The following is a 144,179-nucleotide window of genomic DNA, read 5'->3' on the forward strand; positions in this document are numbered from 1 at the left end:
GAAATGAAAAGGGGGAAGAAATCACCAATGCCACAGAAATACAAAGGTTCGTCCAAGAATACTATGAAGGATTATATGCCACCAAATTCAATAACCAAGAAGAAATGGACAAGTTCTTAGAAACATAAAGCCTTCCTAGGCTGAACCATGAAGAACTGCAAAATTTATACAGACCAATCACCAGTAACGGAATTGAATCAGTCATCCAAAACCTTCCCAAAAGCAAAACTCCGGGACCAGATGGCTTCACTAGTGAATTCTGCCAAACTTTCAAAGAGGATCTAATACCAATCCTGCTCAAACTCTTCCAAAATATTGAAGAGACAGAACTCCCTAACTCATTTTATGAGGACAACATTACCATGATACCAAAAACTGGTAAGGACAATACAAAAAAAGAGAACTGCAGACCAATATCTCTGATGAATACAGAAGTAAAAATCCCAATCAAAATTCTAGCAAAACGAATGCAACAATGCATTAAAAAGATTTTTCATCACGACCAACTGGGGTTAATCCCAGGGGCACAAGGATGGTTCAACATCTGCAAATCCATCAATGTGATACATCACATAAACAAAATAAAGAACAATAATTATGATTAGATCAATTGATGCAGATAAAAGCATTTGACAAGATACAACATCCATTTATGATTAATACACTTAATAAAATAGGTATAGAACGAAAATACCTTAACATAATAAAGACCATATATGACAAACCCTCAGCTAATCTCATAATTAATGGCGAAAAACTGAAGCCCTTTGTTCTACGTTCAGGAGCACAACAGGGCTGTCCCCATCACCTCTGCTTTTCAACAGAGTGTTGGAAGTCTCACCAGAGCAATCAGGCAAGAGAAAGAAACAAAAGGCATCCAAATTGGGAATGAAGAAGTTAAATTGTCACTCTTTGCAGATGACATGATGCTATGTATAGAAAACCCTAAAGACTCCACCAAAAAGCTTTTAGAAACATTCAACGAATACAGTAATATTGCCGGCTACAAAATCAATGTACAAAAGTCCATTGCATTCCTATACACTAACAATGAAATCTCAGAAAAAGAAAAAAACAAACAATTCCTTTTGCAATTGCAGCAAATACTTGGAATAAACTTAACCAAGATGGGAAAGACCTAAATGCTGAAAACTATAAGACATTTTTGAAAGAAATTGAAGAAGACACAAAGAAATGGAAAGACATCCCGTGCTCATGGATTGGAAGAATCAACATCCTTAAAATGGGCCATATTACCCAAAGCAATATACAGATTTAATGCAATCCTCATCAAAATCTCAATGGCATTTTTTAAAGAAATAGAACAAAAAATCATCAGATTTGTCTGGAACCACAAAAGACGCCGAATAGCCAAAGCAATCTTAAAAAAAAGAATAGTGCTGGAGGTATCACACTCCCTGACTTTAGCTTGTACTACAGGACAACAATAATCAAAACAGCATAACAGTGGCAGAAAAACAGACACGTAGACCAATGTAATAGAATTGAGAACTCAGAAATAAAGCCACATAAATATGGACAGATAGTTTTTGACAAAGAAGCCAAAAACATGAAATGGAGAAAAGACAGCCTCTTCAATAAATGGTGCTAGGAGAATTGGAAAGCCATGTGCAAAAGAATGAAACTGGACTGCTATCTGTCACCATGTACCAAAATTAATTCAAAATGGATCAAAGACTTAAGCATAAGACCTGACACAATAAACTGCATAGAAGAAAACATAGGTACTAAACTTATGGACCTTGGGTTCAAAAAAACATTTTACTTATTTGACTCCAAAGGCAAGGGAAGTAAAAGCTAAAATAAATTAATGGGACTATATGAAACTTAAAAGCTTTCTGCACAGCAAAAGAAACCATTGACAAAATAAAGAGGCAAACAACTAAATGGGAGAAGATTTTTGCAAACAGTTCCTCCGATAAGGGGCTAATATCCAAAATATACAAGAAATTTATGCAACTCAACAACAAAAAAGCTAACAACTCAAATGAAAAATGGGCAGACAACCTGAAGAGTTATTTCTCTGATGACATACAAATGGGAAATAGACATGAAAAAATGCTCAACATCACTAATCATCAGAGAAATGCAAATAAAAACCACAATGAGATATCACCTCACCCCAGTCAGAATAGCTATCATCAACAAGACAAATAGTATCAAGTGTTGGAGAGGCTGTGGAGAAAAAGGGACCCTCTTACACTGTTGGTGGGAATGCAGACTGGTGAAGCCATTATGGAAGGCAGTGTAGAGGTTCCTCAAAAAATTACAAATGGAATTACCATATGACCCAGCAATCCCTCTCCTGGGTATCGCCCCTAAAAAATCTGAAAGCATTTATCCATAAAGACACGTGTGCTCCAATGTTCATTGCAGCTTTATTTACGGTGGCCAAGACATGGAAACAACCAAAATGTCCTTTGATAGGTGAATCAATATAGTTGTGATATATGTACACAATGGAATACTATTCGGCAGTAAGAAAAGATGAAATAGGACCTTTTGTGACAACATGGATAGATCTTGAGATTATAATGCTAAGCGAAATAAGTCAGACAGAAAAAGCAGAGAACCAAGTGATTTCACTGATGTGTGGTATATAAACCAAAAACAACAAAAGAACAAGACAAACAAATGAGAAACAAAAGCTCATAGACACAGACAATAGTTTAGTGGTTACCAGAGGTTAAGGGGGGAAGCAGGTGATAGATGAGGGTAAGGGGGATCAAATATATGGTGATGGAAGTAGAACTGACTCTGCATGATGAACACACAATGGGATTTATAGATGATGTAAGACAGAATTGTACACCTGAAATCTATGTAACTTTGCTAACAATTGTCACCCCAATAAACTTTAATTTAAAAAAATTAAACTATACAACGTGGATTGAACACTCACATACTGATAGCTTGTTCCACAGTACGTATTAGATATATGCTAGATTTTTTTCTTCACATCTCTATAACTCTATTCAAATCTTCTAATCCACATTGCATCATGTAGTACGTATATTTGGAGGAGTTTGTGTGTACATTTACAGATGGAATCCTATTTTTTACTGACGATTATTTTTTCAGATGTGTCTTACTTTCATTTTATTTGTTCTTTGACTGGAAATGACAATAAGACTTCTACTTCAAGAATTTCTATATCTTTCTGGTCAAGTACTGAATGCCCTCACAAATAGTTCTGGAAGAATTATTTTATAATTTGATAATTCACATTTTCCTAAAGCAGGTCACAACTGCATACCTTAAAAATAGATGACTTTGTTTTCTTTCAAGGCAGCAATGGTAGCTACTTGAAGAGTATAAATTTTACATCAGCAGATAATATAATGTGCCACTGTAGACATACTTGTTAAGTATAGACATGATGCCAACTAACTTACCTACCTGTCACATGGGAATGCCAGAGGCGGACATTAGGATGGAGGTAAAAGTGAAAGAAGAAGTTAATTACTTAAACCCTTGGTTATCCATCAACAGAAATACATACAAATTAAACCAAACAAAAAAAAAAGGCAAAAAATGGTGTCCCACAAAATCCAGGGCAGTGTAGCAACTATTGGCTTAAATGCTGTCAGGAGTCTTCTTTTACTTAATTTTTCGTCTTTTACTTTTCTCTGTCTTTCTCTCCCACCTTTTTTCCCTCCCTCCCTGCTTCCCTCTCTATTTCCTTTTCCCTTTCCCTCTCCCTATCCATCTCTATCTCTATCTGAATCTCTCTCTATCCTTGTCTTCCTCACCATGCACTCCTTTGCTGGTCTCCTCTGATTCTTTAAACTTAAGTATTAAAAACATGACCTCTCCAAAATTTACATCTTACAAATCCACACTTCTGGAACAATGACAGCAACAGTGGCTGCAACAGAATTTCTCCAGTTCTTAATTTAAACTGCTGACATATAATATACCACTTAGCTCACCTTGGCAAGTGCCGCATCCTGGACCAAATAACAGCGGCCAGAGAGCATGGTTACGTGGCACACACATGGGAGGTGGGAGTAGAGTAGAACATTTCCCAGTGTGGCAGGAAAAACATATAAAAATGTTAATGGATCATGTCCCCAATGTCCCCAAATGCTGCTCCCCTCTTGTTTCACTCTTGGGCCTTTGGTTGTGCTGCCCAGTAGAATGAGTACAGGTTCAGAACTGTGAGGAAAGGAGTATGACTTTGTATTTTGGAGGCAGAAAGGGGCCTTTTGGAAATGGAACCATGCTTAAGGAAATAACCAGTAACTGTGAAGAATCAGCTAGATAAATGACCAGTCATCTGAATGAGCACTAACACGGATCAGAGCAGCAGTGGGTCACCAGAAAGAAAGGATAAGGAAGAGAGAAAATCTGGAGCAAAACTGGCAAACTGTAGTCACCAATTTTATTTATGAGGTCAAAGACAGAGTAAACAAAAAAGAAATTTGTTTTGATATTCTGATCATAATGACTGAAGATGGTCATTGCTACTGACATTTTTCCTTATTTTATAACCTCTGCTATATTGAAACATAATTCTTCTTCTTGCCCTAAACTTGCATTATATTATTCTGACTTTAGTCCTTAGCTAAATCAATTTCTTCCTTCTTGATGACCCTCATCACTTAATTAAATCAATGTTCAAGGCTCATTCTGACCTTGTTTATGGAATACTCAAACCTATCAAGCACACTCCTGCCTCAGGACCTTTGCAGTTGCTTTTTGCTCTATATTAAATGTTTTTTCCCCTCAAATATCAGTAGGACTCTTACCCTTACTTCCTTGGGACTCTCTCGTCAGAGATTCTTTCTCTGATCAGCCCATCTTATCATTCCCAGCAACTGTTTATCCCCTTACCTGGCTTTATATTTTTTTTTATTTTATTGTCTGACATTTTATTATCAGGAATTAAATGTAATCAATAATATAAATATAAAGAAAGGGAATCAGTTTTGTTTATTTGTTTATTGACTGTCTCAGCATACTAGACTGTAAGCTCCATGAGGACAAGAATATGTCTTATTCACTACAGTACTTTTACCTCTTAGAAAACTGTTAGGCCTTTGCCAGGCACTCAGTAAATACCTGTAGAACAAAAGTGTGAAACAAGCTTTTGCTAGAGTCAGTAGTGTCTACCTTAGTTTGACATAAAATGTTAGTTAAAAATAAACCAGTAAGAGGAAAATTTAGCAATGTTTTCCCACTTTTAGCTTTGCCATTTATGTGAATGTATAAACTTCTTGGCAGAATCCCTTCCCCTCTCAATCTCTCTTTCCTAGAACATGAAATCATGGAAAAAACAGAAAATCCAGGGAGAAGATCAGAGTCAGGCAAACCTGGTTTGAAATATTATAAAATTTATCTTCCCTGTGCCTCAGTTTTTTTACCTTAAAATGATCTTAAATTTCTTAACATATGCTATGGATTAAATCGTGTACCTCCAAAAGATGTTGAAGTCCTAACCCTAAGTATCTTTGAATATGACCTTGTTTGCAAAAAGAGTCTTTGCAGATGATCAAATTGAAATGAGGTCATTATGACAAGCCCAAATCCACTATGACTGTGTCTTTATTAAAAGAGGAAATTTGGACACAGACAAACACATACAGATGGAAAATGATGTGAAGACATAGGGAGAAGAGAGCCCAGTTACAAGCCAGTGAATGCCTGAAGGTACCAGAATCTAATAAAGAAGCATGGAGCAGATTCTCCCTCAAAGCGGTCAGAAGGAACCAACACTGCCAGCACCTTGATCTTGGTCTTCTAGCCTCTAGAACTGTGAGACGATGAATTTCTATTGTTTAAGCCATTCAGTTTGTGGTATTTTGTTATGGCAGTCCTAACAAACTAATACAATCAAACACTCACACACACACACACACACACACACACACACAAACGCCCTATGTCCAACACATACATTGCTATCAGTGATGTCCTTCTGCCCACATTTTCTCCCTTCTCTTTTCTTCCAGATGCCACAATGAGGAGAGGGATTTGGTTCAGTGTGATGGGTACAGAGTTAGGGTGATTGGGAAGGTCACTCCATTCTATCACGGCTGATAAGAGAGTAGCAAGGAACACATTTTTGTGAATGAGGAGAGGCGGGCCACGGAGTCTTTACAACATCTGTTGGCGTCTCCCTGTTGCTCAGAGCCAGATGTTAATGGTGTGTGTGTTTGCACACGGAGGGAAATTTCCCTGACACTAATGAGCTATTCATTGTCTTGCATTCCAGGGTTCCTCCCACACAGGCCTGTTTTCAGATGTTCCACATTAAGTGAAATGCAGCACCCTGTTTCCATAGGAACTAGAGGCAAGAGCTCCCAGGAGGCCTCATATTTTAACATAGAGAGCTCTGGAAGACCTGCTGGCCATTGATTTATCTGAGAGTGAGCAAGCATTATTGATTGTATACTATTGCCAGTCAATGTGCTAGGTATTAGAAACATACCCCAAACATATCTCTAGAGGAAGCAATTCAGAGAGTGAGGCACACAAGCAAAAGTTACACAGTGTAAAAAATGCTATTATGCAGTAAATGTGCAGTGTTGTTTGAGTCACAGGATGGGCATCTAACTAAGCTTTGAGCCATGAAAAAACACTTTCTAAAGTAGGTGACCTTTGAGGCATGGGCAAAGGAGGCAAGCCAGGCAGAATTGTGGGAGGAGAGTGAAAGGACAGCTGCTCCAGACAGAGGGTTTGTGTGCCATGTCTCTAGGACTGTGGATGAAGTAAATCGAACTTCAGATTTCTGGCTATAAAACTCAGCTGCACTGTTGACTGTGCTCTGCGATTTGAGGCTTTCATAAATCTCAGAACTCCCCTGGCCAGGATGTCCCAAAATGTTGTGAAACCTCACCCTTCTCTCAGAGCAGCTATAGCTGTGGGTTAAACTTCCAGCTCTGGAGAAAATGAACGCTTATCGTGTAACGTGAGCCTTGTCTTTTAGCAGCCACATCTGTCATTTTCCTGCCCTAAATGTCATGTCACACATTCCGGACTCCTGGCACCATCCTAAAAAATGTGTGCTATCAAGGATTGATGTTCCCTATCTTTGAACTCAGCCTAGTCTTCTTTATATATTATTAGGGACAGGCTTAAAGCCCAGGTCCTGCTGGGAAAGTCATTCCAGTTGTCTGCAGGGTCCATTTCCCAGCAGAGTCACTCTGGTGTATGTAGAGAACGAAGTCCTGGGAACTGACTTGCAAGCATTCATTAAAAAAGTATTTGGCTAAGACATTTCACTTAACTTTCACAATTTCCATTGTCCCAGCCCATGTTTCTAAATGACAAACCCATCTCAACTGATACCCTGCAGAATGCCTGGTATAGAGTAGGTACTAAATATATATATATAGAGAGAGAGATAGATAGATAGATAGATAGATAGATAGATAGATAGATAGATAGATAATGTAATAGCATTTTTCACACATGTATTTTTTGCTTGTCTGCCTCAACCTCTGAATTGTTTCCACTGGGGATATGTTTGGGGTGTGTTTCTAATTCCTAGCAAAGTGCCAGACAATAGTCTACACTTAACAATAATGCTTGTTCACTATCAGATAAAGCAATGGCCAGCAGGTCTTCCAGAGCCATCTATGTTAAAATATGAGGCCTCCTGGTGCCCTTGCCTCCAGTTCCTATGGAAACACTATGCTGCATTTCACTTAATGTAGTAGGTACTAAATATATATATATATATATATATATATATATATATATATACACACACACACACACACACACACACACACACACATACACACACACACATATATATGTATATACATTATATATATATTATATATATATATGGCATATATTGTAATTCAATGTGGTATAGGACTAGATACATATACCTTCTTCTTCAAACTTTATTATACTTAGCAGAATGCCTTTCCATGGTAATAGGATCTGCATAAACATTTGTTGGTTGGTTAGCTATCTAGATAGTGGGGAAAAGGAAGCAACAGAGTTTTCTATCACAAAGTCAAAAGTATGTAAGAAAATATTGAAGTAAATTCACCCAAACTTCCCAATTAAACAGACAATCAAGTACGTAAGATTAAGGCAAAAGAAAGAAAGAACATAGTAATATCTTTTGTGTTCTAAATCATTTTTTTCCTTTTATACTCATATCCTTGTTTATATCTTTGGTTCCAACTCTATAGATCAGAACTTGTTTGTATGACTGACTGGGAATAATAATAAAATATATAATGACATATTGGGAAAGTATGCACAAATGAAAAACTAGTATTTGATTCCCTGCATTTAGGATAGAATGGGTGCTAATTGGGATTTTTACTTCAAACTTGAAAAGTAGGCTATGCAATAAGGAGAAATGAGTGAAGGGAGTCCAAGATTGAGGACTGCAGGATTTTAGTACTATATCGGGGTAACTAGAGCTGAACATCATTGTCCATATTTGGATATACTCCAGATGTCTCTCAAGAAATGTTTTGTATTAAAGTTAGCTTCCTACAATTCTCTTACACACACACACATGCACACACATACTTATTACACTCTTTGTTATGGGAAATGTCAGGAAGTCACATACTATGAAAGGATTTTCCCATCTGGCAATAAAAAGAGACCATGACCATATTAAAGTACATTACAATAAGGTCTGTCCATAGAAGCTTCTGAGAAAAGACAAGCTGTGGTTTTCTCACTAGCACAGAGCAGGTGAGAACACAGGTTTGGAACCACACTCCCTCCCACCACCTGCCACCATCAAAAGGTCACTGCAGTGCTGGTCGGTTCTTGTTGAGCTTGCTCCACACACCCCAGAGAACCAGTACCTAGACTATAGAGTGACAGGGAGAGTGCAGACCCCCTGAAGATGGAAAGTAACTGCAATAACCTGCTTGAATCTTTGCTCACCTCAACCTACTCCGATACTGCAGCTGGGACAACCTAAAATATCCATATCCTGCTTCAGGGTCTCCTCAGATTCCGTCTCCAATCTTGTCCCCAAAACAGTGACAATAGAAAGAACTCCAAGCCTTTGAACCCGCTTGGCTTTGAACCCACGCCACAGGTATCATTAGGAGTTCCCCACACGTGGGTTCCTATCCCAAGTCCTCACCCTCCATGTGGCCCCATTTCAGGAAGCTGATGCTCATTCTTCCAGATGCCAATGTCTTACCACTCTGGTAGCCAGTGCTTCCCATTTAATTTTGTACAGAGTAATTTTATTTGACCTTTATCTTTTTTATTATTTTTTTCAGTTACTGTTGACATTCAATATTATTTTATATTAATTTTAGGTGTACAACATAGTGGTTAGATGTTTATATAATTTATGCAATAATCTCCCAATTACTTTAGTACCCACCTGGCACTGTACATACTTGTTGCAACATTACTGACTATATTCTCTATGCTGTACTTTACATGCCTGTGATGATTTTGTAACTACCAATTTGTACTTCTTAATTCCTTCACCTTTTTCAGCCAGCCTCTCAACCCCCGTCCCCTCTGGCAAGCATAAGTGTAAAAAAAAAACCTGTGGACCTTATTTCAAATATGATAATTGATCAAATCATGTTGAAAGGAAAGTTATCTGTGATCTCCTGGGTGTAATGACATACTTCAGCTTGGAATTTTAGAAAACAATTCTTAAATAGCTTTTCTTAAAGATTACCCTTTACTTGCACATACTTGAGCTCCTGTATCAGATAATTCTACTCATTTGCCTCCCTTCGCTCTTAGGTAGAGGCCACATGACTGAGCTCTGGCTAAGGGAATAAAGGTGAAAGCTATATACACCATTTTTCTGACTTGGTCTCTAAAATCTTGCACATGATTCTCTATTCTCTTCGTTCCTCTTCAGTCAGGAGGTTGGAATGCATCTGGTAGAGAATTCTAATACCCTAGAGTCTGAAGAGCTATCAGATGGAGGAATTCTGGGCGCCCAAATGACTAAGTGTGGGACAGTAGACAGAGCAGCCCGTCCACACCAAGAACCCACATTGTTCGGTGCTAGAATGAGAAGTGGACCTTTGTTCTTTTAAGCTTCTGAAATGTGGGTATTGTTTGTTAAAGCAGTTGGCCTCAGATGAAAAATCCCTGCCCATTTGTAGCATACTTCCCTCCCTGACACTGATCCCCTACTCTACACAGACCACAATTTGGCCTGTCCCTGAGGATATTTTCGCCTCTGAGCTGTTGCCTGAGTCCCAGTTTTGACTAGAAGTAGTTATCTGCAATGTCTTTACAAACAACCTCGTGAGATGCAGGGCTGTGGAAAAATGGGAAATCCTTTCCCCATAACAGTTCCCTTCCCTGCCATCACACCCCCAGTTTAAAACAGCCACATTTTCTGGGTCTGAAAGCTCTCTATCTTTCTCTGAAGAAACCTAATCATTTGTTTAATTATTTTTCAATATTCCTATTCTTTCATAAAAATTTGAGTTGGTTCATATAGTTAGTTAACTATTCATTACAAATTAATTATCTGTTAAGTGTTCAGGTACTATATTTTTAACTTACATTTTAAAAATCATGCACTTACCACAATAAACACACACACAACTAAATATATTCAAGTCAAGCATATGCTCCCCTCCACATGTGTATTGGATCAACTGCCATTAAAATCCCATGAAATCTCAACTAGAAATATCAAGAAGGATATAATGATAGCCATTACACAGATTGTGAAAATAAATGAGAAAATGGGTATAAAATAAATATCAAAGCATTCCAATAAATGTCTACTGTTATGTTTAGGAATCATTATTAGCTACTAAGTATTAATTGTCTTATTTTGGACCCCTGTTCTTCAATAGGTAGCACATTTTTTAAAATAACAGCCAGAGTGATACTTTTAAAGTATAAATCATAATGTCATTCTGCTCAAAACTATCTAATAACTTTTTATCTCACTCAAAATAAAAATCAGAGTTCTTCCAATGGCTTGCACGGAGCAATGCAACCTTCCCTGATCACTCTGACAGCATTCTACTACTCTCTCCCTCATTCATTTTGCCCCTGTTGGACTGGCTCACCTGTGTTTCCTTGAACACACTAGATACCCCCCCACCTCAGAGACTTTGCACTTGATGATCTAGAATGCTAAGCGCATCTCTAACCTTCTTTAAGTCTTGGTCTAAATGTCACCTCCAGAGAGGATTTCCCTCATCATTCCAGTGCTATTTAACCTTTTCCTTGCTTTATTTTTCTCCTTAGCACATAAAATGGTCTGATAAACTACAAATTTGTTTATTACCTCTTTGTTTATAATCCCACCCCTTTCTTGTTCTAGTTTTTTTCTCTACAGTACTTACAACTGTCTGATAAACTATGTATCTTCTATATTTATTTTATTTAGAATGTGAGTTGCATGAGAACAGGATGTTTGCCTGCTCTGTTTACAACTGTATCCCTAGTACTAAAAAATTGTCAGGCACTTACTAGGTCCGGACTAAAGATTGAATAAGCTGTTCATCACAGAAGTAAGCGAAATTTTCTCCCTAAAGAACCAAGCTTGTTCAACGAATATTTGGTATTTGTTCAATACTTTGAGGTGTAATCTTACTTCAAGGTGTGCTACAACAAAACATATCATTGATCTCTACATTATTGGTTCCATAATCACAAACTATAATTCCAATAGTTAAAATCTCTGAGAACTTGAGCAAGTTCATTAATTCTCTGATCCTGTTTCTGTATTTTGAAATGGTAATAAATCTATCCGAAGGGGATATAAAAATTAAATGAAGTCTATTTAATTTCCAGAATCCCTGTTCTGTGAATGGGTGCTCAATGGTTCTGAATTTTGTGATTGTTCTTGTTCCTCCAGGACAGAGAGAAACCTAGAGTTGAAGTTCAATCTCATGGAGGATGTGAATTATGCCTTTGCATCTGAAAAGTTTCTCCATCTATTTGGTGGAGGTTATCTTGCTCTTTGTGTATCTCTTGTTAGTGAAGCCTGAATAATGACTTGACATGAATATTTGAGAAGCTTCTAGCTTCTCAATATAAGGAGAATTGGTACAGATAAGTTTTTAAGGAAGGTTCCTTCTCTCCCTGAAAGTCTATGGTTCTTTTATCTTTTATTCACACTCTAGGATTTTCATCAATCAGAACTTTGGTGAACATCTCAGTTGATAAAAGCATTTGAAACTAAACAAGAAATGTAAATATTAAAAGTAAATTTCCTTTTACCATATATATATATATATATATATATATATATATATACCTGTTTCCCAAGACTAGGATTTTGATTTATGAATAGGGCTTACAAACCCCAGTAATGCACAACTTAATAACTCTTTTGTGTTCTTTTGGTCACAAGATGGATAAAGAGGGTTAAATGACAACCATCTTTTAGTACTTGAAGGCTATACAATCTAAGGTATAAAAATAAGACATAATAAAATAGTGTAAATACTAGAATGTCATTTTAAAAAACGAACTTGGAAAATAATAACTGGAAAAACTTCCTTATGTCTAAGATCAGCTAGATGATAAAATAGTCTCTGGGGGAAATGGTCGAAGCCTTCAAGCTTGGAATATTTTGAAATCTGACTGGACTGAGCCCCAGAGACCAATACTACAGGATCACTTTTTTTTTTTTTTAATGCAAAGGCAAGAACATGAGTTAATGTGTCTTTTCCACCCTAACACCGACTCACTGAATCAGTCCTGAGACCACGTCTCTCCCTGAGGTAACATGCATTTTGGAACCAAGTGACAAGTCTCAGCAGTGGTTCAGGCAGCCATATATGGCAGTTATTTCTGGAAGTTTCCTCCATAAGTAATTGTACTCAATAAATAATGATATTGACACCTTTTCCTTCCTTCTTTTCTTCCATCCATCCTTCCTCCCCTTCCTTTTTTCCTTCCTTTTTTTCTTCTACCTTATTTCCTTCCTCTGCTCCTTCTTCCCCTCTTTCTTTCTCTTTTTTTCCACTTTCCTTTTCTTCCCTTCTGTTCCTTCCTTTTATTTTTATTTTTTTGGAAGTGCACGGCAATTTGAACAAACATCTTTCTCTTTTTCATCATAAATTTTTAAAGAATGAGTTAGATCTTAGACAGACTCCGCCATAGGTGACTACGTTTCAAGAATGTTTGGAAATGGCCTATATGGTAAAAGAAGACGCACAAAAAAGTAAGAAGACATTGCCAAATAACTAATAGAAGTGGGACATAAATCCAATGAATTGATGATAATATTTTCTATCAGATAAATAATTTTAGAATATTAGACGTGTCTAGAAAAGCACTTGAATTCAAAGGGGGTGCAATCAAGGTATCTGTTATGGAAGGAATAAGTCTTCCTTAGTCCAGAATGACCCCAAATATCTCTCGACATATTTCAAAATTTATTATATAATTTCTTAACTCTCCACTTGGTTTTGTTGTACATCAATTCACAAAGCCATGTCTTCCTGTTTTTATTATATTATAACACTTTGCCCTGAAAGACATTCGGGGGACAGCTGAACCACAACTGTTCCTCCAGTAAAGGAGTAAGCAAGGCAAGTGTGATCTTATGTAACAGTTACATCGGAAACAGCTGGGGGAAATGAGGGTTTGGTATAGCCAAGACCAGCCACAGGAAAGATATACCCAAGCATCAATCATCATGTTCAGAAAATGACAGTGTTTAAGTTTGCCCTGACAGAGAGAGAGAGGTACGGTGGAGAGGAGGGGAAGGGAGGGGTGGATGAGGGAGAGGAGGGGAAAGAGTAAAGGAGAGAAGAGGAGAGGAGAGGAGAGGAGAGGGGAGGGGAGGGGAGGGGAGGGGAGGGGAGGGGAGGGGAGGGGAGAGGAGAGGAGAGGAGAGGAGAAGAGAGGAGAGGAGAATATGGGCAAATGTCTGCCAATGCTGTTAGAAAAACATATACACTGGACTTATTTTGAATTTAGATGAATAATCCTTGAGTCCTCAGCAGGAATGTTGTTCTAGAAAGTTTGCATTTCTGTTTACATGACCGCTCTGGCTCTCACAGTGCAGAAGCAGACAAATGCTTAGTGGCTGGTTTAAAGTTTACATTGAAAAGCACTTCATCAACAAAGTGTATACATTCAGCCACCCAAAAATGCAACTTACATGTTTCACTGGCCTTTCCTTTTCTGGTATCCTTTAGACAAATACATAATATATAAAATAATATATAATATAATATATAATATTATAATAATTCACATTTCATTGCATATGACTCTGCAAGAAATTGACACAGAGAAATTGTACATACCTGAAATCACAGGGGGAAGAAAAAGTAGAAAACTTTTACAAAAGATGGGTAATTTGATTAACGATCACAAATTAAGACTTTTTTCCTCTTGTAAATTTTATTGGATCTATACTAGTTCAATGGGAAGACCAAACTCTTCACCATATATGTGTACCTTTTTACCTTCAGAGTTAAAAAATGTTATAGATCAGAATTCTTTTCCTCATCTAAATCTCTTTATTGTCTTTATTTTTATAACTTTTGGGGTAAAAAAGGAAAAGACATCCAGCCTCTTCTGGTTTGCAGTCTAAGCTCAGGCTATTGTAAAGAGACTCCCATTATGAAATCCATTCTCTTAAATCTGCAAAACTTGTCTTTTGCTGGGAAAAAAAGACTGAATATAGTAATTGAGTAATAGGGAGTAAGAAATATCTCAGCATTCTGCACATTTTATTAATTACCAAGTGGTAAATAGTATGTCTCTGCCCTCTATTTATAGTATAATCGAATACCTTTCATGACACTGGCTGCACATGTGGTCAGACTGCAAAGCACACTTGTAGTCACCTTCCCTTTGTGAACTCCTAATGTATTACAGACTCCAGAAACATTCTGCAGTTAACAGCAACAAAAGGCAATGAAAAACTTCATGAAGGACGCTGCCACAGACTTCCAAAGCTAGTGTCAATCTATGGGAAACTGGTGTATGCAGAGACCTTTTGAATTGTTCAACACAGCAAACTTTAATGGCAATATAAATTAAAAAAAAAAAAAGGATGTTAGGCTTTCAGATGTTGGTGACCAGAATTAATTAGATGCTGTTGGCAATGGTTTCTAATCTAATGCACAATCATACATTCACATACATTTGTACATAACTCCTGAGTTCCTGCATGTAGAGTTCCTCACAATTTGTAGAAGACTGTTTTTCATTAGTCTGGGAAGGACTTTGTTCCACGTCTTTTCAGGACTTAAATTCTAAGAAGAGTGGAAAAAATGAATCTATCTGATTATTGGACTTAAAATACATAAGGATCAAATAGAGAGCTTGCAGTCCAGAAAAGTAACTAATCACAAATTACATTGCAAAGTAATTGTTCAAAAAGGAAGGAACATCTAATAATGCCCAGTTTTCCCAGGATATGAGTTTCTACACAGTATTTACCAAATTAGGTAATAGTACTAATAGAAATAGTATAATTCTTACCGTTTTATTAGATAATGAGTTAGCTATTGGCAGCCTCATGGTGTTTGTATTTACTAGTCATTGCTATTGGTTCCCAGTAAGCATTTCTCACAGGTTAATTTGAAAAAATTTGTAGCTTAGCAGACCTTATATCCCCACATTCTCTCTGGTTCCCCTGACTCCCTGACATTCCAGGTCAAGTAGTCTCAGACATTAATGTGAAAAAGAGTGCATAAATAGCTTGTTAAGTGCATAGATCCAAACCACACCCAAAGATTGAATCTAGATCTAGGATGGGGCCATCGGTTCTGCATTTTTAACAAATATCCTCAGATAATTTAGATGCAGATAGTCGATGAAGCTCACTTTTACAAACACTAATGTAAGGGTGTGTTTTTTTTTTTTTAATTTCCTCTTCTCTCAACTCATAAACATTTTTTGGGGGCAGGGACTTCATGAAGTATGCTTATTCTTGATTACTAAGCAATAAGTCATTGCTACACTACTCTTTATGACGTCCTTATGTTTAGGGGTCTTAAAGAATGAGTGATTGTCCAATGAAACACAACCTACATCTAACCAATTACTCTATCTCAAAGATAGCTTGGATAATTAGCATTCATTTAGTTCTAATACATAAATCAGATGGCAAAGGAGAGTCTTCGGTTAAATAGCTACCTTAAAACCATAAGGTCATTACTGAAATAAATATAATAATATATTGATCCTATTATATGACTACAGTGTTATGTAATATGGATATATCAAATAATGCTATACTCTTAAAATATTATATTTGGGCTTTGTTGCATCAGTTAACTCTTAGATGAAAATTTTGAGTTTTGTATCTTCTATTACGAACTAATGATTTCACTTTGTGGAACTTAGAAATTTCATTGGAAGCTATTTCTATTGCATGATGTCTACATGTTCAAAACTGATTTGACTTCATTATGCCATTTTAGCTCTGATTACCTGAAAATTTTAAGAAAATTTAGTTTTTGTCCTAATTATCCAATAATCCCCTTACTTCTATAGTATTTTGCTCTGTGTCTTATTATTGAACTCCATCTGTAATGATAACTGTCTGTCTCTCTCTCCCAATCCTACTTTTCTTCAGTGAGTGCAATCACCAACAGAAGAGGGGGAAAAAATTAGCAGGAAAAAAAATGATGCAAGGAACAATTTTAGGGTCCTGCAGATGTTTCCAGCTGAAATACCAGCTGGCACTGTAGTTGTTTGTGTGGAGTGGAATCCCATAAGCCAATGAAAGGAGACAATCAGTTTTAGCTGACTCAAATTTTTTTATTTCCATTTTCCTAACACAGATGAATCTGATGCAAATTGTTTGAAAATAAGAGCCTTACAGCTGAATACATTACCATCCTCTGCTTCAGAAAGCTAAATTTCTTGGTGACGTGATAAAATGTCTGTAAATGTTGCCTTTAAAGGTTGTTAATATCCTTGCTGGAATCCCTGTTAGTTATTTTGACTCTTGGTGCCACAAATGAATATCTCAGCTTTCTAATGCACCCTCTCAAAAAAATTCAAATGTCTTTACAAATAAAAGAGCAATTGGAGAGTGACTGTACCACATCTTTCCTCATACTCAGCAATAGTTACAAGGGACAGTTGGTAAAATAATATGGTAGCCCTCCATAACGCCATCTTAAAATGACAGAGATATGGTTTCCTATACTTGATGAGTAATATGTCAATAGCCATAATAATAGCGAACATGTACTCAGTGTTTATTATATGTCAGGCACTTTATGTACGTTATCTAATTTTCACAAAACTCTATGACTTTGGTAATGTTATTAAACTCATTTTACAAATAAAGAAAGTGACGATGTCGAAATTTTAAATAACCTACCTAATTTTTCACAGTCGATGTTATACCTGGGATTCACACCAATATCTGATTCCAGAACCTCTGTGCTCTTAATCACTTTGCAACATTAAGTCACCTGGTCCTACTTCTTGGAGGGAATGTATTTAAGATATATTGGAAACAAGAAAGTTAGAATAGCAGAATGATGGGTCCTTCAACTGACCAGTGTCAGCAGCTGTTCAACAACTATGTGAGAGACACATATTTTAACAAACAATACGCCATTGTATAGTAACCGATATAATAAAAGCAGGCAGACAGGCAAGTTGCTAAGGAAACTTAACTAAGTGGTGCTAATTTTGAAAGACACAATGAGATCAAGACCTAGATTTTATGTGAGTCAAGCCATTCTGTGCAGAGAATCTAATCTCTATCATTTGGTTTCAGAGGACCCTGTTGAAGAAAACCTCATGGTGAACATTTAGGAAATTTCTTAGTGAGGACTTCTAAATTCTCTACTCCTTAAAAGTGAGTTGAGGGGAGTGGGAATGGAGGTATTTTGCAGGGTGCCTTTTTGTCCTCTTGTTTTGTCACTACCCATTCCTACATCACTCTTCTTTAAATTAAGCAGATGAAATCCCACCCACTATGCTGCAGACTTGAATATAGACAGTGTGCTGCGACACCACCAAAATGGAATCAGCCAAAGAGAGCAACAGCCTTTCATTAGGAATAGAAGGGAGAGGTGGATCAATGTACTTGGGAAAACCCAGGAGCCCTGACTGACTACTCATCCTTAATTGGGTGATCACTGGGTAGATTGAGTTCACCTATCTTTTAAACCTGTCTCCAGACAATGCTATGCTCCTAGCCTTGAAAAGCAGCCAGGGATTCCTCTGCCAACAGCTGATTAGAGGCTCTATCTTCCTCACAGATGCTGTTCATCTATTACACACAGTTAATGACAACATCTATGGACAGGGCGGGGCTTTCTAAAACATCTTCTATGTGCCAGAGCTGGTCCTGAAACCCAGCATGTGAATAACCGGGACTAATCTCTCTATATTGTCTATCTCATGAAATTATTAATGAAGACTTTCTGTGATTGGTGTCTGGCAGGGAGATACTGTTTCACATGTGGCCAGCATATATTTGGCCAGAAGATCCATGGTTCACTCAGCAGATAGATGAGTGATCTCACAATCATCCACTGGCCGTGAGTAAAAAACATCTTAGAGCCTCCGCCCTAGCCCAAGATTGCTTGATCCATTGACACGAGGTTTTGTTAAAGAAAAAAAAAAGATATCAAGTCAGGGCAAGATTCCAAACTAAGTCATAAATGGCAACGTCTTCTGTGACAGTCCAGCTCTGCCAAGTGCAGGAAAACTTAATAAACTTATGCAAATGTTATGTTAAGTTTGGAAGATTTGTGGACTGAATGTCCAGCCTTTACTGTGGCATTTGGTGTCTCAAACTCTTTCAAGTTTTCTCTCAAAACATCTTGTTCAACTCTGTATTTAGGGCCCTTCTTGAAAATCCAACGAAGCAACAAACTAAAAGCATTGATATTTTTTCCAAGTATGTTAGCAACCACTAGGCACAGCATGCAAAATCTTTGTTTCTTAGCTGTTTCCAAATCTACAGTCTCTGCTCATTCTACTTTGCTTCCTAAAGCACCATCACGTCACTGCTCCATTTCTGGCTATGTTTTATCTTCTTGCAAGATGCATCAACTTAAACATCTCAGGAGTGCATCACCACAGTTATGAGGTTTTAAAAAATAACACATTGCAGAGATGATGTTTACCTAATATTTATAATAAATAAATTGAAAGGAGATGGTCACCAGTAAAAAATAGTTTGCTGCTATTGATAAGGGTCAGCATTAAGCTCTTATCCACATCCCGCCACACCACCCATCCCCAAGTTTATATATATATATATATATATATATATATATATATATATATATATATATATATATATGTCTCCATCCAAGCAATTTAATGATTTAATGTGGTTACAATACTTACAATGTAATGTCTTTTTTCCTTTCTTCCTTAGTGCCATTTGCTGACCAACATTCTTTGTACAGCATAGTTAGGAACATCTGGAATAAAGCTTGAGGTTCTCACTGAATTAAGCAAATGTAAGCCAAATTATTTCTCACTGTTGTAGAAGAACAGTGTGAAAAGGCCTTTAATTTAGTTAGTTTATATATCATTTGGAGTGAAGTCAGAAGACAGAAATCGCCCATCAATTTGAACAGTGAAAGTTTAGTATTAAAACTATTAAGGATTTAGAGGGGGTTAGCTACTAAGAAAGGAGAATTCTAAGAAATACTCTAGGATTGAGGTAGAGTACACATGAAGGGGACAAACTAGGAAGGAGTGTCCTCTCTTTCGGGAAAAAAATATCCTTCTTTGTCTCCATTCTTAGGAAATATACCTTGTTTCCCTGAAAATAAGACCAGGTCTTATGCCATATTTCCCCCAAAATAAGACTGGGTATTATATTAATTTTTGCTCTAAAAGATGCAATAGGACATATTTTCAGGGAATGTCTTATTTTTTCATGTACAACAATCTACATTCATTCAAATACAGTCATGTCATCTGGAACATCGTCATAATGTACTAAATGCATCCATCTTGCTCACAATCTTAACGGAGGCTTATTTTCAGGGAAACATGGTACTTACATTTACAACAGTCAATGAATTCATAGATTAATGAAAAGCCAAGAGAGAAACTGGCATGAATAGTGAAAGGTGGGTCCTTTGTAAGTTAATTCACAACCAAATATTGTCCATAATAGTCAAAGTTCATATCAAATAAGTGTGACTATCCACGATTATTTTGTTTCCAGATAATACAAGTTGATACCTTTGTCTGTATGAGCCTCAACTACTACCATCCTTAATCACTGTCTATTATCATCAACCTTACTGTCAGTCTCTATCATCCTTAATCACTCTATTTTCACTAGTTATTAAAGAAAAGGAGCTTTCAAAACAGTGGTGATTCTCTATGTTCCAAATACATAACGTTAGGTTGGTGCAAAAGTAATTGTGGTTTAAAAGGTTAAAAATAATTGCAAAAACCACAATTACCTTTGCACCAACCTAATACACACACACATTTTAAACTGGGCTTTCTTGACAGATAGTTAGCACTTGAAGTAATGACCTCTGCCAATGAAAAGATAGTAAATATATGAGACAGTCTTTCTTTGGCAGGAGGTGGAGGAGGACAGGAAGTGCCGTAAGAGTGCTTCCCGTAAAATAAGAGAGATGCAAGCAAAATAAATCTTTAAACTTGGAACCAACATATTTTCAAATTTCACACCCATTCAACTTTAAGCAAGCTAATGATGCCAGGATTGAAAAGCAAGAAAACTTGGTGTAGTTCATAACATATAATGCATAAGGCTCCAAGAAAATGGAGCATAGTGCCTTGAGGCATGCCCTCCTCTGTATAATTATCCCAACACTATCTCATTCATGTAAATTAACTCAGAGAAAGGGATGTGCAAATATGAAGGTGTAGCATGAAGGAGAGTTTTTGTAGTGATGGACAAGTTCCGTACCTTGACTGTGGTGGTAATTATAGGAATCTGTATATGGAATAAAATTACTTAGAAACACACACACACAAAGAAATTTAAAAACAATAAAAACTAAATAAGCTCTGTGGTCTAGCCTACAGCAATGTGCCAATGCAATCTCATCATTTTGACATTGAACCCTCCTCAATAGTAGAGCCAAGATGTTGTTTGGGGGTGCCTGAGTACTCCCACCAATAATTTCGATAGGACTCCAAGGCCACAACAAATAAATATACCAGCGGAGTAAAACCAAGGATGTTTTTCAAGATCGTTTCCTAGCTACCATCCCACCCTAGTTTCATTATTACCCTAAACCCTTTCAGAGCCACCATTAAATCAAGGGCATTTCAAAAAGCCTTCTTAACTTTATCCCATTTGTTTTTAAAAGAATGACAAATCTGATGACTTTACTAGTCTGCTTTTCTTTATTTAACAAATTCTTATTCAGGGACTTACCCAGGTCACATAGGCCTAAAACTTGCTATAACAATGATTCCTACTTACCCAATGCCTAAAGGATAAATTCCAAATCACTCAGCCTTTCACATAAACTCCTTAACAATCTTTGCTAAGCTATCTTTCCAGACTCATTTCCATCATTTTCTTTACCGTTATTTCACCGCTAGGCACTCTCTACTCCTGATAGCTATGATGCATTCTATGTCCATCCATACTTACTTGCAGTTTCATACATATTGCACACTCCTTTGTTCATGTTAATCTCTGAGTTTGGAATGCTTCCTCTGCCTTTCCTGGACTACCTTCTGCCCCCCCCCACACACACACACGCACATGCACACACACGCACACACACGCAATCACGCACACCTCATATAAACCTTTTAAGATCCTGTTCAACAGAACTTCCTTTAATATGTTCCCCAACTAACGCCTGTGGACTTTAAAATGACTACAACTTCTTTTCAGCTCCTCCCATCATGAGATGGGGACTATTGCCCCCATTCTTGATTCTGGAATAGCAGTCACTTGCTTTCTCCAATAAAATGCAGTAGATGTGACGTTGTATAACCACCGGGCATGAGCTCAGATGTCTTGCAGGTGTTGTTCTCACTTTCTTAGGGTGTTGCAGCCACCACATTGAACACCTGGGCTAACCTGCTGGAAAGGCCACATGGAGGAGAACCGAGATGCCCAGCTGGGAATCCCACCTAAGGTATATAAGTTTTTCTTTGACTCTCCGACCCTAGCCAAACCACCATGAGTCATCCCAGGACATATCAGCAGAAAAACTGTGCCTGAGCCCAGAAGCCAGAGCAAAATCATAAACAAATAAATGCCAATTGTTTTAAACCACTTAGTTCTTGAATGGGGTGTTATGTGGCAATAGACCATTGGTACAACACCACCCAACTCCAGCCTCAGATATCTAGGCATTTTGAACTCTGAAACATCCCAGCACTCTGTGTCTATTTCTATTATAAGATTCACATTTTACCATGATCATTTGTTTATGCATTTCTCCCTGCTACTAGACTCAGAGTTCCCTAGAAGCAGAAAAATATCCAAGACTGTACAATGAGCCTAAATAGATAATAGGCACTACAGAAATAACTATTAGCTCAACAAAAAGCTGAAGGACGAGGCTTCATCTGGATACGCTTCATCATGATGATCCTGAGTGTTAACCAAAGCATGGGGAAAAGAAACTTTCACTTTCTGTGCTGAGAAGAATGGTGAACCTCATGCCCCAGTGGTGTGACTCACATGAGGTTAAATTTAGTAGCAGTAATAGATTGGACCTTTTCAAAGTGCTAAGATTAAATAGCCTCATATGAGCAGTATTTTATTAGCTCTGTCAATCTAACAGTCAAGGGAACTCTTTGTTTGCAAATAATAGAATGTAATTCCAAGCAAAAGCCTGTAAGTCTTGGCTTTGAGTCAAAATGCATTATAAAAATAAAAACATTGTTTTATCCAATTTCTCTCAAGAGTTTTGTCCAGCATTATCCAGAACAAGTCAAAATATTGACTATAGTCTGTAATGACTTGTATATTACTGGTAACACGGCTGGAAAAAGACAGGAAAATCGTATTAATCATCTTCAGATCATAATTTTTCTAGTTTGAATCTTATTTTTGCATAATCTTATGTGGATGAATACCACTGTTGAATCATTAAATAACCCATTCCATTTTGTTAGATTTAAATTTTTTTCAATAACAGTTGACATACAATATTATTTTAGTTTCAGGTGTGCAACATAGTGATTAGACATTTATATAACTTATGAATTGACCACTCTGATTAATCTTGTACCCATCTGATGCCATGCATGGTTAAACAACCCATTTCTAAACATGGATGTAAACTTATTTTTTTTAGATTTCATTAATGTTGCATTAGCACAATTAATAAAGTTGTATTATTTTTATAATTATAAATTATAATTATTTTATATAAAATAACAATATTATTTTCAGGTGTACCATAGATATTTAACATTAATATATGTAAGGAAGTGATCGCCATGATAAGTACAGCAACTACCTGACACTGTACCATACTATCACAATATTATTGACTACATTCCTTTTGCTGTACATTAAATCCCCACAATTTATTTGTTTTATAAAAGGAAATTTGAACCTTTATTCCCCTTCACCTTCCACGCCCCCTTTTAATTTTTTAATTACCGTTGACATTCAATATTATTTTATTTTAATTTCAGGTGTACAGCACAGTGGTTAGAAATATATATAATTTAAAAAGTGATCCACCTGACTAGTCTAGTACCCACATGGCACTATGCATAGTTATTATCATATTATTGACTATATTCTCTATGCTTTATTTTACATCCCCATGACTATTTTGTAACTACTAATTTGTACTTCTTAATCCCTTCACTATTTTCACCCTGCTCCCCAATCCCCTTCCCATCTATCACCTTAATAAATCTAGTACCCACCTGACACAATAAATAGTTATTACAATATTATTGACTATATCACTTATGCTATACCCTAGATCCTTATGACTACTGTGTTACATCCAATCTGTGCTTCTTAAGCCATTCTTTTTTGCTCACCCCATCCCTCCTCCCATTTGGCAACCATCAAAAAGTTATTTTATCTATGTGTTTGTTTCTGATTTGTTTATTTTGTTCTTTAGATTCCACATATAAGTGAAATCATATTGCATCTATCTTTCTCTGTCTGACATATTCCACTTAGCACAATATCCTCCAGGTACATCCATGTGCCACAGATGGCAAGAACTCATTCCCTTCCATAGCTGAGCAATATTCCATTGTATATAAGTACAACCTTCTCTTTATCCATTCATCCATCATCAGATACTCAGGCTGCCTCCACATCTTGGCCACTGTAAACAGTGATGCAATGAACGTATAGATGCAAATGTTCCCACATCGTAGCATTTTGGTTTTCTTTGGATAAATACCCTGAAATGGGGTTACTAAATCTTTATTTGTATCTTGTTATAGACTTTGTTTTAAAGCCTATTTTGTCTGGTATAATTATTGCTACTCCAGCTTGTTTTGCTTGTTTCCATGTCCAGGAAATATCTTTTTCCATCCTTTATTTTCAGACTGTGTGTGTCTTCCTATCTAAAATGAGTCACTTATAGGTGGCATAAGTAAGTGTCTTGTTTTCTTATCCATTCAGCCACCGTATGTCTTTTGATTGGAGCATTTAATCCATTTACATTTAAAGTAATTGCTGATAGATGTGTAGTTATTGCCATTTTATTATTCATATTTTGATTTTTTTTTTCATCTTAAAGAAGTCCCTCTAAGATTTCTTGTAATACTGGTTTGGTGGTAATGGACTCCTTCAGCTTTCTCTTGTCTGGGAAGCACTTTTTCTGTCCTTTGATTCTAAATGATAATTTTGCTAGGTCGAATAATCTTGGTAGGTCCTTTCTTTTCATCACTTTGAATATTTCCTGCCAGTCCTACCTGGCCTGAAAATTTTCTGTTCAGAAATCAGCTGACAGTCTTATGGGAGCTCCCTTGTAGGCAACTAATTGCTTTTCTCTTGCTGCTTTTAAGATTCTTTCTTTGCCTTTAACCTTTGCCATTTTAATTATGGTGTGTCTTGGTGTGGGCCTCTTTGGGTTCATCTTGTTTGGGACTCACTGTTCTTCCTGGACTTGTATATCTCTTTCCTTTGCCAGGTTAGGAAAGTTTTCCATCATTATTTCTTCAAATATGTTTTCATTTATTCCTTGCTATTTCTTTTTTTTTTTTTTTTCTGGAACGCCATGATGGGAATGTTGGTACACTTGATGTCCCAGAGGCCACTTAAACTATCCATTATCCTCATATTTTTGGATATATATATTTTTTCTGTTCTAAATGAGTGTTTTCTGCTATCTTATTTTCTAAATTACTTATTAGATCCTCTGCTTCATCTAATCTATGGTTTATTCCCTCTAATGTATTCTTCACTTCGGTCATTGTACTCTTTATTTCTGACTGGTTCTTTTTTATCTCCATTTTTATGTTTCTTATCTCTTTGTTGAAGTTCTCAGAGAGATCATTGAACATCCTAATAACTAGTATTTTGAACTCTGTGTCTGGTAGATTACTTGTCTCCATTTTGTTTAGCTTTTTTGCAGCTTTGTTCTGTTATTTCATTTGGGACATATTTTATTGTTTCCCCATTTTGGCTGCCTCCCTGTGCTTGTTTCTATGTATTAGGTATGGCTGCTACGTCTCCTGGTCTTAGTAGAGTAGTCCTGTGTAGTATGTGTCCAATGGGGCACAGTAGCACAATCTCCCTGGTCCCCAGAGCGGGTGTTCCAGGTGTGTCCCTTGTGTGGGTTGTGTGTACCCTCCTGTTGTAGGTGAGCCTTAGTTGCCATTTGCACAACATCGGAGTGATTGACCCTCAGGCTAATTGGTTCTAAAGACTAGCTGTAACTACAGTAGAGGAGCTGTGGGGTAAGGGTTTACCTTACAGGCAGTGTTTGCTTTAGGAGGGCTCTGGTACCTGCCCAGTTAGCCCTTTGGTGTGTCATCCCTTGAATGTGGCTGAATGATGCTCCAGCTGAGTCTGAAGCTGGCAACCATGTGTGGCAGCCCTGGGGACTCCTGGAAGAGGACTCTCTGCGGGCAATTTACAACTGTAGCTTGTGACCATCATGGGGCTGGCTAGCATGAGTCACAAAGCAATGGCTGCTGCCCTCACTGGGCTTGTTGGTGTGTCAAGAGACCAAACCACAAACTGAGGCTGGTTGTTGCTAGTACTGGATGTAGGGCTGCTCATCCAGAAGTCTGGGACATGCTGAAGCCAGGTGCTGCATGTTTGGGTTTCGTGAACATTTGAGAGATTTTAGGAAAGTCTGCAGCATGCCAAGACAGGGTATTTGCGCAGAAAAGCCACTGGAAGCAGTTTGGCTGTGTCAGAAAGTTGGGTGGGGCAGGGTCTAGGAATCACCATAGTGGGGCAAATGAATGGTGTTAGCCAGGTTGATGGAGATTCAGATATGGCATCTGCCTTCATTTTCATGCCATGCGGGAGGAGGGCTCAACAAAAAAATAATGGCTTCCTCCAGCTCTTCCTTCTGGGAGAAAACTGCCCCTCCAGCTCTTGGTCTATAGCCAGACAATTCAGTTCCTCCCCATATGTCCCTGTCACCTTTTGAGCTGCTGCCCAGCACTAGAGCTAAGAGCAAGTGAGTCTGTCAGTGAGTGAGTCTATCTGTGGGCCCTTTAAGAGGAACATCTGGGACTGCAGCCACCATCCATCTCACCCAGACACAATCTCCTCTGGTTTTCACAACCAGGAGTTTTCAGGACTTCTTTCCTGGGCACTGGAACCCTGGGCCAGGGAGCCTCGCATGAGGCTGGAACTCTTTTCTCCTCAGGGGGACCTCTGCAGCCAAGATAGCCCCCCTGATTTTATTTCAAGGTGTAGTGTGTCTTTCATTAGTAGTAGTAGTAGTTTCAGGTGCACAAGACAAGGTAATACTTAGACGTCCATCATTTATATCCCTCACACTGTGGAACCCCCTCCCCCCAACCCCTCATCCACTATCCCTCTGACATTGCACTGAACCATCACATTATATATATATATATATATATAATTATGTAATTTCATTAACAATTGTCACCCCAATAAATAAATTAAAAAAATATATAGTTGGCATTCATTATTGTTCAGCTTCAGGTGTACAGTAAATTGATCAAGCATCTACATCATCCCTGAGGTGGTCTCCCAAATGGGACCCGTGTCCATCAGATACCCTACAAAATCTTTACAACATTATTGATTACGTTCCCCAAATTATTTTTCAAAAACCCTGAGGCCATTTTGTGGTTACCGACTGTTTTCTAATCCCCTCACCTTTCCCCTTATCCTCACCACCCCCCGCCCATCTAACAACTCTCAGTTTTTCCTCTTTGTCCCCAAAACTCTTTCTGATTAGTTCATTCACTTACTCTTTTCTTTAAATTCTGCATATAAGTGAGATCATATGGTACTTGTCTTTCTCTTTCTGACTTATTTTGCTTAACATGATGTTCTCTAGATCCATCCATGTTGTTGCAAATGGTAAGATTTTTTTCTTTATGGCTGCATAATACTCCATTGTATAAATGTACCACAGTTTCTTAATCCAGTCATCTACCGATGGGCATTTTGGTTGTTTCCATGTCTTGGCTATTGTGTATAGTGCTGCAATAAACATAGGGGTGCATACAGATTTTTGAATTGGAGTTTTGGATTTCTCCAGATAGATGCCTAGGAGAGGAATTACTGGATCATAGGGTAGTTCCATTTTCAGATTTCTGAGATACCTCCATACTGTTTTCCATAGTGGCTGCACCAATCTGCAATCCCACCAACAGTGGACAAAGGCTCCCTTTTCTCCACATCCGCACCAGCACTTGTTGTTTGTTGATTTATTGATGATAGCCATATTGACTGGGGTGAGGTGGTATCTCATTGTGGTTTTTATTTGCATTTCTCTGATGGTTAGTGAGGTTGAGCAATTCTTCATATGTCTGTTTGCCATCTGTATGTCCTTTTTAGAAAAATGTCTCTTCAAGTCCTCTGCCCATTTTTTAATTGGGTTGTTTGTTTTTTTGGAGTTGAGTTGAGTGAGTTTTTTATAGATTTGTGATATTAATCCTTTATCAGATATATCATTGGCAAATATCCTTTCCCATTCAGTAGGATCCTGTTTTGTTTTATTGATGGTTTCCTTTGCTGTGAAAAAACTTTTTAGTTTGATGTAATCCCACATGTTTATTTTTTCTCTTACTTCCCTCGCACGAGGGTATATATCAGTAAAAATCTTACACCGAGTAATGTCTGTGAAGTTTCTTCCTATATTTTCTTCTAAATATTTAATGGTTTCAGATCTTACATTTAAGAGTTTAAGCCATTTTGAATTTGTTTTTGTATATGGTGTAAGGCGGTGGTCCAGCTTCATTTTCTTGCATGTGTCTGTCCAGGTTTCCCAGCACCATTTATTACACAGACTGACTTTACCCCATCGTACATTCTTGCTTCCATTGTCGTAGATTAAATGGGCATATAGGCATGGATTTATTTCCGGACTCTCTATTCTGTTCCATTGATCTATGTGTCTATTTTTATGCCAGTACCATCCTGTTTTGATTACTGTAGCCTTGTAGTATAATTTGATGTCAGGTATCGTTATACCTCCCACTTTGTTCTTATTTCTCAAGATTGCTGAGGCTATCCGGGGTCTTTCATGGTCCCATATAAATTTTGGGATTATATGTTCTATTTCTGTGAAAAATGCCGTAGGTAGTTTGATAGGAATAGCGTTGAAGATGTATATTACCTTAGGCAGCATGGACATTTTAACTATATTAATTCTTCCTATCCATGAACATTGAATGTGTTTCCATCTATTTATGTCTTCTTTCATTTCTTTCTTCAGTGTCTTATAATTTTCTGAGTACAGACTTTTACTTCTTTGGTTAAATTTATTCCCAGGTATTTTATAGTCTTTAAAGCAATTGTAAATGGAATTGTTTTCTTAATTTCTCCTTCTGATATTTTATCATTGGTATATACAAATACAACTGATTTCTAAATATTAATTTTGTATCCTGCTACTTCACTAAATTCATCTATTATCTCTAATAGTTTCTTGGTGGAGTCTTTAGGGTTCTCTCTATATAGTATCATATCATCTGCATATAATGACAATTTTACTTTCTCCTTACCAATTTGGATGCCTTTTATTTCTTTTTCTTGTCTGATTGCTGTGGCTAGAACTTCCAGCACTATGTTGAATAGAAGTGGAGATAGTGGGCAACCTTGCCTGTTCAAGATCTTAGGGGGAATGGTTTTAGCTTTTCCCCATTGAGTATGATGTTAGCTGTGGGTTTGTCATATATGGCCTTTATTTTGTTGAGATATGATTCCTCTATTCCCACTTTCTTAAGGGTTTTTATCATAAATCGTTGCTGGATTTTATCAAATGCTTTTTCTGCATCTATTGATATGATCATGTGATTTTTATTCTTCATTTTGTTAATGTGGTGTATCCCATTAATTGATTTGTGGATGTTGAACCACCCTTGCATACCAGGGATGAATCCCACTTGATCATGGTGTATGATTTTTTTAATGTATTGCTGAATTCTGTTCACTAATATTTTGTTGAGGATTTTTGCATCTATGTTCATTAGAGATATTGGCCTGTAGTTTTCTTTTTTTGTGGTGTCTTTGTCAGATTTTGGGATCAGGGTGATAGTGGCTTTGTAAAAAGTGTTTGGGAGACTTCCCTCCTTCTGGATTTTTTGGAAGAGCTTGAGGAGAATAGGTCATAATTCTTTTTTGAACGTTTTGAAAAATTCACCTGTAAAGCCATCTGGTCCAGGGCTTTTGTTTGTTGGGAGATTGTTGATTACTGATTCAATTTCCCTGATGGTAATCAGTCTATTCAGGTTCTCTGTTTCTTCTTGAGTTAGCCTTGGAAGGTTGTACGCCTCTAGAAAATTGTCCATTTCCTCCAGATTGTCAAATTTGTTGGCATATAGTTGCTTATAGTAGTTTCTTCATTTTTTTTGTATTTCTGCGGTGTCTGTTGTCACTTCTCCTTTTTCATTTCTGATTTTATTAATTTGGGTCCTCTTTCTCCTTTTTTTAATGAGTCTGTCTAAAGGTTTGTCAATTTTGTTTATCTTCCCTAAGAACCAACTCTTGGATTCATTGATCTTTTGTATTGTTTATCTGGTTTCTATTTCATTTTTTTCTGCTCTGATCTTTATTATCTCCTTCCTCGTGCTCCCTTTGGGCTTATTTTGCTGTTCTTTTTCCAGATCCCTTAAGTGTTAAGATAAGCTGTGAACTAGTGATGTTTCTTGTTTCTTTAGGTAGGCCTGCAGTGCTATGAAGTTCCCTCTTAGGACTGCTTTCACGTCATCCCATAGATTTTGGGTCGTCGTGTTCTCAGTCTCATTGGCTCGAGATATCTTTTGATTTCTTCCTTGATCTCTGCTTGACCCATTCATTATTTAGTAATAAGTTATTCTGCCTCCATGAATTGGTGTGTCTTCCAGTTTTTTTCCTGTAGTTCATTTCTAATTTCATAGCACTGTGGTCAGAGAAGACACTTGGTATGATTTCAATTTTCTTAAATTTATCAAGACTTGTTTTATGGCCTAACATATAATCTATCTTGGAAAATGTTCCATGTGTGCTTGAGAAGAACGTGTATTCTGCAGCATTGGGGTGAAATGCTCTGAAACTATCGATTAAATCCAAGTGGTCCAATGTATCATTTAAGGCTGTTGTTTCTAAATTGATTTTCTGTCTGTAAAACCCGTCCTTTGTTGTCAGAGATGTGTTGAAGTCCCATACTATGATAGTGTTACTGTTGATCTCTGTCTTTATGTCAGTCAGTACCTGTTTTATATATTTAGGCGCTCCTATGTTAGGTGCATAGATGTTTATTAGGGTTATGTCCTCTTGTCGGATTGATCCCTTTATTATTATATAGTGCCCATCTTTGTCTTTTTATATGTTCTTCATTTTAAAGTCTATTTTGTCAGATATAAGTATTGCAACTCCAGCTTTTTTCTCGCTTCCATTTGCATGAAATAACTTACTCCTACCCTTCACTTTCAGCCTGTGTGTGTCTTTTGATTTGAGATGAGTCTCTTCTATACAGCATATACAAGGATCTTGCTTCCTTATCCACTCAGCCACCCTATGTCTCTTGATTGGAGCATTTAATCCATTTACATTTAAAATGATTATTGATAGGTACATAGTTATTGTCATTTTTAAATTTGTAGTTAGATTATTTTCATCTTTCTTTTATTTACAGAAGTCCTTTTAGTATTTCTTGCAATGCTGGCTTGGTGCTAATAAATTCCTTCAGTTTATTCTTTTCTGGGAAGCTCTTTATCTCTCCATCAACTTTAAATGAAAGCCTTGCTGGATAAAGCAATCTAGGTTGTAGGTCTTTGTGATCCATCACTTTGAGTATCTCCTGCCACTCCCTCCTGGCCTTCAATGTTTCTGTAGAAAAGTCATTTGATAGTCTTATGGGAGTTCCCTTGTATGTAACCCTCTGTCTTTCTCTTGCTGCTTTTAGGATTCTCTCTTTGTCTTTAATCTTTGCCATTTTAACTATAATGTGTCTTGGTGTGGACCTGTTTGGGTTTATCCTGGTTGGAACTCTCTGCGCTTCCTGGGCTTGTATGTTGGTTTCCTTCATCAGGTTAGGGAAGTTTTGAGACATTATTACTTCAAATATTTTCTCAATCCCTTGCTTCCTCTGTTCACCTTCTGGTATTCCTATGATGCACATGTTGTTGTGCTTGATGTTATTCCAGAGGTTTCTTAAACCATCGTCATTGTTTTTTTATTCTTTTTTTCTTTCTGTTGTTCTGTTTGGGTGATCTCTGCTAACTTGTCTTCTAAGTCTCTGATTCGATCCTTTGCTTTATCTAACCTGCTGGTAATTCCTTCAACTGAGTTCTTAATTTTGGTAATTGTGTTCTTTAGTTCTAACTGGTTGTTCATTATGATTTCTACCTCCTTCTTTAGTTCTAACTGGTTGTTCTTTAAGATTTCTACATCCTTCTTTATGTCTTCTCTAAGCTCCTTAAACATTCTTATCACCAGTGTTCTGAACTCTGTCTCTAATAGGTTGGTTACCTCTGCTTCATTTGGTTCCAGTTGTAGAGGTTTCTTCTGTTCTTTTATTTGGGACATGTTTCTTTGTCTCCCCATTCTGACTGACTCTCGGTGTTTGCTTTGATGTATTAGGTAGATCCCCTAGAGTTCTTAGTTCTTGCTGGGTTATCGTATGTAGTATGTGTCCTTTATATTTGACTTGCACTACTTTGTTTTTCTCCTCTGCCTGTGCTCCAAAGGTGACTCTTGTGTTGTGTATATTGTCCTGTTCAAGAAGAACGTTAATTGCTTTTTGCTTGTGAGTAGGTGGGTTTAACTCCTAGGCTGACTAGTTGTGAGACTTGGCTCTGCCCACCGCAAGGTGTTCTGCTGGGTGAGGTTTACCACTTGAATGAGGTTTGGCCTCTATGGGCTCTTGTGTCTGCAGAGAATTCTCTCTGGTTGTGTGACTTGTAGGTCAAACCCGGTAGTACTCTGGTTTGGTCTGGAGTTGGCTTCTGGATATGTTGAATCTTGTGCCTCTTAAGGTGGGCCCTGGTAGGGCAGTTTCAGAACAAAGCAAATCACCAAGCACAACAACAACAAAAACAACAAAGAAAAAAAAACCCAAGTACATTCATATGTAAAAACGACCAACAACCCCCACTCAACACAGGCAAATATATCAAAGAAATAAAGACAAAACAAAGCAAAGCAAAACAAACAAACAAACAAAAAAAAACACAAAAAAACAACAAAACAAAACAAGAAAACAAAAGAAAAAGAAAAAGGAAAAGAAAGAAAAAAAGAGAAAAAAACAACAACAACAAAAAAAAAAAAACAAAGCAAAGCAAAACAAGGTTACCTGATCATGGCATTGTACACCAGAAGCTAAACATTAATGAATGCCAACTATAATTTTATATATATAATGTGATGGCTCAGTGTGAGGTCGGAGGGATAGTGGATGGGGGGAGGGGGGGTCACAGTGTGAGGGATATAAATGATGAACGTCTAAGTATTACCTTGTCTTGTACACCTGAAACTAATAAATAAAAAAAAATAAATAAATAAAAATAAATAAAAAAATAAAAAAATAAAAAAAAAACAAGGAGCAGCACCAGTCTTGGCTTAAGCCCACCAAGTAATCTCCAGGTTGTCCTCCACTGTGCCAAAGAGTCCCCTGCCTATTGCACAGGCAGCGCCGGTCACCTGGTGCCCAGAGTGAATTTGGGACTGTAGATTTAAATGCGAGGGGCTGAGGGGTCTGGATGACAGTTTTTAGAGAGTCAGTGCTGTTTCTGCCCTTGCCTAAACAAATGCATGCTGAAAGTAGCACCCCCAACCCTGTGTCCAGTACTCCTGAGACTTAGGACACTTCGTCTTTGTGTGTGGGGAGGGGGCCGGCAGGAGAGTTTTGAGCTGCTGAAAGCCAGAAGCTGCCTCTGCCGCTTCTCCCTGCTGATCTCAGGGAGTGCCTCCACAGTTGCCCTTGCTCCGCCCTAGGCCAGCCAGAAAGGGTGGGGGCTGGGGATGGAGGGGTCTTCTCTCTCCCAGGCCAGCTGCATCACACTCCTCCCACAGGCCCGAAAAGGTGGTGGCTGGGGGTGGAGGAGTCTTCCTCGTCCAGTGAAAATCCCACTCCTCCCAGCCTCTCTGTGGGTCAGAGCTGGCTGCCAATCTTCCCAGAGCCTGAGCACTGAGGCTCCTCTGTAATCTGACACTACTCCTCAGTTCAGGGGTTGGTTTAAATCTCTGGAAGGGCAGGGGTAGGATTGGAAGAGTGGGGGAGGGGCCCAGGTGTTGAGTCCGTGTTCTTTGTCTGCCCTATGGCCCACTAGCTGCCTGCCCCGCGAGCGAGATCATCCGTGGGAAGCCCACCTCCTGGCTTTTGTGTTCTCTGTTCTACCCTGGGCTCCCGCACAGCAGCGCACTGCAGGGTCTTGGCTCTACCGTGGGGGGGGGGGGCGTCACGCAGCACGTTTCCTCTCGCCCTCCTTTCTCCTTCCCCGCTCGCCCACTTAGCGCACCCCTAAGGAAACCTTCCACGAGTCTCTTAGCTGTTCTCCTGGCTTCTGTGCTCTCCTTTCCGCCCTGGACTCCCGTGTGTCGTTGGAGCTGCGGGCGCTGCTGCGCTGCTTTAGCCCCCCTGATTTTCAATGCTCACACACGGCTGTGAGACCAGCCCATTCTCTGTCTCTGACTCTCCTACCAGTCTCGAGGTGGCTTCTTCTGTGTTTCCTTAGTTGTAGGGCTTCAGTTCAGCTACACTTTAGGTCTCATTCTCAATGATGGTTGTTCTGCAGTTTAATTGTAATTTTGATGTAGCTGTGAGAGGGGGTAAGCACAGCATTTACCTACTTTGCCATCTTGACTGGAACTACAGCATAATGATCTGACTTATATATATTGTGAAATGATTACCACAATAAGTTAATTTAACATCCATCGTTTCATATAGGTATCAGTAAAGAGAGAGAGAAAAAAATGTATTTTCCTTGTGATGAGAACTCTTAGGATTTACTGTCTTAACTTTCAGAATAGTCATTGGTATTGTAACAGCTATATACGACGTCAGAAGAGTAGCAGATTGGGGGGCTTGTCACTTTGTGGGGGTTGTAAATGTCTAACTATTATGTTGTTTTGTAAACCTGAAACTAATAAAATTTTTAAAAATATAAACCATAGAGCAGCATTAACTATATTCATAATGTTGTACATTATATCCTTACTGCTTATTTATCTTATAACTAGAAGTTTGTACCTTTTGAACACCTTTACCCAATCCACCCTCCCCCTAACCTCTGCTTCTGGTAACCACAAATCTGATCTCTCTTTCTATGAGGTGTTGTTTGTGGTTTTTTATATTGACATATGAGTGAGATCACACGGAATTTTCATTTCTTTATCTGACTTATTTCATTTATATACATTGCATTTATATATATACATACATATATATGTCTCACAAATTCTTTATTCATTTATCCATCAATGACACTTAAGTTGTATTCATGTCAAGATAATTCTTCCATATAGTGTTTTCATTTCTTCTGGATACGTTTCCAGAAGTGGAATTACTGGATTATATGATAACTCAGTTTTTAATTTTTTTGAGTCACCTCAATACTGTTTAATCTAGTGGCCGTACCACTAACAGTGGTAATCCCACTAACAGTGCAAAGGGTTCTTTTTTTCTCCACATACTTGCCAGCATTTGTTATCTCTTATCTTTTTAATGACATCATTATATTAATAACAGGCATGAGGTGATATCTCATTTTGGTTTTGATTTGTATTTCTCTAATGATTACTGATGTTGAGTTTATTTTCATGTACCTGTTCACAGGAATTTTTATTAACCAAATAGTATTTGTTAATATTAATTTTAAAAATTACAACATTTGCTGATTTTTATCTATAACCAAAATCAATAACTGGTCAGAGTTTTTTAAATGATTTGAGGATATCTTATCAAGATATATTGGAACTTTTTTTATTATCTATTTAGCTTTCTACTGTGAAACAGTGGATCCATCTGGTTCAAGAAAGACTACACGTGTTTACTAAGTAACTTTAGTTTTGGCAAAATACAAACTCAACTCCTTATTAGTGAGCCCTTATTTATTTGCAAGGAAATTTAACCCATATGATTTTGATTTACTGACACTTACATTAATACAAGCAAATAGTGTTTCATAAGTGCTCCTTGATTTCTGAGAAGACTCTGAGCCATATTTTGCTGTGATTTTTTTTCCTTTAAGATAAGGAGGCTTATTTTTAGGAATAGAAAAAAAAAAAATAAGGGGCTCAAAATTGAGCAAAAATATGGACCCTCATCCATATGAGGGGATGAAAAACAAATTTATTTGGGACCAGTTACAGCATAAGTCCTGAAGGGTGTTCTAGGCAGATAGACTGACTTCAATTTCCAGGTATATACTTTCTATATAAAGATTAATCTTCCAGCCAACATAAGCCAACAGTGACAAGCAAGCTGACTTGCCTTCCCAATACTGTGCTTCAGAAGTCCTAGGTAGATTTCCAGTGACTAAATTAGAGACAGGATTCAAACTTTTGTAAATTGAATGCTTACTGATTTTGTAGCATCCATATAGGTGCATGAGCTAGGGAATGAATCAGTTGTGTGTTCTCTGTTGACGTGGGTGCCTAATGGACTCAACCTAAACTAGCTGGTCTTCAAGGTTCATACCAGAGCAATGAATCAGCCTCAAAGCTAACTCAGGGAACCTTTGGCTCTGAAGTCCCTCACCCTGGGAACTCTCCAGCTGAGAGGTGGGACTGGAGAGATTTAGAAATGCTGACTTGGAGTTGTGAGTCATGGATGAATGCCAAGGAACTTGCATAAATTGTGAAAGCTCATGAATTTCATAGTCCTTATTTATAATACTGGGGTAATAGCCCAACATTTATGGTAAACATTTATTCCACAGATATAAAAATGAAGCATTATTAGAATTCTTTATACTAAATTTAGACATCAAGAGATAAAATTCAGTCGAGCTGATCTTTCCTAAACCATAAATAAAGAAAAGAGAGGTTCAGCTGTCTAACCTAATATACTGTTTTGATATTTATATGGCCAAAAATCTGTAGTGAAAATTCATGAAATTTTGAATCATAAAACCTAGATTAAGACCTAAGTCTGCTGATTACTAGTTATTTGATGTTGGGAAATGACAATACTCTCCACAGCCTTAGTTTTCCCAGTTGCTACACTGCATGCGTCATTGAGTTATCACAATCCATGGAGGTTCCGTGTCTGGAAATCTTTTATAGCCATAAAGCACTCTACCCATTTATTCTTAGAAATGCATGTGCAAAATTTGGAGTAAAGACCTAAGTACAAAACTTAGTGTGATTAAAAGTCAGAAATATTTTTTTTTATCCCTATAGGAAAAATTTGCAAGACCTGCAGTACCACACTTCAATCAGTTTCTTGGCATTAAGAGCAACTATATATTCACTTCATAACCCCAATTCACTCCTCCCAATACAAAACGGCCAACACCATGGTATCCGGTGGCAGCTAAAAGAATATAACTATGCACAATGAAGGGTCACACTCCCCAAAAGAAAGCCAATGTCCCAATGCAGCACTAAGACACTGTGTTTCACTTTCTCAGTACAAAATCTCATTATCTGCACATTACTCTCTGCAAGCTTCATTTTGAAAATAAAGCTACACTTAGAGGGGAAACAAATTTTATCAGTAATTGTTGGAAGCAAAGTTCTTTCTGTTTCTTGAATGTTTGGGGCTTTTTAAAATTTTTATACAGAGAAAGTTGCATATTTGAACCATGTGTGAATTTGAGTGGAACATGCTATTTTTTGATTGTGCCAGAGTTCCTAGAGGGCTCCAAAACTCAGAGGATGTGGCTGGTCACGGTAGCTTTAGAAGGCCTGAATGCTTTTGCTAATGGTAGGGTTCCTAAAAAAAATGTAGAGATTTCCTTTCCCCATAGTTTCTCCCACCCCATCCACAATCATCAAGTGAAGTAGAATTGGTTCACTCTATGGTGGCCTAATCAGACAGTTTTCAAAGGCTGAGGGATAGCAGGAGACTATCGGCATGAGAAGGCTATGTCAGAGTGGAATGATATAATCGTGTTTGATAAAACATGGTTGCTTAGCCCAATTCTAACATCAGCAATCAAGGCCTTCTTTGTGTACTAAGTGAGAATTTGGACGAGATGATTTCTAAGATCTTTTCTATGTCTGGCATTCTATGATTCTATGAAATTATTTTTTTGTTAATTTTGATCTTTTATTTATTTTTCAATTGCAGTTGACATACAATATTATATTAATTTCATATGTACAACATAGTGATTAGACATTCACATACCTTACGAAGTGATCATCCCAATAAGTCTAGTAACCATCTGACACCATACATAGTTATTATAATATTATTAATTATATTCCCTATGTTGTACTTTATATCCTGTGACTATTTTAATAGCAAATTTGTACTTCTTAATCCCTTTCACCTTTTTCATCCATTCCATCAACACCCCTCCGAATCTGATGACCATCAATTTGTTCTCTGTATCTATGAGTTTGTTTCAGTTTTCATTACTCATTTATTTTGTTTTTTTAGATTCCACATATAAATGAAATCATATGATATATGTACTTCTCTGTCTGACTTACTTCACTTAACATAATACCTTATAGGTCCATGTATGTTGTTGCAAATGGCAAGATTTCATTCTGTATTGTAATATTTCATTGTATATATGAAATGTACCACTTCTTCTCTATCCATTCATTTATCAATGGGCTTTTAGGTTGCTTCCATATCTTGGCTATTGTAATAATTCTGCAATAAACATAGGGGTACATATATCTTTTCAAATTAGGGTTTTGGATTTCTTTGTATAAATACCCAGAAGTGAAATAACTGAGTCATATGATAGTTCTATTTTTATTTTTGGGGGGAAACTCCATACTGTTTTCCATAGTGGCTGTACCAATTTCCATTCCCACGAACAGTACATGAGGTTTTCCTTTTCTCCACATCCTCACCAACACTTGTAGTTTGTTGATAGCCATTCTGACAGCTGTGAGTTGATGCCTCATTGAGGCTTTGATTTGTATTTTCTTGATGATTAGTGATGTTGAGCATCTTTTTCTATCTCTGTTGGCCATCTGTATGTCCTCTTTAGAGAAGTGTCTATTCATATCCACCTCCCTTTTTTTTATTGGATTGTTTGGTTTTTTTTAATGTTGAGCTGTATGAATTCTTTATATATATGAATATTAATCTCTTATCAGATATATCACTTGCAAATATCTTCTTTAACTCAGTAGTTTGCCTTTTTGTTTTATTGATGGTTTCCTTGAATCAGGTTGCCATAAGTAACTATAAGCATTGGCAAATGGTAATACAAATGATCATAAAGAACTTGAATATCTGAATGTTTGGAGCAAAAGAAATATAAGTACGAGAAGTAAGAGCTCTAACATTTTAAGAAAGTAGTGAATTTGACCTAAACTGTGTTCTGGAATCTGACCAGATTAGCAACATCTTCTCTCTAAGGTAGACATTTTGGTAGTGGAGATAAGAAAACTAGTGGATCAGGTTTCTCCAGAGAAACAGAAGCAAATTGATATGTACACACACACACACACACACACACACACACACACACACACTTATTTATTTATACTTTTTTTTTATTTAAAGGTATTGGCTTGCCACATAATAGTAGGGGTTGGAAAGTCTAAAATTCATAGATCAGGCTGACAGTTTGCAAAATCAAAATCAGGGAGGATTTGATGCTATGGTGGTAAGGCAGAATTTCTTCTTCTCTGGGAAACCTCAGTTTTTGTACTTATGGCTTTCAATTGATTGGATCAGGCTCACTCATATCATCAAAATTAATCTTTACTTAAAGTCAACTGAATACAGACATTAAGCACATTAACAAAATTTCTTCACAGCAAAACCTATATTAGTGTTTGATTAAATAACTGAGTACTATAGTTTAACCAAGTTAACACATAAGACTAACAATCACATCTAGCATAAGGAAATGGGTGTTGAATTAAATAATATTCCCTTTTCAATAAAGTTATATGTATACAGTTATGTACTATTTATGTACTACTTATTTATGTACTATTTAGTTATGTACTATTTACTCATAATTAAAAGAAATGTAATGATGATGAACTGTATTTGAGTTTATGAATTTAGGAGAAAACCATATACTACCTGGTTATTAATCAGAATTCATCCTTTCTTTCCCTGACTAGAATTTGAAAGGCAAAAGAAGTGAGCCAAAAGTAGAGACTTCAATGTTCTGTGGAAAGAGATAATGTGTCCCCAAAAATGATTGAGTAGTAGTGGGCTCTCGGGCCAACTGAATGGGAAGAGTTTACAGGAGAGGACTGAAGAGGTAAAAAGAGTAAAGAAGGGGGTGCCTACAATCTCCACTTCTCCATAACTTTAAAATATTACTGAAAATATTTTCACAAATGGAAGTATTTCCTTAAAATGTGCTTGCTTAACCTAACTCAGTATGAAGATAAAAAACTGTATATGGGTGTTTAGTGTAGATTTATTCATAATGCTGAATACTGGAATAATCAAGATGTCCATCAATGGATGAGTGGTAAAACAAATGGGGCATCAATACCATGGAATATTCCTCAGCAATGAAAAGAGAACAAACTATTGGTAATGCAACTATTGGTATCCATGGGATTATGCTAAGTGTAAAAAGCCAGTTCCAAATGGTCATGTACTGTGATTCTATTTATATAATATCGTGTCGTTCACAAATTCTTTAGGTCTGGGTGTAGGAGGAGGGAAACGTAGTTAAGGGACAACAAAGGATCTCTGTGGTAACAGAACTCTTCTGGATGTGATATTAAACCACGGTTTTGCAAGATGTTAGCACTGAGGGAAACTAGGTAAAGTGTACATGGGATATTCCTGTATTATTTCTTACAACTGCTTGTGATCTGTATTTATCTCAACATAAAAAATTTCAATTTAAAATCATTATTTGGGCATGTTAGTATGCATATACTTCTGGGTTATCTATTCTGTTCTGTAGAACTCTGTGCCTCCATCAATTCTACACTGTCTTGGTGCTATAGCTATAATAGTAAGTCTTAGTATCAGGTAGAGTGTCTCCTCCCAATTTATTCTTTGTTTTCAAAATTATTTTATCTATTCTAGGCTATTGCCTTCCCATATAAATGTTTGAGTAATCTTGTAGATGTCCACAATAGTCTTGCTGGAATTTAGACAGGAATTATATTAAACCAGTAGATCAATTTAAGGAGAATTGACATATTTATTATTTTGAGTCTTCCAATCCCATCACACAGTATTTCTCTCCATTTATTGAGTTATTTGAGTTCCTTCATCAGCACTCTAAAATTTTTAGCATAAAGAGCCTCTGCATATTTTATTAAATTTATACCTAAATATTTAATTTTCTTTGGAGTGATTATAAAAGTTTGTGTTTTTAATGGTGTTTCAAATATTGATTTCCAAGTATTTGTTGTTAGTGTATATAAAAGAGATTGATTTTTGCATGTTAATCTTGTATTCTGAGAACTTGTTAAGTTCCCTTATTAGTACTAAGGCAATTTTTTTTGTAGATTCCTTGGAATTTTTTTGTGTAAATAATCATGTGTTCTAAAAATAAAGACAGTTTTATTTTCAGACAGTACACACATTTTTAAAATGGATTTTATTAACATTTCTGTTAAAATATAGCTAATATGCAGTATTATACTAGTTTCAGGTTTACACTATAATTATTCAACATTCATATACCTAAAGAAGTGATCACCATAAGTCCAACAACCATCTGACACCATACCACACTATCATAATATTATTATTATTTATTTTTAATTAAAGTTTATTGGGGTGACAATTCTTAGTAAAGTTACATAGATTTCAGGTGTACAATTCTGTATTATATCACCTATAAATCTCATTGTGTGTTCACCACCCAGAGTCGTTCTCCTTCCATCACCATGTATTTGATCCCCTTTACCCTCATATACCACACCCCTACCCCCTTACCCTCTGGTAACCTACTAAACTATAGTCTGTGTCTATGAGTTTTTGTTTCTCATTGGCTTGGATTGTTCTTTTGCTGTTTTTTGTTTATATAACACATATCAGTGAAATCACATAGTTCTCTGCTTTTTCTGTCTGACTTATTTCACTTAGCATTATACTCTCAAGATCCATCCATCTTGTCACAAATGTTCCTATATCATCTTTTCTTACCATCGAAAAGTATTCCATGTGTATATAGACCACAACTTCTTTATCCATTCATCTATCGAAGGACATTTTGGTTGTTTCCATGTCTTGGCCACCGTAAATAAAGCTGCAATGAACATTGGAGCACACGTGTCTTTATGGATAAATATTTTCAGATTTTTTGGGTAGATACCCAGGAGAGGGATTGCTGGGTCATATGGTAATTCTATTCGTAATTTTTTGAGGAACCTCCACACTGCCTTCCATAGCGTCTGTACAAGTCTGCATTCCCACCAATAGTGTATGAGGGTTTCTTTTTCTCCACAGCCTCTCTAACACTTGTTACTATTTGTCTTGTTGATGATAGCCATTTTGACTGGGGTGAGGTGATATCTCATTGTGGTTTTTATTTGCATTTCTCTGATGATTAGTGATGTTGAGCATTTTTTCATATGTTTACTTGCCATTTGTATGTTCTCTTTGGAGAAATGTCTCTTCAGATCCTCTGCCCATTTTTCAATTGGGTTGTTTGTTTTTTTGTTGTTGAGTTTCATGAGTTCACTGTATATTTTGGATATTAGCTCCTTAGCAGAGGCACTGTTTGCAAAAATCTTCTCCAATTCAGTTGGTTGCATCTTTATTTTGCTGATGGTTTCTTTTGATGCGCAGAAGCTTTTAATTTTGATATAGTCCCATTAATTTATTTTAGCTTTTAATTTCCTTGCCTTTGAAGTCAAATTCATAAAATGCTCTTTGAACCCAAGGTCCATAAGTTTAGTACCTATGTTTTCTTCTATTCAGTTTATTGTTTCAGGTCTTATGCTTAAGTCTTTGATCCATTTTGAATTAATTTTGGTACACGGTGACAGATAGCAGTCCAATTTTATTCTTTTGCACATGGCTTTCCAATTCTCCCAGCACCATTTATTGATGAGGCTGTCTTTTCTCCATTGTACGTTTTTGGCTTCTTTGTCAAAAATTATCTGTCCATATATATGTGGTTTTATTTCTGAGATCTCAATTCTATTCCATTGGTCTATGTGTCTGTTTTTCTGCCAATACCATGCTGTTTTGATTATTGTAACCCTGTGGTACAAGCTAAATTCAGGGAGTGTGATACCTCCAGCATTGTTCTTTTTTCTTAAGATTGCTTTGGCTATTCCGGGTCTTTTGTGGTTCCAGACACATCTGATGATTTTTTTGTTCTATTTCTTTCATAAATGCCATTGGGATTTTGATGTGGATTTCATTAAATCTGTATATTGCCTTGGGTATTATGGCAGTTTTAAGGATGTTGATTCTTCCTATCCATGAGCACAGAATGTCTTTCATTTCTTTGTGTCTTCTTCAATTTCTTTTAAAAATGTCTTATAGTTTTCAGGATTTAGGTCTTTCCCACACTTGGTTAAGTTTATTCCTAGATATTTTATTCTTTTTGCTGCAATTGCAAATTGAGTTGTTTTCTTTATTTCTTTTTCTGAGATTTCATTGGTACTATATAAGAATGCAATGGACTTTTCTACGTTGATTTTGTAGCCAGCAACATTACTGTATTTGTTGACTGTTTCTAATAGCTTTTTGGTGGAGTCGTTAGAGTGTTCTATATATAGCATCATGTCATCTGCAAAGAGTGACAATTTAACTTCTTCATTTCCAATTTGCATGCCTTTTATTTTTTTCACTTGTCTGATTGCTCCAGCGAGGACTTCCAACACTCTGTTGAAAAGCAGATGGTGATAGGGGACAGCCCTGTCGTATTCCTGAACGTAGAGCAAAAGGCTTCAGTTTTTCACCATTAATTATGAGATTAGCTGAGGGTTTGTCACATATGGCCTTTATTATGTTAATGTATCTTCCTTCTATATCTATTTTATTAAATGTTTTAATCATAAATGGATGTTGTACCTTGTCAACATCAATTGACATAATCATACAATTTTTGTTCTTTATTTTGTTTATGTGATGTATCACGTTGATGGATTTGCATATGTTGAACCATCCTTGTGCCCCTAGGATGAACCCCACTTGGTCCTGATGAATAATCTTTTTAATGCATTGTTGCATTCGATTTGCTAGATTTTGTTTAGGATTTTCGCATCTGTATTTATCAGAGATATTGGTCTCCAGTTCTCTTTTTATATGTTGTCCTTACCAGGTTTTGATATCAGGGTAATGTTGGCCTCATTAAATGAGTTAGGGAGTACTGTCTCTTCTTCAATTTTTTGGAAGAGATTGAGCAGGATTGGTATTAGATCCTTTTTAAAGGTTTGGTAGAATTCACTAGTGAAGACACCTGGTCCAGGATTTTTGCTTTTGGGAAGGTTTTGGATGACTGATTCAATTTCGTTATTGGTGATCGGTCTGTTTAGATTTTCCAATTCTTCATGGTTCAGTCTAGGAAGGCTATGTTTCTAAGAACTTGTCCATTTCTTCTAGGTTATTGAATTTGGTGGCATATAGTCCTTCATAGTATTCTTGGATGATCCTTTGTATTTCTGTGGTGTCCGTGATAACTTCCCCTTTTTCATTTCTGATCTTGTTTATTAGTGTCTTCTCTCTTTTTATCTTAGTGAGTCTAGCCAAGGGTTTGTCAATTTTGTTAATCTTTTTAAAGAACCAGCTCTTTGTCACATTAATTTTTTCTATTGTCTTTTTGTTCTGTATGTCATTTAGTTCTGCTTTGACTTATTATTTCCTTTCTTCTGCTGACCTTTGATTTCACTTGTTCTTCTTTTTCTATTTCTTTAAGTTGTAACGTGAGGTTATTTATTTGGGATTTTTCTGTTTCTTGAGATAGGCCTGTAATGATATAAATTTCCCTCTTCAAACTGCTTTCGCTGCATCCCAAAAATTTTGGTAGGATGTATTTTCATTGTCATTTGTTTCTATGTTTCTTTTTATATCTCTTCTAATTTCTTCTTTGACCCTGTCTTTCTTTAAAAGTATTTTGTTTAATCTCCATGTATTTGTGTCCATTTCATCTAATGTGTCATTCAGGGCTGCTATTTCATTATTTATTTTCTGTTTGGATGATCTATCCATAGCTGTGAATGACATATTTCGGTCCCCTAGTACAATGTGTTTTGGTCAATTTCTCCATTTAGTTCTGTTAGTAGTTGATTGGTATATTTCGATGCTCCCTGATTGGGGGCATAAATATTGATGACTATTATGTCGTCTAGTCTCCTTTACCATTATGAATTGTCCGTCTTTGTCTCTTGTTACTCTTTTCACCATGAAGTCTGTTTCATCTGATATCATTATGGCTACACCTAATTTTCTCTGAATACCATTTGCTTGGAGTGTCAATTTCTACCCTTTCAGATTGAATCTATGTTTGTCCTTGTAGCTGAGATGTGTCTCTTGGAGACAGTATATGGTTGGGTTTGGTTTTTTGATCCAGTCTGCTACTCTGTGCCTTTTCATTGGTGAATTCAGTCCATTTACATTTAGGGTTATTATTGATATGTGAGGATTTCCTATCATTCTATCTTTAGTTTTCTAGTATGAGTATGTCTCCATTGTTTCTTTGCCTTTTTGTTCTTGAGTGTTATTTCTGTGTGGTGGTATTCTATGATGTTTCCCTCTTTTTTTTTTCTTTTATTACAGTATATATTTCAGCTCTGGATTTTTTTTGAGTGGTTACCCTTAAGTTTATGTAAAAGAAAGTTTGATATTTAGAGTATTCCATTTTGTTCAACATGCTTACTTTCTCCATTCCCATATTCCGGTTCAGGTCTTTACTCTCCCCCTTTTATGTTTCGGTTGCCACTAATTGTCCCTGTTGATGGTGGTCGAATAGCCTCCTTTAGTATTTCTTGTAGTGCAGGTCACGTATTAGAAAATTCCCTCAGCTTCTGTATGTCTGGAAAGGTCTTTATTCTTCCTTCATATCTAAAGGATATCTTTGCTGGATATATTATTCTTGGCTCATAATTTCTCTTTCAATAGTTTGAATATTTGGTTCCATGCCCTCCTGATATGGAACCATGGAACGTCTCCTGACGTGTAGAGTTTCTGCTGAAAAATCTGATGATAATCTAATGGGCTTTCCTTTGTAGGTTGCCGTCCAATTTTCCCTGGCTGCCTTGAGAGTTCTTTCTTTGTCGTTGATTCTAGACAGCTTCAATACAATGTGCCTTGGAGAAGGCTTGTTGGGATTGAGGTAATTAGGTGTTCTATTTGTTTCTTAGATTTGAGGATCCAGTGTTGTCCACAAATTTGGGAAGTTCTCATCGACAATTTGTTTGAATATATTCTCTGTTCCCTTCTCTCTTTCTTCTCCTTCTAGTGTGCCCATTATTCTTATATTGCTCTTTCTGATGGAGTCAGAAAGTTCTTGTAGAGTTCATTCATTTCTTTTAAGTCTCAAGTCTCTTTTCTTCCATCCATGTCATTTCCAGGTTTCTATATTCGATATCACTAATTCTTTCCTCCATCTGGTCAACTCTACTACCTAAGCTGGCTATTCCATTATTAATCTCTTCTATTGAGTTCTTAATCTCCAGAAATTCTATTTGGTTCTTTTTTAAAATTTCAATCTCTTTTGTAAAAAGCTCATGTTGTTCTTTGATTGTGTTTCTGAGTTCATTAAACTGCCTGTCTCTGTTTTCTTGCATCTCATTGAGTTTTTTCAGAACTGCAATCTTGAGTTGTCTGTCATTTAAGTCACATATTTCCATATCTTTAAGTTCCTTTTCTGGAGACTTTTCACTTTCTTTCTGAGCTGTCTTGTTGCCTTGGTTATTCATGGCAATTACTGATTTATTATTTCTCTTGCTAGACATCTACAGGAGTGGCTTCTGTAGCAGGTTGATAGGAAGAGGCCTTTCTTATGTATCCCAGTACGTGTTTGTAGAATATTTTATTTTTTCTCTGACTGCAGCCTTTTTTTCTCTCTCACACTGTAGTTTTGTATTTTCTCTGAACTATTCCAGCTTCTCACACAATGGGGGGATTCTCTGGAAGGTGGGCTTCTCCTCTGTTAACAGTTCACCTGGGTCATAGGGCACTGCGTCCCTGTGGGGATGCGGAGAGCTTCTGAAGTTCCAAAGCTCTTTCTGCACCAGTTTTAGAGCCTGTTTGTTTCAGCAGTTCTGTTTACTCCTGCAGGGATCCTCCCAGATAGGTGGGGACAGAGGCAGGGTGTGTTGTAAGAGGTGGTCCAGAGCAAAGGCGGCGACCATCACCACAGCCGGTCCTGCTTCCACAACTCCTTCCCCTTGGAGGAAGGACAGAACTAGTTGGGCTGTGAATCTGTGTCTGTGGACCACATTTCTCAGAACTGCAAACATTCTGTTCTTTTGATCTGACACTGCTACTGTTCCGCTTCTAGCACTGGGCAGGTGGGCGTGGGGCGAGCTCTGGGATGGTAGGGATGGGGCGTTTAGTCTCAGTGCCTAAGGCTTCCGTTCTCTGTGGCAGTTAGGGCTTAAAGCATTGTTTTCAGCCTTCTTCCCTCAGTCTTTGCTCTGAGGTCTCTGCCATGAGAGTTGGGTTCAGCCATGTTATATGCTGTCTCCTCAGCTCTGTTGGCCATAAATGGAGCCCTACCATTACGAGTTCTTCCCTCTCAGGCAGCTGCAGTAGTTCCGGGATGCAGCGAGCTGGGAGCACTGAGCTAGGTCTGCGTCCTGTGCCCGGGAGTTTCCATCTCTGCACTTCTCTCTTCCTTCCTCTCCTGCTCACACAATTTGCCCACCTTTAGGTGAATTCAATAGTGAGACCCTTCATCTTGCGTTTCTGCTGTGCAGGGAGTCCTTTGTTGAGTTACAGTTTTTCAATTTGTGTAAATTCGAGGGGAGATTTCCAGAGGCTCACCTCACGCCACCATTTTGATGACGTCCCCAATATTATTAACTATATTCCCTGTGCTGTACATTATACCTCCATGACTTATTTGTTTTATATCTGGAAATTGGAACCTTTTATTCCCCTTCATTTTCCCCTCTTTTCAATTTCTCAAATCCAGTTGACATTCAGTATTATTTTATATTAATTTCAGGGTACAGCATAATGGTTAGACATTTATATAATTTAAGAAGCGACACCCCCTGGCACTAGTACCTACCTGGCACTATACATACTTATTACCATATTATCAACTATATTCCCTATGCTTTGCTGTACTTCCCATGGCTATGTTGTAACTACCAATTTGTACTTGAATTACAGTAGCAATGTGTATAATGACATTTCCTCAAAACATGGTGCTAAACAAATGAATGCTAGCATCACCATGTGACAGGCAGGACAATCAAAGAAAATGGTGGAAGCACAGTTGTCGATCTGGGAGCACAAGTCCATTTTGAAGTGGTATTTGAAATTTGAGAACGTTGTGGAAGTACAGTGACAGTGGAAGCATGAGTATGTAACAGGACCTCCAACACGCCTAACAACTGCATGCATTCATGGTAAGCTTGAGATACATGGTGCTTTGGAAAGAAATTGAAATGGCATGTGCAGTGATACAAGTTACACTTTGGTCAACGTTGCTCAAGCAGTAGTTCACCATAGAAGAGTCTGGACTCTGATGGTAACCACTCTGAGCACTTTCTTGTATTAGGTTGGTGCAACAGTAATTGTGGTTTTTGCAATTATTTTTAAACTTTCAAACTGCAATTACTTTTGCACAAACCTAATAAGTGCAGAAGTCAAACGTGACTTGTGTTCATTTTTTGTTATGGATATATATTGAGTATTACAACTTTAATACAATTTTCTCCTTTCTTAAAATGTGTATAATTTTTTTGGCCATATATATATATTTGCTTTCTGGCCTTATTATAATAGCTTATTATAATAATAGCTTCAGTACTATACTTATTAACAGTAGTAAGAGCAGCCATACTTGATTGTTCTTAATCTTAGAGGAAAGGCTTACTGGAACAGTTATTTACCAACTTAGTATGACGTTAGCTGTAGGGTTTTTTTGCATTTTGTTTTGCCTGTTAAATATATGTGTAGATAGATGATAGATAGATAGATAGATAGATAGATAGATAGATGTAGATATACATATATATATATATATATATATATATATATATATATATATATATATATAAAATCTTTAGCAAGTTAAAGTTTTCTTCTATTCTTATTTTTCTGAGAGCTTTTTTTTATTTCTTGAATGGATTTTGAATTTTGTCAAATGCTTTTTTCTATATTGATTCATAGATTTATTTGGTTTTTCTTTAATCTGTTAATATGGTGGTTACACAATTGCTTTTGAATGTTGACTCTGTTTTGTATCCCTGGAATAAAGCCCAGTTAGTCATGGTGTATAATTCTTTTTATACATTTAATTTGCTGATATTTTGTTGAAGATTTTTGCATCTGAATTAATGAAGGGTATTGGTCTGTAGTCTTTTTTTGCATTCTCATTTCTGGTTTTGGTATAAGGGTAATTGTAGTTTCATTAGGATTGTATAAAATTGTCATTGATTCTCTTATTGATAATAACCATTCTAACAGGTGTGAAGTGGTATCTCATCATGGTTTTGATTTGCATTGGAGAAGTTGTGGAGAAAAAGGAACCCTCATACACTGCTGGTGGGAATGTAAATTGGTGTAGCCATGATGGAAAACAGTATGGAGTTTCCTAAGATAAATTAAGAATAGAATTACCATATGACCCAGCAACCCCTCTTCTGGGTATCTACCCTAAAAGTCAGAAAACATTTATACATAAAGATATATGATGAGACAAGTAAAGAGCTAACAGGAGTTGGCTTGTGAACTGGCAGGATGGGACAGGCAAAGATTTAACAGAAATGAGCTTGTGGGATAACAGGAATGAGCTAAACATTAACTGCTTCACTCTGACTCCCCTGGCTAGCACTGCACCTACAAGCTGACAAGCACCTTACATCCATTATAGATAGGAACAGAACAGTTCCCAGGAGAAGACAATTGTAACGACAGCCTACCACCCCCTGCAAGCTGACAAGCACCCTACATCCTGCTTAGAAAAATATAAAACCTCAGAACTTCTCATCAGTGAAGCTGTCCCTATCGGTCTCTGTCCTGGCAAAATTTCCCTTTGCCAGAACTGTCTCTCTTTGACTTTCGATAAACTTTGTTTACTCTTGTAGAGTCTCGTAAATTCCTTTTGTATTCTGTGAACAATCAAGGCTTAATTCTATACCAAGATAATATATGCACCCTTATGTTCATTGCAGCATTATTCATGGTGGCTGAGACATGGAAACAACCAAAGTGTCCTTCAATAGATGCTTGGATAAAGAAGATGTGGTACATATATACAATGGAATATTAGTCGGCCATAAGAAAAGATGAAATAGTGCCATTTGCGACAACGTGGATGGATCTTGAGATTATCATGCTAAGTGAAATAAGACAGTTAGAAAAAGTCAAGAGCCATATGAATTCACTCATGTGTGAGATATAAAACTGAAAGCAGCAAATGAATAAGACAAACAAACAAAAAATCATAGACACAGACAACAGTTTAGTGGTTACCAGAGGGTAATGGGGGAAGGGAGGTGGTAGAAGAGGGAAAATAGGGTCAAATATATGGTGATGGAAGGAGAAATGACTCAGGGTTGTGAACACAGAAGGCAATGTATAGATGATGTATTATAGACTCGCCCCTCTTGAAACCTGTATAATTTTACTAATCAATGTCACCTTAATAAATTTAATAAAAATTAAAGAAAGATTGTGTAAAATTGCTATTAATCCTTCTTTAAATATTTGGTAAGCTTCTGCAGTGAAACCATATGGGCCTGGCTATCTCTTTTTCAGGAGATTTTAATTATAAATTTAATGTCTTTAATGGTTATGGAACTATTAGGTTGATTACTTAATCCTGGTTGAGTTTCAGTAGTTTGTGGTTTGTAGGGAATGGGTCCATTTCTTGTACATTTTTGAATTTATGAGCATTTAAAGAGTTTAGACATATGAATAGTCTGCTGTGGTAGCGAGCCTCCAAGATAAACCTCAATGATTCCTGCTTCCTGTTATCCCCACCCTTATGTAGTCACTTCCCACATTATAGTAGTCAGCTTGTGTGACAGATAGAATATGCCAGAAGTGATATTTGTGTTTCTTCCAACATTAAGCTATAAAAAAAATTACAGCTTCTGACTTGGCACCTCTCTGTGTGTGTGTCTGTCTCTCTCTCTCTCTCTCTCTCTCTCTGATTATGGCTCTGAGGAAAGCAAGACGCTATGTTGTGAGCAGCTCTGTGGAGAGCCTCATGTGGTTACGAAATGAAGAAGACATTTACCAATAGGCATGTGCATGTACCATCTTAAACAGAGATCCCTCAGCCCAGTCATGCTTGCAAATATCTGCAGTCCTGGCCAACATCTTTACTACAACCTCATGTGAGACCCTGAGCCAGAACTATCCAGCTAATTTGCTGCTGGATTTTTGGTTCTCAGAAACTATGAGATAAAAAATGCTGTTTAAGCTATTAAGTTGTGTGGTAATTTGTTCTGCAATAATGGACATCTAATGGAACTGCCATTAATATGATATTCGGACCCCTATACCAACATGACTTTTCTTTCACATTTATTTACTTGACCATTCATTCATTCATTCATTCATTCTGCCTTTGAATAAACTTCCAAATGCCATGCATAATGTTTGGTCTGAGAATGCAAACAATGTTAACATAATATTAACAAGATGTTAATGGGATTTTCCTCATTTCTCAGCCTCATATTTAGGAACAATAGGTGGGAGTGCACATACCATCTAAAGATAATTTCTGAAAACTACAATATCTAACTTCCAGGGCTTACTGAAGATAGTAGAAACAGTCCCATGCTCCTCAAGCCAGCTAGTTTCTATATAAGCAGCTAACTTTTATAAAAGAAAGGCCAGAAATCTAAGAGGATTTTATAAATTAGAAAGAGTTGTTAGAATAGAAAGAGCATGGGGGAAGGGTTTATTCTATTATCTCAACCCTACATGAGAGAGAGCCTCTGAAGAGATGGAGTTGAAGTTCCCCCAAAAAACTGACAACTTATTCACTGGCTTGATGAATTTGACTAAACTGCAGAACCTCATATGCCGGAATCAGAACTGCTGCTGAGCTGAGAAAGTTCATCCAGGTATAATGTGTGATGTGCATGCACTGATGTTTGGAGGGTTACACCAGTGAGGAAACTGACATCTGCTTCTTTTTTTGGATCATTCCTAAGGCAGGAAGCTAGCTGGAATAGGCTACTACTGCAGAGAAGAAGAGGATGCAGCAGCGGCTAGATGACCTTAGCATCTGTCTGCAACATTCTGCCTCTTTGCCTTAAATTTCCCTTCCTCTTCCTGAGAAGCTGAAAGCAGCAGAAAGGGAGTAAAGAAATTATGGAAAACTAAATACCCCCCCCCACACACACACACGCACACTAATTCTCTGAAAAATAAGTAAAGCCTGAATTGGGATAGAAGAAAAAAAAATTGAATGTGAAATTTAAGTTTTAAGTGGACTTTGAAAAGCCTGAAAGTGACCACATATCTATGAAATGTGCTTGAGCTATAAAGAGTCTAGGCTGAATCATGAAGAACTGGAAAATCTACATTGGCCAATCAACAGTAAGGAAATTGAATCAGTTATCTAAAACCTTCCCAAAAGCAAAAGTCCAGGACCAGAGGGCTTCACTAGTGAATTCTACCAAACATTCAAAGAGGATCTAATACCTGTCCTACTCAAACTCTTCCAAATAATTGAAAAAGAGACAATACTCCCTAAGTCACTTTAGGAGGCCAATATTACCCTGATACCAAAAATTAGTAAGGATGAAAGAAAAAACGAAAATTACAGATCAATATCTCTGATGAATACAGATGCAAAAATCCTAAACAAAATTTTATCAAATTCACTACAACAATGCATTCAAAAGATTATATATCATGATCAAGTAGGGTTCATCCCAGAAGCACAGGGATGGCTCAACATACACAGATCGAACAATGTGATACACCACATAAACAAAATAAAGGGAAAAAATCGTATGATTATATCAATAGATGCAGACCAAAAAATTTGACAAGATACAACATTCATTTATGATTAAAACACTTAATAAAATGGGTATAGAGGAAAATACCTTAACACAATAAAGGCCATATATGACAAACCCTCAGCTAATCGCATAATTAATGGTGAAAAATTAAAGCCCTTTGCTTTACATTCAGAAACAAGACAGGGTTGTCTTCTATCACCACTGTTTTTCAACATAGTATTGGAAATCCTAGAGAGAGCAATCAGGCAAGAGAAAGGGATAAAAGGTCCAAATTGGGAATGAAGAAGTTAAATTGTCACTTTTTGCAGATGACATGATGCTACATATAGAAAACCCAAAAGACTTCACCAAAAAGCTATTAGAAACAGCAAACGAATACAGTAAAGTTGCCGGCTACAAAATCGACGTACAAAAGTCCATTGCATTCCTATATACTAACAATGAAATCTCAGAAGAAGAAATTAAATTTAAAAATTCCTTTTGCAATTGCAACAAAAAGAATAAAATACCTAGGAATAAACTTAAGCAAGGATGGGAAAGACCTAAATGCTGAAAACTATAAGACATTTTTTTAAAAAATTGAAGAAGACACAAATAAATGGGAAGACATTCCGTGGTCGTGGACTGGAAGAATCAACATAGTTAAAATGGCCATATTACCCAAAGCAATATACAGATTTAATGCAATCCCCATCATCATCCCAATAGCATTTTTTAAAGAAAGAACAAAAAGTCATCAGATTTGTGTACAACCACAAAAGACCCCGAACAGCCAGAGCAATCCCAAGAAAAAAGAATAATGCTGGAAGTGTTACACTCCCTGATTTCAGTTTGTACTACAGGACAACAATAATCAAAACAGCATGGTATTGGCAGAAAAGCAGAAACACAGACCAATGGAATAGAATTGAAAACCCAGAAATAAAACCACATAAATATGTACAGATAATTTTTGACAAAGGGTACAAAAACATACAATGGAGAAAAGAAAGCCTCTTCAATAAGTGGTGCTGTGAGAATTGGAAAGCCACATGCAAAAGAATGAAACTACACTGCTATTAATCACCATGTACAAAAATTAATTCAAAATGGATCAAAGACCTAAACATAAGACATAAAATAATAAACTGTATAGAAGAAAACATAGGTACTAAACTTATGGACCTTGGGTTCAAAGAGCATTTTTATGAATTTGACCACAAAGACAAGGGAAGGAAAAGCTAAAACAAATGAATGGGACTATAACAAACTAAAAAGCGTCTGCACAGCAAAAGAAACCAATGACAAAATAAAGAGCAACCAACTAAATGAGAGAAGATATTTTCAAACAATACCTCCAATAATGAGCTAATATGCAAAATATATAAGGAACTCATACAACTCAATAACAACAACAACAACAATCCAATTTAAAAATGGGCAGAGGACCTGAATAGACATTTCTCCAAATAGGACATACAAATGGCCAATAGGCATACGAAAAGATGCTCAAGATCACTAATCATCAGAAAAATGCAAATAAAAATCATAATGAGATATCACCTCACCCCGGTCAGAATGGCTATCAACAACAAGACAAATAATAATAAGTGGAGAAAAAGGAACCTTCATACACTGTTGGTGGGAATGCAGACTGGTGCAGCCGTTATGGAAGGCAGTGTGGAGGTTCCTCAAAAAATTAAGAATAGAATTACCATATGACCCAGCAATCCCTCTCCTGGGTATCTACCCAAACAATCTGAAAACATTTATACATAAAGACACGTGTGCTCCAATGTCCATTGCAGCTTTGTTTACGGTGGCCAAGACATGGAGACAACCAAAATGTCCTTCGATAGATGAATGGATAAAGAAGTTGTGGGATATATACACAATGGAATACACTACTCTTCCATAAGAAAAGATGAAGTAGTGCCGTTTATGACAACATGCATGGATCTTGAGATTATTATGCTGAGCGAAATAAGTCAGACAGTAAAAGTCGAGAACAATATGATTTCACTGACATGCGGATTATAAAACTGAAAGCAACAAAGGAACAAGACAAACAAATAAAGAAACAAAAACTCAAAGACACAGAGAATAGTTTAGTGGTTACCAGAGGGTAAGGAGGGAAGATGGTAGATGAGGGTAAAGGGGTTAAATACACGTATATGTAGATGGAAGGAGAACTGACTCTGGGTGGTGAGCACACAACGTGATATATAGATGAGGTGATACAGAATTATACACTTGAAACCTGTGTAATTTTACTAACCATTTTCACTCCAATAAATTTTAATTTAAAAAAAAGAGCAGAAATTGCCAGTAAAAGAAATGAAAAAGAACAATAAAAGAGTCTGGGAAGGAGGATACAACAGAGCATATCTGAAAATGGTTGTTAGAGAAAACATTTTTTTCTGTCCAAATTCAACTATTCAATAAGCAAGTTAATCAAAGATGAATCAAAAGTAGAGACACTTTCTTCCCAATGTCTGAAATCTTTTTATGTTGATCTTGCACTCTCTGGAATCCACAATAAGGAGAAAGTGATTTATACTCATAGAGTCTTTCTTAGGTGTTGACTTGATCGAGGGATAGACCAGAGTGCAGAGAGTGAAGAATATCAGAAGAGGTGGGAAAAAAATAATATTGTTAAGGGGGGGAAAAGGGTAAGAAGAAAATAAGAAGTGAAGAGAAATTGAAAGCCAGATAACAAATCTCTTCTGAGTGTCCTGAGAACCCACCTCCAGTAGCTAAGTAGTTCTGTCCCTATTCTTTAGTCTACAACTGCCAGGTGAATAAGATTCTCTTCCTGCTACAGCATGATGATATGTCCCTATGACCAAGGCAAATGGCCCCTGGGTCCACATCTGTATGTCCTTAACAGTGTAGGGTGGGAAGAGTGAGAGAAATTATTTTTTTTTGAAAAAGAGTCTTACAACCAAGAAGCCTGGAAAGAATAAATCCAGAGCAATTCTAATGGTCTTCCTAAGACTCCAGAGAGACCTCAGGTCTACTTACAATAAAACTCTCTCAAGATCAAAAGTCTTTTTCATGAATAGAATCCCAGGGAGCCTTTGCCTCATACATAAAGCCAGAAAAACAGTTTGAGAAGCTACCTAATGCCTAAGCTTTTTCAATATTGTAAAATATAATAGCTATGATTAAATACCATCTAACTTTTTCAGAACTGAATTAATGGACAGCATGGTCAAATTCAAAGCTTTTTGATGTATAAAACTTTATAAATGGAACTATTCCATCAATAAGCAAACTGTAATGAAAACCTAACTAGGCGGATAACATCTAATTTCTAGACAAAGCCAGAAAAGAGGTTGTATTGCACAGAACCTGGTAAGAGTATCAGTTGCCAATTTACCATGGTGATGAGACATCTCACTTCTACTTAAAAAAAAAAATGTGGCCCTTGTCCCATTAGCACAGAAATGTTGTAATGATTGTTCACTCAGCCTCTATTGGCCTGAAAGAAATAAATTGTCTTTCTTATAAATTAGTCAATTACTAGAAAGAAGAAAGAAGTAAAGTTAGCACTAAGTGAGCTTGGCTATATTTTCGGTAGGCTTCAAATAATGTCTCTTGATCATAAGACACTGAAATGTAAAGAATTGTTAAAGACGTGGTATTCAGAAAGTCAACAGATATATCCTCTATTTTTTAAAAGTCTCTGTAAAGGCATTTTACATAATCCTGCCTACCCACTCCTGCTTCTGTGGATATAAGATCTACTCTGTTATTCAAAAAAAATTTACATTTTACAGGATATTTTAGAGTATGTCTGATTGGTAACTTTTTGGAACAGGATGGATTTATTATGCCAAAGGTACAAAGAGAGTGAAAAAGCTACAGATTCAGTAAGGACTTCTCCTATTACTTTATATGTAATTTTTAACAAGTCATTTAACCCCTATGACCTTCAATGTATTCATCTGTGAAATCAAATAATAATATCTTCTCTGTTCATTATAAAGAACTGTTATGAAGGTTAATCAGTTAATATATGTGTAAAACTTATCATAGCTTGCTGTATTGCATTCATGTCCTACTCTGGTTTCCTGCCCATTTCTCCAGATTAATCATAAATTCTGCTTTTCTTATACAGTCAAAGAATATTCATTTGGTGCAGGACAATAGAAAGCATCTGAAGCTTTGTCAGTTAAGAGAAGACTCCAGTTCCTTGAAACATAATTTGTCATCAAAGAAGAGAAGGTACTCATGCTGCATTCAAAGCACCCCATAATATAGCCTCAATCTCCCCTTTCCACCTTAATTCTCATTTCTCAATTCTCCTTAGCTGAGTACTGTGGACCCCCATTGGACTATCACACTCAGTATCTTTGCCTGCATGCTTGTATTGACCTCCACAGTAAATAAAGTGCACACTTTGCACTTGCATGTTCAGATTTTCTCTGTACTCTTCAACATCTTCTGTGACAAGTCGCATGGTACTGTCTGTGCCATTGACTTGGGATGTAACATCATTCATCTTTTTTCCCCCTCTCTTATATTGTCTTCTTGAGGAAAGGGACTAGGTAGTTGTTGGTTTTTGTTTGTTGTATTCTTGACAACATAGTGTCATGCACATGCTAGGTTCTCAATAAGTTTTTTAAACAAGTGAATGAATGAATGAATGAATGAATGAATGAATGAATGATGTGTTTGTTGTTTCTACAAATTCATATAAATGAATTTGTAATAATAATGAATTTGCAAATAAAAGGATCTGCTATCTTTCAGGAGGGTGGATATGGAGAGAAGTCTTCTTTCCTTCTCTACTCCAAAAGCTCATAGAATAAGCACGTGGTCCACAAGAACCAACAGTGTTGAGAGGTTCTGGGAAGAGCAACCTTTATCCAAAATGAAGAATTCAGAGGCTTATCCTCCAGCACTTAGTCATAAACCCTTCTAACCCTGCATTCTTCTTTATTGTAAACAGAAGTCATTCTCTTAGTATATGAAAATTCTTCAGATATCAGTAGCACATGGGAAGCCATGCAAAGGTTGTTCAGTACAGGAATCTGATTCTGGATGCTTTTCTGAGAAACCAATCTCCTGATCTCAGGAAGATGTTCATCTCTGATTTCTATCAAATAACCACAAAAAAATAAAATAATAAAATTAAATAAAATTAAATTTAATTTAAAAAAAAACACCCTAAGTCAGAAGATTTAACCTCTCCTGTGCTCAAGTGAGCCCTTGACTGCAAGTGGAATGCAGAGCATTTTCTATTTAAGGACATAAGACACATTTAAGAGAAAACTGGATTGATTTAGCCTAGGGTAAAAAAATGCAGCAAGGGGATCTGAAGGGAGAAGGGAGTTTCTGTCTTTTCCAACACTACATCAACAAGGAAAACAGCAACAACATGTAAAAATGAGGTCATTCTCTATCCCTTGCAGTTGTCAAAGGCTCTATCATTTTCTTGATAGTACAAGTTTGAGGAGTTGGAATCTTAATATTACATCGGTATTTACCTCACTCCTGTTTTATTAGTCCATCAAGTCATAATGACTTTTCCTTCGAAAATTTCTATTGAATTTGGCTCTTTTTCATCTCCCTATCCCCATGGCTACCTAACTATATATGATTTGGATATTGCAATTCATTCCTAATATGTTTATTTTCCTCATAACACTGCCCTTAGAATAAATTCTGCAGGGAATATCCATGTCAACACTTGTAAAACATCTCTTTCGTATTTCTTCATATTCAAAATCCTTCAGCATCCCATTAGCCTTATTAGTGATTCTTAAACATTACTTTTCAAGTGTTTCAAATTGCCAGTACAGTAAACCCTTATCCCTAGCTCCATCCAATACACCTTTGAACTTTCCAGTTTTAGATTTAAATTTTAAATCTAAATTTTAATGCATGATAATTTTGCGGTGTATACCATCATACATCTTGGTGTGTTTTAATATTTAAATAATGTTTTAGATTCCTTACCAGTTAAAGTACTTGCCTCTCCCTTCAAAAAATAAAAAGTCTTTTTGAGTGAAACTCGTGCTAAAAGAATGGCTAACATCAACAAGACAAATAATAACAAGTGTTGGAGAGGCTGTGGAGAAAAAAAAATCCTTCACACACTGTTGGTGGGAATGCAGACTGGTACAGCCGCAATGGAAGGCAGTGTGGAGGTTCCTCAAAAAGTTAAAAATAGAATTACCGTATGACCCATCAATCCTTCTCCTGGGTATCTACCCAAAATATCTGAAAACTTTTATCCATAAAGACACGTGTGTTCCAATGTTCATTGCAGCTTTATTTACTGTGGCCAAGACATGGAAACAACCAAAATGTCCTTTGATAGATGAATGGATAAAGAAGTTGTGGTATATATACACAATGGAATACAATTCGGTGATAAGAAAAGATGAAATAGGACCATTTGTGACAACATGGATGGATCTTGAGATTATTACGCTAAACGAAATAAGTCAGACAGTAAAATAGAGAACCATATGATTTCACTGATATGTGGTATATAAAACTGAAAACAACAAATGCACAGGTAAACAAATGAACAAAAATTCATACACAGTGTCATGCAGGGTCTCAGCTCCCGCTCCCCACATAAGAACGCAGGACATGGTTAGGCCAAAAAGGAACACCCACGGAGCCATAGGTAGGGGAGTCATACAGCTATATTCTCACTGGTGGCATCCACCTCTCTGCAGTCCGCACTTGCTAGCTCAGCCACCATCTTCTTGCTAGGCCCCATTTTCTGCTAGCGTAGCCACGGCAGTTATATTAGTGACCAATGGCTCACTGGTTACAGCTAACAGACAACTAGCCACAGATGATGACCATCCAATCACAGTTGATGGCCATTTACTACCTGAGTGAGCACCTTTCCATGTGAGTGCAAAAGCCTGGAAACTATACTCCTGGCTCTGTCCCCACACTCCACTCCTACAGGGTCTCACCTCACAATCTACGCGACAAGCGTATTCTGCGAGGGGCCCTGTGCGAGGAGCCTGGAGATGAATGCAATATCCTGGACACAGCCAGGCCCTCTGGGCACAGCCAGGATTTCTCAGGGTACCACCAATCTTTCTGCGCACAGACAGACTTTCTGGACACAGTCAGGATTCTAACATATTCTCGACAGTGGCCGGTTAAAACACAAAAGCAAACATCCACCAATTCCACTACATGGTGGTAGGTTCCTGAGCAAACAGTCAAGCTATCCATTAAATTAGGGCTAGAAGGCCATTCCCCTTCTATAGTCCAGTCATTCGCCAGGGCTGTGCGTTAGACTCACAATGTGTGCCCTCTCCACAGGTGAGGGCTCTAAGTCCTCCCCAACCTGGGGTGAGGGCCTCAGCAAGCATTTCCCAGCCCACAGGGCCAAAACAACTGTCATGCGGGAGAACCTGCTCTCTGCACCATTTGTCATGTGAGGCGGCCTGCGTCAACACTTGAGGAGGGTGGTGAGCATGCCCACGTGTCATCACTTTCACCACCTGTATCCGGAGACAGAATTCTCCTTCCGACATCTGTAAGCTGAGGCCATGGAGCACGTCCACCCCTAGAATACACTCCAGAACGGGGGAGACATAAACCTTGTAGGTACGAGGGGGAAGCCTTCCTATACCCAGTGGTAAGGAAACGGCTTTCACAGTCACAGTCTTTCCTCCATAGACATCAATACAGATTGCTGATCCAGGGAACAGTTCTGGGTTCCCATAAACAAGACTGCAGTCTGCGCCAGTGTCAACTAGGGCCAAAACCCTCTGCACATTAGAAGGGGACCAATGTATGGACAGTTCCACATGGGGCCTCCGGTCCCTGCTCGTCCCCTCTGATCGGGTACCTTGGTTCGACCCCTAATCAAGCTGAAAGGAGTCAGTCTCAAGCGGCAGCAAGAAGTCCTGGAGAGACACAGGTTGAGCTTTCCCAGACTTCTCCTTTAGGCTTCTCGGGAATTGCTGTTCTGGACGCAACTGTTTCCAAAGTTCCAACAACAGTGCATTGGGTTGTTGGTCTATTTTTTTCCCGATCGACTCCTGCTGCCACGAGATCACACCATATCTATGCGCGTGTTACTCTCTGAGGCCCACGACCTCCTCACCCCTTTACATTTGATTTGGGCTTCCAGGTCTTGACTGCTCGGACTTCCTGTCTTAACTTCCTTTGCCTCCAGCTTTCAACATCCCCTAGGGTGGCAACTATAACTTCATGGATCCACTGCCCCACATAGGGCGTAAGAATGGCAACCAAGGATCCAAAAGCACTCACAGGTGCAGTATCCAAAACCAGATCTCTCATGCTGCCTGTAAAAAGCTCATCTTACGGCCCCCACATATTAGGGTTGAAAATAGCATGTCTCATACCCATTTCACGGATGATTTGAGTAAGTTCTGTATATGACTGCCATTGACTCACAGTGTCTGGCCGCTCGCCAGCCTGTCCCCATACTGTGCATACCTCAGCATTGAGCCACTCCATTAGAGTGGTCTTGGACTGACCTATGGCAGTTCTGTAACCTTTGTCTCAGGGACGGATGCACTGTCACGAAGGCTAGCTTTTCCATCTCGCCTGGAGAGCAGAGAATGTTGCTCCCTCATCCCATAAACATAATAGCCAAGCCGAGACTGGCTCTCTAGGGCTCTGTCTGTACCACCTCCCCAGCTCCTGAAACTCAGTGGGAGTGTATGGGGTATAGGTTGTGAACTTAGTCACACCTGGTTGCCTGCAGCAATACCCCCAGGGCCCAAAGGTTGCTCACGTTTTACCTTTTGCTTCAAGATTGGCCGGGCTTGGGGGTTGGGAGCTACATTGTCTCCACTCACTTCCTCCGCCTCTGCCTCAGAATCTCCACTGTGGGACCCCTCTTCTAACAGGCGCACCCGGGCTTCCAGCGCTTCCAACTGGGACACCTGGTCCAGCACCTGGGCCATTTCATGAAGTGCATTTTCCGTGTTGAGACTCAAGGCCGTGAGGAACATCCAGCCCATGCGGCCGGCTGTAGCCTTCGCCTCCTCCGCCAACCGCTCAGCCAGAGCCTGCAGGGCCCTCTCCACGCTGGCCGGAGAGCCATCCATGTCCTCCCACCCCTCCTCGGGGGTCCAACTCCTGAGAACAGTGGCCACCGGACACCACACACTGTGTAGGGACCACCTGTCCTCCCGCCCAGAGTCAGACTCCATTCCTACCTGGTCGGAATCTTGCTCGCCGTGCCAGGTGTCTGAGTGTTTGGAGTCCTCCATGTAAGATGTCCGCAAGCCTCAGAGCCTAAGGCCACAGCAGATCACCAAAAGGAAGGTGACACTTGCTTTGGCCAACAGGGGGCATGCCATCTGGAGGTTTGAGTCTCCCAGGCAGACCGCGCCTCCTATTTCCAGTGTCACTCCTCATGGGCCTCCCGAAGCTGAGCTTTTACACCCACAAACTGCACCACCATTCTTCAGTAAGTTTTGGCCGACACCATATCCTGCTCGCTGTGCCATGTGTCATGCAGGGTGTCACGCAGGGTCTCAGCTCCCACTCCCCACATAAGAATGCAGGACGTGGTGAGGCCAAAAACGAACACCCTTGGAGCCACAGATAGGGGAGCCATACCACTGTATTCTCGGTGGTGGATAGGTTGGAGACACAGGAATCAGGAGCCCCACGATCTGCAACCTGCCATACACTTCTCTCTGCCAACCAAACTCACTTGCTAACTACAATCCGCTGCTTGCTATCTTAGCTACGGCAGTTATATCAGTGGCTAATGGCTAACCAGTAACAGCTGATGGCCATCTACTACCCCAGCCACCACCTTTCCATGTGAGGCTAAGAGACTGGAAACTGCTCTCTGGGACTCCGTCCTCACTCAGTGGTAGATGAGGGTAAAGGGGATCAAATACATGGTGATGGAAGGAGAACTGACTCTGGGTGGTGAACACACAATTTGATATATAGATGATGTATTACAGAATTGTACACGCGAAATCTATGTAACTTTACTAACAATTGTCACCCCAATAATACTTTAATTTAAAAAAATGCACCACATTATTTTACAACTTTACTTTCACCACTTGTGCTGATTTCTACCTTCTAATGTACTCACAGGAAGAAGAAAGATCCAGTTCTGCAGCTAGTGTCACAGAGTCACCCAGCACAGAGCCGTCTGGCCCCTCTGACCTCTCTTTTATACCTTCTCTAGCTGTGCTTTCTGCTCCAGCCAAATCCATCCTCTCCCTTTCCCTTAAATGGGTCTCAAAATAAGATTAAACTTTGTTTTTACACCCCATTTAATTATGACATCTACCTCCCTACCAATCTACCACGACATTGTGACTTTCCTTTGCTATCTCTGAGCTCCTTTCCAGAGTAATCCTACTGTGTACTGTACCGCAGGGGTTTCCATTTCACTCACTCTGGCTGCTTTATCCGATTACTGTGGCTGCTGAGTACAAGTCCCTTCCTCCCATGATACCTCCTGACACCTCCACTGTGGCTTCAGAAAGGGAATGCTGGTTTTCGCTTGGTTGCTCCTTCTGAATTGTCCTCAGCACAACTGAGAACTGACTGTGACTATTATTGAGACTTTACTACAAACCAAGAGACCACTTATTGCCACTTGGAAGGTATTATAACTGCTCTTAGAAATGTCTCTATTCTTACAGCCAGCCCTCACTTCAGATTTCTTATCACTTCTGACTGTTTCCAATCTAGAATCCAGATGTCAGGGATTACTTAACCACAGAACACATATTTCCAAAGAAAAAATAATTTTCAGACATAGGGCCCTTTTAATGTACATTTAGAAAAGCAAAAGTCAAACTTAATCACCAAAGTATGTTGATTCTCTTGTTACAGATAAAAAAATGAGTCAAATCATAATTGGTTAGGAAAGTAAAAACTCTCACAACTGACATATTAAAAAGAAAATCAAACATAGTAGAAATGATCAACACAAGTTAAAATGAGCAATGGCAAAAATGCACAGTAAAACTGGTTGTAAGTCAAACAGTGATCAAAGAATTACCTTAACCTGATCACTAAAAAGGAAATAAAGTTAAAGTGCATAAAAATAAATTTATACAAACTAAAAATAAGTTAAATTACTCATATTGTTTAAAAATCAAATTATCTTCACAAATTTAGATCTGAATATTTTATATGGTAAATTTGGACTTTGTAGAAATTATGCCCACGAAAGGAGCTCACAATTGTATGAGTAAAATTTGATTTAAACAAAAATTATTATTTTTTAAAAGAACTTAGAAATATACACAAATATAAATTTATTTCAATTTTGATTCAGCAGTCTCATACATATATTGCATCCTGTTCTCTTCAATGAATATATTTTCACATCTACAAAACTGTAATGATGTGATTTTTTTATTTGTTTCAGGTATAAAAAGCAACATAGTGATTAAACATTTACACACATCACAGTTAAGTTTTCTTTGTAAAATTTATACTAAAAAGAATGTATGCAGATAAAAACAATTTTGCTAAGTAAGATAAATATTTTTGTTTAATTTGAAGTAATTCAATTTCAAATAGCAAATTGATAAAGGAATTAGATTATCTTAATGCAATTTACTGCAGAATATTTTCCAGTTAAAAAAATTATCAGCATTAATATATGTAACTATAGTGTGAAAATATACTCAGTCTAGAAACAGGTCAAATGCTCCATGCATGTGGAGTGAGCATAGAGCTAAATCATTATGTGAAGTCAGAGGTTGAACAGCTTCTACACACCCTTCTCTCCTCCTTGTCTGTTATGTTCCCCTCCAGGCTGCCACTTCATCAGCCGCTGGAGTCATTCTGTTATCGTGAATCCCATTCCCAGAGAACATCTTTAAATGTCAAGCCTGCATTCTAGTACATTTATTTTAAGTTATAACATGCACACAGTCACACATAAGCAAACACAAGTATGTGGTAGTTAAAGTGTCTAAACAAAACAGTCTTCTGAGATGCAGTGAAGATCATTTATTCCTGGAAATGGAATCTCATTTGGTGCGTCTTACAGCCCTCGGAGTCCAGCTGGTTCCAATCAAGTACAATGAGATAGCTGTTCACCCAACTCCCTTTATGAAAGAGGAGAAATGGACACTGGGAAAGACCAGGTGGCTTGTGGAGACTGGCTTGACAAGTTGAGAATGAGTGAGATGGAAATATTCAATGTCGTCCACTAGAGCTATTTGTGAAAAAAAAATTATCATACTGACTTACTCGTAGTCATCCCTGAATATAATTTTAAAGGCAACAGATTTTATTTTATTTTATTTTACTTTTTGCTGCCTTTTTATCTCACATCTCAGGGCTTTCCATCACTTCTCGTTCTAAGTTACAGGATCTCACATAGCACATAGCTCTCACCCCGGCATCATGCCCAGACCTTCCTTTTCAGCAATACTCCAAATATTGGGTAACACTCATGACTATCCCATTTCTCAGAACTATTTCTCATGTAATTTTCATGGGGCTATTAAAATCACCTTGATTTCTGATGTATAAATCATCACTAGAGTTTAGATGTCATACACAATTTTAGTGTGTTACCTCTCCAAATGAATTTGCATTTTAAAAGAGAACCCTTGGGAATGTATGTCTTTTTTTTCTTTTTAATTAGATTTATTGGGGTGACAATTGTTAGTAAATTTACATAGATTTCAGGTGTACAATTCTGTATTATATCATCTATCAATCCCATTGTGTGTTCACCACCCAGAGTCAGTTCTCCTTCCATCACCATATATTTGACCCCCTTACCCTCATCACCCACCCCCCACCCCCTTACCCTCTGGTAACCACTAAATTACTGTCTGTGTCTATGAGTTTTTGTTTCTCATTTGTTTGTCTTGTTCTTTTGTTGTTTTTGGTTTATATACCACATATCAGTGAAATCATAGGGTTCTCTGCTTTTTCTGTCTGACTTATTTCACTTAGCATTATACTCTCAAGATCCATCCATGTTGTCACAAATGCTCCTATATCATCTTTCCTTAACGCCGAATAGTATTCCATTGTGTATATGTACCACAACTTCTTTATCCGGGAATGTATGTCTTACTGATTTAATTTTAAGTTCATTTAACTGTATAATTATTTTGGAATTAACATTAATGTCACACTGATCAAATTTGTAGACAATACGAGGCATGGAGTAATTGCTAAATTTAGATGATAGACTATGTAACAATATGATTCTGGTAAATGTGTGTGTGTGTGTGTGTGTGTGTGTGTGTGTTTACATGTAAGTAGGTGTTTGTATAGATATATAGATAGATTAGATATAGAGATAGATATAGAGATAGAGATAGATAGAGATAGATAGAGGTAGAAGTAGAGATAGAAAGTGAGAGAGAGAGAAAGAGAGAGAGAGAGAGCCACTTCACACCTTACCAACCAAATAAACAACAATGAATTCCAAATGAATTATGGATTGTAAATTAAACATTAAGGGTAAAACAATAAACATTTTAGAAAAACAACTTTATCACTTTAAAATAGGCAAATATTTCTTAAACAGGATACAAAAGTGTTAAACATAAAGGTGAAAATGATAAATTAGACTATAGAAAAATTAAGAAATTCTGAAATGAAGATTCATTAAGCTAAGACCTCTCTGAGCTTTGGTTCTCCCAGATGTAAAATGAAAAGGTCTTATTGTACAGTCCATAGGACATTTTACAACTGTAATTAAATTTTACGTTCAGCACCATTTATTGAAGAGGCTATCTTTTCTGCATTGTATGTTTTTGGTAACTTTATCGACAATTATCTGTCCATATTTATGTGATTTTATTTCTGGGGTTTCAATTCTATTTCATTGGTCTATTATCCGTTTTCTGCCAATACCATGCTGTTTTGATTATTGTAGCCCTGTAGTACAAGCTGAAGTCAGGGAGTGTGATACCTCCAGTATTGTTCTTTTTTCTTAAGATTACTTTGGCTATTCGGGGTCTTTGGTGGTTCCAAACAATCTGATGATTTTTTGTTCTATTTCTTTAAAAAATGCCATTGGGATTTTGATAGGGATTGCATGAAATCTGTATATTGCTTTGTGTAATATGGCCATTTTAACTACATTGATTCTTCCAATCCATGAACACAGAGATAAATTGTTCTGAGAGAATTAGAAAGTCTCGTGCAAAAGAATGAAATTAGACTCCTATCTGTGACCATGTACCAAAATTAACTCAAAGTGGATCAAAGACCTAAACAGAAGACCTGAAACAATAAACTGTATAGAAGAAAACATAGCTATGAAACTTATGGACTTGGGATTCAAAGAGGATTTTCTGAATTTGACCTCAAAGGCATGGGAAGGAAAGGCTAAAACAAATGAATGGCATTATACCAAAGCAAAAAGCTTCTGCACAGTGAAAGAAACCATCAACAACTGAATGGGAGAAGATATTTGTTAATGCCTCCAATAATGAGCTAATATCCAAAATATAGTAAGGAACTCATACAACTCAACAACAACAACAAAAAAAACCCCACAATCCAATTAAAAAATGGGCAGAGGGCCTGAATAGACATTTCTCCAAAGAGGACATACAGATGGCCAATAGACATATGAAAAGACGCTCAACATCACTAATCATCAGAGAAAAGAAAATAAAAACCACAATGAGATATCACCTTACCCCAGTCAGAATGGCCATCATCAACAAGACAAATAATAACAAGTGTTAGAGAGGCTGTGGAAAAACGGAACCCTCATACACTGTTGGTGGGAATGCAGATTGATGCAGCCTCTGAGGAAGGCAGTGAGGAGGTTCCTCAAGAAATTAAGAATAGAATTACCATATGACCCAGCAATCACACTTCTGGGTATCTACCCCCAAAAAATCTGAAAACATTTATCCATAAAGCATATGTTCTCTGATGTTCATTACAGTTTCATTTATGGTGGCCAAAACATAGAAACAACCAAAGTGTTGCACAATAAATTATTGGATAAAGAAGATGTGGTATATATACATAATGGACTATATTCTGCCATAAGAAAAGATGAAACAGTGCCATTTGTGACAACATGGATGGATCTTGAGATTATGCTAAGTGAAATAAATCAGAAAAAGTCAAGAACCATATGATTTCACTGACATGTGGGATATAAAACTGAAAGCAACAAAGGAACAAGACAAATAAACAAAGAAACAAAAACTCGCAGACACAGACAATAGTTCAGTGTTTACCAGAAGGCAAGTGGAAAGGGGGAGATAGTAAAAAAGGGTAAAGGGGGTCAAATGTATGGTAATGGAAGAACTGATTCTGGGTAGTGAACCCACAATGCGGTATATAGATGATGTATTACAGAATTGTACACTTGAATCCTGTGTGATTTTACTATCCATTGTCACCCTAATAAGTTTTAATTAAAAAAATTTTACATTCATTCATTAACTCTGAAATTAATTAAAAATATAGAAATTCAAGGCACAATTAGTGAAAATGTGATCCACAGAGTACTATAAAGTATTTATAATAAATATATATTAAAAGGATTTGTATCTATAATATATATTAAAAACTCCAAAAAATTGATAAGAGAAAGACAAATTACCCAATAGAAAAATGCACAAAAAACTTGAATAGACATTTCACACACACACACACACACACACACACACACACACACACACACTAAGGGTATCTATCCAAAAAAATCTGAAAACATTTATCCGTAAATGTATATGTTCTCTGATGTTCATTACAGCTTTATTTATGGTGGCCAAGACATGGAAACAACCAAAGTGTCGTACAATAAATGATTGGATAAAGAAGATGTGGTATATATACACAATAGACTACTATTCTGCCATAAGAAAAGATGAAATTGTGCCATTTAGTGCCTCAAAGACATCAAAATTACCAATAATAATGTCAAAAACTATTCAGCTTTATTAATCATTGGTGAACACTAATTAAAACCACAATGTGATACCAGAACACATATGCTGCAGCAACTAAAATGAAAAATATGAAAAATACCAAATGTGGCAAGAAGATGGAGCAACTGGAACACTTATGCACCCTGATGTGAGATTAAGTTGATTCAATCATGTTGGAAAACTGGATAGCAGTGTCTACTGAAATTAAACATATCCACAACTTGTTCCTTAGCAATATAAGTATTAGCTACATGCCCAAGAGCAATGCAAACTTATGTTCACCAAAAGACATGGACTAAATTTTTCATAGTAGTATTTTTCATAAGAGCCAAAGCAGGAAATTATTCAGATGTCCACTAACAATAGAATGTATAAATAAACGATGGCATATTTATGCCATGAATACTGTGCAGCAATGAGAATTACTGATCTGTATATAACTCCATGAAATATGCATGAATGTCATAACATAATATTGAGCAAAACAAACCTGACCAAATCAGTATATGTTTATGATTTCATATATAAGATTGAAACAAGAGCAAAATTAATGTGTTAAAAGTAATAATAGAAATAAAGAGGACTTTTGAGATGCTGGAAATATTCTCTTCTTTCATCTAGGTGCTAGATACACAGGTGTGATTGGTAAAAAATTATCAAGTTGTACACTTGGAATACCCTTGTTCATTTATCTTTTTGTATATTGTAGTTCAATAAAAATATTTACAAATATTAAAATAAATTTAAGCAGGAAAAATATAAACACCCTTACTTAAATAAAAAAATAATTGCAAACGGGAGAGATGTTGACTTGATGGCAACATATGGACAGGAAGTCTGTGGGCTTTAATTGACTGCATTCTCAACCCAAGATAAGAATGGGATGTGGATATCCAAATTACAAAATAATTTAGATCTCTAATACTAGAATTATATGTACTCAAAATGTAAAATTTCTCAGAAACTGTGCAACACAACTTTTTCATTTCACACTTGGGAGAATCAAATCCCAGAGTGTTTGCATCACAATCAAATTTAGATGTATTTTAAGAAAAAGATTTGGAAATGCATACCATGCTTTCTGATGCCTTCACCCAAAGCACATTCCTTTAGACCCATATTTCCCAAAACTTGCTGAGATAGGAATTATCTTTGGGAAGTTTAGGGGGAAATAAAAAAGCTGAGAAGCTGCAGATCATTCTGATACAACAGTTTACGAACCCCTATTCTGGTATACTCCAGACTGCTGTACCAGAAAAGGAAATTTGATGGTTTTGCTCTACTCATTTCTCCTCTCACTGTGCTTGATTAATAGGTGTAGTTTCTATTTCTCGCAAGACAGTTTATGTATCAGTGATTAAATAAATTTTTAAAATACACCATATCAAATTTCTGGTCACAGCATACCCTCCCCTTTGAATATTGAATATTTTTAAAGTGCATGCTAAATGAGAAAAGACAGAGCTACTTAAATAAAAAAAATGAGACAAACCTCACTGTGGGTCAGAAAGGAACTAAAATGCATAGCCATATGTTCCACTCTTGTGGGATCTTGGTGTTCAAATGCCCCATGCATGCACTGAATGGGAAAAAACCAAAGTCATTGGCACAGGGCTCGATGGTAAGAGACAGGAGGCAAAAACACAGTGCAGCAGTTGCTGTGTCTGGGCCCATAGCTTACACAAAGTTATGTCACTGAAGGTCTGGTCTATGGGTTCAGCAACTGGCTCCTGCTATCCCAGTCACAAGGCAGAATGAGAGACAAATAAAGAGCCAACTTCTGCACTACTGCCAGTAGGTAAGCGGCTTGTAGAGACAAGGTGGGGAGGATAAGTACACCAAGAGAAAGAGAAAATATAGTTCCTACACAAGTTGAGTGTGCAAATAATTCCATAGCACATGAAGAAAATTACTTGGCTATAAATGTCTAACTATTACATTGTTTTGTACACCTGAAACTAATAATAACAAAAAAAGAAAAGAAAAAGAAAATTACTTGGAAAAGGAGCCAACAAAATAAATAATTTCAGATGGAAAGTCATTTCAGAAAATAATGAAAGGAATGCAAAAATGAAAAATATTATTAGTATTATTAAGATTCTTAAAAAAGATAAAACAAGGGGAAATCATAAAATAAAAATAGTACTATGGAACATAACAGTTAAGTACTAAGTATAGCTGATATAAAAAAAAAAAAAACAACCCAAAGTTTTAAAAAATGAAAAATATAGTCATTAAAATAAAGACTCGATAGAGGGAATGAAGTCTAGATTGGGCATGCATGAAGATAGAATTAGTGAGCTGAAAGCATGTATTATTTAATAAATGGCACTGCAGTAGCTGGATATAACATTTGTATAATACACATTAGAAAATATAAGCACATATCTTTAAGATTTCAGAATAAAGAGTTATTAAACCAGACACATGAAGTCAAATGATAAAAAGACTAAGAAACGTGACCACTTAAAGGTTCTGCATGAAGAAATGTATGTAAACAAAACCGAAAGGCCACTGAAAGAAAATATGTTCAACGTATATAATTCTATATCCAGAATATAGAGAACTATAAACCAACAAAGGATGGGCCAGCCCGGTGGCTCAGGCGGTTAGAGTTCTTTGCTCCTAACTCCGAAGGCTGCCGGTTCGATTCCCACATGGGCCAGTGGGCTCTCAACCACAAGGCTGCCAGTTCAATTCCTCGAGTCCTACAAGGGATGGTGGGCAGCGCCCCCTGCAACTAAGATTGAACACAGCACCTTGAGCTGAGCTGCCACTGAGCTCCCAGATGGCTCAGTTGGTTGGAGCACATTCTCTCAACCACAAGGTTGATGGTTTGACTCCCACAAAAAATGGTGGGCTGCGCCCCATGCAATTAGCAATGGCAACTGGACCTGGAACTGAGCTGCGCCCTCCACAACTAAGACTGAAAGGACAAGAACTTGAAGCTAAATGGCAACCTCCACAACTAAGATTGAAAGGACAACAACTTGACTTTGGGGGGAAAAAAAAAAAACAAAGGGAAAAAAATCAAAGAATTGAACAGAAAAAAATGGGCAAAGTATTTTCATGTGCCATTCAGATAAAAGGAAAGCTCAGTATGCAAAATGCATATGAAAACATATTCAAGTATGCAAATAATCAGGGAAATTCAAAAAGTGAGATACTCTTTTAAACCCACCAGACTGGCAAAAATACCAATGTTTGGCCAAGAATACAGAAAAGTAGGAATTCTCCTTGAATAATTGAACATGTGACCTGCGGGGACTTCTGGGAGATTTCCTTACTTCTAAAAAAAGCTACGAGAAGGCTCTATCTCTCTTCTTTCACCAGAACAGTGTTTGGATGTAACCTAGGCTCCTGAGGAGGAAGCCAGTTGGAGGGTGCGAAGAAAAACCGTCTTCTGTCATATGAGAAGTCTGCAATCCAGTGAGAAGTCTGCAACCCAGAAGAGGGCCGTCATCCAACCATGATGGCACCCTGACCTCAAACTTCCAGCCCCCAGAACTATAGGAATGGCAGCAGCAAGGCAGACTTCATGAGTTCTCCTCTGGAACTTACCACAAACTGAACATCTATAACCCATCAAAGGACTCTCTGCTCATCAGAGAGAACAGCTAAGAGACTTGTAGGAGGATTACTTGAAGGTGCGCAAACTGAGCAAGCAGGGGAAGAGGGAAGGGAGTGGTGCGCTTAAGCCAAGACTGGCACTGCTCTTTTTGTTTTTTGTTTTTATATCTTTGATATTTTTGCCTGTGTTGAGTGTAGGTTATCAGTTGTTTTTACATGTGAATGTGCTTGGTTTTTCCTTTGTTGTTGGGCTTGGTGATTTGCTTTGTTCTGAAACTGCCCTACACCAGGGCCCAGCTCAAGAGATTCAACACATCACTTCTCGGCCTTTTGGCTAAGATCAAGTGTGAAGAGATTCAACACACCCAGAGGCCAACTCCGACCAAACCAGAGTACTACTGGGTTTGACCTACAAGGGACACACCCAGAGGGAATTCTCTACAGGCACAAGAGCCCATAGAGGCCAAGTCTCATCTAAGCAGTCAACCCTCACACAGCAGAATATCCTGCTGTGGGCAGAACCAAGTCTCACAACTAGTCAGCCTAAAAGTCAATCCCACATACTCAGAAGCTAAAAGCAATTAAAGATCAAATTTAACATGACAATTACACAACACAAGAGTCACCTTTGGAGCACACTCAGAGGAGAAGAAGGAAGTGGTGCAAGTCAAATGTAAAGGACACATACTACATAAGACAACGCAGCAAAAACTAAGAACCCTAGGGGATCTACCTAATACATTGAAGCAAACACAGAGAGTTATCAAGATGGGGAAACAAAGAAACATGTCCCAAATAAAAGAACAGAAGAAACCTCCAAAATTGGAACCAAATGAAATAGAGGTAACCAACCTATCAGAGACAGAGTTCAGAACACTGATGATAAGAATGTTTAAGGAGCTTAGTGACGACATAAAGAAGGAAACAGAAATCATAATGAACAATCAGTTAGAACTAAAGAATACAATAATTGAAATTAAGAACTCACTTGAAGGAATTACCAGCAGGTTAGATTAAGCAGAGGATCGAATCAGCGACTTAGAAGACAAGTTAGCAGAGGTCATCCAAACAGAACAACAAAAAGAAAAAAGAATAAAAAAACAATGACGATGGTTTAAGAGACCTCTGGGATAACATCAAGCTCAACAACATGCACATCATAGGAATACCAGAAGGTGAAGACAGGAAGCAAGGGATCAAGAACATATTTGAAGTAATAATGTCTGAAAACTTCCCTAACCTGGTGAAGGAAACCGACATACAAGCCCAGGAAGTGCAAAGAGTTCCAACCAAGATAAACCCAAACAGGTCCACACCAAGACAAAGTATAGTTAAAATGGCAAAGGTTAAAGACAAAGAGAGAATTCTAAAAGCAGCAAGAGAAAGACAGTGGGTTACATACAAGGGAACTCCTATAAAACTATCAGACGACTTTTCTACAGAAACATTGCAGGACAGGAGGGAGTGGCAGGAGATACTCAAAGTAATGGAAAACAAAGGCCTACAACTTACCCTGCTTTATCCAGCAAGGCTATCATTTAAAATTGAAGGAGAGATAAAGAGCTTCTCAGAAAAGCATAAGCTAAAGGAAATTGTTACCACCAAGCCAGCATTGCAGGAAATATTTAAAGGGCTTCTGTAAACAGAAGAAAGATGAAAACAATCTAACTACAAATTTAAAAAATAGCAATGACTATGTACCTATCAATAATCACTTTAAATGTAAATGGATTAAATGCTCCAATCAAAAGACATAGGGTGGCTGAGTGGATAAGAAAGCAAGACCCTTGTATATGATGTATACAAGAGAATTACCTCAGATCAAAAGACACACATAGGCTGAAAGTGAAGGGTTGGAGTAAGATATATCATGCAAATGGAAATGAGAAAAAAGCTGGAGTTGCAAACTTATATGTGACAAAATAGACTTTAAAATGAAGAATATATTAAAAGACAAAGATGGGCACTATATAATAATAAAGGGATCGATCTGACAAGAGGACATAATCCTAGTAAACATCTATGCACCCAACATAGGAGCACCTAAATATATAAAACAGGTATTGACTGACATAAAGACAGAGGTCAACAATAACACTATCATAGTAGGGGACTTCAACACACCTTTGACATAAAGGGACAGGTCTTCCAGACTGAAAATCAATAGGGAAACAACAGCCTTAAATGATACATTGGACAACTTGGATTTAACCGATATTTTCAGAGCATTTCACCCCAAAGCTGCAGAATACATGTTCTTCTCAAGCGCACATAGAACATTTTCCAAGATAGATCACAAGTTAGGCCACAAAACAAGTCTTGATAAATTTAAGAAAATTGAAATCATACCAATTGTTTTCTCTGACCACAGTGCTATGAAATTAAAAACAAACTACTGGAAAAAAAAAAAAACTGGAAGACACACCAATTCATGGAGGCTGAATAACATGTTACTAAATAATGAATGGGTCAACCAGGAGATCAAGAAAGAAATCAAAAGATATCTCGAGACAAATGAAAATGAAAACATGACGACCCTAAATCTATGGAATGCAGCGAAAGCAGTCCTGAGAGGGAAATTCATAGCATTGGAGGCCTACCTAAAGAAATAAGAAAAATCACAAATCAACAGTTACATCACACTTAAGGGATCTGGAAAAAGAATTGCAAAATAAGCCCAAAGGGAGTACAAGGAAGGAGATAATAAAGATCAGAGCGGAAATAAATGAAATAGAAACCATAAAAACAATACAAAAGATCAATGAATCCAAGAGACGTTTTTTAGAGAAGATAAACAAAATCTACAAATCTTTAGCCACACTCATCAAAAAAAAAGAGAGAGGACCCAAATTAATAAAATCAGAAATGAAAAAGGAGAAGTGACAACAGACACCACAGAAATACCAAAAAAGAAAAAAAAAAAAAAAAATTAAGAAATTACTATGAGAAACTATATGCCAACAAATTTGACAATCTGGAAAAAATGGACAATTTTCTAGAAGCTTACAGCCTTCCAAGGCTAACTCAAGAAGAAACAGAAAACCTGAATAGACTGATTACCATCAGGGAAATTGAATCAGTAATCAACAATCTCCCAACAAACAAAAGCCCTGAACCAGATGGCTTTACAGGTGAATTTTACAAAACGTTCAAAAAGGAATTATCACCTCTTCTCCTCAAGCTCTTCAAAAACAATCCAGAAGGAGGGAAGTCACCCAAACACTTTTTACGAGGCCACTGTCACCCTGATCCCCAAATCAGACAAAGACACTACAAAAAAAGAAAACTACAGGCTGATATCTCTGATGAACATAGATGCAAAAATCCTCAACAAAATATTATCGAACAAAATTCAGCAATACATTAAATAGATCATACACCATGATCAAGTGGGATTCATTCCTGGTATGCAAGGGTGATTCAACATCTGCAAATCAATTAATGTGATACACCACATTAACAAAATGAAAAATGAAAATCATACAATCACAATAGATGCAGAAAAACCATTTGACAAAATTCAGCAGTTATTTATGATAAAAACCCTTAAGAAAGTGGGAATAGAGGGATCATATCTCAACAAAATAAAGGCCATATATGATAAACCCACAGCTAGCATCATACCAAATGGGGAAAAGCTAAACCCATTCCCCTTAACATCAGGAACAAGGCAAGGTTGCCCACTTTCTCCACTTCTATTCAACATAGTGTTGGAAGTTCTAGCCACAGCAATCACACAAGAAAAAGAAATAAAAGACATCCAAATCAGTAAGGAGAAAATAAAATTGTCATTATTTGCAGATGGCATGATACTATATAGAGAGAACCCTAAAAACTCCACCAAGAAACTATTAGAGTTGATAAATGAATTTAGTAAAGTAGCAGGATACAAAATTAATATTCAGAAATCAGTTGCATTTGTATATACCAATAATAAACTATCAGGAGAAATTGAGACAACAATCCCATTTACAATTGCTTCTAAGACTATATGATACCTGGGAATAAATTTAACCAAAGAAGTAAAAGATCTGTACTCAGAAAATTATAAGACATTGAAGAGAGAAATTAAAGAAGATACAAATAGATGGAAACACATACCATGTTCATGGATAGGAAGAATTAATATCGTTAAAATGTGCATACTGCCTAAGGCAATATACATATTCAGTGCAATTCCTATCAAACTACCACGGACGTATTTCACAGAAATAGAACATATAATCCTAAAATTTATATGGAACCATAAAAGACCCCAGAGAGCCTCAGCAATCTTGAGAAATAAGAACGAAATGAGAGGTATAATAATACCTGACATCAAATTATACTACAAGGCTACAGTAATCAAAACAGCATGGGACTGGCATGAAAACAGACACATAGGTCAATGGAACAGAATAGAGCCCAGAAATAAATCCATGCCTTTATGGTCATTTAATCTACGACAATGGAAGCAAGAATTTACGGTGGGGTGAAGACAGTTTATTCAATAAATGGTGCAGGGAAAACTGGACAGACACATACAAAAAAAATGAAGCTGGACCACCTCCTTACACCATATACAAAAATAACTTCAAAATGGCTTAAAGACTTAACCGTAAGATCTGAAACCATAAAATTCCTAGAAGAAAATATAGGAAGAAACTTTACAGACATTACCTGGAGTAAGATTTTTACTGATATATCCCCTCGGGCAAGGGAAGTAAGAGAAAAAATAAACATGTGGGATTACATCAACTAAAAAATGTTTCACAGCAAAGGAAACCATCAATAAAACAAAAAGGGATCCTACAGAATGGGAAAAGATATTTGCCAATGATATATCCAATAAGGGGTTAATACCCCAAATTTATAAAAAAGCTCACTCAACTCAATTCCAAAGAAACAGGCAACCCAATTAAAAAATGGGCAGAGGACACGAAGAGACATTTTTCTAAAAAGGACATACAGATAGCAAACAGACATATGAAAAAATGCTCAACTTCACTAACCATCAGAGAAATGCAAATAAAAACCACAATGAGATACCACCTCACTCCAGTCAAAATGGCTATCATCAATAAATCAATAAACAACAAGTGCTGGTAAGGATGTGGAGAAAAGGGAATGCTTGTGCACTGTTGGTGGGATTGCAGATTGGTGCAGCCACTATGGAAAACAGTATGGAGGTATCTCAAAAATCTGAAAATGGAACTACCATATGATCCAGCAATTCCACTCCTAGGCATCTATCCGGAGAAATCCAAAATTCTAATTCAAAAAAATTTATGCACCCCTGTGTTTATTGCAGCACTATACACAATAGCCAAGATATGGAAACAACCGAAATGCCCATCAGTAAATGACTGGATTAAGAAACTGTGGTACATTTATACAATGAAGTATTGCACAGCCATAAAGAAGAAAGAAATCTTACCATTTGAAACAACATGGATGGACCTAGAGAACATTATGTTCAGTGAAATAAGTCAGACAGAGGAAGACAAATACCATATGATCTCACTTATATATGGAATCTAAAGAAAAGAATAAATGAATGAAGTAATCAGAAACAGTTTCAGAGACATAGAGGAAAAACTGAGGGTTGCTAGGTAGGAGGGTGCATGGGGATAAGCGAGAAGGTGAGGGGATTAGAAAGCACAGTCAGTAAGCAGAAGACTGCCACAGGGATACGAAAGTCAATTTGGAGATTATAATCAACAATGTTGTAAAGATTTTGTAGGGTATCCAATGGATATTTGTCTCGTTAGGGAGACCACCTCAGGGAAGATGTAGATGCCTGATCACTGCACAGTACACCTGAAGCTGAAGCTGAACAATAAAAATAATGAATGTCAACTACAAGTTTATATACATATATGTGTGTATATATGTATATATATAATACACATATATATTATGTATATATACACATATGTATATATGTATATGTGCATATATATGTACATATACATATATATGTATTATGTATATAGTTACAAGAAGCAGAGTACAACATTAGAAATAGAGACAGTGGAAATGTAATGTCTATGTGAGATGTCAGAGGGGTAGTGGATCGGGGAGGGGGGTTGACACAATGTGAGGATATAAATGATAAATGTCTAACCATTACATTTTTTTGTACACCTGAAACTAATAAAAAGAAAAAAGAAAAACAAAAATAATTGTCCTTGATAATTTTATAATTGAATAATTCTCCTTGATAATTTTAACTAGTAGAGCCATCATAAAGATCAATAACTATATCTCAAAATTTATACACTCTATGACCTAGCCATCCATGATGGAGTGAGTGTGAGTGTGTGTGTGTGTGTGTGCCTTAGATAAATTGAACAGACTTACAATGAGTAATGTATAATATATACAGGGTTGTCCAATATAATATTGTTGCAGCAAAAAAAGTGGAAATAATTCAAATATTAAGCTGTAGCAAGATGATAAAAGATAAATAGATGATAGATAGATGATGATGATGATGATGAAGATAGATAGATAGATAGATAGATAGATAGATAGATAGATAGATAGATAGATAATTGATCAATGACAGATGGGCAGATTGAGAGTTGTTTATTCACACAATAAAATATACTGCAGTTAAAAAGTAACCAACTATATACATACTACCTTGAATCGCTTTAAAATATAATATTGAGCAAAAAGCATGTTAGAAAGATTTACATATACTGTATTTAATTTAAATATTGTCACAAAGGAATTATATAGCTTTGCTAATATATCTACATATATAAACTATACTTACATACATACATACATATGTATGTCCATACATTTGTGTGTATAACGTTATGTTTAAAGAGCAAGTATATGGAATTGGATACACACCAAATTCTTAATTGTTAGTTCCAGAAGGGAGGAAAATGAAATTATATAGAAGATCATAGAGACCTTATCTTTACCTGTATTTTTTTTTTACCTTTAGCCAAGTCTGGAGAATATATGAAAGGATATAAACAGTTATTCCATTTTGGTGATGGATAAGTGAGTATTTATTAATTAACATTTATTTTCTTTTTTAAAAAATGTATTGGGGTAACGTTGGTTAATAACGTTATAAAAATTTCAGGGACTTTATAACACAACATCTGTATACTCTATTGTATGCTCACCACCCAAAGTCTAATCTCCAATCACCACAAATTTGACCCCATTTTTAGTGAGTACTACAGGGTTTCCTGACCTAAAAAATTTAAGAAGGACTTCTAAATTTAAAAGTCAGCATATTTACAAGCAGAACAGCCAACATGGGGAGGGCACCTAAAGCGAATCATACTAGGAACAAGTGAGAGAACAAAGGAGGGAGTAGTCAACATAAATTCCTTCTGATACTGTCACTGATTTGTATTCTTTTGTTTCAGGGGTCCTAACTGAAATCCATATTTGAAAGTTAAAGGGAGGAAAATTAGGCTCAAATTAAGAAAGAAATTTCTAACAATTACAACTTTTCTAACAAAATTTCTAACAATTAGAAATTTTATTTGGTAATTTCAGGAGGTAGGAAGATCCTGTCATGGGAGTTAGTCAAGTCCAGCTTGGATAAAACTTGGTATGAATAATACATACATACCATTGATTGAGGTTTGTTTAAGGTAAGGATTGCAATAATGATGATACTGATGACTTTACTAATGAGGCACTGTGCTAAGTCCTTGAGACATTATCATTTAATCCTTCAAGTAACCCTAGAGGTTGGTGCTATTTTATTGTCTCCGTTTCACAAATGAAAGTAAATATTGCAATATTGCATGATTGGTAAGGATGTGAATCCAGACTATTCGAACTCTAAGGCCTGAACACGTTGTTAAATTCCTTACTGTTATTAGAATATCAAGATTTATGAAATCAAAGAAATGGATTTCTAGTTGTGAAATTTAAAGCACACTTAGGAAAAATGTTGTGAAGATGCTTGGGCCTATTCAGAGTTCCTGAAGGCAAACCACTTATGAGTGCAGATCAAATAATAGTGCTTGGTCTCCTAAAATCAAGTTTTAGTGCTATTAGGTTGGTGCAAAAGTAATTGGTTTTTGCAATTATTTTTAACCTTTTAAACCGCAATTACTTTTGCACCAAACTTATATTGATACAGCTAATTCTACAATAGGATATGAAGTTGTAAGAAAAACTGACAAAATGATGGAAGGGTATGTGCAAAAGAAAAAAAATAAGTACTAGAAAAAATAATAAAATAGAAAAAAATGAAAAAATAAGTCTAGCTCTTGAGACTTCTAGTATACGTGTGTTCATGTGTGTTTGTGTATGTGTTTCTGTGTAAGTGTTCCACTAATCAATGTCCCAAGGACCATACAGAGTCCAAATTTTCAAAGTGTCCTCCATTCTAGTCTTGTCATATGCTCATTCCTTATCACTTGTAACATCTGTTATATATTCTCCTAGCCTCAACCAAACCCTTCCCACACCACTAACTGCCAGGCATTCATTTTATCTATATCTGAAGGAGGAGTAGATGAGTCAAATATGCCAGCATTTTAATGTGTGGTGTGAAAGAAGTGTGGGTGTTTGCAAAGTTGAGTTTTGCTCACGGAACCTTTCGGGGATGACATACAATTTGTCCACTTAGCCTCAATGTCTATGCTTGTTGAGAAAGGCCCTTCCCCAAAGACATTGTGTCAAAGCAGAGGAGATGAATTGCAAGAGAATTGAGCCCAGACCAGAAAGTATCTGTCACTGGACCCTCTTGGCTATGTCAATTCTTCCAAGAGAACATGGAGGATTAAATGGGTTCTGGCTCCACGTTTGGGGTCAAGGGTCATACCCACAACTAAATCCGAAGTGTTCTGTGGGGTAAGAGATAAAACAGCGGAAAGGGAGAAATGACAGGATGCAATGTGGGTGCTGTCTTGTCTTGATCACTTTCAGTGGGGGAGCCATCGTTAGTCTTCCAGGATAGTCTGAAGGAGGACAAGATGGGGAGCAAGAGCAACTCTCTCAAGCTCTCCTAACATGCTTACCTTCCTCCAGACAGGAAGTTTCTCTGGCACCATGCTTCTTGACTTCTCTCCTCCTATCTCTCTCATATCCATCAGGATCAAAATGCTGAGAATGTCAGAGACCTCTCTAATGACTTCATTAATGAAGACGTAACCAAAAATATCTACATATTTTATCAGTGCTAAGTATGGCTACATTTGTGCATGGAAACACAATCAGGATAAGTATTGGATCCCAAAGAAGTACATCACTAGACACCCATACAAATAGGCCACCTGACCAGAGCCCAGAGAGGTAGCCATGAAGAATGTTCAGGAGAATTTGCACATTTCTGCTGCTTCAGCCCGGGATCAAGTACAATGTTTCTAAAAGGGCCAGGCAGCAGTAATTTCTGCTGCAAAGAGAGAGTAATTAGGGCTGAGAGGACTGGGGAGATTTTATGTATCTGAGCAAGAGAAACTAAGAGAGAAAAGGATTCTTGGAGCTTAAATTTCTGAGTCCCCCAAAAAAGGGCTCTTCTCAAATTTACGAAAATTAGAGAATCGTGACTAAAAAGTTCTATTTAGTTTTTGTTCCCAGATCTTTATTACAACTCATCTCTGAAGTTAGTGCCATTTGAAACCAGCAACAGGGCATTTGCATACAGAGAGCAAGTTCTCAGGCTGGGTGCATACTTGTGGCTACCTGGAAAGAATTTAGCTACAACAGTCTCAAGTCCTATAGAACAGCTCATACATAGAATTTATCACACACACATAGGCTGTAAACTCAAAGTGTGAAGGAAGGAGAATATTGAGGCTGGGAGCAGCATTTGAAGACACTTGCAGGAACTTGTGAATCTCAGAGCAAGTAAATCTATGAGGCATCATTTTCTCATCTCTAAAACTGGAATAGTAGTACCTATTCTATGCAACTCAATGAGGGTGTTAATCGATAGAATCAAATAAGGTAATTGTCTTAGTCTGCTCAGGCTGCTATAACAAAATACCATAGACTGAGTGGCTTAACCAACAAACATTTATTTCTCGTAGTTCTGGAGTCTGGGAAATCCAAGGTCAATGTGCCTCATAAGAGTTCTCTTCCTGGCTTGCAGATGGCTGTCTTCTTGCTTTATCCTCACATGGGGGTGGTGGTTGTGGGGGTTTGAAGGAGGAGAGGGATTGAGTTCTGGTCTCTTCTTCTTATAGGGCACTAATTTCATCATGGGGCTCCACACTCATGACCTCATCTAAACCTAATTACCTCCCAAGGGTCTCCCTTCAAATACCATCACATTAGGGATTAGGGCTTCAACATATGAATTGGGTGTGGGGGCACAAATAATCAGTTTATGGCAGTGATAAAATGAAAGAGTGTTGCAAATTATATAAAATGCTACAAATTCATCATGGTATTATCATCACTAGTAATGTAAGCTTCAGGTAACATGTTAGAGCTTGCCACAGTTTCTTGTCTTTTTTTCTTAAGCATCATGGAGTTATACAGAAACTTGCAAATATGACCTGCAATCCCTGTCCTTACCTCTACTTTACATATGAGGAAAGAAAGTGAGCTCATGTCATTTCCAAGGTTACACAGTAATGGTTAAGGCAGGCTGTATCCAGCGGACAAGAGTTTTGGAAACAGATAAACCTGGCAATGAGTTCCACATTCATGATTTTAATAAGTAGTGTCCTTGGACAAGTTATTTAATCTCTCTAAGGCTCAATCTCATCATTTCTAAAAGAGGGATGAAAATAATACCTATTTTATCAGAGTTGTGGTGAAGTTCAAGTCAGATAATGTATGTTACACGCATACATTATTCCATATTAACAGAGTAAGAGCTTGATAAATAGTGTTAATGTTAAATGCTACTGAATGTTAAATCCTTCTGTTATGTTTCATTACTGTTAGTATTACTATTAATTACAGAGCTGGAAGAAGCACCCAAATCTCCTGACATACGAGTACAGTGTTCTTCACAAAAAGAAAGCGTTCACACCAATTAAGGACAAGAACAATTTCTTCCTAAATGATAAATCTTATTAGATTGTCCACCTGTTTGTTGCATCTAAACAGTAAAGTTGAGTACAAAGGAAAACCAGTTCTTGGAAATATTCATGAGAAGGCCAGTATATAGAATAGGACCCAGGTTACTAATCTCAGTTGGATTTAGCTGAGCTTTGTTGCTAAGGTACCTGTTTTTCCTGAAAACCAAGGTCTGGTTTGAAGTCCCAGGTAAAAGTTCCCTGTGCAAAAACATCACTGGATTTACTCTTCTGCAGACAGCTTGGCTGTGGAGGGAATTCATCACACACACAGGCTGTAAATTCACATAGCATTTGCTTTCTTTCTGTAACAAGTCTACTTCTTAATGTTTGGAATTACTACTTTACTTTGCTAAATCAAGAACAAAAATTGCAAAAAGAAAAAAAATCAAAACTTGAATGTCCAGTCAACTGGTAGTGTTATTCAGTGTTCAAGAACCAAGTTCTCTGCCAGAGGGAGGCTGGATGATTGCCTGATGTCCAAGCCCTCAGCGTAAGTAGAAAAAGTTAATGGATTAGCCCCTGACAGATGACTGATGCTCTCAGCAAGCAAGGGCCCCAAGCCAGAAATCAGCCCTCTGTACAGACGGCAGCCATGTCTGGGGGTGCTGGACAGGGCTGATAACAGGACCGGAAACCCATCAGAGACACCCACTCCCTTACCTCTGGGCCTCATCAAAATTACCTGCCAAAGAGACACTGCTCCAGACCAGCACCTTGTCAGCCTATTTTGTAATAGAAAACAGCTGCTTCTGTTGGGAGGCTGACGTGGGAGGGGTGAAAAGAATGGGAAAAAGAACCATTCATAACTTTTCTGCTTGTGCAGAACTGCAAGTTGCAACCACCAGGCAAATAAGAAGGAGAAATTCTAGGGACCCTGTGGGAATAATATTATCCTCTTCTAAAGGGACTGATAGGAAATCAAAGCTACTGAATTTAAATCACAGATGACTGTTAATCGTTAGCAATGGGTTTAGAACAGGGTCTGGACGGTGCTAAGTGGCATTCTAGGGCTCACAGAGGCAATGTGGTACAGTACAGAGATTGGTCAGGAAATACGGGCAGGAGAGAGTCTCCATTATTATCTATTCCTATTCATTACCATACCCCAGTGCTTAGAACAGTGCCTATTCAGGTGATGTGTGCTCAGTAAACATTTGTTGAATACATGATTAATGAAGTTCATGGCACTCATCTTCTGTGACTGGATGGAGTGGACTTTTAAGTTGAATGGATCATAGTATGACAGTAAGACTCCATGACCTATCACTTATTCTCTGTGCTGTCTTACAAAAGTTTCTTAATATATCCAAACCTTAGATGCTTTATGTATAATATGTAACTCAAACAGTTACATTACATGATTTTAGAGATTATTAAATTAAACATGATTGTGTTCTTAAGTTTCTGGCATGGAATAGAAGCTCAATAAGTGATAGAAGTTATCAGGGACCCTGTGGTCATTAGTTCACGTGATAAATATTAGTGTATTTCAGTGACCGCCAGATTTAATAGGAAGGGATAACAATAATACCACTGATGACAAATGCTACAACAAATAGACTGTTCTTTTGCTAGCAGTAGCCAGTGGGGAGGGCCCTAGTATTTCAGTGCTCCCCCAGTCATACACACCATGCCCATTATACAGAAGAGTTCACCAAGGAACAGTGAGCTAAACAGGCCTTGTATAGCCAGCTAAAACCAGAAAGATCACTAAGAAAGCAGACATCATATAAGAGGTAGGGAGAGTTTAGCTGCCATCAATATCACTGCTCCTTGCATTCACATAGAGGCAACATAATTTTTAAATTATACCCAATCTTCTTTCTTTGAATAAGAAATTATTCTCTCTGTACAAACAGGGGAAAATGGGGGTTAATTCAAGAATTTAATATCATTTGAATTCTTTTCCTCAAAATTCAAATGTATATATTGCACTTATTACCAGGAATAGGTAGCTGTGTATAAGGAACAATCAGAAAATGAGAAAGAAGTCTTAGAAATTCAAAACATGACTGCCAATACATATAACCTCTCCCCCTCCCCCCCACACACACACACACGCACGCAGGCACACACACACACAGATATAAACTACAACTTCCAAATGTCCTATATGAACATTTTTTTATGTAAGACATTTAATTCCAGATGATGTATGACTATCAAATTAGGATTCTAGCCCTTCTACATTCTCTCAGATTGTCTTCATCTCTCTCTGAATGCTTCTGATTCCACACCTGCAGTTTTATGTGGCTTCCTCAGTGTGGATATACCATCAGCTTTTCTGATGGACTCTCAATTTTGACAGGAAAGGTCTTCTGGTGGCCTTAACTGATGGAGTTCTAAGGAAATGCTTTAGTGTTGAGACTCACCCTGGGCTTAATAAAAAGCCATCTTCTGTCATGAAAGGGGACAGTTAAAGTGAATTAACACTTTGTCTGATGAGGCTTTGTATTTGTGAAGGACAGAGGTGAGTAGAATTGTCCTTGCTGTGTGGTCTTAAGTTCCTCTGAAGCCTCTCTGAAATAATAACATGTTCAGTTCTATCTGCCACTCAGAGCACTAAAATCTGTCTTGTCAACTGCAAGGACTGTATGGTTTGGAAAAGCTCCTCTAAGTGGTTCTGATTCACAAAACTTCCACCCATCCAGCACTTGATTGAGAACTGTGGGTCAAAAGGCACAGCAAACAGTGAACACAGGGCTTTCCTACATCTTACTTTACAGACTTTATAGAAAAGCATATTTGGAAACAAAATGAGACCAGGACGAGAATTTAAGACTTTTTCATCTGCAAAGAAACAACTCTTTTCTCTGCCAATGCTCTTAAGATTTGCATGTCTTTATTATGTCACTTGTGTATTTGTAGGCAGTACCACCTCCCTAACATTGCAATGTGTTGTGTTTTTACCTAAACACAGGACAACATATAGATTCCTGTATTCATTTTTTATTATCATCTACAAGCCTCCTAATTTATGATTGCAAAGGGAGGAATGCTGTTAGCCTCTCCCTTTATAAGGATCAATTATTTATATCACATAAGGTATCTAAAACAATAGACAGTGCTTACTGTATGACAGCTATTCTTATCGTTAACTTCTCTTTGAATATAGTCCTATCATTGCATTGTGTGGTCAACATTGTATAATCTATATTGCACAGTCATACAAAATCTCATGTTTACAATACATTTCTAATAGTGTGGCAGCATTCTGTAAATTTCTTTCTCTCTCTTTTTTTTTAATTGGAGAAGGGGAACAGGACTTTATTGGGGAACAGTGTGTACTTCCAGGACTTTTTTCAAGTCAAGTTGTTGTCCTTTCAATCTTGGTTGTAGAGGGCACAGCTCAGCTCCAGGTCCAGGTGCCATTGCTAGTTGCAGGGGGTGCAGCCCACCATCCCTTGAGGGAGTCAAACCAGCAACCTTGTACTTGAGAGGATGCGCTCCAATCAACTGAGCCATCTGGGAGCTCAGCTGCAGCTCAGCTCAAGGTGCCATGTTCAATCTTAGTTGCAAGGGGCAGAACTATTTAATCATGTCTCCACCATTCCTTGTGGAAGTCGAGGAATCAAGCCAGCAACCATGTGGTTGAAAGTCCACTGACCCATGTGGGAATTGAACCAGCAGCCTTCGGCGTTAGGAGCATGGAGCTCCAAATGCCTGAGCTGCTGGGCTGGCCCTCTGTAATTTTCTTAATATTGGCATGATTCTTGTGTTTGCTTTAAAAATTTTTAGAACAGATTCATAGTATATTCAGTCTCTTTACTTTTTCTCCTGTTCAAACTTATCCATTGTTATCTCCTTAAAATGTATTGACTGCCAGAAAACAGTTGGTTGTGAAATGTGTCTCAATATGACATTTACTTGCAGGATATTCAGCTTTAACCCAATATCTGGCATTGCTCTCTGATGAAGTCGGTGTAATGCCAAACTGAGTCATTGTGTCCCTCCTTCCTTCCAAAAAAACCAGAAGCACAATTCCAGGGAAGTTTTTTGTTGTTGCCGTCAGTTTCCCAGTCTCCAATTTCATTTCTATCATAAATAGCATCAATTATCTGATGTGTAACTGACAGGGCAGTTAGTTTGCCTCCAACGCATCATTTAGTTCAGCTGATTCAGCAAAACACTTGAGCATGAATGTGCCTGTGTATTAGTGTACAAATTTCAATGCCTGAGTTTTCATGTAAGCAGAAAAAGACTATCTGTCTCTAGATTAATGATAAACAAGGTTTAGAACATAGTTTCTAAGTTGTGTTTCATTTAGAGCTCTCAAGCTGCATTTAGCAGATACTAAGTTATGATGACCTTTGGGAAATTCACACATTTTCTAGGGCACCAGGATAGTAGTTAGCTCTTATTTGTTAAAACAGTTGCTGAAGAACATAAGGTCATAGAAAAATCAGTAACCAGGATTTTGCAGAATAAGTGACATATGGTAAAGAGATGAATAAAAGAATGAATGTTGTGATTTTCTGCATATTATATCATAAAAGGAAATCAAATGCCTTGTGTTTAAATTTCCATCATGCTTGTATTTCAGTGTCATCAAGAGATACTACCCTTGATCTTTATACTTCAGTTTTCTTGGAACTGCCTAAACTCAGTGTCTCTCCTATCAAGTCAGACAAGTCATGCAAAATGTTTTTTCGAGAAAATTAATGAAAGGTTACATATGTTTAATTTAATTTTAAATGTAAGCTAGTTGATGGGGGTTTAATGTTTTTCTGATGTATATAGGGTGGTGCTCTGGTGTGGTCTGAGGACAGTCACCAGGTGTGTTGGTTCTGGGAAAAAGAAATGGGGGGGAACACTTTTCTATACTCTTTTCTTTAAAAAAAAATTGTGATTGATGAAACAAAAAATAAAATCCAATGAGCTAATCCATGATATTACAGATTTATATTATATTATATTATATTATATTATATTATATTATACACATACAAATTCTTTTCTAACTCAGTAATATCAATTCTACGGGAAAAGTAGATATTAACATTGATAGGCAAACTACCCTCAATGTGAATGTCATTGTTTATGTTCTGATGTCAAAGGTTCCTAAGCAGATATTTGAAATGCCTTGTAACCATGAATTGAGAAATAACAGAGCTACATTTGCTGCATATTTATTCATGTAAATTTTACTTTTAAATGCTAATTTCTAATTTCCTAATAACATAAATGCTACCCTAAATAAACAAATCCAGTAACTCACAATTATGTGTTTTGGTTGGCCAAGCATTTTATCATTTTATAAAGAAATAGACTATTGCAAGTCTTTCAGTCAAGGTTCTGGAGTGGGTAAATGCTGTGCTCACCTTCTCCCACAACTTCATCAAAATTACAACTAAATTGTAGAACAAACACCCTTGAGAAATACCTGAAGACTAGCTGAACAGAACTCTTATAAGTAAGGAGATAAAGAAGAAGCCACCTCGAGACTAGTAGGAGGGGCAGAGACATGACACAAGCTGGTCCTATACATACATGTGGTGGTGAAAACCAGGAGGGATATCTTGGCTGTGGAGGTCCCCCATGAGGAGTGAGAGGTCCCAGCCCCACACTGGGTCCCCAGTCCACACAACAATCCTGGGAAGAGGAGTCTCTACCATATCTGGCTGTGAAAATCAGTGGGGATTCCATCTGGGTTAGACAGAGGGCTGCTAGAGTCCGCAGTGTTTCCTCTTAAAGGGTCCACACATCGACTTACTCACTGAAGGACACACTCACTCTGAGCTCCAGCACTGAGCAGCAGCTCACAAAGTGCCAGGGACATATGGGGAGGAACTGAACTGTCTGGCTTTAGGGCAAGGGCTGGAGGGAAGCTCTCTCCAGTACTTTGTTCCTTTAGAGAACACTTCCCCCTCCCAGACTTCTGGGTCAAGTGGGCCACAATTCTGAGTGTCCTTCAAACTTGCCCCATCCTAGTTGAGTCCCTGAGACTCCACCCCACTCAATTCACACACCGGCCAGAATCTCTTTCAGTGGCTCACAGTGATCACCCTCAGCCCATCCTGAAGACTGCTCTACAATTTCTAAAAGATCCACAAACCCCAGACAATCAGTAGCTGTCCTCAACATGCCCATATGTCTTGCTAAGTGACTCAAAGACCAGTATTAGTGGCAGCCGACTTTAGTTCACAGCATATCCTCTCCGGGGTGACTCTAAGCCCAAAACAGGGAGCTACCAACCACAGATCATTTTTCAGCTTCTACCAGCTGGTCCCAGGCCAGGCACAGGCAGCAGCTGACCTGGACCTACACTGGAGTCCCTCCCAAGAGGCCCCAGAACCAACACACCTGGTGACCATCTTCAGACCACACCAGAGCACCACCCTACTGGCACCACAAATGACATACCCAAAAGGCATGAGAGTTTCACTAAAGTGAATCTTACTCCATGGGGTGAGTCTCTGCACAAAAGCTTCTCTACTGTAGTCGTAAGCAGTCCTCACAGCCAGTCAGACTGAGGGCCAATCCTATCCACTGACATGTCAACAGCAATCAAGGCTCAAGTACAACAGGATAGCACACACAACCTACATAAGGGATACCCCTGTAGCACCTGGCTCAGGTAAACAGGGAGACTGTGCCACTGGGCCCCACAGGACACCTACTGCAAAAAGCCACACTGCCAAGACTGGGAAACATAGCAGATCCTAACACATAGGGGAAAAAAAACACAGGGAGGCACCCAAAATGATGGGACAAAGAAACATATACCAAATAAAAGAAAAGGACAGAACTAAACAAAATGGAGACAAGCAATCTACCAGATGCAGAGTTTAAAATACTGATTATAAGGATGTCAATGATCTCAGGAAGAACTACAAATAGTTTGGAAAGATTAAAAAATGGAGATAGAAAATGTAAAATAGAACCCATCAGAAATGAAGAATACAAAACTGAAATGATGAATATATTAGATGGAATCAACAGTAAATTAGATGAAGCAGAGGATCAAATCAGCAATTTGGAAGACAAAGTAGCAGAAAATACACAATCAGTTCAGCAAAAAGGAAAAAGAATAAAAATATGAGAATAGCTTAAGAGTCCTCTAGGACCATTCACATCATAGGGGTACCAGAAGAAAAAGAGCAAGAGCAAGTGATTGAAAACCTATTTGAAAAATAGTGATGGAAAACTTCCTTCAGCTGGCAAAGGAAATAGACGTACAAGTCCAGAAAGTGCGAGACGAACCCAAAGAGCCCTCCACCAAGACACATCATAACTAAAATGCCAAAAAATAAAGACAAAGAAAATCTTAAAGGCAGCAAGAGAAAAGCAATTAGTTACCTACAAGGGAGCTCCCAAAAGACTGTCAGCTAATTTCTCAACGGAAACTTTCTAGGCCAGAGGGATTGGCACGAAATATTCAAAGTGATTAAAAGTGAGGACCTATAACCAAGATTACTCTACCTAACAAAGCTATTATATAGAATCAAAGGACAAATAAACCTTCCTAGACAAGGAAAATCTGAAGGAGTTCATCACCACCAAAGCAGAATTACCAGAAAGGGTAAAGGGACTTCTTTAAGAAGAAGAAGAAAAATTCAAAAATTTGAATAAGAAAATATCACAAAGAAAAAAATCTCACTAACAAAGGTGCAAATGCATATAAAAGCAGTGGATCTACCAACACTAATGCTACTATAAATGTTAAAAGACAAAAGTAGGAAGATCAAGTGTAATTACAACAGTAAATTAAGGGATGCACACAAGCACACACACACACACAAAGTAAAAAATAATGACAATAATATAAACATGGAGGGTGAGTAAAAATGTTAGTGATTTTGGAATGTGTTCGAACTTAAGCAATCATCAACTTAAAATACGAATAGACTGCTATAAACATAGCTTGATATATGAAGCACATGGTAACCACAAACCAAAAATCTACAAGAGATAGTATACAAAAAATAAAGAAAGAGGAATCCAAACACAACACCACAGAAAACTATCAATATACAAGAGAAGAGAGCATAAGAATAAGAAAGGAATGCAGAAGAACCGGCAAAACAATCAGAAAAGACTAAAATGGCAATAACTAATATTTACTTCAAAAGAGAAACAAACTCATAAAACAAACTGATCATTGCCAGACAGGATGGGGATTTGTGAGCTGGGTGAAAAAGGTAAAGGGATTAAAAAGTACAAATCGGCAATTACAAAATCGTCACAAGGATGTAAAAGTACAGCTTAGGGCATATAGTCAATGATATTGTATTAACTATGTATGGTTGTTGTCACACAGCTGCCTGTCCATCTGTCCCCTCATGCCTACCCCTAAAAAGAAAGAAGAATCTGTGAGACTAATCCTTTCAGGGACTTTGCTTCACCTTTGTGCTTACACCTTATGTCTCTCTGTTTGGCCCCCAAAAGATGGTTGGTCAGCCAATGACGGGTAAGACTCCCCAATGGGGGTGCAACCCAAGCCAGGCGCAGCCACGTGGGGTCCCCCAGAAGAACTCACAGGGTTGATGGAGGTGGGCACAGCCCCCCACCTTCCCCCAGCTAAGGAGAGGTTCTGCCTATGTGGCTATGTTCCTTCCCACAACTTGCTTGGGAAGTGATTCTAGATGTGATAACATCAGTTCTCCATCTCAGCAAGTTTCAGCATAAAGGTTTTGTCCCCTGGGGAGGTACAAACAACAATTACTAATACATCATGGGACTTTCGGCAGGCAAGGGTGATTGGTTTGAACCAGTTTTCTGGTATGGTGTATGAGACTCACAGACGTAGTAAAAACAATGCTACTTTCTTGTATGTGCATCAATAAAAGTCACAAGGTGGCCCGATTCGGGGTTTTCAGTCCTTTGAGGCTGTGAGACCCTTGGCCCCTGTTTCAAAACTCTCTTGATTTCTGTTTCTTTCTTAACTCTTTGCCGCCCCTTCTCTTTCTCTCACTGCCCTTGTTGCGCTGGATGCGACATATGGTGTCAGGTGGTTGCAAGATTTATCAGGGGAATCACTTGGTAAGTTATAGAAATGTCTAACCACTATGCTGTACACCTGAAACTAATATAATATTGAATGCTAACTGTAATTGAAAAATTTTTTAAATTAAATATACTATTGCAAAAAAATTGTACTGTTTTGGCAATTGTGTATTCATAATTGTTGTCTGTTGGTATCAACAGAGATTGGACAGGTTTTAGCACAAAATAGGTTTAAGACAGGTTTAAGAACAAAATAATTAGATATATTATTTATCAGAATTGAAATCCCACAATGTAATAAATACCATGTCTTGATTTATTGATCATTTACCATGTGCCAGTCAATTTACATTTCTGTCATATAATCTTTCAACATCCCTACAGAGTAGGTAGATTATTTTTATTTTCATTGATAGGTGAAGAAAGTTAAGTTTGGGGAGGTTAGGTAAACGTGCCCAAGTTAAAAAAAAAAAAAAGAAAAAGGAAAAGCAGTACAGTTGCTTGGAATTAAACCAAGTTAAATAAGGCTCTTTAGGCTATGGGCTATGATAACCTCATTACTATCTTGATTTGCACAAGTTGGGGGGGGGGGGAGCAAAATTAAAATAAGTCAAAGAGATAATACACCAATAAAATGTGCACACATTTACAGAGTAATCATATTCCAAAGGGCTGCATATTTCTCTGCATTTCTCCTGAAAAGTTGCAGGAGACGTATTTGAAGAGTATAAAGCGCTGCCTCCCCTCCATCACTCTAGCAGCTCATGCTTGAGGAGCATGTGTTGAACCACACTTCCAAGTCCCTGCTTCTGGATGGTAGATACATACTTACATCATGGATCCTAAGGAAGTTAGCTGCGTACCAGTTTATTCATCACTTTATGTGTGGTATCAACGGCTGTAGATATAATTCCTCAAGATGAATGTGATGCTTCTTAGCAATGTTGAAATGTAAACTAGATCAAAATATCTTAGAATGGTCTTTCTTTGACAATTTCCTTTGGAGTTTTAAAACAATTTCAAGCGAAGGCTGAACAATTTCACCGAAGTTTGCATTCAGGATAAAACCAGTGACATCACTAACACATTAAAATGCCCCAATGTATGTAACATTCAAAAATTATTTTACTTTAAACTTTTTACCCGTGTATTTCAGAGGAAAACATATCTGGGTCATTTATACTTATTTCAACAAAATGCTAGTCAGTAATTCTCTTGGGCTCTATAAGTTACTTCAGTGAGCGATTTTAAGCCAGGATGCTACAAATTAACAAGTATTATAAAAATGCAGCTTTCCAAAGACGTCCACTTTTCTGGACATGTTAAAAGTCACAGGAAGTCCCCTAAATAACATTTCATTTTACAAAAGATATTCAAATGAAAACCTGACAGAGAATGGCCAAGTAACTGTACAGCAGAAGGGAGGTGAAGAAGATCATTCAGACTTGGGTTCCAATAACGACTCACAGCTTCCTTTTATGAGACCTCTTATCATTATTTACTCAGGAGGTCAATTTTTAAAGACATGGGGAAAATTAATTTGAGACAATAGGTGTAAAATTAGATAATACATGTAAAACCACAGGGATTAATATACAATACCTATGATTGGTATCAACTAGAGACACAGATCATTGGAAGGTGTGATACCACACAAATTGGAGTGCAGCACACAAGAGTGTAGCTGCTCTCATAGACAGCTTTGAGCATCCTGCACAGAAAGCAGCCCTTCAGGTGAGGCTCACCACCCACTGAAACCAACTATTGCAACTTGGAGGTAATGGACCCCACCCTCACCACTCCAATAGACCGGTGACATTTGTAGCCTAGGAGGCATCAAGTCACAGATGGAGACGTTTGTCTTCAAGTCCCGCTCATTTTTATCACATTGGATCCTACAATGGAACTGTATATTCGAGTAAATAAGAGTGTACATTTTACATTTATTTATTTATTTATTTATTTATTTATTTATTTATTTATTTTTATTATTATTTTTTTTTAAATTTATTAGTTTCAGGTGTACTACAGTGTGAGGGATATAAATGATGAACGTCTAAGAGTGTACATTTTAGGCCCACACTGCCAGGATCCAAATCATCATTCTGTCCTTCAGAGCCAGCCACATAACGAGCAGGCTCAGCTCAAAATGAAAATGCAGGATCCCTTGTACAAAAATCAGGGAGATTGTGCCATTAACGATATTTAAATGTATGGTTCTTGTGGGGGTTTTATGCTTGTTTGTTTTTCTGCCTGAATTAGTTTGTTTAGCATGATATTCTCAAGATCCATTCATGGGATGGCAAATGGCAGTTTCTTACGACTGAGTAGTCCTCCACTCTATATATGTACCATATCTTCATTATTCAATCATCTATTGAAGGATACAGAGAATACCATGGTGGTTACTGAAGGGGAAAGGGAGTCGGGGGAGGTAGAAGAGAGTAAAGGGGGTCAAATATGTGGTGACAGAAAGAGACTTGATTTTGGATGGTGAGCACACAATGCAATATACAGAGGATGCATTATAGAACTGTACACTTGAGAGTTATATACTTATTAACCAATCTCACCCCAATAAATTTAATAATTTTTAAATAAAAAATATCCTAAAATAAAAGCTTTTCTTCTTCCACAGTCTCTCTCATCATAGTTTATTTGCTATTTAATATCAGTGTAAGTAAAGAAAAATTAAAATTTTTATTTATTAGCACAATTTTTCCCATTCATCGTTATATTGTACAATACCAGTTTAAATGCAAATATAAGAACATTTTTAAATTGTATGCAGGATTACTGAAATTACACAATTCATATTAATAGCTCATATATGCATGTGTATTTTGTTCTTACCCAAACAGTAGAAATGCAGCACAAAACTAGCACAACCATTTTTATTTCACTTCTTGATATGTGAACATTCTACCAACACTCTACCTTTGACTTTCTAATGAATAAGGAAGAAAAGAAAGATAAAGGAATTATGGGTCATCCGATCTTTCTCTTTTGTTTTCTGTCATCATTTCAAATATAAGTAGTTGACTAGTACAGTGAAATAACATGATAAGAAGGGGTAGAATAGGATGCCTGGACATTCAGGTTTCTTAGAATGCCATTGCCTTCTTTCTTTGTTCAGTGTGAGTTCAGGTTTAGCTAGAAAGGGTGGCCTCTTGGAGCTGTCGGTGTCTCCACGTCTTAGCTATAACATGCTTACTTTGAACTCGCTTTGAGTCTTTTGAACTCTCATGCACGGCAGGAACCCTGTGCCCATGGGACATCATGAACACTATATACTACATGTGAATTAAGCAGCAGACTCCTATATTACACATACCTCCTCTGCTGATACCTACACTTATTGTCCCATTGAGCTTTAATTATAAAACACAAGTTTATAGATTAAAATTATTAAGTATTTTAAGACAGCAATGACAGAGCATTAAATCATGTATGGGGCCCTATGCAACTGTATAGACTAAAAAATACCCCTGCAGTCAGCTTTAAACTTACTAGCTGTGTGACCTCAGGCACATTACTAAATCTCTCTGTGCCTCAATTTCTTCTTCTGTAAATTAGGAAAATAATCAGACTTATCTCATAAAATTTTTGTGAAAAACAAGTGTATTAATATATAAAGTGCTTGAAATAGTGCCTGGCATATAGTGCAACATAATTAATATCTGTTATTACTATTTTATCATCATCATCATCAAGTTGTTTTGGAGGGCATAGGGTTTCAAAGATAATGGCCTTAAAATAAGATTAAAAGATGATCCTTGTATTTATATATCCATACCATCCTTGCCCTCAAATTGTCACAAGAATCATAAAAACCTTAAACAGGTTTTTTCTATAATGGTATGATTGACATCTCAGGGCAGACATTCATTGTTGTGAGGTGCTGTCCTGTGGAGTGTAGGATATTTAGCATCATCTTTGGACTTCACCCATGAAAAGTTTAGTAACCATCTCTCCATTTATAACAACCAAAAATTACTTTAGACATTCCCAATGTCTCCAAAGGGACAAAAAACCCTTCCCTACGCATCCTCCCATTCAGAACCACTGCCTTATGATTATATAGCTTGCATAAGAACATTGAAAGCTATCTTGCCAAACAATGATCAAGAACCAAATAACCCCCTAGGCATGTAGTGCTAGCTCAGCACTCTTAAAACCCAACATTATAAAATCCCCAAATGTCATCGTTCTTAGATTTACCACAGCCCTATAGCTCTTTACTTCTTCCTCTCACTTACTGAGGTGGGAGGATCAAGCTGTTTTAAAAAAAAGAAAGTGGAAAAAAAGGTTCATTCAAATCTGGGAACTGTCAAATCTCTGATAAGCTGGTGGAAGAAAACAGAAGTGAATTAACTCTGGTTCCCAGGATGGAAAGACCTAGGAGATATTATTGTCCAGACTCTGCACTAGACCAGCTCCCTCCTCCCCCACTGCAGACACTCCTTGGCATGCCTCTGCTCAGACAAAGCCCTTATGGAAAGTAACATGAGGACTGTGCTGACTCCAGTGAGTTTGATTTATCAGGAATACTGGCATTTGCAAAAGCAAGTGGTCTGTTTGGATGAGATGTTTCCCAGGCAGAAAGAAAAAGAAATCTGGCTTGATTCTTCCTGCTCTCAGAATAGAATATCTTAACGCCATTGGTTCTTTTCAGCAGGGCAGAAAAGAATGGGAATTCCGTCTGCAGGAGGCTCTAGGTGTTCTAGGCATGTCTCACCCCCAACTCCCATCACCTCCTCAAGCACTTTTATTTCCTTACACAAGGAATGTTAATAAACCCACAGTCTGCACGTTTCTAACTCTGCTTAGTCTCTAACCTTCCTCACCACACTTTCCCCATCAGGCCTCCTTCTATTTCCCCTCCCCCAACTCTAGGTCAACTCCCATCTGTTTTCTGTTAGGAGTTCATTTTCAGAGTGCAGGCTGGTGGAATTTGGAGTTCAGACCCCCTCGAGTGATGAGAGTCCTGGGGCTGCTGAAGGTCCCTTCACGCAGTCCCTGCCACCTCCCCCTCTTTTCCCTCCCTATGCCCCATTTGCCCTTGTGCAATAACATGTCGGAGCCCACATCTGTTTTCAATTCCATGTTCATTTGAACTGCTCTGGGAAAATGGAACCGCTCACTAAAGGCTGGGGTCTTAAAGCAACAGCATGACTACAAACAACTTTATTTGACCAACAAAGGAATATATATATATACAGAAAAATAGATCCTTCCATATCCAAGCTGGAGCTATTTCATTGAAGATCTGTCTACTCTAGTTCCTAGGAGGCAATATGTAATCATGTATCTTAATTCCTTCATTCTTGGTTCTAATGGTCATCTTTTACCCAATTTCAAATCTGGGAATGTTGCCTGAATTCCACAATCTGAATCAACAGAGTGGATGTTCCCAGGCTCCTCTCTTAGTCTTCAGTTTATTGTCTGATCAAAACTTAGGTTTTATGTTCTCATTAAAAACAAATAATGTAGGGGATTTTGTTGTCATTTTTTATCTCTCATTTTATTGCCAAAATACAAGGTGAGTCATATATGTGTCTTTTATCAGGGAAGGCTAGTAACATGTTCACCTATCAGGCACAGCTATCAAATGATTTTTAGAAGGTGATGGATTCTCTATCCTCAGCCAAAATTCTGCTTCTTCTTGAGAAAAGTGAAATTGGCCAGAATTATGAGGCTATTATGTATGATGTACAAGTCACTGGTAAGTCATGGGAGAGTAAATCAAAAAGCTCTGGAGGCCAGAAGATCCTAGAAAAACAAATTTTGCCTTGTTATCCTAAAAAAGTAACCCTAGTAATATGAAGTTACCACAGTAAAGAGCATTTGTTCTTTCAGGAACTGGGAAACCATCAGTAGAAATTGAGAGTGTAGATGCTTCCTTTTCATCACTTCTCTAAAACAACCGGAATGCGTATGCCCTGAATCATTTAACTGATACCAGAGTCACAGATTCAGGAAAAAGAAAAGTAAAGGAGGCATCATGCTAAACTGACCACAGGGATTATATGTTTATTCATTAATTCAAGAAATATTAGTATTAATTTAATATTCATGCCTTATAAATTATATAAGAATGTAATATTATATGTTATATATATGTGTGTGTGTGTGTGTGTGTGTGTGTGTATGCTATATTACCTTGACAAATATTTGTGGAATAATTGTATAGTCAGATATTACATATATATATATATATATATATGCATTTATTCAATAATGAGATCTTATATAATGCTAGCAACCTTAATGTAAAATAAACTATATGTAATAGATAGATATTATATGCATGATATAAATATATATAAATATGCTAAATTATATGTACATAGATTATGTCCATATGCAATATATTAATACAGGCTATAGACATTTATTCAACAACTACTTACTGAGGCAATATAGCTTGATAGTTTAGAGTTTGGACTCTGGCACCAGAGTTTCCAAGTTGAAATCATGTTCATGTAGTTGTATAACCTTGCAAGTTACGTAATCTATCTGGCTCTTGATTTCCTCATGAGTAAACTGGATATAATGATATTAGCTACCTGATAGGGGTCTTAAAAGATTTTAATATCATAATCCTTGAAAAAATGCTTAGAAGAATAGCAGCATGTGGTTAGAGTTGATAAATACTAACCATTATGCACCCCACCTGAGCAATGCTGGAATTATGATCTAGTGAGGCAGGCAGGCACTAAAATGAGGGGTCAAGGAGCAGGTTCCACTTATGGAGGAAGGATCTGAGATGCCTTTATTCTAGTCTGGACTCTTTTACAAGAGTTTAATAGAGGATCCATTTATTTTTATGTAGTCCCATTTGTGTTTTTTTTTTCTTTTGTTTTCCTTAGCCAAGGAGACATTATAGATAGATAGATAGATAGATAGATAGATAGATAGATAGATAGATAGATAGCTAAGAGTGATATCAAAGAGTTTACTGCCTAAGTCCTTCTCTGTGAGTTTTATGGTTTCAGGTCTTACATTTAATGCTTTAATCCATTTTGAGTTTATTTTTGTATGTGGTGTAAGAAAGTGGTCTTGTTTCATTTTCTGAATGTATCTACCCAGTTTTTCCTACACCATTTATTAAAGAGATTATCTTTACCCCATTGCATATTCAGTTTTTACACAGCAAAGGAAACTATGAACAAAACAAAAAGACAACCTACTGAATGGGAGAAGATATTTGCCAATGACACATCCGATATGAGGTTAATATCTAAAATATATAAAGAATTCATACAGCTCAACATAAAACAAACAAACAATCCAATTAAAGATGAACAGAGGGCATGAATAGACACTTCTCCAAAAGACCAACAGATACATGAAAATATGCTCAACATCACTAATCATCAGGGAAATGCAAATCAAAACTACTATGAGATATCGTCTCACACCTCTCAGAATGGCTATTATCAATAAATCAACAAATAACGAGTGTTGGCGAGGATGTAGAGAAAAAGGAATCCTCGTGCACTGTTGGTAGGATTGTACATTGTGCAGCCACTGTGAAAAGCACTATGGAGTTTCCTCAAAAATGAAAAATAGAACTACTCTATAAGTCAGCAATTCCACTTCTGGGTGTTTATCTGAATAAATCCAAAATACTAATTCAAAAAGATATATGCACCCCTACGTTCATTGTAGCATTTTTTTTCATTGTAGCATTTTTTTTTACAACAGTCAAGGTATGGAGGCAAACTAAGCGTCCATTAAAAGATGAATACATGAAGAAGAAGAGTTACATATATACAATGGAGTATCACTCAGCCATAAAAAAAGAATAAAATCTTGCTATTTGTGACAACATGGACGGACCAAGAGTGCATTATGCTAAATGAAATAAGTTAGACAGAGAAAGATAAATACCATATAATTTCACTTATGTGTGTCATGAGGGACGGCCTGCGGGGTCTCTGCTCCCGCTCCCCACATAAGAACGCAGGATGTGGTGAGGCCAAAAAGGGACACCCACAGAGCCATAGGTAGGGGAGTCATACCTCTATGGTCTCACTGGAGGCTGGGTTCACATGACGGTGAATTGCTGTCCGCTTTGCTGCCAACCAACCGACTCTCCTCGACTCTCCTTAACTCTCCTTGACTTTCCAAAGTAGCCACAGCAGTTATATCAGTGGTCAATGGCTCAATGGTTACAGCTGATGGCCAACTATCCACAGCTGACGGCCATCCACTATCCGAGCCAGCATCTTTCCACATGAGGCCGAGAGCCTGGAAACTGCTCTTTGGGGCTCTGTCCCCACACTCCACCCCTACAGGGTCTCGCCTCATAATCTACGTGACAAGTGTCTTCCACGAGGGTCCCTGTGCCATATTAGCCTATTGACACCTACGGTCAAAAAGAAACGGTAGTGTTGGGAACCAACAATGGCAAATCCCTTCCATCTGGGAGGATACACGTTAGCTTTCTGTCCTGGGAAAGGAGGGTCTCTGCCACTGGCACCTTTCCTGGTTTGTGATACCAGACCTTTATGGCAGTGCTTGGGGTTCCTTGCATAGTTTCAACATTTAACAGAACAGGGAACCCCATAATAGGCCATAATGAGAGCACATAGTTTCCCCGCAAAATCATCCCAGTATCGGGACCTCCATATACTACAGTCACTTGTGGTGGCCACTCAGCCACCACCCCTGGCGTCACTTACAAATCATGAGTCAAACCAGCCCCCCATGGGGCTATCAGGCCCAATCATCGACAGTGGGGGTTTGTGACCCACCAGGGCCAAGTCCGTTGCTGCCGTTCCCCTGCTTTCAAGCATGTGGGTGCTGGCAGCAAAATGTTTCCATTTCTGCCATAGCCTGGCTTTAACAGAGTCTCACTGGTGGTAACTTGTAACTGAATGGGAGCAGCCATTCGATGTAGCAGAGCTTCTACTGGTGCCGGTCCTCCCTTCTGTGGTCTCTCATTCAGGACTCTCAGGACGTCCCATAGACACGAGGCCCAGTCACACATCGTGGGAGGGTGTTTTGACACCCGGAGGCCTTGCTTCAAAAGGCCATTGTAACGTTCAATCATGCCAGCTGCTTGTGGGTTATACGGGGCATGAAACAACCATTGCACGTCCATCCTGGCAGCCCAGCGCTGCACTTCTTGCCCTGTAAAAAAGTACCCCTGTCACTTTCAATGACTTGGGGCGCCCATAGAGGGCGCACAGCTGTGTAAGAGCGACCACGGTATGCCGATGATCCTCAGCTGGACACAGCAAAGCAAACATCAACCATGTAGCAGTGTCCACTGCTGTGAACGCATACATCGCATTGCGGGCCTTAGGCAGGGGTCCAACGTAATCCACTTGCCAGCGAGTGAGGGGCACCCTCCCTCACGTAATCTGCTGTGTCTCCCAGGGGAGCCTCCGCCTTTGGGGGCTGTCCTGGGCACAGACGGCACAGTCATAGCAGGCATCTGCTATCTCCTGCCATTTCAAAGGCAGACCCCAGCGTCTGCTCACCTGCCACATGGTTCAGCTTCCAGCGTGCTGCAATTTCCTGTGCAGCCAATGGGCCACATCAGTGGCAAGAGCATGTTCTAACCATCAGACCTGTGCTAGGGCACCTGCTTCATCGTTACCTGGGGACACTAAGGAGAGTGACCTGTGACATGCATTATGGTCCCCTCCTTTCTCTGCCCTAGTTCCCAGAGGTTCTGCCACATGGCTTGAGCCCACAGTGGATGGTGTCCTACCAACCAGTTTTGGTGTTTCCATGTAGGGAGTCACAACGTTAGGCCCCGGAACACCGCCCAGCTGTCAGTACAAATAACTAGGGGCCAAACTCGTGGCTGATTACCATCCACACAGCCCGTAATTCAGCCCACTGGCTACTCTGGCCATATTGTACGACCAATCTCCTCCTGCCCTCCTGACAGGCGGTACTGTCGCACTGTAACCATGCGCCAGGGCTGTGGCAACACTTGAGGAGGATGGTGAGCATGCTCATGTGTCATCGCTTTCACCACCCGGATCCGGAGACAGAACTCTTCTACCGATGTCTGTAAGCTGAGGCCATGTAGCACGTCCACCCCTAGAATATACTCCGGAACGGGGGAGACATAAACCTTGTAGGTACGAGGGGGAAGCCTTCCTATACCCAGTGGTAAGGAAACGGCTTTCAGTCACAGTCTTTACCCCGTAGCTGTCAATGCAGATTGCTGGTCCGGGGAACAGTTCTGGGTTTCCACAAACAAGACTGCAGTCTGCGCCAGTGTCGACTAGGGCCAAAACCCTCTGCACATTAGAAGGGGACCAATGTATGGATAGTTCCATGTGGGGCCTCCGGTCCCTGCTCGTCCCCTCTGACCGGGTACGTTGGCCCCACCCCTAATCAAACTGAGAGGAGTTGGCCTCAAGTGACTGCATGAAGTCCTAGAGGGACACGGGTCACGCTTTCCCAGACTTCTCTTTTAGGCTTCTCCGGAATTGTTGTTCTGGGCGCAACTGTTTCCAAAGTTCCAGCAGGAGTACATTGGGTTATCAGTGTATTTTCTTTTGATCGACCCCTGCTGCCACGAGATCACGCCACATCTGTGCGCATGTTACTCTCTGAGGCCTGCGACATCGCCCCTTTACCTTTGGTTTGGGCTTCCAGGTCTCAACTGCGCGGACCTCCTGTCTTAACTTTCTTCGCCTCCGGCTTTCAACATCCCCTAGGGTGGCCATGGCAGTTGTAACTTCATGGATCCGTCACCCTACATAAGGTGTAAGAATAGCAACCAAGCATCCAAAAGTACTCGCAGGTGCAGTATCCAAAACCAGATCTCTCATGCTGGCTGTAAAAAGCTCGTCATCCAGCCCCTGCATGTTAAGGTTAAAAATAAAATGGCTCATACCCATTTCATAGATGATTTGCGTAAATTCCTTATGACTGCCATTGACTCACAGTGTCTGGCAGCTCGCCAGCTTGTCCCCATGTTGTGCAGTGAGCCACTCTATTAGAGAATGGTTGCCCTGGTCGTGGGCCAACCTATGGCAGTTCTGTAACCTTTGTCACAGGGTCAGATGCACTGCATGGAGGCTAGCTTTTCCATCTCGCCTGGGGAGCAGAGAATGCTGTCTGCTCCCTCATCCCATGAATGTAATAGCCAAGCCGAGACTGGCTCTCCAGGGCGCTGTCGGGACCGCCTCCCCAGCTCCTGCAACTCAGTGGGAGTGTAAGGGGTGTAGGTTGTGAACTCAGTCACAGCTGGGTTGCCGGCAGCAATGCCCCTGGGGCCCAAAGGTTGCTCACGTTTTACCCTTTGCTTCAAGATTGGCCAGGCTTGGGGGTTGGGAGCTACATTGTCTCCACTCACTTCTTCCGCCTCTGCCTCAGCGTCTCCACTGTGGGACCCCTCTTCTAACAGGCGGACCCAGTCTTCCAGCCCCTCCAACCAGGACACCTGGTCCGGCACCTGGGCCATTTCATGAAGTGCATTTTCCATATTGAGACTCAAGTCCGTGAGGAACATCCAGCCCATGTGGCCGGCTGTAGCCTTCGCCTCCTCCGGCAACCACTCAGCCAGAGCCTGCAGGACCCTCTCCATGCTGGCCAGAGAGCCATCCATGTCCTCCCACCCCTCCTCGGGGGTCCAACTCCTGAGAACAGTGGCCACCGGACACCACACACTGTGTAGGGACCACCTGTCCTCCTGCCCAGAGTCAGACTCCATTCCTACCTGGTCGGAATCTTCCTCACCGTGCCAGGTGTGAGTGTTTGGAGTCCTCCATGTAAGATGTCCGCAAGCCTCAGAGACTAAGGCTTCAACAGATCACCAAAATGAAGGCGATGCCATCCATGGCCAAGAGGGTGGTGTGCCAGCTGGAGGTTTGAGTCTCCCAGGCAGACCGCATCTCCCGTTCCCAGTGTCACTCCTCATGGGCCTCCCGAAGCTGGGCTCTCACATGTACAAACCACTCCACCATGCTTTGGTAGGTTTTGGCCAGCACCGTACCCTGCTTATGAAACTGAGCTTTTATATGTATAAACTGCTCCACTACATTCCGGAGAGTTTCGGCCGACACCACACCCTGCTCACTGCGCCATGTGTCATGCGTGACTGACTGTGGGGTCTCTGCTCCTGCTCCCCACATAAGAATGCAGGACATGGTGAGGCCAAAGAGGAACACCAACAGAGCCATAGATGGGGAGTCATACTCCTATCTTGTCGCTGGTGGCTGGGTTGGAGATACAGGGAGCAAACACTCACCAGTACCCCAACAAGGGGTCTTCCTGCACCCTATTCTCACTGGTGGCCGGGCGAGACACAGCAAGTAGGATCCACACGATCTGCAAACCACAATCCGCAATCCACTGTCCACTTTTCTGCCTGCCAACCAACCAACGAAACAGCGCAGCCACAGCAGTTATATCAGTGGCCAGTTGGTTACAGCTGATAGCCAACCAGTCACAGCTAACGGCCATCTACTACCCGAGCCAGCACCTTTCCACTTAAGGCCGAGAGCCTGGAAACTGCTCTCCTGGCTCTGTCCCCACAGGTCTCTTAACTAAGGACAAAATGGCCTTGAAGGAAAAATAGTTTTTAATGAGCTCTTCAAAGGAAAAAGCTTCCATATAATCATTTCTTTTCTTTAATAAGAGAAGGGAAGTTTTTTTTTTTTTAAAAAAAAGACAGATTAGTGAAAGAAAAAGACTGGGAAACAAAGATTACATTAACTCTGCCCACCTCTTCCCAATAAGTTAAGAAAATTTGTTTCTTAGGGAGAAATAAATGTGCTAGTATGCACAGCTATAGACTGTGGGAGATTGAAAAAGATGAGATCAGATGTGATAAAAAGATTGTTAACTCGAGTAAATAATCAGCGATATAAATTGAAAAGAGTGCTTTGCAAATGAGACCTGAGTTCAAATATCAGATCTATCACTTTCTAACTATATGACCATGAGTAATCCACTTACTAAAATAAACTAGCTTTCCTATCTGATCCATACCTACCAGCATGGCTTCTTATAATGACTGGCAATTGTGTTCATTAACCTCTTTGTACTATCCCCAGCACACCAGGGTCATGAAAGGTATGCTAACTGTCTTTACAGGAAACATGTCACAGTAGAATGAGTATGGCATTGGAATAAGGTAAGTGGCATTAAAAAGACATCCCATGACCTGACCTGCTCATGTGATCTTGAATCTAATACCCACTATTCATTACACTAGTATTAATTAAATAAAATTACACAGTCTCTGGCCTGTAGTATGTGCGCAGTAGAGGTAGATATGCATATTTTTTATTCCCAGGAATCTGACCAGAGGAGAAGTTTCAGTATTAGCTCTACTGCTGCTTCATTAAATCCCAACCTTATCTACTTCCCGGGACAACATCAGTCTTCATATATTCCAGGAATAGACAACCTCAGTCAGGTGGAGAGGTAGAAGGTCTTTATGAGGGAGCCTTAAGACAAAAGAACACTTTGCTAGAGAGTGTCAATAGACAGATACCTTATTCTGCAAAGTAGCTCTGAGCCTTAAGGCCCTGGGGAAAGCAGCCTGCCTATGCTCCCACTCCAGCAGCTCATGGCAGACAAATGGCTGCTGAGGATGGAAGAGCAAGAGAAATGTGCTTGTCTTCCAGGGAATACTTATAAAATAATTGGTGAGGATATTCTAGGGTTACTTTGAATGTATAAACTGTTTATTTTTGCAGTACTAATTGGAAAGGCATGGAGAAGGGCTAATGCACTTGGGTTCAGTGTTTATTCCTTCTAAGAGGCTGAACCCAGGGTTCATGACTGTGCAATCATCCTCTTTCTGGAATAGATGTTATTCCCTAGCACATCCCTGATGACACAAGGCCATACCATCTCACCCCATTTACTCCCTTTCAAACCCACTGGGTACAAATAGTAACCATCATTCCTGAAGCCCATGCCTGGAATGAATCTAGGGGAGTACTCACATGCGGGTATCCCAAAAGATTCTCTTGTACTCATCCCCACTAATTGGAAGGGGGAGGGACCAAATGTTTTCAATCAACTTTGCATTCAACTGAAGTTGCCCTTGCATCTAGACTTCATGAGGAAGGTGTTTTTTTCTGAACAAATTCATCATAACTAATTAATAGTCATAACCACATATCTGTCATTTTTGTAAAGTATAAAAATAATGTGAAATCTATCAAATAACGTTAATAACAATAGTTAATAATTAATGCTTATCAGGTGACTGACACTGTTCTGAGTACTTTGTAAGGATTAGTTTATTAATTCTCACAATGGTTATCCTATATGACTAAATATTTGTATTCTTATTTACAGAGAAGGTAACAGAAGCTCAGAGAGGTTAGGTATTTAGGACAAGATATTTAAGTGGGGAAGCTAGTAAACAGTTGAAACTGCAATTTAGAATGCAGGCAAATAGGGGGCTGGAAAAAGAGGATAAAGGGGGTCAAATATATGGTGATGGCAGGAGAATTGACTTTGGATGGTGAACACACAATGCAATAAGTAGATGATATATGATGGAATTGTACACTTTAAACATATATATTTTACTAACCAATGTCACCCCAATAAATTAAAAAAAAAAAAGAATGCAGGTAAATCTGATTCAGAGCCCGCCTTTTGGACTCAGCTGTAGAAGGCCATCTTCTTATTTTGACTACAGAAATTTATTACACAAAGGAGCATTCTAGACACACTAGAAATACTGGAAAACAACAGAATCTAGATCTCGGCACTGGGAAGAAAGCATGTGGGGACAGAGCCAGGCAAGCAGTTTCCAGGCTCTCGACCTCAAAAGGTACTGGCTCGGGTAATAGATGGCCATACGCTGTGACTAGTAGGCCATCAGCTGTTACCGGTTGACCATTAGCCACTAACATAACCACCGTGGCTACACTGGCGGGTTTGTTGGCAGAGAAACAGACAGCAGACTGCAGATAGTGTGGCTCCTGCTTCCCGTATCTCCAACCCAGCCGCCAGTGAAACTATAGTAGTATGAAGCCCCTATCCATGGCTCCATTGGTGCTCCTTTTTGTCCTCACCATGTCCTGAGTTCTTATGTGGGAAGCAGGACCAGAGTCCCTGCATGATAAGACCCCTTTCCAGAAGTTTTTCCTTCCTTGGATGCTCTATCTCAGCTCATTAGCACTTTCTACACCTTACTAGTCTCTTCTTACTGTTACTCTAATCTCCTATCATAATTAATATTTACTTATATTAAACTTTCCCTGTTTAAATTGCTGTTTCCCCGAAAATAAGATCTAGACAGAAAATCAGCTCTAATGCGTCTTTTGGAGCAAAAATTAATGAAAGACCCGGTCTTATTTTACTACAATATAAGACCGGGTCTTATATGATTAATATAAGACCCGGTCTTATATTAATTTTTGCTCCAAAAGACGCATTAGCGCTGATTGTCCAGAGGTCTTATTTTCAGGGAAACACGGTATATCTATGCCCCCACTTCAGAGCTTTTGTACTTGCCCTTTCCTCAGCCTGGAAAATTCTTCGCACCGATATGCACATAGGTTTCTCTCTTACATTCGGAGCTCCTGCATAAATGTCATTATCTCGGTGATGACTCCTTGGATCCCTGAAATTGCACCATCCCTTCCCTACCTTCTCTCCCTTTTTTGTTTTTTTTTCCAAAACACTTTCATCGTCTGGAATGCTGTATGTGTTACTCATTTTTGTTGTTTGTTATGTACTTCTCCCCCTAGAATAGAAGCTTCCTGAGGAATTTTTGACTGTTTTGTTAACAGCAATCTCTGTGGTGCCTAGCACAGCAGGTGACACACAGTAAGCCGCCCTAAATACAGAGGGTGCCAAAAAATATATATATACACATTTTAAGAAAAGAAAAAAATTGTATTAATATTGTAATGCAATGACTGACACTAGCATTCATTTGATTAATGCCATCTTTTGAGTGACCATCATACTACACATTGCTACTGTAATTGAATTCAACTTCAAAATGTAATATATAGATAAAGTCTCTTAAAATGTGTACATTTTTTGGCACCCCTGGCAGTTATTTTTTTGTTGAGTGATTTGACTGTCTACAAGGTAGAAATCAATCAGTTGTACAAGTACAGCACAGGTATTTTTGATACTGCTAATAGAGAAAACTTTCCCCTGAACCTATAGGTTCTCATAGAGAACATGATTTATTACCTATTTAAAGATATCTTTAGCAATATTTCAGTAAGCACAGCAAGTAATTTCATGTATAGTCTAATAACATCTCAGAAATATATTATGGACATAATACAGGTATTACCCAGTAAACACTATTGAAAATATCACACTAAATTTTAAAAGATAATGGCACTTATATAAATTATTAATAATATTCTTTGCAACTTTGAAAGTCCCTTCTGTAAATATTCAATAAAACATTTATACATTTATTACACTTTATTTCAGTAACATGCACAATAAAATACTACTCTCTTATCTTTTCTTTCATCAAAACATATTATGGTTTTATGAATTTATTACCTCGAGTGTTACTTAGTGTGTCTTTGAGTTTTTTCATAGTCCTAGACCACATAGTCACTTGCATTCAGAAATGTTTCTCAAATGCCCTCTCCAGGACATGAGAGGCAACCTTAACTCCACCCTTTAGTAACCTTGTAACATAGCATATTGGATATATAGGAGCTTTTTGTTTCACCTACCTCAGCCCTCCTCAACCAACATTTTAAAATCATACTGAAATATACTTCTGATGACCAGTTTTATTTTCTACTTCTTCCCTTAGCTATCCCAAGGATACGTTTTAAAACACACCCCCTTTTTTCAAATAATTGCCAGCAAAAATTATTCAGATTAGTATATACACAGACTAAAACATTTCACAGAAAAATGTAGAAAAGTAAATTTCCATATGCTGAGACTTTGTGTAAAGACAATTTTTACTATAGTAAGAATATGTACTATAACTACAAAAAGATTTTAGATTGTGGAGAAATGATCATGACCTAGAAATATGAGAAAGCATCTTGGAGGAGGTTATAGAACATTCAACATTTTTTAAATACCAAAACATCTCTAGTTGTACATCTTATTCTCTGACTCCCAAGATAAGAATGTCTCCAAAAATCCCAGAGAAATATCTGCTGGTTCATATGGATTCTAATATGAAAGACCAAACTGTATGCTCAATTGGAAAATATATGGACAACTTATAAGTGGATGAAGACGTGATAAAATAGCATTATCTTTCAATTAAAGCAGGTACCATTTGGTATGGAATTCATAGAGAGTCAAAGAGTGACTGATGAATTCTCTAGAGTCTTCTCACTGAAATTATTTGCTTTTTCTATCTAGAGATACGGTCTGGACCTAATAGAAATGTAAACTCACTTTACATTTTCCTTTTTAAGAGATCTATTCTCTATGAGCTCAATGTTCCCTTCTATGAATTTCATTAATCACATAGTAGTCTACCAAGTTCAGTATTTTTCCAAGCACGTGCAATTTTCATAGTAAACTTCACTAGAAGCATGAGTCATTCTTATTGGCTTGTCAATGAAAAGTTAGACAGGAAACAAGGGGCTGATGCAGAGAAAGATGGCACAGGCAGGAAGATCTGAAGCCCAGGGTGAAGACCCACTGCAAGGTAACACATCTCCATATTCCTGAATTGTACAGACATCATGTTATGTTACTACACAAGCACTGTGCCATTACTCTTTTTAATACTTTCTATCGTGCCAGCAGTTGATAGTATAGGAGGACTGTTGGTTTTACACAGTAAACTTTAAAAAAAAAAAATCACATATGTACCTCTTTCAAAAAAATATTTTTAAAAACACACATCTGCTTAGGACACTTTCTTTAAGGGATTGTCCAGTAAGGCTTATCTAATGGCAAGTGGCCATATGCCTATGTGAAAACTTGTTTGAAATTTTCATACAAATGCGGGCTAACGTTCCTGGAAAATGGCCAATTTAGAAGGAAACTGAATTTGAAGTCGACTGGTAACATTGGAAATAAATTTCATGACAACAGATTATATATAACTAAGAGATAAGGATATAGAACACTAATAGATGTATTGACATAGATATAGAAAATAAGAATATATATATAACAAGACTATATATAACTAAGAGAGTCTCAAATTATATGGTAAGAGTAAATTTAACACTGGAAGAAAATGCCAAGTTTAGAAAAACAGTCCCACCAACTTTATCATCAGTGTTAAGTTCTGGCAAGACATAGAAAAAAAAAGCCTATTCCTTTCAATATCATTTTCTTTGATTGATTGGATTACTGTCCACTGTAATGTGGATTTTTATATATATCCTTTACGATGTAACTTAGCAGTACCCTTCTTCTACTAGCAAAGCATGCTTCCTATTACTGATATGTGGAGTTGGTCAGGTGATTTGCTGTAATCAATGAGATATGAGTGTATGTGACACTAGAAGATGGCTTAACTGTACTTTGACCGGGCTCTGAAGCTCCTGAAATCCCAGTAGAAAAGCATGTCCAAAGCAAACACTGCTCTTCAGCCAGGGACCCACAATAGGACACATGAAGTAGACTTGAACCTCACCTGAAGCTTGCAATGGGAAACAGAATTCGCTTGTTTATTACAGACCTACAGGCAAGAAAACAAGTGTTTTGTTGTAAGCCCCTGAGATTTTCACTGAGTAAGTAAAATCCCAAACCTGTGATTTCTTGGTCCCTAGCAATTTTTCAGGTCCTTAAACTCACATCAACAGGACGTGGACTCCTAAAGCAATAGGGGTACACCCTTCCTTATATTCCTTACAGTTGGGGCCTTGGTGGATGTTTGACAAGGGAAATCCTTCCGGAGATCAGAACTGGGTCAAAATGACTGGCTACTAAGGAACTCCTTACAATGAAAGGGCAAGAAACCCTTGCTATATCTATATAACAACAACAACAACAACAAAGCCCTTATTGTTTTAGCAAAGATTTGAGTCATATTTTTTGTTACTTACAATTTGAAAGTATCTGAACATTTTCAATTATCATATATATTAATATATATTTGTGAGCTATGATTGTAACAAAGGAGAAATATAAGGTAATATGAAGATGTACCTAAAATATGTTTCAGGTTTCCCTGTGTGATATAGATATAGGCAGAGCAGTTAATGGTCAGAGAACCCAAATAAATACAGTGTGGCTTGGAGACAGGAAAAAATGTTTGTAGGGGTGGAATAAAATAAAACCAGAGATGTAAAGAGGAGCAAAAAAAGTGTTCTTTATACTGAAAGCAAAGGTATGCATAGAGTAAAATCGTATATAAAGAATTCTTTCTGGACACCCCAGTGCTGCCTATGGGTGCCCCAAACCTCTAGATCAAACCCTCCCCAACAATAACAAAAAATACTCTAAAGACAAATAAATAGCTAATTGATAATGACTCAACCCAGATAATAAAGTCATCACATCTAATTTCATAGTTAACTTATACAAAAATAACAAGCAATTTTTAAAGTTAGGAGAGGAGCAGCCATTTCTGCTTTGATCACTGCCATATGGAGCAAGGCTAGCAGAACAATGGGAATATAGCAGGGACTTAGTGCTATTTATCAAATGAGTAAATGAATGAATATATACAGTATGACTATGGTAATAGCATTGAAATTTAGGTTGTAGGGCTAATGAAAGTTTCCTCTTGCTCGAAGCTTTTGAATCTTTTTTTGTCTTATGTGGCCTAGCATAATTGTTCTTTCTACTAAAAATTGTAATACCAACTAAAAGTTTTTTTTAATGTTTACACATGTGAGTATTCAAAGGTCAAGATGTTTTTTTTTTTAAAAAAAAGGACTTCAATTAGCATGACTCTAGACCAGAAACCTCTAAAATTAATTACATGTAATTTAATTCTCCTTCAAAACATGCTCTGCAAGTGATGGATGTAGTTGCTGGCAATTGTTTGTACTGTGTTGCTGCTGTTTATATTTTTGAATAGCAGGGAGTGGAGGAATTCTATATTTTCAGCAGGAAAAGAACAAAGGACCTAATTTGAAAATAATATTGAGACCTCCTAAATCTTTAGGGTGAATAGCAGCTCCAGTTGAATTCTATGAATCATACTTTATCTCTATTTTCTCTACCATATTGACTCCAAACAGACGATGCCTCATCACATCTCTCCACTCTCATTTTTGCGTATCACAAGCAAATTTAAAACCTTAGTGGAGGGATACCTGAAAAACTCAGGCCACAAAGGATTCTTATTTAAAAAGAAAAATAGCAAGACAAATCTTATTTAGTATGAAATAATAACCAAAAATGTACTAATGTAGTTAGGAGGTTCAGCATCAAAGAAATAAAATCTAAATCATAGAAGAAACTAAAAACAAAGCAAACAAAAAACCTTGCAACCTTGACTGTACACCCATGTTTGGCAGCATTATTCACAGTAGCTAAGATATGTAAACAACCTAAGTGTCTGTGGACAGATAAATGAATTTTTAAAAAAGTGAGTATACATACATATAATGGAATGTTATTCAACTTTAAAAATAAGGAAATCCTGTCATTTGTGAAAACATAGACAAACTTGGGAAACATTATGTTAAATGAAATAAGCCAGGCACAGAAAGAGAAATATTGTACAATCTCACTTAGAGGTGGAAATTTAAAAAATAAATAAATAAATAAATAATAAAAAAATATATATAACTCATAATGACAGAGGAGAATAGTGGAGGCAACAAAGAATAATGGTCCCTCACAGGGATCTAGGAACGAAATGAGGTAAGGCCTAAGATTTCCCACCTGACTTTTTTGAGAGTGTCCAGGATATAACTCAGGAATGGGTAACCCAGGTGAAGTCTGGAAAGCTCCCTGAGATGAAAAGACAGAACTGAAAGTCCAGAGTGATCAAGAAGACTGGAGCTAGCAGGACAGCGTGTCAGGAGCAAGTGACACAGAGAGAAAACCCTAGAGACAAGCAGAGGATTCTCCTTGAGTATTCAGCAGAGCACTTATCAACACATGTGTGTGAGAAAACCACTTGAAGCAGGACAAAGAAAAACCCAAAATGACTACAAGGAATAGTAGCAGACATATACAAGGTCTGACAATTAAGGTCACCAACTCATCCTAGAAAAAGTGCTACATCCCTCATTGCTGAATATCACTATGGTCACCTTCAAAGTACTCCCCTTGGGAAGCTATGCACCAATGCCAGTGCTTAGTCCACCCTTCAAAGCAATTTTGGATGTCTTTTTCTGGAATGGCCTCAGAGATTTCGTCGTATTAATCTTGATGTCCTGAATGTCATCAAAATGTCTTCCTTTCAATATTTCCTTTATCTTCAAGAAAAGAAAGAAGTCATTGGGGGCCAGATCAGGTGAGTAGGGAGGGTGTTCCAATACAATTATTTGTTTACTGGCTACAAACTCCCTCACAGACAGTGCCGTGTGAGCTGGTGTATTGTCGTGATACAAGAGCCATGAATTGTTGCTGAAAAGTTCAGGTCGTCTAACTTTTCACCCAGCCTTTTCAGCACTTCCAAATAGTAAACTCGGTTAACTTTTTGTCCAGTTGGTACAAATTCATAATGAATAATCCCTCTGATAGCAAAAAAGTTTAGCAACATTGTTGCAACAAGTTCATGAACTTAATTATCAGACCTCATACACAGTGCAGGGATATTGCCTGTTACAACCAAACAGAGGGGAAAAAAAATCTCGTAATTTATGAGTCATTGGGTACAGGGCTCAGAAAAGTTTTGCCTTACTGGTGGGAAATAATTAGGCTGAGACTAAATGCTTCTCTGATCTCATTAACAAATCTTCAAAGCAGGAAGCAAAAGAATCAAGCTGCACATTTCTTAACTAAGTCTTAGGACCTTCTACAGAAAATAAATGAAATGTTGCAGATTAAATATAGACTGAATGAGATTAACACCTATAAACATCAATCTTGAAGATACAGTAACTATCTAAATGAGTCACAGAAAGAAAGAAAAAATAATGATTTTTTTTTTAAAGCATCAGTGAGCTCTGGAACAACTTCAAGTAGCCTAATACATATATTTGAAATCCCTGAAAAAGGGACAAAAAGAAAATATTTGAAGAAATAATTGTCAAAACTCACACTCGTCAGAATGGCTATCATCAATAAATCAACAAACAAGTGTTGGTGAGAATGTGGAGAAAAGGGAAATCTCGTGCACTGTTGTTGGGATTGCAAGTTGGTGCAACTACTATGGAGAGCAGTATAGAGATTTCTCAAAAAATTAAATATAGAACTATCTTATGACCCAGCAATTCCACTTCTTTATCCAAAGCAATTCCACTTTCTTTATGCAAAGAAATTCAAAACACTAATTTGAAAAGATATATACACCCCTATATTCATTGCAGCACTATTTACAATAGCCAACATAGGGAAGCAACCTAAGTGCTCATCAATAGACGTTTGGATAAAGGAATTGTGGTACATTTATACAGTGGATATTACTCAGCCATAAAAAAGAAGGAAATCTTACCTTTTGCAACAACATGGATGGACCTAAAGTGAAATAAGTCAAACTAACTCCCTGCTGGTGTGGACTCTGAGGGTTGTAGCCACGCGTTTTCAGAGTCTCCCCATCCTCTAATTTCCTCCCTCCCTCTTCTTCCCTCTATGGTTGATGTTTGACTGAAGCAGACCCTCTGAGCCATCCCAACCTTTTCCTGACCTCAGTGTCACCGGATTGGCCTCCTTTTTCTGTTTTCTCACCCAGCCTCAGTGTCAGGGTCAGGATCTTGAGGAGCTGCAGCTGAAGAGAGAAAAGAATGATGTGACCCTCAGCTCCCCAGCTACGCCACCACAGCAATGAAGAAGACTCCACTCACCTGCTCCAGCCACACACAGCCTGTGGTTGATTTGGCCTTCAGTGGTATCATGCCTTATGGCTATTTCGTAATTAGTGCTTGCAAGGACAGTAAGCCTAAATTATACCAGGGAGATACAGGAGACTGGATTGGAATATTTTGGGGTCATAAAGGTGCTATTTGGGGTGTAACATTGAATAATGATGCCACCAAAGCAGCTGTAGATTTCACAGTCAAAGAGGGGAATGCTGTCTCAGGAGACGAATTGATGACTCTGGCTCATAAACACATTGTCAAGACTGGATTTTACGAAAGATAGTAATTACTTGTTAACTGAGGAACAGGAAAAACTGTTACGCATATACAACTTCAACAAACCTGAAGCAGAACCTAAGGAAATCAGTGGTCATACCTCTAGTATTAAAAAGGCTCTATGGTGCAGTGAGAAAAAACAGATTCTCTTAGCTGATGATAAAACTGTCCACCTTTGGGATAATGCTACTATGACAGAAGTGAAATCTCTAAATTTTAATATGTCTGTTAGCAGCATGGAATACATTCCTTGGGGAGAGATCTTGGTCAAAACTTATGGATGATCTTTTGCTTTTCATAGTACAGTAAATTTTGACCCAATTAAATCCTTTGATGCTCCTGCAACCAACAATTCTACATCTCTTTATCCTGACAAAGAATATCTTGTTGCAAGTGGTAAAGATTTTGAACTTTGTAGGTATGATTATTACAGTGGAAAAGAATTAGAATCCTACAAAGGACATTTTGATCCTATTCACTGTGTGAAATTTAGTCCTGATAGAGAACTTCATGCCAGTGGTTCCAAAGATGGAACATTGAGACCATGGCAAACTGTGGTAGAAAGAACATATGGCCTTTAGAAATGTGTGCTTCTGAAGAAGATAGTGGTGAGCAAAGCCAAAAATCAGTTTTCCAGAGACAATGGGAAGAGGAGCTAGAAGAAACTGCTTCAGAAAATTCACATTCCATCTAGTTCGACTCTTGAAGTGAAGACCTGAGTATCAGGCATATGTCACAGATAGTATACAACTTACAGATTAAAACAAGCAAGTGTAGGAAAGCATCAGCATTTCAGAGTTACTCTCTGCTTAAGACAAACATGAACAATGAATATTGAGGAATATGAATTAGGTCCAGTTCTGGCACTAACTAACTTAGTGTTATCTGTAAGTAAAAACGCAAGACTACCAGATGAAGGCAAGTAGAGTTATGCTCTTGTAGTACAATGGTGTGTTGTCTTTTTAATGAATATGTGCAAGCCAGCATCCAGTTTCTCTTTATAATTAGATTTCTTATAGCTGTTTATGTTATTATAGAGAAAAAATATACACTGGCCTATTTTTCTGACTTTTTTTTCTGACTTTTTCCTTAAAGTAGAAAGCTAGTTTTTTTGCTTTAGTTGTAGAGAAGAGAGAATACATGATAAAGTAGCTGGCTTGATTTCTCTTTCATTGTACACTTCTTCTGAACATCTAGTTGTTTTTAGTTGTCTAAATAAAATGCCTCTAAAACAACAACAAAAAATAAAGTCAGACTGAGAAAAACAAATACTGTATGATCTCACTTATATGCAGAATCTAAAGAACAAAAATAAATGAACAAATGAAACAGAAATAGACTTACAGATACAAAGAACAAACTGATGGTTGTCAGAGGGGAGGGAGTTTGAGTAGCTGGGTGAAAAAGGTGAAGGGATTAAGCAATACAAATTGGTACTTACAAAATAGTCATGGGGATGTAAAGTACAACATAGAGAATGTAGTCAATAATGTTGAAACAACTTTGTATAGTGCCAGGTGGGTACTAGACTAATTGGGAGGATTACTGCATTAATTATATAAATGTCTAACTATTCTGTACACCTGAAAGTAACATAAAATAATATTGAATGCCAACTGTAATTTTAAAAAATAATTTATTTAAAAAAGTAACTTTTCCAATTTTGGTGAAAACTATAAACACACAAGTCTAAGGAGCACAGTCAACCCGAAGCACAAAAAAAACATGTATAATACTATATGTACCAAGACAAACAATTAAATTGATCAAAATTGGTGACGATAATAAGAAAATCTGAAAAGCCACCTGAGGAAAAAGAAACAGTATAAAAAAAATTATGGTTATGGCAGATTTCTTGTCTGAAACAATGAAAGCAAGAAGACAGTGTAGCAATATCTTTTCAGTACTGAAAAAGAAAACTTTAAACCTAGAATACTATACTCAGTGAAAATAATTTTCAGAATGATGTACAAAAGTGGAAATAATGCATCACCAGAAGACCAAACTATAAGAAATGTTACAGGAAATCCTTAAGGCAGATAAAAAATAAGACAATGTGGACATATATAGATATACCTCAAAGAATGGATAGTTACATATGCTAGTATATATATACTAGCTAGTATATATATTTATACTAGCGTATAAATATAAATAATACCATGAGTAACTATATACATGTAGTGTGTACATATGTGACTTTTTTATTATTTAAATGTCTTCAACAGATAATTGGCTGTTTACAAAAAAGAATAAATATGTAAGATGAAGTTTATATTATATGTGTATGTAAAACATATAAGCGTAAAAGACAGTGTAATGGTAACCCTGTATCTTCTATTTTTGAAATTTGGACCTCTGATGTAATTCAATTTGACAATGGTTTCACTTGAGACTTTCTGAATTTTTTTTCCTTTCTTTGTTTCCCTTTCCTCCCACTATACCTTGATGACTCTGTTTTTTGTGCATCTACAACACAAACCAGTTTCAATGGTTCCGTTTACTTCAGACCAATGTGCACACCTGGCCCTGTAACTTGGGGGAGGTTTTCTTGCGTCTGTATGGGATTCATTCCTGACTGCGGGGCAGACCAGCCTCTGGGAAGTGCCTTTTCCTGAAGTTGCGTGGCCAATTTCTCCTTCCTTTGTTCTGCACCTCCTTGTGTGTCTATAAAACCTTTTGGTGATATTGAGAGATGGAGGTATCTTTGGCACAGGGAATCCATTGTCTTCCCTTAACGCTGGCATTTTGGAATAAAACCTGCTTTTCTTTCCACCAACCTCGCCTCTCGAGTTTTGGCTTTCGTGCAGCAAGCAGCCACACCTTTTGCATGGTAACAACAGGAAGGGAGAAGTGGAAGTGAACTACCATAATAAGGTTCGTATACTACACATAAAGTATATAATGATGCCTGAAAGTAGACTGTGATAAAGATGCATACCCAAAATGTCTAATAGATATAGTTACTACAGCAACAAAAGAGATAAAATGGAATGCTAAAAAGGAGTCAATAAAAAATGAGGCAGGAAAAAAAGAAAAGGGAACAAAAACAGATGGACAAATAGAAAGCAAATGGTAAGATAATAGATGGAAACACAACCTTATCAATAATCACATTAAAAGCAATGGTTTAAAAACCCTAATTAAAACAACAAGTTTGTCACATTGGATAAAAAGCAAGACAACTGTATGCTGACCACAAGAAACACACTTTAAATATAAATCCACAAATAGGTTAAAAGTAAAATGATGGAATAATATATACCATGTTAACCTTAATCAAAAGAAAGCTGTGGTAGGTGTATTAATAACAGACGAATACATTAGAGAGCAAATTATATTACTAGGAATAAAAAAATATCATTTTATAATATAAAATGAATCCATTCATTAAGGAGACATAACAATTCTAAATGTTTATTAACTGAAAACAAAACTTCAAAATAAATAAAGCAAAAGTTGGTAGAGCTGAAAGGAGAAATTTAAAAATGCACAATTATAACAAATTTCAACACTGTCTCTCAGTAATTAATAGAAAAATCTGAAAGTCAAAAAGAATATAAAAGACTTGAACAATGCAATGGTCCAACTTGATGTAGTTGACAACTATAGAACACTCCACCCAACAATAGTATAATAAGCATTCTTCTTAAATGCATACAGAACATTTACCAAGACAGTCTACATTTAGGGCCAATAAACAAGTCTCAGTAAATTTAAAACGAATTAAGTCATAGAAAGTTTGTTCTCTGATGACACTGAAATTAAAGTAGACATCAATAACACAAAGGTCTCTAGAAAATCTCCAAATATTTAGTAATTAAATAGCATACTTCTAATTAGCACATGGGACATAGAAAAAGTTAAATGGTAAATTAGAAAATATTTTGAACCGAATGAAAATAATATTTCAAACTTTGTGGGATGCTATTAAGGCAATATTTAAGAGGAAGATTTTAACACTAAATACCTGTTAGAAAAGAAGGTCTCAAATCAATTATGTTATCTTCCAACTTAAGAAACTAGAGAAGATCAAATCAAATAAACATAAACAGAAGAAAGGAAATAAGAAAGATCAGAACAGAAATAAATGAAACAAAGAACAGAAAAACAAGATGAAAAATTAATAAAAGCTAAATCCGGTTGTGGGGACAGAGCCAGGAGTACAGTTTCCAGGCTCTCCCCCTCACATGGAAAGGTGCTGGCTCAGGTAGTAAATGGCCTTCAACTGTGATTGGATGGCCATCAGCTGTGGCTAGTTGGCTGTCAGCTGTAACCAGTGAGCCATTGGCCACTAATATAACTGCTGTTGCTACGCTAGCAGAAGATGGTGGCTGAGCTAGCAAGAGCGTATTGCAGTAAGCAAGGTGGATTGCAGCTAGCAAGTGAGGTTGGTTGGCAGAGAGAAGTGGATGACAGGTTGCAGATAGTGTGGCTCCTACTTCCTGTGTCTCCAACCCAGCCACCAGTGAGAGTATAGTGGTATGACTCCCCTGCCTGTAGCAATGTGGGTGTTCCTTTTTGGCCTAGCCACATCCTGTGTTCTTATGTGGGGAGCGGGACCAGAGATCCCGCCTGACTCCCCGCGTGACAGCTGGTCATGTGGCTCCTGCTTCCTGTGTCTCCAACCCAGCGGCCAGCAAGACTATAGTGATATGACTCTCCTATCTACGGCTCCGTGGGTGTTCCTTTTTGGCCTCACCATATCCTGCGTTCTTATGTGGGGAGCGGGACCAGAGATCCCACATGCCACCCTGCATGACACTGGTGTTTTGAGGAAATTAATAAAATTGATATACCTCTAGCCATTTGTATTAATCATGTCTTTTTATTTTCTGTATCTCTTATGCTTTAACATATGAGACTTTACTGACTCTGGAGAGACTGTCCTCCCAGGGCTATCCAATTCCTAGAGATTCTTTTTTTTTTTTAATAGCTGAGTAATATTCCAGTGTGTGTGTGTGTGTGTGTGTGTGTGTGTGTGTATCACTTCTTTATCCAGGCATCTATTGATGGGCACTTGGATTGCTTCCATATCTTGGCTATTGTAAGTAATGCTGCAATGAACATAGGGGAGCATATATCTTTTCAAATGAGTGTTTTGGATTTCTTCAGATAAATACCCACAAGCGAAATTGCTGAGTCATAAGATAGTCCTACTTTCAATTTTTTGAAGAACCTCCACACTGTTTCCACAGTGGCTGCACCAATTTGCAATCCAACTAACAGTGCACAAGGGTTCCCTTTTCTCTACATCCTCACCAACACTTGTTTGCTGATTTATTGACTATAGCCAGCCGACAGGTGTATAGTATATTATTTGGTCTAGGGGTTGCCATTTCCTGCTTCTGTCTGTCTGTAACACTGTAAAATGGTTTGTATTCTTTTCTGTTTTGTTCTATGTCGAATACCCTCCTTCCGTATTTTGTGTAGTGCCGGTCATGTGTTGGAAAATTCTCTCAGCTTCCATATGTTTGGAAAGGTCTTTATTCCTCTTTCAGATGTAAAGGATATTTTTGCTGGATATATTATTCTTGGCTCATAATTTTTCTTTCAGTAGTTTGAATATTTGATTCCACTCCCTCCTGGTTTGTAGAGTTTCTGCTGAAAAATCTGATGATAATCTAATGGACTTTTCTTTGTAGGTTACCGTCTTCTTTTCCCTGGCTGCCTTCAGGATTTTTTCCTTGTCATTAATTTTTAAAAATAAAATAAAGAGGCAACCAACCAAATGGGACTTTTGCAAACAACACCTCTGATAAGAGGCTAATATCCAAAATATATAAGGAACTCATACAACTCAACAGCAAAAAAACAATCCAATTTAAAAATGGGCATAGGACCTGAATAGAAATTTCAATGCCAATAGGCATATGAAAAAATGCTCAACATCACTAATCATGAGAGAAATGCAAATAAAAACCACAATGAGATATCACCTCACTCCAGTTCGAATGCTTATCATCAACAAGACAAATAATAACAAGAATTGGAGAAGTGGTGGAGAAAAAGGAACCCTCATACACTGTTTGTGGGAATGCAGACTGGTGCAGCCGCTATGGAAAGCAGTGTGGAGGTTCATCAGAAAATTAAAAATAAAATTACCATGTGGCCCACCAATTACTCTCTTGGGTATCTACCCAGAAAATCTGAAAACATTTATCCATGAAGATATGTGTGCTCCAATGTTCATTTCAGCTTTATTTACAGTGGTCAAGACATGGAAACAACCAAAGTGGCCTTCGATAGATGATTGGATAAAGAAGATGTGGTGTATATACACAATGGAATACTATTCTGCCATAAGAAAGGACAATATAATGCCTTTTGAGACACAGGTGGATCTTGAGTTTATAATGCTAAGTAAAATAAGTCAGGCAGAAAAAGTAGAGAACGGTATAATTCACTGATATGTGATATATAAAACTGAAAACAACAAAGAAACAAGACCAACAAATGAAGAAACAAAATCTCATAGACAAAGACCATAGTTTAGTGGTTACCAGAGGTTGTGGGTGGAGCGGGTGGTAGATGAGGGTAAAAGGGATTAAATATATGGTGATGGAAGGAGAACTGACTCTGGGTGGTGAACACACAATGTGATATATAGATGATGTATTACAGAATTGGACACCAGAAACCTATGTAAGTGTACTAACAATTGTCACCCCAATAAACTTTAAATAAACAAATAAATAAATAAAATTTTAAAAAATTAAAAAATAAAAGTAAAATGGAAACACGAAAAGGGCATTATAATTGACCTATTTCAACCTCCCTGTTTTCCAGATATAAAGCTGAGGGTTATTCTTTAGGCACAAATTTCATTATAGTCCACTTATCTCTTCCTACATTTAGTATGGTTTAATGAAATGAAATCTGGACAGAGAGTCAGGAGATCATCATTTGCTGTGAGACTATGGGTAAACCATTGGTCTTATTAGGACCTTACCTTCCTAGTTTGAAAAATGGGGTTGTTGAACTAGGTCTATTCTAATGACCGTTCCAATTTCACTTAAACAAATAATTGTAATATTCAATATATACTGATAACAAAAGATGAATACAAGTCACATTTGACTTCTGCAATTACAGAAGGTGCTCAAAGTGGTTACCATCAATGTAATTTTAATACAGTTCTTTTTCCTTTCTTAAAATGTATATACAATTTTTTGGCACACACTGTATATCTAGTAAAGTACTTACACTCAGAATATATTCTAAACTTAGTAATAAGGGGAAAAATAAAAATAAATAAACAAGAGAATTGAACAGACACTTCACCAAAAAGATAATACAGATTGAAATAAGCACATGGAAAGACATTCAAGACCATTAGTCACTAGGAAATTGCAAATTAAAATCCTATGAACTATCTATCACTATACGCCTATAAAAATGGCTAAAATTAAAATCCTTGCTATACTATGCCTTGGTAAGCATGCTGAGAAATTCAAATTCTTATACACTGTGGGTGAGAAGGTGATAAGGTATAACTGATTTGAAAAACAATTTGGCAATTTCTTAAAAATTAAACATATATTCAACCATTCCACTGCAAAGTGTTTAATCAAAATAATCAAAAGCATGCATTCATACAGAGATTTGTCCACAAGTGTTTATATCAGCTTAATTTTTTTTTTCCAATTGTATTAGTCTCTTTTTATTCTTTTGGTAATCTCTTCCAGAGTTAACTACTTCCGTTTGTAGGTGATGAAATGTCTAAGGAATCCACTTGAAATGTTGGCTGTGAGCATGGTCTGTCTTTCCCTTCACTTCAACTCCAAATTAAGACTTTTGATCCTTGTATTTTATATTCCAGTCCCAGAAGTAGTTTTCACTGTAGAAGTTATCTGAAGACAGTCTTACGCTTTATAGTAGTGGTCTACCAGGCTCTATCAGCTTAATTTTTTTAATTAAAGTTTAATGGGGTAACAATTGTTAGTAAAGTTACATAGATTTCAGGTGTACAATTCTGTATTACATCATCTATAAAGTCCATTGTGTGTTCACCACCCAGAGTCAGTTCTCCTTCCATCACCATATATTTGACCCCTTTACCCTCATCTAACACCCCACTACCACCTTACTCTCTGATAACTACTAAACTATTGTCTGTGTCTATGAGTCTTTTGCTTCTCATTTGTTTGTCTTCTTTTTCTTCTTTTTGGTTCATATACCACATATCAGTAAAATCATATGCTTCTCTGCTTTTTCTGTCTCATTTCGCTTAGTATTGTAATCTCAAAATCTATCCATGTTGTCACAAATGTTGCTATATCATCTTTTCTTACCGCCTAATAGTATTCCATTGTGTATATATACCACAACTTCTTTATCCATTCATCTATCGAAGGACATTTTGGTTGTTTCTGTGTCTTGTCCACCGTAAATAAAGCTGCAATGAACATTGGTGCAAATGTGTCTTTATGTATAAATGCTTTCAGTTTTTTGGGGTAGATACCCAGGAGAGGGATTGCTGGGTCATATGGCAATTCTATTCCTAATATTTGAGGAACCTCCACATAATTTTTTGAGGAACATCCACACTGCCTTCCATAACTGCTGCACCCGTCTGTATTCCCACCAACAGTGTATGAGGGTTCCTTTTTCTCCACAGCCTCCTCAACACTTGTTACTATTTGTCTTCTTGATGATAGCCATTCTGACTGTGGTGAGGTGATACCTCATTGTGGTTTTTATTTGCATTTCTCTGATGATTAGTGATGTTGAGCATTTTTTCATATGTCTATTGGCCATTTGTATATCCTCTTTGGAGAAATGTCTCTTCAGGTTGTCTGCCCATTATTCAATCAGGTTGTTTGTTTTTTTGTTGTTGAGTTGCATGAGTTCCTTGTATATTTTGGATATTAGACCCTTATTGGAGGCACTGTTTACAAAAATGTTATCCCATTCACCTGGTTGCCTTTTTATTTTATCGATGTTTTCTTTTGCTCTGCAAAGGCTTTTAAGTTTGATATACTCCCGTTCATGTATTTTAGCTTTTACTTCCATTGCCTTTGGAGTCAAATTCATGAAACGCTCTTTGAACCCAAGGCCAATAAGCCAGTACCTATGTTTTCTTCTATGCAGTTTATTGTTTCAGGTCTTATGCTTAAGTCTTTGATCCATTTTGAATTAATTTTGGTACATGGTGACAGATAGCAGTCCAGTTTCATTCTTTTGCATGTGGCTATCCAATTCTCCCAGCACCATTTATTGAAGAGGCTGTCTTTTCTCCATTGCATGTTTTTGGTTTCTTTGTCACAACTTATCTGACCATATTTATGTAGTTTTATTTCTGAGTTCTCAATTCTATTCCATTGGTCTATGTGTCTGTTTTTCTGCCAATACCATGCTGTTTTGATTATTGTAGCCCTGTTGTACAAGCTAAAGTCAGGGAGTGAGACACCTCCAGTATTATTCTTTTTTCTTAAGATTGCTTTGGCTATTCAGGGTCTTTTGTGGTTCCAAACAAACCTGATGATTTCTTGTTCTATTTCTTTAAAAAATGCCATTGGGATTTTGATGGGGATTGCATTAAATCTGTATATTGCTTTGGGTAATATGGCCATTTAACTATGTTTATTTTTCCAATCTATGAGCACGGAATGTCTTTTCATTTCTTTGTGTCTTCTTCAATTTCTTTTAAAAATGTCTTACAGTTTTCAGCATTTAGGTATTTCACATTCTTGGTTAATTTTATTTCTAGGTATTTTATTCTTTTCGTTGCAATTGCAAAAAGAGTTGTTTCTTTTATATTTTTTTCTGAGATTTCATTTTTAGTATATAGGCATGCAATGGACTTTTGTACGTTGATTTTGTAGCCGGCAATTTTACCGTATTCGTTGATTGTTTCTAATAGCTTTTTGGTGGAGTCTTTAGGGTTTTCTGCATACAGCGTCATGTCATCTGCAAAGAGTGACAATATAACTTCTTCATTGCCAATTTGGATGCCTTTTATTTCTTTCTCTTGCCTGATTGCTCCAGCGAGGACTTCCAACACTATGTTCAAAAGCAGAGGTAATAGGGGACAGCCCTGTCATGTTCCTGAACGTAGAGCAAAGGCCTTCAGTTTTCCACCATTAATTATGAGATTAGTTGACTGTTTGTCATATATGACCTTCATTGTGTTAAGGTATTTTCCTTCTATACCTATTTTATTAAGTGTTTTAATCATAAATGGATGTTGTATCTTGTCAAATACTTTTTCTGCATCAATTGATATAATCATATGATTTTTATCCTTTATTTTGTTTATGTGATGTATCATATTGATGGATTTGTGTATGTTGAACCACACTTGTGCCCCTGGAATGAACCCCACTTGGTGGTGATGAATAATCTTTTTAATGCATTGTTGCATTTGATTTGCTAGAATTTTGTTTAGGATGTTTGCATCTCTATTCATCAGAGATATTGGTCTGTAGTTTTCTTTTTTTGTGTTGTCCTTACCAGGTTTCGGTATCAAGATAATGTTGGCCTCACAAAATGAGTTAGGGAGTACTGTCTCTTCTTCAATTTTTTTGGAAGAGTTTGAGGAGGGTTGGTATTAGATCCTCTTTGAAGGTTTGGTAGAATTTACTAGTGAAGCCATCCGGTCCCGGATTTTTGCTTTTGAGAAGGTTTTAGATGATTGATTCACTTTTGTTGCTGGTGATCGGTCTGTTTAGATTTTCTAGTTCTTCATGGTTCAGCCTTGGAAGGCTATATGTTTCTAAGAACTTGTCCATTTCTTCTAGGTTATTGAATTTGGTGGCATATAGTCCTTCATAGTATTCTTGCATGATCCTTTGTATTTCTGTGGCATCCGTGATAACTTCCCCTTTTTCATTTCTGATTTTGTTTATTAGTGTCTTCTCTCTTTTTATCTTAGTGAGTCTAGCCAAGGGTTTGTCAATTTTGTTAATCTTTTCAAAGAACCAGCTCTTTGTCACATTAATTTTTTCTATTGTGTGTTTGTTCTCTATTTCATTTAGTTCTGCTCTGATTTTTATTATTTCCCTTCTGCTGACCTTGGGTTTCATTTGTTCTTCTTTTTGCAGTTCTATAAGGTGTAACTTGAAGTTATTTATTTGAGATTTTGCTTGTTTCTTGAGATAGGCCTTTAATGATATAAATATCCCTCTTAAAACTACTTTCAAAAAAAAAAAAAAAAAAAAACTACTTTCACTGCGTCCCAAAAATTTTGGTAGAATGTATTTTCATTTTCATTAGTTTGTTTGTATCTTTTGATCTCTCGTCTAATTTCTTCTTTGACCCAGTTGTTCTTTAAAAGTATGTTTAGTTTTCATGTGTTTGTGGTTTTTCCTGCTTTCTTTTTGCAGGTGATATCCAATTTCAAAGCTTTGTGATCAGAGAATATGCTTGTGATGATTTCAATCTTCTTAAATTTGCTGAGGCTGATTTTATGTCCCAATATATGGTCTATCCTTGAGATTGTTCCATGTACACTAGAAAAGAATGTATAGTCTGATGTTTTAGGATGAAGTGCTCTATAAATATCTATTATGTCCATCTCATCTAAAGTGTCGTTTAGGGCTGATATTTCTTTATTTATGTTCTGTTTGGATGATCTATCCATAGCTGTCAATGATGCATTTAGGTCCCCTACTATAACTGTGTTTTGGTCAGTTTTTCCCTGTTGTCTTGTTGGTAGTTTCTTGGTATATTTCAGTGCTCCCTGATTGGGGGTATAAATATTGATGACGGTTATGTCTTCTTGTTGTATAGTCCCCTTTACCATTATGATATGTCCATCTTTGTGTCTTTTTACCTTTTTCACCCTGAAGTCTGTTTCATCTGATAACAGTATGGCTACACCTGATTTTTCTCTGGATGCCATTCGCTTGGAGTGTCAAGTTCCACCCTTTCACTTTGAGGCTATCCTTGTCCTTGTAGCTGTGATGTGTCTCTTGGAGACAGTGTATAGTTGGGTTTAATTTTTTGATTCAATCTGCTACTCTGTGCTTTTTTATTGGTGAGTTCAGTCCATTTACATTTAGGGTGATTATTGATATGTTAGGATTTCCTATCATTCTATCTTTAGTTTTCTGGTAAGATTGTGTCTCCATTGTTTCTTTTCCTTTTTGTTGTTGTCTGTTATTTCTGTGTGGTGGTATTCTATGATTTTTTCCTCTGTTTCTTTTTTTATTACAGTATGTATTTTAGTTCTGAATTTTTTTTCAGTGGTTATCTTTAAGTTTATGTAAAAGAAAATTTGATATTTAGAGTATTACATTTTCTTCAGCATGCTTACTGTCTCCATTCCCATATTCCAGTTCAGGCCTTTATTCTGCCCTTTTTTATGTTTTGGTTGCCACAAATTGTCCCTATTGATGATGGTTGCATAGCCTCCTTTAGTATTTCTTGTAGTGCAGGTCATGTATTAGAAAATCCCTCAGCTTTTGTATGTCTGGAAAGGTCTTTATTCCTCCTTCATATCTAAAGGATATCTTTGCTGGGTATGTTGTTCTTGGCTCATAGTTTCTTTCTTTCAAAGTTTGAATATTTGGTTCCACTCCTTCCTGGCTTGTAATATTTCTGCTAAAAAATCTGATAATAGTATAATGGGCTGTCGTTTTTAGGTTACCATTTTCTTTTCCTTGGCTGCCTTGAGAAGTCTTTCTTTGTCAGGGATTTTTGACAGCTTTAATACAATGTGTCTTGTATAAGACCTGTTGGGGTTGAGGTAATTAGGTGTTCTATTCACTTCTTGGATTCGAGGATCCAGTTCTTTCCACAAGTTTGGGAAGTTATCATCAACTACTTGTTTGTATATACTCTGTGTTCCCTTCTCTCTTTCTTCTCCTTCTGGTATGCCCATTATTCTTATATTACTCTTTCTGGTGGAGTCAGAAAATTCTTGTAGAGTTCTTTCATTTCTTTGAAGTCTCAAGTCTCTTTCTTCTTCCATTTGTGTAATTTCCAGGTTTCTATCTTCGATGTCATTGATTCTTTCCTCCATCTGGGCAACTCTACTAACTTGCTGGCTATTTTATTCTTCATTTCTTCTATTGAGTTCTTAATCTGCAGAAATTCTATTTGCTTCTTTTTAAAAATTTCAATCTCTTTGGTAAAATGTTCATGTTGCTCTTTGATTGTGTCTGAGTCCATTAAACTGCCTTTCTGTATTTTCTGGCATCTTGTTGAGTTTTTTCAGAACTGCAATCTTGAATTCTCTGTCATTTAAGTCACATATTTCCATATTTTTAAGTTCCTTTTCTGGAGACTTTTCACTTTCTTTCTGAGCTGTCTTGTTGCCTTGGTTATTCCTGGCAATTAATGATTTATTATTTCTCTTCCTAAACATCAACAGGAGTTGGTTCTGCAACAGGTTGATAGGAAGAGGTCTTCTTTTGTTTTCTAGTACGTGTTAGTAGAATGTTTTATTTTCTCTCAGACTGCAACCTTTTTTCTCTCTCACACTGTAGTGTTATGTTTTCTCTGCAATATTCCAGGGTGGCATGCAGGGTCTCTATGCCCGCTCCCCACATAAGAATGCAGGAAATGGTGAGGCCAAAAAGGAACACCCATGGAGCCATAGATAGGGGAGTCATACCACTATGTTCTCACTGGCGTTTGGGTTGGAGACACAGAAAGCAGGAGCCACACAATCTGCAACCCACCATCCTCTTCTCTTTGCCAACCAACCTCACTTGCCAGCTGCAATCCGCTGTGCTAACTTCAATCCGCTCCTGCTAGCTCAGCTACCATTTTCTTGCTAGCCCCCATTTGCTGCTAGCGTAGCCACGGCAGTTATATGAGTGGTCAGTAGCTCACTGGTTATACAGTTGACGGCCAACTAGCCACAGCTGATGGCCATCCAATCACAGTTGATGGCCATTTACTACCCAAGTGAGAACCTTTCCATGTGAGGGTGAGAGCCTGGGAACTGCACTCCTGGCTCTGTCCCCACAGAGGGTTTCCCTGGAAGGCGGGCTTCTCCTCTGTTAACAGTTTGCCTGGGTCATAGGGTGCCACGACCATGTGGGGATGCGGAGAGCTTCCGAAGTTCCAAAGCTCTTCCTGCACCAGATTCAGAGTCCATGTGTTTTAGCAGTTCTGTTTACTCCTGCAGGGATCCGCCCAGATAGGTGGGGCTAAGGGCAGGGTGAGTTGTGAGAGGTGGCCCAGAGCAATGGCAGCGACCACCACCACAGCTGGTCCTGCTTCCACAGCTCCCTCCCCTTTGCCGGAACTAGTTGGACTGCAAATCTTTGTCTGCGGACCACAGTTCTCAGAATTGCAAATATTCTGTTCTTTTCATTTGACACGTTACTGTTCTGCTTCTAGCACTTGGCAGGTGGGGGCGGGGTGAGCTCTGGGAGGGTAGGGAGGGAGCGGCTAGTCTCAGTGCCTACGGCTTCCGTTCTCTGTGGCAGTGAGGGCTTAAACCACCGTTTTCAGCCTTCTTTCCTCAGTCTTTGCTCCGAGGGCTCTGTCATGAGCGTTGGGTTCAGCTCTGTTTTATGCTGTCCCCTCAGCCCTGTGGGCCATAAACAGAGCCCTAGTTGTCCGAGTTCTTCCCTCTCCCGCAGCTGCAGTAGTTCCACGATGCAGCGAGCTCGGAGCACTGAGCTAGGTCTGCGTCCTGAGCCCGCGTGGCCTCGTCTCCGCACTTCTCCCTTCCCTCCTCCCCCGCTCGGGCAATTTGCCCACCTTTAGGTGAATTCAGTAGTGAGGCTCTTCATCTTGCCTGTCTGCTGTGCAGGGAGTCCTTTGTGGAGTTATAGTTGTACAATTGTTATAAATTCTAGAGGAGATTTCCAGAGGTTCACCTCATGCCACCATTTTGATCAATTTCCCAGCTTAATTTTTTAATAGCCCCAAACTGGAATTAACCCAGATCTTAATTGAATAACAGATAATTTGGTGAGTAAACTGTGGTTCATACAATAGAATAGTGCTCAACACTAAAAAAAGACTCTACTGCTGCACTTAACAACATGGATAAATTTTAAAACTATTATGTTCATTTCAAAACTCAGTAAAGAGCAAATGCTATATTTTTCCACTTATATAAAATTCTAGGAAATGCAAACTGTGATGACAGAAAATATATCAATAACTGTCTGGGCTCCAGAGTGGTCTAAATGTGTGGAGGAACCAGAGAGAGGAATTACGCAGGAACTAGAGCAAATTTTTGGAGATTATGGATATTTTCATTATCTTATCATGGTGATAGCTTGATGTTTATACACATATGTCAACACTTACCAATTGTATATTTAAAAACAAAGTCTACAAGCAAAGTCCCTGTTCTCAGGTTGTATAATGAGTTCCATTAAAGATTCAAATCATAAACACATACCCTATAAGATGTTTCAGGAAATAGAAAGAACAATCCTCAAATCATTTAGCAAGGCTAATATTACCTTGCAACTATGCTAGAACACAATAGCATAAGAAAGGAAAAAGTTATGAGTAAGTTATACTGAGCTTTAGCGCAGGCAGATCAATAGCTTGGCTGTGGGTCCTCTGCTGAATACAAAAGGACTAAAAGTACATTCAGCAGCACCTCCTACACAGTTAGATTTACAAGGGTCACTGAAATGCACTCTGGCTCCAGAGGCAGGGGCAGAGCTCAGCTCCCCCAGCTACAAACGCTCCAGCTGGTCTACTCCTGATGTTTACCAAGCAACCAACTGTTTAGAGACAGTTTAATTGTAACTAGCCCTCATGGTTAAGTGGTCTTTTATTAGCTCAAATGGAGCCCCATGCATCAGGAGGGGCCACCTTCCCCCAAGTCCCTTCCAGTCCTTCCCTATTAAAGTGAAATACGGCTTTAATATAGTCACACCTGGTGGAAGTGCTCTCTTAGTCAGCAGCTCTGGATGCCCACCCTCCCCCATTTAGGGTTGCCTATTACAGGGTTGGGTTTTGCAACTCTTTGAATGATCAGATTCGTTTTAAAGCCAGTAAAAACATTGCATATGAGAAGCAAAATCACCGTCACTTATGTACTTTGGAGCTGACTTCAGTCATCATTTAAGTTTTAAAAAGGGGGTGGGGTGTGGGACGAGAAGAAACAACAAATAGCCCATAAAAACAAGTTTTAGAATTTCTTTATTCAGTGTGTGTTTGGGGAAATCACCGAATAAATGACTTCAGCAAATCCATGTTTTAATATATCTCAGGTTCCTGAAGCATAGGAAAGGCTACAGTGGGCCAGAGCATGTTGGTTTCAATCTGTGGGAACTGCATGGGTTGAGGGTTAGGAGGACCGTTAATAAGAAAAAAGGTCCAAACCTCAACTTTTATTCCTGAGGTAAAGTAAGCTACTAGATGTAGAAAACAGACCTCATTCAGGGCACACATCTCAGCTAAAATGTTTCATCTGCTCTGAAAATAATTTCCCAACACTCACACACTTGGACACATCGAGCTACCTATGAACACAGACAGATCTTTGCTGCCCTGGAGAACTAAACAATACATTCAAATCCAATGTATTATTTTGCCTATTCTCAATCATGTTAGCAAAGGCTCAGAGCAGTTAATAACTTTGGGAAAGTCACACAGCTCTCTTTGACTCCAAAGTCTGTGTGTGTTATTTATTTGTAGTCTAACTAGTAGTTAGAAGGTCAAAATATGTTTCTTTTTTTTTTTTTTAATTTCTTGACAAGCTCTTAATCTAGAGCTATCTTTGATCTTTGATATTTCCAGCCTCCTGTTTTTCAAAGAAATCAACAGTACGGCCAACTCAATCCTTAGTAGCCTTCCCCACTTTACATGTTGTATGATCAAATATTCTTTCACATATTTATCAAATATATGCATATTCCTGAAGAAGTTGTATCCGCTGGCCCATATCATCAGTCCAGTGTAACTTTTACGGTTGCATAGTTAAAATATCACCCATTCTCACCTTAAAATACAACAGGGTTTCATGAAGACCCAAGGTCTTCAGGGACCAGAAAGTATATTTGAGTGATGCCTGTTTGAATTTGCTCTAGTTGGCTTTTCCTCCTTAAATAGTTTGGGAGTTCTTGCTGTAGAAAGCAAACAAGGAAAAAACAAAACAAAAATCTGGTGAAATCAAGTACCTAATTCCAATGAGAGAGGGAGAGAGAGAGAGAGAAAGAGAGAGAGAGAGAGATAATGTTGGAAGTCAAAGAAATTCTTGATTTACTATCAGAAACTTCAGGTCAAATCCTGTACTTCTCCCCCCAACCCCATAACTTTACTGAGATAGAATACATATATCATAAACCCACCTATTTAAAATGACAATTAAATAAAATTTAGTATATTCACAAATACAGAGGGTGCCAAAAATGTATACACATTTTAAAAAGGAAAAATTGTATTAAAATTGTAATCCTCAATATATACCAATAACAAAAGATGAACACAAGTCATGTTTGACTTCTGCAATTACAAGACGTGCTCAAAGTGGTTACCATCAGCATAATTTTAATAGTTTTCTTTCCTTTTTAAAATGTGTATGCATTTTTTTGGCAAAATATCACCACAGTCAATTTTCGACACTTAAATACCTTAAGATGAACCTCTTTACTCTTTAAATATTATTCCCTTATACTCATGTGCCTTCCCCCCACCCCAGCCCTAAGCAACTCTGAATCTATTTTCTTTCTCTATATATTTTCCAGTTCTAGATTTTCATAAGAATGAGATCATATAGTATATGGTCTTTTGCAGCTGGCTTTTTTTCACTTAACATAATGTATTCAAATTTTATTTTCATTCCAACCATTCTAGTGGGTGTCAAGTGGTAACTCACTGTTGTTTTAATTTGCATTTTCCTGATAACTAATGATGTTGAGCATCTTTATATGTGCTTATTGCAGGTACATATTTGTCACTACACAACAGCTTAACCATTTGTTTCCTTCTACCTGCCTCCAAAGAAAGGAGAGTCTGTAAGACGGATCCTTTCAGGGACTTTGCTAAACCTTTGTGTTTGCACATTATGCCTCCCTGTTTGGTCCCAGAAAGATGACTGGACAGTCAATGATGAGTAAGATTCCTCACAGAAGGAACAACTCAAGCCAGAGGCAGTCACGTGGGGACCAACAGGAGAACCCATGGGGTTCACAGAGGTGGGCACAGCCCCCCACCTTCCTCAGGCTAAGGAAAGCCTCAGCCTCTGTGGCTGCATTCCTTCCCAAAACCTGCAAGGGAAGTGATTCAATGAGATATTCTCCATCTATTCATATGCATATAGGTTTTGTCCCTTGGGGAAGTTGAGACTTAAGGCCCAGCTGCCTGCAGGCAAGGATGATTAACTTAAATGGTTTCCTATTATGATGTATAGAATTCACATATCTTGAGATTGACAAGCTTTATTTCCTTTACTTCTCCACGGAACTAATAAAAGCTGATGCAAGGCCTGATTGGGGCTTCTAGTCCTTGAGATTGGGGGTCCCTTGGTCTGCTTAAACTCTATTCATGACTGCTGTCTTTTCTTAACCCTGCACCGCCCTCCTCGCTCCCCACAACTCTCATCGCCCAGGACACGACATATATTGGCCATTTGTATATCTTCCATTTGTATATTTACCTATTTTAAATGGGTTAACTGTCTCTTTATTATTGAATTATAAAAGATTTTTATATATTCTAGATACAAGTCTCTAATCAGACACAAGATCTGCAAATATTTTCTCTCATTCTGTGGGTTGTCTTTTCATTTTCTTTGTGAATCCCTTTTGAAGCACAAGTTTTATTTTGAAAAAGTTTAATTTATCTGTTTTGTTGTTGTTGTTGCCAATGCTTACGGTGTCATATTTAAGAATCCTTTGAAAATCCAATGTAATTAAGATTTATTCTTGTTTTCTCTAAGAGTTTTATTGTTTTTTCTCTTACATTTAGATATTTGATCCATTTTGAGTTAATTTTTGTATATAGTGTGAATAAATGTCCAATTTAATTCTTTTGCCTGTGACTATCTGGTTGTCCCAGGACCATTTGTTGGGAAGACTATTCAATGGGTATTGAATAGTTTTGTCATCTTTGTTGAAAATCAGTTGACCATAGATGACTGGTTTTGTCTCTGGACTTTCCATTTAATTCTATTGTGTGTGTGTATATACATATACACACACACACACACACACACACACACACATATATCTTGTGCCAACAACACACTGTCTTGATTACTGTTGCTCGGTATGAATTTGAAATCACCAAGTGTAAATTCTTCTACTTTATTCTGCTTTTTGATATTGTTTTGGCTTTTTTGGCATCCCTTGAAATGCCATATATATTTTAGAACCACTTTACCAACTTCTACAAAAAAAAGTTAGCTGGCATTATGGTAGGAATTCTGTCAAATCTGCAGATCAGTTTGAGTAGTATTGCCCTCATAACAATGTAAAGTCTTCCAATCTATGAACATGGTATGTTTCCCCATTTATTAAGATATTCTTTAATTTCTTTAAACAATGTATTATAGTTTTTAGAATATAAATTTTGCATTTCTTTTGTAAAATTTATTCCTAATATCATACTCTTTTTGACACTATTGTTAATGGATTTGATGTCTTAATTTATTTCATTGTATTGATTGTTCAAATCTATAGAAATTATATGCTTATATGCTGCAACTTTGTTGAACTCATTAATCCTAATAATTTCTAGTGATCCTTTGGCATTTTCCATACGTAAGATCAGGCCGTCGGTGAGTATAGTTTTACTTATTTTCTATTTTGAGTGCCTTTTATTTCTTTTTCTTGCCTAATTTCTCTGGCTGGAACTCCCAGTATAATGTTGAATAGAAGTGGTGAGAGCAGACATCCTTGTCTTGTTCTCTATCTTAGGAATAAATCATCCAGTCTTTCACCATTAAGTATGATATTAGCTGTGGGTTTTTGAGAGTTTTGGATTTTGTTAAAGAATTTTGATCTTTTTCTGTATCTATTGAAATGATCATGTGATTTCTGTTTTTATTCTATTGATAAGACATTACATAAATAGATTTTTCAGATGATAAACCAACCTTGAGTAACTAAGATAAATCCCATTTGGTCTGATGAATAATTATTATTATATACAGCTGGATTTGGTTTGTAAATATTTTGTTTAGGATGTTTGCCTCCAAATTCATAACAGATAGCATTCCTTTTTTGTTTTTGTTTTTTCTTGTAATTTCTTTGACTAGTTTTGGTATGAAGGTACTAGAATATGTCGGAAAGTTTTTCCTTCTTTTCCAGTTTTTGGAAGAATTTGTGAAGAATTGAATTGATTCCTCTTCTAATATTAGATAGAATTCAGTGATAAAGTTATCTGGGCCACATATTTACACTGTAGGTACTTTTTCTTTTTTTTTCTTTCTAATACTTCAATCTCTTTGCTTGTTATAGTTTTATTCAGATTGTCTGTTTCCTCATGAGTCACTTTAGGTCGTTTGAGTCTTTTTAGGAATATGTCCATTTTATCTTATTTATTTAATATATTGATGTTCAATTTTTCATAGTATTTTAAAAATAATCTTTGTTTTTTCCTAATGTCAGTAGTTATGCCCCCTTCTATTTCTGATTGTAGTTATTTGAGTCTCTTCTCTTTTTTCCTTGGTTAAACTAGCTGAAGTTTTGCCAATTTGGTTGAGCTTTTGAAAAACCAGCTTTTAATTTGCTTTTTCTCTATTGTTTTTGTATTCTTTTTCATTAATTTCTGCTCTAGTCTTTATTATTTCTTTCTTTCTCTTGCCTTATATTTAATTTGCTGCTCTATGTCCAGTGTATTAATGTAGAAGTTCCAATTACTGGTTTTAGATCTTCCTTCTTTCCTAATGTAAGCATTCAGTCACAGCTGTAACTGTCCCTCTAAGCACTGCTTTAGTTGCAAGTCATGTTTTTGTACATTTTATCTTCATTTCCATTTATCACAAAGTTTTTTTCTGATTTATCTTTTGGTTTCTTCTTTAACCCATTTGTTATTTAGGAATATATTACTCCTTTTCCACGTGTTTGTGAGTTGCCCACATTATTTTTTTTCTGTTATTGATTTCTAATTTCATTCCATTATTGTCAGAGATTTCTATTCTTTCTTTTATTTTAAACTTATTGAAGTTTGGTTTATGGTGCAGCATATGGTCAGTATATCCTGTAGAATGATCCACATTCACTTAACAAGAAGGTACATTCTATTGTTATTGGGTAATGTTATAGATGTCTATTAGGTGCAGTCGGTTTAGTGTTGTGCAATCCTTTTGTTTCTTTGCTAATCATATCTAATTTCTCTATCCATTATTGAAAGTGCAGTATTAAAGTGTCTAGCTATTATTGTTGAATTATTCAGTTTTCCCTCATTTCTATCAGTTTTTCCTATATTATGTTTATTTTGATGCTTTCTTATTAGTTGCATGTGTTTATAATTGTTATATCTTGTTGATGATGAGTTAACACCTTTCTTATTATAAAATATCCCTCTTTATTTCTAGTAACATTTATCACTTTAAAATCTGTTTATCTGATATTAGTAAGGCTATTCCAGCTTTCTTGTCATTGCTGTTCGCATGACATATCTCGTTCTATCCTTTTACATTAAATCTATCTGTGTCTTTGAATCTAAAGTATGTCTTCTGGAGACAACATATAGTTGAATTATGTTTTGTCATTCAGTCTAATAATATCTGTATTTTGAATGGATTGTTTAATTTATTTACATTTATTTTATTACTTTATATGGTTGTATTTAGGTCAGTCATTTTACTATTTGTTTTCTATATGTTGTACGCCATTTTGGTTCTCTATTTCTATTTTGCCACTTTACTTTGCATTTAGTGAATATTTTTAATGTAGCATTTTAATTCCATTAATGATTTTTAAAATATATTTTGGGGTTTTTTAGTGGCTGCTTTAGAGTTTGCCATATACATCTTAAATTATGAGAATAAGCTTTAAATTTATGCTCGCTTAATTCTAGTGATATGTTGGTACATTACTCCTACATTTCTCTGTTTCCTTTTCCTCCTTTTTGTTATATTATTGTTATATATATATATATATATATATATATATACATATATATATGTATATATACATATATATACTTATATATGTATATATATATGTATATATTATGTTACTTCTATTACAAACCCAAACAAACATTGTTATAATTATATCATTTTACCGTTTGTCATAATCACCTTAGTCCATTACAAATTTACTCCCATCTACTTTTATACTATTATTGGCAAATATACTACATTTCTATTTTCATATGTTGTAGGCCTAAGAATACATTATGCACATATTATTTGTACAATTGCTTTTCTGATCTGTTAAGAGAATAAAAAAGAAATATATTCACTCTAGTAGTCTTTTATAAATACATAACTACTTTTACCTCTTTGTTTACTTTTACTCTTTGTTTATTCCTGTTATTTGAATTACGATTGGTGATCACTTGCTTTTGGTATGAAGATATTAGTCTTTAGTACTTCTTGTAAGGTGAATCTGATAGCAACAAGTTTTTTCAGTTTTATTTATCTGGAAAGTGTTAATTTATCCTTTTTTTTAACAATAATTGTGCTGCATAAAGTGTTCTTGGTTGACAGATTTTTCTTTGAATACTTTGTGCATTTTATTCCACTGCTTTCTGTCCTCCATTATTTTAACAGTAATTGTTAGTTTACTGTTTAAATAAACTAACAATTGTTTACTCAAGATTAAGTTAGTTTTTAATCTTGTATAATCACTAATTTAACACATTTAAGGACAGAAAAATATTTTTTCACATGTTAAAAAAAAAATCTAGAAACAAAAAGCCTAATGTTTATTTTTACTTTCTGGAAAAGTTGCTGGAAATATGATCCATCAAAACAAGTGACTATCTCAAGAAAGTGAATGAATGTGTTCACCCAACATAGGTGAGCAACAAGAGAGAGTTTAAAAATGATAAAAATCATATCTAAGGAAAATACCAGGTGACAGCTGTGCAATAGTACAAAGTAAAGGTCATTCTAAATTGAAACAGAAGGATTGTCATTTTTATGAGGGAGTTCTCCAAGATGGAAATTGGAGCTGTAAGTTTTATAGGTAGAATTGACCATGTGGAAAATTTTATAAAGTAATGACTTTTTAAAAAAAAGAAAGAGCAAATTTAAAATACTAAATATGCACATCTGATAAAGAACTGTTATATAATATACACAACAAACTTTTTAAATTAATAATAAGGAAAAAAATCAACTCAATTAAAAAAAAAATGAGCCAAAGACCTTAAAAGACACCTCACCAAAGAAGAGATACAGGTGACAAATAAGCATATTAGGAGCTGCTCCAGATGACACGAGGTGTGATAAAAAAAATATGGTGAATGTTTAAATTTTAAAAATCATTACAATAGAAACACATTGCTATTAATCTCCCTCAAAATATTTCTCCTCACTTGGAACTCACTTATCCCATTGTTCTTGCCACTTTCTGAAGCAAGTCCTCTTGCATGAGTGTCTTTAGTTGTGCTGTCGTGGCTGCCTCAATGTCCTGAATAGATTCAAAATGTTTACCTTTCATGGTCATTTTGACTTTGGGAAAGTGCCAGATCCGATGAATAAGGTGGATGAGGACACACTGTAATGTTTTTATTTGAAAGAATTTGCCGCCTATGAGAAGTGATGTGTGATACAGAACGTTGTCATGATGGAAGATGATTTATGGCACACTTTGAAACACACCTTCTCTCTACTGTGGCTCAAACCCGACTGACTGCATTGAATAAGTTGAAACTTGTCACATGCTGTTACTAAGGTTTCACATGCAGCTTCCTGTATTAAAGATCCCTGCCTTTCCATTGGATGGCACTTGGCAGCTGTATTCACCATATTATTTGATCACACCTTGTATGTCATCAGAGAAATGTAAATTAAAACAACAATGAGATACTGCTACACACCTGTTATTAATAGAATGGACAAAATCTAGAACACTGACAACATCCAAAGCTGTCAAAGATGTGAAGCAAAAGAAACTTCAATCATTGCTGGTGGGAATGCAAAATGGTACAGTCACATTGAGGGACAGTTTGGAAGTGTTTCAGAAAATTAAACACATTTTTACCGTATGATCCAGTAATTGCACACCATGGCATTTACCCAAAGGAGTTGAAAACTTATGTCCACACACAAAACAAACAAACAAACAAACAAAAAACTCTACACAAATGTTTTATAGCAGCTTTATTTTTAATTGTCAAAACTTGGAAGTAACCAGTATGTCCTTCAGTAGGTGAATGCGTAAATAAACTGTGGTACATCCAAACAATAGAATATTATTTAGAGCTAAAAAGAAACGAGCTATAAAGCTATAAAAAAGATATTGAGTAATCTTAAATGCATATTGCTAAGTGAAAGAAACTAATCTGAAAAGTCTAAGTACCTCAGGATTTCCACTATATACTATGCTGGAAAATGCAAAACTCTGGAGACAGTGAAAAGATCAGGGGTTAGAGTGGGCGGGGGGGCAGATGAATAGGCAGAGCACAGAACATCTTTAGAGCAGTGAAAATGCTCTGTATGATACCATAGAGAAGGACACATGCCATTATATATTTACCCAAACCCACAGAAAGTATAAAACCAGGAGCGAACTGTAATGTAAACTATGGACTTTGGGTGATTATGATGTGTCAATTTATGTTCATCAATTGTAACAAATGTCCCATTCTGGTGGGGGATGTTGATAGTGGAGGAGGGTATGTATGAGTGGAGACGGGGTTACATGGGAAATCTCTGTACCTTCCTCTCAATTTTGCTGTGAACCTAAAACTGCTCTTAAAATAATAAAGTCTTAATATGTATATGTGTATATATATATATGTATATATATATATATGTATATGTACATATATATGTATATACGTGGCCATAACTTTTCTCTCTAGATTTTGTGAATCAATAAATGCATTTTATTTCATTTAAAAAAATCTAATTATGGTTGAAACTTAGAGAAGTACCTATTTTCAAAAGAAAGTACCTAGTTTCAAAAGAAGTTATTTTTAAAAGAAAAAAGACTTACAAAGCAGTCAAGAACCTGGTCCATCCCTTACCCACTCCTTTCTTTAAGCTTTAACCATGTTTAATTTCTTTTCATTTCTCAATCGTGTCATGCTCGTTCATTATCTGGACTTTGCATACACTGTTTAAATATGCCTGTTGTGTTTTTGCCACTCCTTTTCTATATTCTCTCAGCCTCTTTACTTGAATAATTCTTCTTTATCCTTGAGATCTTGACCTAGATAGCTTTCTTCCTGAGATGCCTGTTGCATGCTTCCATAGCGCCTTGTCATTAACACCCATTCATGAATAATTAATTATCATTTGGTTATCTGTCCTCTCCAATAAATCTCCAATAAATTTATGAGTGAGCAACTCTTTAGACACTGTCTGGCACATAGTAGGTGGTGAAAAAGTAGTTACTGAGTATATGAATAAATTTTGAATGACACATAGCATCTTTAGTATACTAGGATGTTAGTTAATAAACTTGGAATTTAGTCAATAAACGTTTACTATATACCAATAATTTGCAACGCATGGCACTATAATGGATAAAAAAAGAGGCTTAAAAAATTTTTATTCTTTTTCTTCAAGAGGTTTTCATTTTGATGGGGAGTGGAGAACAGAAATAGTGTTAAGATTTAAAAATTGAGGTGTAAATTGAGTCATGCCAACTAACCTCAAGGTTTTACATGGGCACATAAAGTTACAATCCGTCAAGATTTCTCTAATACCTTTTGAGTGGCAGCAGAGTCCTAAACATTAGAGTCCTATGTAATTGTCTTAGATCAGCAGAGGACATGTACTTTGAAATTAATATGTAAATTTATTTAGCCTCTGTGCATTCTACTGGAAGGTAAAACGTCTACCCTAGTAAAGAATAAAGTAAGGTAGTTTAAAAGGCCAACATCTTAGTATAAATAATCTTATTTTGAGAGTTAATAAGAAAGGACTAAAGTATCACAAGACTGACCTTCTTATTAAGGTCCTTTGAAAAGAAAGCTGACACACAAACACTTTTTTGGTCTTTGTCTTTGTCAAAATAAAATTCCTTCCTAGACAGATGGCAGGTTGCTAAATGTCAGGTTAGCTCTGGGGCAGATTAATTCAGACGTTGTCAACATAAGTAGCTGTTGACTTGTGGAAAACCAAATCACTCCAAAACAAAAACCAAATATTTTATTATAGGCAATTTTACTTTCAGATCATATTTCCTGTGTTATTCTTGTACTGTTTCATTTTTTGTTATTACTACCAATATTTGCATATAAACAGGATCTTTGTTGCTTAGCAATTCATTATTTCTGTTGTTTCTTTTTTGCAGAAATTGGTTTAGTTCTCTAGTACAGAGGAGAGCTGTCTGAATTCTCTCTCGTCTCCAAAATGTACCCCATTTTCAAATCTAAATGTAAACTTGTTTTTGGAACAATTCACTCAAATATTCTTTTGACTTACATTTGCATTCCAATTCTCACTGGAAAGGAGTTGAGAAGCTCATTGCATTTGGTCATTGCTGCTTTCTGCCTCACTTTATTTGTGATTAGTCTATTCTTACCTTGGTCAATGGAGGTCTCTGAAAGGACATTCACTGAAGTATTGTTGGTAATTGAGAGAAATTGGAAGACAACAAATTTAATCAACAGGGGATTGGCTGAATACCCTGTTTCTCCGAAAATAAGACCTAGCCAGACAATAAGCTCTGTATGCATTTTTTGGAGCAAAAATTAATATAAGATCCGGTATTATATTATATTATATTATATTATATTATATTATATTATATTATTGCATTATACCTGGTCTTATAAAATAAGACCAAGTCTTATATTAATTTTTGCTCCAAAAGATGCATTAGAGCTGATTGTTCAGCTAGGTCTTATTTTCCGGGAAACACTGTCTATGGTTGAATTTATGGTACAAGTATGCAATGAAACTATTGTTGAGCTGTTAACATTGATATAGACCTACATGTATTGCAACGAAAAAATGATCAGAAAATATTCAAAAGTAGAAGTGCAAGAAGCAAGTGCATATACATGCATAGTATAATCTCATTTATATATAAAAATTAGATTGTGGAAGAGTCTCGATAGACCTGTTATCTTTCATTTTATACCCTCTGTCTTGTTATTTGTGTTTTTTATATATATTACAGTGAACTTGTATTACTTTTATAATAAGATTGTATTACTTATATAATAAGAGCCAGTCAAGGACAGGCTCTCATTTTCCAATTTTTAAATTTTTTTCATAGTTGTTGTGAGAACAGTAGCAATATCCAACCGTAAAGTTATAGGAAGGCATTCTTAGCATCCTACAAAGGAACAGACCTCAAGAGGATTCTGTGTCTCTCAACAACTCCCACAGACACACGTGAACCTAATCTGTAGGATCTACCAGGATATGAGAACCCACAGTTTAAATTATAACTTCTTACATTATGGAATATATTCCCAAAGGGTAGTAAACACCGGTTTTGGTGCAGCAAGGGAAGTGAAAGATTTCTACACATCAATGGCCATTCTTTTTCCCTTTCTTGTTCAAATGAAATCACAGTTTTAGGAATTTTAGATAACATGTACAAATCAATTCCTCAATCACCCACCAAAATGCCCCCATACCAAAAAAGTCAAAACATCATATCCAAACAGAAAATTTTCCAATCTATGGAAATAAACTCAGCTCAAACTAAATCCAAATCTTTGTCTACCAAAACAAAAATGCAGATTGATTTTTCACTGTTACTTTTCCCTATGGGAGTCTCTTCTGGGTTCCAAGTTGACCTAAGTTCATTAGAGGTGTGAAGACCACCATGACCATTGTATAACTCTGTGTTGGTCTCTGAATTTTAACAAAAGAGAGACATGACAAGTGTGGTTATTGTTCACATTTAACAGTTGTTTTGAGGTCCACACGATAAGATTTAGACCTGTGGGCATTGCCTCAAGAGAAGGAGGCAATGTGGCTTTGTACAAAGGATTCTGGACTAAAAGTCAGGAAAATTGAGTTCTTGTCCTGGTTTTATCAACCTGAGTGATCACAAGATGGACATTATTTCTCTAGGTCTTAATTATTTTTCGTTTAAATTATGTGGAGCTAGAGCATATGGTGGTTTATGTTCCTTCCAATTCTGTGGAAAGTTGCTTCATGATTTCACATGCTTTTTATTGGTTGCCCCAAATCTCCCAAGGGTAGTATCATACAGAGGTCTAGTCTCCTTGGGCATATATTGAGTTCTAAAGTTACCCTCCTCCTTGTTACTTCTTACCCTTCTTGCCGTTAAACTCTCATCCTCAGTTATATTCAGTCAATTATCTTGCAGGGTAGATCTGCTAAATCAGGTCATGGTAAGTTGCTTGCCACAGGTCCCCTCTTCTCTAAAAAGACTTAATTGAAGTAGATCAATTCTTAAAGCCTTATTTTCCCATTAGATAGTATGAATGTATTTATGAACTCCGTGTGTCTCAAACCAACAGAGTAAGTAAAAATTAGTAGTAGACTTTTGATGAAGCAATACAAAATTGAGGCATCACCAACTTTGCATCACGTACTATTAACCCTATTGGAGGTTAGCATTATTAAAGGAATTTAAAAATAAATTAATCACCTACAAGCAACAATTGCTACACATTGGAGATCACCCCATTGAGTTAGCCTGATGATTAATTCTGAGGTCCTGCCTGTTGTCACTGTAGCTATAAACGGGCCATTAGAAAGTTATTTGGTATGTACAGAGCTAAGCAAATTAAGGGATTCACTTTTGTTCTCTGATTTGCCTTTTTTATCTTTTTACTTTAACAGTCTTCATAAGCCTTTTTCCATTTATAAATAAAACCTCAGAAAGTTTCTGACAAGAGGTGAGTTCAGTTTCCTCTTCCCTCCTTTCTTGCTTTCGTTGACAAGGAGGAGGTTCCCCCCACAGTTCTCTTCCTTCCTTTAGGGTAATAGGAGAAAGGAGGTGCTTATTGAATGTTTTGCATTGGCATCTAAAATCTGGGTCACAACTTGATAAAGAGCAAACAATTTTTACTC

The 144,179-nt window shown here is 37.4% G+C and overlaps 1 pseudogene across 1 annotated transcript; it reads left to right on the forward strand.

The window, feature by feature from the left end:
• The first annotated feature begins 114,866 nt into the window (after window positions 1-114,866).
• LOC308492323 (serine-threonine kinase receptor-associated protein-like) lies at window positions 114,867-115,896 on the forward strand (annotated as a pseudogene). The gene has a single exon. The product of its transcript is annotated as a serine-threonine kinase receptor-associated protein-like (transcript).
• The last annotated feature ends 28,283 nt before the right edge of the window (window positions 115,897-144,179 follow it).

This window comes from Rhinolophus hipposideros (genome assembly GCF_964194185.1).
Source record: "Rhinolophus hipposideros genome assembly, chromosome: 24".
In the NCBI taxonomy this organism is placed as follows: domain Eukaryota; kingdom Metazoa; phylum Chordata; class Mammalia; order Chiroptera; family Rhinolophidae; genus Rhinolophus; species Rhinolophus hipposideros.